Genomic DNA, 144179 nt, shown 5'->3' with positions numbered 1-144179 from the left:
TGATGACTGTGTACGATTAGGCAGTACAATATGCATAATCTCAGCTTTCTATGAAGACTATCTCTGACCTAACACAATCCTACAATATATATTCCCAAAGACAAATTCAAAGCAATCATTGTGTAGAGAGATATCCGTATCAGTCAAAATTCAATTCAGCTAAATCGGCATACCTGAATCGGAAGTGCTCCAAAAAGCCTGAAAATTTATGTGCAACATTTTGAGGTCTTCTAGGACTCATATTTCCGCTCTCTAGTCTCAGATTTTTTTCGATTATTTTATCTCTTTCTCTTTCCCTTTCTCTGTCTCTTGCCAAAATTCACCCGAATTTAATCACCAAAAATTCGGATTTGGAAGAAATTCAAATTTTTACCAAATTTAGGTTATATCCGATGAGTTTAGAATTCACTCATCTCTAATTGTGAGGATATGCTCCATAAAGGTGCATGAACCCTCTCCTGTACCTTCATATTCCTTTCATATGATTCATGAAGGCACACTGTCTGGAGGGTTTTCTGGTGAAAAAAAAATTGTGGCATGTTCCATCGGACTCCATATGTACAAAGGTATTCTTCCCTAGAAGCAGTGCCTGTCCAGCAGTGCATGTAGGCCGTGTGTCTCCATACTAAGGCCTCTTTCACACTGGCGTGTGCGGCCCGTTGCCGTATTGCGGCCCAGCAATACACGGGCGCCGTTCGGTGGGCATTCTGCATCACGGATGCAGACCCATTCACTTGAGTGGGTCCGCAAATCCGGAGATGCGGAATGTTGCGGAACGGAACCACAGAACCCTACGGAAGCACTACGGAGTGCTTCCATGTGGTTTCGTCCCGTACTTCCGTTCCGCAAAAAGATAGAACATGTCCTATCTTTTTGCGCAACGGCCTGATCGCGGACCCATTCAAGTGAATGGGTCCGTGATCCGCTGTAGCTGCCCCACGGACTGTGCTCATGCATTGCGGCTCGCATTTTGCGGGCCACAGCACGACCACGGGCCGCACACGCCAGTGTGAAAGAGGCCTAAGGCCTATTACGCCTCCAGGCACTCTGTTTGATCAGCTTGAGACCAAAGACTTCTCCAGTATCAATTAAACCTATAACTCTCATGATCACACCATCAAATATATAACATAAAGAACAAATGGTGATGCAAATCCCCACCACATAACACGCTGGTAAATGTGCAGTGTGAACATATCCCTAGGTACTTTGTGGGTGGTAACAAAGAACAAGATGTCAAATGGTGTCACCTAACCACAAAGTTGACATTAGCCTATGTGGCTAAGCGTGCCATGCAGTTACTGTAACATTTTCTATTATTTAATACTCTGTGTGATAACACCATTTTTTTGCTTTCTTCTATTGATTTTGAGTCACTAGATCAATCCCCCAATCATACATAATTTAGAGATGGCTCTGTGACATTGCGTCAAGTGATATTGGCAGTAAGAAGGCATTGTGATATCACGTGTCTGAGTGCGGTTAAGAAATATTCTCAGTTGCCATTAACAATCTACAAAATTATAGGTAGGTGGCTTGACATCGCAGTGCTCATCGTGTAATATATATGCCACTAGGGGGCGCCAAATGTCCTTAAAGTACATTATATACATATAAACAAATACTTTCAAATGTATCTGTAACACTCATTGTTAAATACTAAAAGGGTTTTCCGGTTTTATGCAAATATTGCTTTACATTCGGAATGCAGAATTGCAGCTGTACATGTCATGATGGGGCTCATCCACGTATGGTCACCTGCTACAGTTTCCATGTTCTTTTTTTCCCCCTGCAATGTGAAAAAACCCATGCCATATAAACTATGGTATGTATTCCCACTTATACTGTACTGGTATTACCAAGCTAAGCTATTCATGGCTGAGATGGGAATGCCCTCTTATGAGATGGTTATGGTTAGGGTTACTGAAGCTATGCTCTTTCTGTAGCTCCTGAGCTACATCTTTTTCCATAAAACAGGTATTCCCATCTCAGCCATGGGAAGACCTCTTTAAATTAATATGATGTTTATGTTAAGTGTTTTTTAATGAAGATTTTGGCTTAAAAAATGTACCTGTATCCTTGTAAAAAACAAACAAAAAACAAACAAACAAAAAAATACAATAGTGTAAACATACCTTAAGGGCTCATGAACACTAACGTATTTTTGGTCCACATCTGATCCGTATGTTTTGCAGATTGGATGCGGACCCATTCACTTCAATGGGGCCGCAAAAGATGCAGACATCACTCCGTGTTCTGTTCGCATCCGTATGTCTGTTTTGCAAACCATTTCCTATTCTTGTCCAGACTACTGACAAGGAAAGGACAGATCTATTGTGGGCTGGACGTTCCGTTCTGCAAATTGCGGAAGGCAAGCGGCCGCTATCTGTGTTTTGCGGTTCCGCAATTTGCGGACCACAAAAACTGCCACAGCTGTGTACTTAATCCCTAGCTGGGCTACTAGTGACCTATCTTCTGCTACAGCAAGTCTCCGAAAATTTGCATGACCAAAAATATTTGTGCAACTTGTATGCAACTTGCTGTCATGTGCATATTTTAGAGCTGTCGATTTGGCTGTAAAAACACAGAAAATTGCAAAACAAATAGAAGGAAACATACAGTTGAGATAACTCGTAGTCAAGTGAGACTTGCCACCAAAAATCCGTGTTGGATTTCTTGAGACTTTTGCATCGCAACCCCATTGACACATGTGTAGTCCCAGCCTTAGTATGGAGCCATGCAGTGCCATGCTGTGATATACAAGCACCATCAGACTCTATGGCCCTGATTTATCATGCCTTCGCTCCAGAATTCTGGATTCAAAAAGTTATAAAATTAAGCTTTTGTGACTTTTTGCATTTTTAAACTATAGCCTCCAGTTGCGAAATATTGGTTGGAAAGTGGGTGTGATTAGCTATGTTGATGAGTTTCTCTGCAGGTTTATTAATGGGACTTTTTTTTCCCTAAAAGTTGAAAAACAGGTCACAATCTCACCCCATTAGGAGGAGGGTGGAGTAGGAAAACTGAAGTGTAAGGTTTAGGGCTCATTCATACTATTTTGGTTTGGTTCCGCATCCGAGGCGCATTTTTGGCGGCTCGGGTGATGACCCATTCACTTCAATGGGGACGCAAAAGATGCGGACAGGAATAGGCATTTCTATAATGGGCCGTCTGTTCCATTCTGCGAATTGCGGAAGGCACATGTGCGGCATCCGTGTTTTGTGGATCAGGAATTTGCGGACCGGAAAACACGGCACGTTTCTGTGAACAAGCCCTTAAGGATAAGAAAAATGTATTAAACATGTGACAATTAATAAATGTGACATAAAGTACTCCAACACACTGACTTCAAATATTCCCCTCCTGATAAATTCCCACTGTTTGTATGAAGATATTCTTACCTAGAAGCAAAGTATACCACCATACCTGCAGAGTCTGATAGGACACATCAGAAAAGCTGTTGCGGATGATTATATCTGTCTAGCTGCTTCTTGAAGAAGTCTGAAGGAAAAAAGCAGAATTCAAAGGGACACAACCATAATTTTTTTAAGTACATTAGAGCCTATATGTGTAACGGGGAGCCGGCAACGCGCTTCCTCCTTGCGGCGCCGCTGGCATCCTGCATCTGTGCAGGAGTCCATGGGGACCAGGGGGCGGGGAGGACCCCGCCGCGCACTGCTCCTCAGCGTGGCCAGCATCCTCCTAGCTGAAAGAGGTACTGAGCGCCGATCGCAATTTATCGGCACTCAGATAGTTTGGGCTGGACTTGGGTCACGTGACGCTGGCCACGTCATGTGACCCACTTGTTCTGCTATTTAAACAGGCAGCCTGCTGCCCACAAGTTGCCTGTAAATGGTCTTTGCTACCCTCCCCAGCGGTCTCTTGAATTGGATGTCTTGTATGTACTTTGACCTCAGCTTTTTGACCCTGTGACCTCCCTGGTATTAACGTGACCTCTTGGCTTTTGACTTTGGATTGTATTTGACCTTGTATTTGTGATTTCTCCTTGTGTACTGTACCTGTGTGACCTCCTGGCTTGACCTTGCTTCCTTGACTCTGTTTATGCTTTTCTATTTTTCCTTAGGCCCCTGCACTTATCTAAGTTAGGGACGTCTCCAAGTTGTACACCGTTGTGTAGGACGGGCAGTGCAAGTAGGTAGGGAAAGAGGTGCGTGTTGATATTAGGGCTGCACTCATCCCTCCCTTCATGACAATATGTAAATATTAGATTCTATGTATTTTTTTACACATATCATTTTGACATACACATATCATTTTTTTAAGTTGTGCCACGTATATTACTTCCTATCCTGGCTCTCCTTTGTTTGCACAGCAAACAGCCTTGCTTGACTTTCATTAAGGGGTGGGTGGTGAGTTGGGGGGGGGGGGGGAGTGACTCAATTAGAGGATAACTGATGTCACACTCACCATTCTCATGGTGCCTGACCACTCACAACACCTGTTCCCATGCGACTCTCACCGATTTGTTACCACGAAGTGTGAGGAAATTCGGATTCGTGACGAATTGAGTTTTTCCTGAAATTCGCATCGAATTCCACTTCATTAACTTCAATTCGCACAACATTACCCACAGCATCTTAGAGGTTAAATGCCTGTGACTGGCATTCTCGCCGATCGCAGACATTAGTCCCAGGTGTCTGCTGTATGAAACAGTAGAAACCCAGTGGCTATGGTGTCTGCTGCGCTTGCAACTGGGTGCCATCTTTAAAGACCCGATTTCCACTGTACTATTATGCAGGAGGTTGGGAAAGGGTTAATATTAGACAATTTTACTATTCTGGTACATGGACATTTTAAAATTTGGAGTATCATAAATCCTGCTCCAGATTTACATTAGAATTCTGTTCATGAACCAAATATTTGTCTGTGCATCAAAAAAGTGTCCCTGCAAAATATTTTCTAGTCTAAATTTACACCACCTATAAGTAGTGGTAGTTTTACTCCAAAAATTTAGCTTCTTTTTTTACTCACGGAGGTACATTTAGGCAATGTCCCCTTCCTGCAAAGCCATGCTCTCATGTCAGGCAAGGTGTAAGATGCTTAGAAAAGGTGTAAAACAAAAGTCCCACATTGCGTAGGTACTGGATGGATGTTGTTGCGTTAATTAAAAAGGGGTATTCTCATCACAGACAATGGGGGCATATCGCTAGGATATGCCCCCATTGTCTGATAGGTGCAGGTCCCACCTCTGGGACCTGCACCTACAAAGAGAACAGATCGGGGAGAGCTGTGGCTGGAGGACCCTCGGATTTCCCGGGGTCCGTCCACCACCAAGCGCTGCTCCCATACAAGTGAATGGAAGCGCACAGCGCACACGCAGCCCCTGCTCCCATTCATTTCTATGGGGCAGACGAAAATAGCCGAGCCAGCGCTCAGCTATTTTCGGCGGCCCTCCATTCATTTCCATGCTCCGTTCTTGTTGTAGGTGCGGCTCCCACCTCTGGGACCCGCACCTATCAGACAATGGGGGCATATCCTAGCGATATGCCCCCATTGTATGTGATGGCAAAACCCCTTTAATAGTATATTTGCAGCACGCCAGACCTGCAGGGTATTGCGATTGTGAGGTCACGGTTAATGGGCAAGCGAGGGTTACTCACAGTTCTGTAGGAAAACCCTGGGCAGGCGTACAGCAGTGAAGGAGAGGCTGGCACAGGAGTCCTCTGGGGCACACTCTGTATTTAGGGACCAGGCCTGGTGGTGGATGAGGTGCCCTGGATGTTGCAGGTATTTTATGTGCCTGGGGCAAGGTCCCTTTAAGAAACTTGACGCCAGTGCCTGTAACGGTGGCACACCGATTGGTAGTATTAATAAGTGAGGTACACAGGTGGTATGGTGAACCAAACGTTGCTTTACTGGAAAACAGTTAAACTTTGTACAGTTGGGTATCAAATCAGTTCCATATCTCAGATACACTTCACAAGCAGGCTTTCATAATTATGGCAGGTGTACTGTTCCTTGCAAGATACTCAGAGGGTAAACAACAACACACTCAGAATCAGGTTGTACCTTCTCCTCAGAAATAGTGTACACTGTTCCTTAGAACTCCTGTCTGGCTTTTATCCCAAGGCCCGGATACCTCAATGCTGGCTTTTATCCTTGGTAACAATCTTCCTCAGGTATTCTTCCTTGCTTTACATTACTACTACTTCTGCCCTTCAGCTTACTTGTACTAGCTGGAAACACTGGCTCTGCTTGGTTGGAGGGTGTCTGCAGGTTTTCTCCCAGGAGGTAAACTCTTCTCTTGGGGTAAATCTTCTGAGCTAACTATGGCTCATGTTCTATAGGCAGGCTGGACTTCTTCCCAATAGCCTCCTGGTCGCAACTAGAAGCCTGGACTATCCAGCTGCATGTCAGGAGGAGGCCCTCAGCATATCTCTGGCTAAGCTGTCCTCTCACTTCTGTGTCCACAGACTCCTGACTACAGACTGTCTGGGCCTGAACATTTATACTAGGGGCTCCCTATCTCCCTCTAGTGTCTAGGATGCTACACTACACCCCAAAAGGCCTGCTGTACATATCACAGGGGAACAATACATATAAAAGCATATAGAATATACATTAAAATGGACTGTCACTGTCCCTCAGGAGTAGGAGTACCACGTGGCCCAATTGACCCTTGTGTAGTGCCCACATTCACCTAGTGGGACACTACATATTTCATTGTTACTTGGATAGAAATCTGGTTATCTGTCTACTTGGATATATTACGGATATATTACTGACTTACCTGTGATGGGAGGCCATCTGTTGTCTATCCTTTGGATCCTATACCAAGCTTGCAAATTGATTGCATACTATTGGACTGACTCTGTTCCACCTAGTAAGGGCGATTTGATCTCTAGAGTAAATTTGCTGATTCGATTAGAGAAGTTTGTATACTCTAGGAAGGGATGTGTCAAGAAATTTGAAGATATTTGGGATGCGTGGCTTTGTAAGACCGTGAACCGGGGAGGGACCCCCAGAATACAGCAAAGTCACAGACGAGGAAAGAGATAACACACAGTTTTGTGCAAAAACAGAAACTTTACTAAAACAGTAATATAAACACAACAATCTGAAGGTGCACCAAAGATCTTATACCCCGGGCCCACAGTCACTGTCCCTGTCCGATTGGACAGACCTATTGCAGTGGTACACACAGCAGAGCCTGCAAGTCGATGCTGTGCTGCAAAATAGAACAAACCTAGCCGATGGCGCACTCAGCAGAGCCTGCAAGTCAATACTGTGCTGCAGAACAATTCTGTAAAGCCTGCCAAACATGAAAGTCCTAACTAACTAGATAACTAATTGCAGGCCCAGACTTAGTCTCTGATGCTTCAGGCGCCACTAATATAATGTGATGAGTAAACGGATTTACTGACCTGCGTCCGTTCTGTGTCAGAGGATGCCTCTTAACCGAGATGGCCACCAGTCCCTTATCACACACGCAGCCTTGCTTGCTAGTTAGACTTCTGTCCAAACGCTGTAGCAGTCCTCCTGGAACAATCCCTCTTTCTAAGGGCCGGATCTAGGTGAGGGACAACGACTAGTCCCCCTCCACTGCGTCCCCGATCACTCCACAATCTCAAAGTTTAACTATGCATCAGCATTATGCAGGAAGATCTCACATGCCACCCCACTAGAGGTTGTGATCCTCGGCAACCACCCCCATACAAACACCTCCAGTGCATAGTGCTGTGGAGGCACACCAGCATTGGGCCTCACTGATCGTCTCAGAGTGAGGGGCTCAGAAGTACTGGGGACATCAGGCATATCTGTCAGGAGAGGAGCTACTACTTGTTCAGCACTCTCTCTGGGTGGCAAACCTGCCACAGCCAGGGCCTCTTGGATACCTGGACAGGGACAACCCACCATTCCTCCTCCTCTGAGGGGCTTTCCTCTGTACTCTGAGCATGAGGAGGCATCTCCTCCACGCACTCTGATTCGTCAAAATTACGTTTTAACATATTACGGTGCAAGTTTCGTGAGGGTCCCCCAGTCCCTACTGGCTCTACCTCATAGGCTGGAATGGCAGGGTCTACCCTCCTTTTCACCATGTATGGGACCGCCTCCCACTGCCCATCCAACTTCCCAGACGGCCGTTTGGCTTTGACCATCACCCGATCACCTGGGGCAGGGGTCTGCAACCTTTAAGACATAAAGAGCCACTTGGACCCGTTTCCGAAGGGGAAAAAAACTGGGAGCCGCAAAACCATTGCGACATTTAAAACAAATATAACACTGCATATATTGTTTCTTACCTTAATGCTATATACAGGATCATGCAGTCAGCTGTCAATCTGAAGAAAAAAAGGACTTTTTCACTTAACAATGTAAAATATATTTTTGCAAAAATAATAGCTAATTAAAATATTTAATTTACCTTTACCAGACCACCCCCAATCATGTGCCAGTAATACCAGACCCCCCCAATCATGTGCCAGTAATACCAGACCCCCCTCCAATCATGTGCCAGTAATACCAGACCCCCCAATCATGTGCCAGTAATACCAGACCCCCCTCCAATCATGTGCCAGTAATACCAGACCCCCCTCCAATCATGTGCCAGTAATACCAGACCCCCCCAATCATGTGCCAGTAGTAATACCAGACCCCCCCAATCATGTGCCAGTAGTAATACCAGACCCCCCCAATCATGTGCCAGTAGTAATACCAGACCCCCCCCCCAATCATGTGCCAGTAGTAATACCAGACCCCCCCCCCCCCCAATCATGTGCCAGTAATTCCAGGGGCCCCCCCAAATTCCCCAATCATGTGGCAGTATAATACCATTATGTGCCAGACTGCCAGTTAAAAATAAAAAAAATTAACACTTATACTTACCTCTTTGGAGTGATGCGATGCAGGCCTCTTCCGGCCTGTGTCCCGACTCCAGCGCTGTACAGCTCAGGTGGCGCGATGGAGTCATCGCGCCGCCTACGCCGGCCTCTGATAGGCTGCAGGCCTAGTAGTGCCGGCAGCCTATCAGAGGAACAGGAAAGGGACACACCTCCCTGCCCTGCTCATCCGCACAGCCTCCTTTTGTATCGCTGTCCTGAGGATGGCGATGCAAACAGATCACTATGGAGATAAGCGCTTCGCTTCCACAATGGAAGCGCTCATCTCAGTGCCTGCCCAGCCGCTGCCGCACAGTGCCTGCCCCGCCGCCGCTGCGCACACACTGCTCATGCCCATGCCAGAGCCGCGGCAAAGGTTCAAAAGAGCCGCATGCGGCTCCAGAGCCGCAGGTTGCTGACCACTGACCTGGGGCATACCCATCTTTTGCACTGGTCTTGGGTTAGGGTGTACCACCTGCCCCAGGTGCTCCCCCACAACCTTGTGGACCGCTCTCAGCCGGCGGTAGCGCTCTTGCACCCATGCGGTGATACTTCTCCACATGCCCAACCTGATAGAGCCATCACCGAGATCTTCAATCTCCCTTCCGTCTCTTCCAAACATGAGCATATGTGGAGAGTATCCGGTGGTACTGTGTATCCTGTTGTTATAGGCCCAAATTAGTTTAGGTAGGTATTCGGGCCACTGAGCCTTTTGGCTATCCTCCAGAGTCAGCAGCATCTGGAGCAAGGTGCGGTTAAAGCGTTCACATGCCCCGTTTCCTTGGGGCGATATGGGTGGTGGGGGAGCATTCGATCCCATACAGCTGGTACAGTTCGTTCATTAGAGTACCCTGGAAACATGCCCCCTGGTCCGAATATATTCTCCGTGGACACCCGACACCTGTTTAAAGTGCAGACCACTTCAGCGGCCGACTATGCTGTCTGGTTTCTGGTGGGTACAGCCACTGCATACTTTGTGAAGTGATCTGTCATGTCTAGACAGTATGAGCCTCCCGAGGTAGAGTATCCAATCTGCACATAATCAATCATCAGAAGCTCCAGGGGCGCTAAGGTACAGATGGCCTGGACAGGAGCCCGCTGTTCAGTACTCTTACTCAGCCCGCAGGGTCGACACTTAAGACATGCCTCGGCCAGATCTGGACAGTATACCAGCCGTTGGAGCCACTTGAATGTTTTGTTGCTCCTGAAATGGGCTCCCCTTTCATGGGCTTCCCTGGTGGCTTCCGGTCCCAATGACATGGGGATGACAATCTGTTGTTGGTACTGCAGCTCCGACTGTAAGTATATGGTCCGGCACAGGAGGCCCTGGGTAACGGTCAACTTATCCCACTGCCTCGACAACTTTTGTCCCTCTGGGGTCAGTCAGGCTCGCTCTTCTGGCCGTGGCCAGATCTTAGCCCGAACCCATTCCTTCACTTTCGAAAAGTCCGGGCAGCCATTCTGGATTCTCTACCAATCGGCCAATGTCTTTTCCAGCACCAGGGACATCCCGGACGCCACCCCACTTGAATGTGCCACGTCCTGGAACAAGGGTAATCGACCAAGGTCAGGCGTTTCAATGTCCACCAGCTCCTCGTCGGTACTCTGAGCCGACAATCCTAAAGGGACTCGGGAGAGTGTGTCGGCGTTGCTGTTCTCCCTACCTGACCAAAACTTGATGCGGTATTGGTAGTTAGAAAGGCGAGCCAACCACCTCTGCTCAAGCACACCGAGTTTGGCATTTTCCAGATGTGCTAACAGGTTGTTGTTTATCATCACGGTCACCTCTGCACCTGTCAGGTACTCTGCGAACCTTTCGGTCATGGCCCACACCAGTAGTTCCAATTTAAAGGAGCTGTAGTTGTCAGGGTTGCGTTCTGATTCCCTCAGAGACTGGCTGCCATAGGCAATGACTCTCTCGCGTCCATCCTGGACTTGGGATAACACGACCCCCAGACCATGTAGACTTCCGTCAGTGTACAACAGGAATGAGGTGTCGAACTGTGCATAAGCTAGAATCGGGGCACTGATAAGCGCCTCCTTCACTGCTTCAAAGGCCTCTTGCTGTCTGGATCCCCACTCGATGGGGCAATTCTTTAGGCCCCCCGCAGTGCCCCTTTATAATTTCCTCCAGTAGTAGCCGGCCAGTCCCACGAATGCCCGCACCTCTCTCAGTGTACTCGGTTGGGGGCCACTTCTGGACGGCCTCCACCTTGCTGGGGGCCGGCTTTACCCCCTCCTGGGTGACCACATGTCCCAAATACTCGATCTGTTGCCGAAACAATTGCCACTTCTTGGGCTTGATCTTGAGCCCATGGTCTCGTAGCCATCCTAGAACCTGTAGCAGCTTCTGGAGGTGATCTTCGAAGGAGGCCCCAAACACTACTATGTCGCCCAGTTATATCAATACTGACTCGAAGTTGAGAGCCCCCAGGCAGTGTTCCATCAGCCGCTAGAATGTTCCCGGGGCATTGGACAGGCCGAATGGCTTCTGGTTGAACTCGTAGAATGAAAGCCGTCTTCGCTTTGTCCTTCTTCGCCACGGTACCTGCCAATATCCACTGGCCAGGTCAAGAGTTGAGAAGAACTTTGCGTGGCTCAGGCTGACAATGATTCCTCAATCCACGGAAGTGGGTAAGCATCCCAGACGGTCTGCGCATTCAGCTTCCGATAATCCACGCAGAACCAGAGGCTCCCATCTTTCTTCCGCACCAAGACTACTGGAGCAGCCCAAGGACTTTGACTCTCTTCGATCACCCGGTTTTCCAACATGCTGGCTACCATATCCTTCAACTCCTGGTACATTTTAGGTGGGATTTGCCGGTAACGTTCCCTTATCAATGCTGAATCGCCGGTAGGGATTTAGTGTTCAATGGCGGAAGCACACCCAAATCCTCATCATCTCACGAGAATGCCTCTTGAAATTTCCAGAGGGTGTCTTCCAGTAACTTCTGTTGTCCGGGAGTCAGAGTCTTGCAGTCCACCCCCATCCGGGCCATGATCACTCGACCATTCCACTCCACTGTCGGGGTCTCCCTTTGATGAACCTCTACAGCATAGGTCCAGGCTAATCTCCTATCAGGCTGTAACGTGAAATTCCGTTGTCGAGAGACATCCCCTTCGGACACATAAACTTTGGCCAGCAAGGTGTTTCCGGGAATGGTCAGCTCACAGTCTTCAACATTAAATCAGCGTACAGGCACACACCCGTCCTTCACAATGGCGAGGACCAGGGCTACTAGTGGGCGAGTCTGTGTTTCCTCTTGATAGCGGGCTCGATCAGGATCAGTCCATTCAGTCATCGTCCAGCCCCCACCGGCAGCATCAATATTCGTTCTTGTCGAGATGGGATCTTCACCGGGGTCCTCCGTGGCACCTTCACGTCTTCAATGGGCCGACCGGACATGTTACTCTTTTGCAGACTACAGCTCCTCACCATCGGTTATAAAACCTTCTGGGTTGGCCGGTGTGTGGCCCATTGCCAATACTTCAGCCCTTCTTTGGCATAGAGTTGATGGTCTAGGTCCCTCAGTACATTCATACCTAGAGTCAGGTCCATTCCTATTCGGGACAGATGGTCCACCAGCACGACCCCCCATCCAAACAGTCAGACCCACATCCAGACTATCACTTGGACGTCCAACTCCAGGGGCATAAGGGTGCACTCTGACCCTGTATCAACTAGGCAGCGTACCTTCTGGCTTTTCAACTCGGCTTCCATAACGGGGCTGCTGGCATACAGGTCATATTCCTCACGTATAGGGCCTAGCTTCTGGTGTACCACCGCAGTACGCCCAGCTACTGCGGCAGTCGGAAGTTTAACGTCGGCTCGGACTTCATCTGTTCCGGGCACTCTCTGGCTATATGGCCGTACTGTCGACAAGCCCAACAGAGGGGTCCTCTTTTGATGTGCCCTCGCACCTGAGTTATCCTGGGTGGAGTGGCGTGGGGCGCTGGGGTCATTTCCGGAGGCAGGGGTGATCCTGCCTTCATCTAGGACACTTCCAGCCGGAGTTCTTTAAATTCTGTCCGCAGGGCCTGAACCACATCCTTTAAGGAATCAGAGTATTCAGATGCAGACTGATGTCCCATAGCATGAGTGCTACTCACTACTCTCACCGTCACAGGCATGTGCTCTTCCTCTCTCTCCACCACAGCTATGTAGAATGTCATGTCGGCCGCCGTCCAGGTCATCTCTTGCAGCTTGTCCTGTAAGAACTTGTTGGAGAGCCCCACTATGAAGTGATCTCTTAGTAGCCGGTCCACCTCCCTGAAGGCTCCCATGGCCTCTGGGTCCCGCCGCTGTATCTCATTAAGCGTCTCCTGTAGGGCATTGGAGTACTGCATCAGGGTCTCACCCTCTCACTGTGGTCGGTTGAAGAAGTGGCTCCGCAGCTGCACTACTTTAGCACGCCCCCCCAGTGCTCCCTCCAGTAGGGAGAATATTTTCTGTAGGGTGTCCCTCTCGGATTCGGACCTTACCATCACTGTCCGTTTAACGTCACCCTCTAGACTGAGCTCCCAAAGCAACCTCTGCCTGCAGCTTGGGGGTCAGGTTACACATTCTAACTGCGCTCCGCACCCTTTCATTCCAATCCTGCAACGTCATGTTTTGGCCGTCATACTTTGGCAGATGACGCAGTAGCGCCCCTACGGGGATGTATCCTACTGGGGCGGGCATGGCATTGGGGGCAAGCTGGCCTTGCGCTGGTACACCCTGAGCTGGGTCCTGATCCGGTGCCACTGCCGCCGGGGGAAGGTCTCCCACTGCGTTCCCTTCCATAACACGGTCGCTGTATCCTGCCGACTATGCCAAGTTGTAAGACTGTGAACCGGGGAGGGACCCCCAGGATACAGCGAAGTCACAGACGAGGAAAGCGACAACACACAGTTTTGTGCAAAAACAGAAACTTTACTAAAACAGTAATATAAACACAACAATCTGAAGGTGCACCAAAGATCTTATACCCCGGGTCCAAAGTCACTGTCCCTGTCCGGTCGGACAGACCTATTGCAGTGGTACACACAGCAGAGCCTGCAAGTCGATGCTGTGCCGCAAAAGAGAACAAACCTAGCCGATGGCGCACTCAGCAGAGCCTGCAAGTCAATACTGTGTCGCAGAACAATTCTGTAAAGCCTGCCAAACATGAAAGTCCTAACTAACTAGATAACTAATTGCAGGCCCAGACTTAGTCTCTGATGCTTCAGGTGCCACTAATATAATGTGACTGCACACCATTATACATACAAACAATAGAGCTAAGAAATGGGGGTCATTCTAAATAAAAGTGGTACAATACCGACCATAAATGAGTTAATGGAAGCTCTTAGCGCACATATTTGATGAAACGTGTGTCGGGCCCATCTACCAGGCGTCAAGGTGGCTTCCGCAGATGGGTCCCTAACACTGATATACTGCTTCTCTTTGGACTTACCTAAGCCTACAATATTCAGGGCAGTGTAGGAACCAGCTACATATGTACTCTGCTCAGAAGTCCCAGGTAGATGGGCGTGTTCATTCTAAAAGCTACCTCAATATATACTACAAGAGAATTTAGACTATTTTAGGCTTAGGAAAGTCCAAAGAGAGGCAGTATATCAGTGTTAGGGACCCATCTGTGGAAGCCACCTTGACGCCTGGTAGATGGGCCCGACACACATTTCATCAAATATGTGCGCTAATAGCTTCCATTAACTCATTTATAGTCGGTATTGTACCACTTTTATTTAGAAGGACCCCCATTTCTTAGCTCTATTGTTTGTATGTATAATGGTGTGCAGCCATTTTATTTTTTATAATCATGTTTGCTTCATGGATATGCACCTGTGATTCTGAAGGTGCTAGTCTAAATTCTCTTGTACTAATATAATGTGATGAGTAAATGGATTTACTGACCTGCTTCCATTCTGTGTCAGAGGATGCCTCTTAACCGAGATGGCCACAGTCCCTTATCACACACGCGGCCTTGCTTGGTAGTTAGACTTCTGTCCAAACGCTGTAGCAGTCCTCCTGGAACAATCCCTATTCCTAAGGGCCGGATCTAGGTGAGGGACAATGATCACACCAGGACACTCGGCAACCAAGATGGAACCGTTTCACGACAGGTAGGTAAGCGGGGAAATAACCAAACACAGGAAAACAAGCAAAACAAATGACAAGGCCCAAAAGCTAGGGAGAAAAGGGTCACCTCCTAGCGATCTCTAAAAGATTTCCCTAAACTGCTGTGCCCATGTACATACCCTAATGGTGGATATGCACATGCCCTCGTGCCTAAACCTATACACCCTGGGCAAACCCTAAGCTGTAGGGAAAAGGGAAGAGGCAACCTGCTTCTTCAAACCCGGAGGAAGCAAGCGTCTCCCTAGAGGCCTAGATAAAAGAATGGGAAATAACGGAGAGGACTAATCTTGAGCAGACCTGGAGCAGAAGATCCACCACACATCCAGAGCTCACAGGAAAGAACTATAACCCACACAGGCCACTGGGAAAAGGAGGGATAAATAGCCTCACTAACAATCAAACCCAGTACACCTGAGGGAAGGTGGATCCAGCTCAAACCCAAACCAAAACAAACAGAGAAGTCAGATATGTGAGGCCAGTCTGACAGATCTCCGCACATTTACAGGTCAAGGCATGACAGTACCCCCCCCCCCTTCTACGGGTGACCTCCGGACACCCCGGACCAACTTTATCTGGGTGCGCCCTGTGAAAGGCCCTCACCAGGTGGCTAGCACTAACGTCAACAGCCGGAACCCACATTCTTTCCTCGGGACCGTATCTCTTCCATTGCACCAGGTACTGAAGGGAACCCCGAAGAACACGTGAGTCGAGAATCCTAGAGATCTCAAACTCCAAATTGCCATCCACCAGGACAGGGGAGCGGGGGGGGGGGGTGGCAATTGAGATGGTTCCACAGGTTCCACATATTTCTTCAATAAAGACCTGTGAAACACATTATGGATCTTCCAGGTCTGCGGAAGATCCAGACAAAACGCCACCAGGTTGACAATAGCAGAGATTTTGTAAGGGCCAATAAATCTTGGACCCAATTTCCAAGATGGTACCTTCAGCTTAATGTTTTAGTGGACAACCACACCGAATCACCCACACACAGGTCCGGACCAGTCATACGTCTCCTGTTAGCCATCCATTTATATCTTTCCCTCATCTTTTCCAAATTAACTTGGATCTTCCGCCAGAGAGATGACAAGGTGGAAGAGAATCTCTCCTTTTCTGGCATCCCAGAAGATCCAGTCCCAGAAAAAGTACCAAACTGTGGGTGAAAACCATATGTGCCAAAAAATGGTGACTTATCAGCGGACTCCTGTCTACGGTTATTTAAGGCAAATTCGGCTAGAGACAAGAACGAGGACCAGTCATCCTGGTTCTCGGCAACAAAACACCACAAATAGGTCTCCAGGTTTTAGTTAGTGCGCTCTGTCTGACAATTCGACTGGGGATGAAAAGCCGAAGAGAACATTAAATTCCCAGACGAGAGCAGAACATCCTCCAAAACCTGGAGACAAATTGCGTCCCCCTATCAAACACCACATCAGAGGGAATGCCATGTAGTTTTCACAATGTTATCGATAAAAACCTGAGCGAGAGTTTTGGCATTGGGCAAGCTAGGTTACGGTACAAAGTGGGCCATCTTACTGAAGCGGTCCACTACCACCAAAATCACAGTTTTCCCAGAGGTACTCGGTAAATCGGTAATAAAGTCCATGGACAAATGCGTCCAAGGACGAGATGGGATAGACCAGGGAAGAAGGGATCCTGAAGGCCGAGTGTGAGCCACCTTCGCACGTGCACAGGTCTCACAAGCTGCCACATAACCCTCCACACCTGGTGAAAGGTGAAAGGTGACCACAAAATTGAACCTAGTAAAAAACAGTGACCATCTAGCCTGTCTAGGATTCAGGCGCTTAAGAGACTGCAGGTAAGCCAAGTTCTTGTGGTCAGTATATACCGTAATAGAATGAGTAGACCCTTCAACCAATGACTCCATTCTCAAAGGCTAATTTAATGGCCAGTAAATTCTCTATCTCCTACATCATGATTTCTTCAGCGCTGAGAGTTTCTTGGGAGAAAAAAGAACATGGACGCCATTTGCTAGGGGATGGACCCTGCGACAGAACTGCTCCGACCCCCCACTTCTGATGCATCAACCTCCACGACGAACGGTTGAAACACATCAGGTTGCATCAGAATGGGAGCAGACGCAAAACATTTCTTAATAGCAGAAAAGGCCTGTAATGCCTCATCCGACCAGACAGAGAAGTCAACGCCTTTTTTAGTCATATCTGTCAAAGGTTTTACAATGGTGGAATAATTCAAGATTTATTTTCTGTAGTAATTGGTTAAACCCCAAAACCGCATCAGAGCTTTCTTTTTTTTAAATCAAATCGTTTTTATTGAACAATAAATACATAGTAAAACATAGAACAATACGTTGTATTTTCCTTTCTTTGCATTATCCACCGTGTGGAATCAGTGAACAACAGTAAACATAGAGATACCAGCACACAGTTTTATCACGTATCTGTACATTACGTGTACACTTGCTAAAACAAGCATTTTAGACATAGAATTACCAATATCTTACCCTTCCCAACATCCCTCCCCCCCTAGCCCTGCCCTAACCCCCCCAACCCTAACAACTGGTCCTGATCATCACGAGCCTATTAACCACATGGTATGAGATAGCCATTCACTCACATTTTATCAAACTTCTGAGGCACCCTCTCTTCACATACACCCCTTTTTCAAATATCAGCATGTCATGCACCTTCCGTTCAAACTCGCTCAGTGTAGGGCGGACTTCCCTGGATCCACCTCATAGCAATCAGTTTCCTGGCCACATATAGCAATCTCCCCACAGCTACCTTAACCAGTTCAGTCCCTCCAATCTCAGACACATACCCCAGAATACACACCTTAGGATCTTTTTGAATTCCCAATGTCAGTTTGCTATTAATCATATTCCTAAACCTCCTCCCAATAATTACCAACTACCGGACAAGACCACAGCATATGCAACAAGTCCGCACCATCTTCCATACACTTTTGGACACTTGTCATCACTTCTCACTCCTATCTTTTTCAGGAACACCAGTGTTTTGTACACTCTATTATGATAAATAGTTGGGACAATTTGCCCTGTTCACTCAAGGACACCTTGGGGACTCCTCCAATATATCTTTCCCACTTATCCTTAGACATATCTCCCACGTCAGCCTCCATTTTTTCATTCTTGAAAGCGTATATCCCTCTAAGATATTTTCCAGTAAAAGAGCGTACACCTGCGATATTAACCCTCTTTTCCCTCCACCTGTCGGAAGAACAAGCTTATGAACCCCCTCCATTTGAGCTATCACACATCCTTTCCGCAACGTGACCTCAAGGGCATGCCTTATTTCAAGATATTTATAGAACCACTCCCTAGGGATATTAAATTCCTGCTGCAGGTTTTGAAATGACTTACATATCTTGTCCTTAATTAATTGTCCGATTCTCGTCACTCCATAAGTTTACCCAGTTCCTAAGTCCTGGTATGGCAAATAGTTCTGGCAACAAGTGGTTCTTTCCAATAGGAGAAAGTTCACTAATACCCCCCACTCCTCTTAGCTGCTTCACTTTTGCCCACACTTTTTTCATAAGTTCAATAAGAGGAAGTTTTTCCTCCCTGCATGCATCCTGAGCCTTCCAGAATGCCCATGAGGTCATGACTGCCCAGCCAATGCTGCAATATCTGCCCAGTCAGTCGACCGTTGCTTGTAGATCAATCCATCCCTTAAAATGCTGACATTGGAAGCCAAAAAATAAATCCATGCGTTAGGGACAGCTAGGCCCCCTTCCGACTTAGAATACTGTAATGTCTCCAGTTTGATCCTAGCCTGTCCGTACTTCCAAGTAAGATCTCTAAATATAGAGTGAATTTTCTTGAATCTATCCAGAGGGATCCAAACTGGAGCATTATTCAGTATATATAGCGACTGGGGCATCATAACCATTTTTAAAAGGTTAACTCTACCTACCACCGAAAGAAAGAGTCTACACCATGACCTCACTTTAAGCCTAAAAGTAGCCAGCAATGGGGACAGATTAAGTTCTTCAAAATCCGATAGCCTCGGTGTTATATGTAATCCCAGATATTTAAATTTATCCACCCAGGGCACCAAACTATCTACTTGTCTGCCTGCCAGGGCCTGCCCATCAATTGGCATCAAAGAGGATTTTTGCCAATTTAATTCCGCAGTCCAGAAAAGCTACCAAATCTGTCAATCAATGCCATGGCCGCATCCAGGACGCACCAGTATCGCCCATGAAAAGTAGAGTATCATCAGCGTACATAGCCACTTTATTGTGCAGCTCGCCGTATCTAAACCCTCTATACTTGTTGATAAGCGAATATGTGCCGCAAGCGGCTCTATTGCAAGAGCAAAACAATAAGGGCGACAGTGGGCATCCCTGCCTGGAGCCCCTGGCAAGGGGAAAAACAGTCTGACAACCCTCCATTAGCTCTAATTCTCGCCTTAGGACTAGAATACAGGACCTGTACCCATGAATGAACCGCTCACCAATGCCCATAGTTCTCAGGACCCCCCACAAATACTTCCATTCCCACACTGTCAAACGCCTTAGCGGCGTCAAGCGCAAGCAAGCAAGGCCCTGTCTCCACTGTTATCGCGCCGGAATATTTAAACTAGTGTACAGCCTACGAAGATTAATAGCCGTCGATTTCCCTGGCATAAACCCCGTCTGATCCGGTGTACTATGGTCAGAATCACTTTGGACAGCCTGTTCGCCAACACCTTCGCCAGGAGCTTAACATCAGCCGTGAGAGAAGTGAAATTTGGCCTGTAGGAATCCGTTATTTTAGGATCCTTTCCAGGTTAGGTATAACCACAAATATAGCTTCTGCATCGAATGTGGTAACGAACCTGCCTCCAATGAGTGCTCAAACACCTTAAGTAATTCAGGGAGTAATATCCCCTGCAACTTTTTGTATACCTCTACTGGGAGACCATCAGCTCCAGGCGCCTTACCACTTGCCATGTCCCCAAGTGCAGCTTCCAGTTCCTCAAGTGTAATCGGCTCCTCCAGCCTCTCTCTATCCTCTTCTGACAGCACCGTTAACTGTGCCTCCACTAGGAAATCATTCAGAGCCTCATCAGAACTAGATCCAGTGGAAGTATATAGAGATACATAAAAGCTTTTTAGAATATCTAATATTCCTTTCGTGTCCTGGCTACTGTTCCCCATGTCATCTCTCAGTTCCTGAATGCAAGAGGAGCCCCTCTGGGCCTGCGAGACCACCGACAACAAATGACCCACCTTCTCTCCTTCCTCAAAAGATCTCTGACGATAAAAGCTTCTCTTTCTATCTGCGGCCTGGACTAAATGACATCTCAGCTGCTCCGGAGCTACCGCCAGCGCCTCGCTACTAACCGTGGTGGGGGATCTACTAAACTCTCTCTCAGCCTCAGCCACTAGTACATGCGCCTTAACATCCGCCTCCCTGGATCTGGATTTATGCTTGTTAATTTCTTTCATCAGAACTCCCCTCAGGAATGCTTTCATGGCGTCCCATACACCTGGTATCGAAGCCGACCCTGTATTGATATCAAAAAATTCCTTAATTTCCAGAGAAATCCCAGACAGGTCACCCAACACATTCAGCCAATGAGAATTACACTTCCACAGCCTCGGTCCCTGTCTGAGCACCCCCAGGCACAAGTCAATCTGCACCAGAGAATGGTCCGACAACGACCGAGGATGATAAACGACATCCTTAACCAGTGGTAGCATTATGTCGTTAACAAGGGCCAGATCTATACGCGATAGCGAATGGTGCGTGGCTGATCTACACGAGAATTCACGCTTATCAGGGTTACGCAATCTCCATACATCCTGTACTCCTACTTCACCCAAAATATTCCTGAGAGCCGCACTCCCCGGTGAACCACTTGCTCCCTCCACCCGGCATCTATCTAGGGAGTCATTCAGCGTGCAATTGAAGTCCCCCACCAATAGCCACGGCAACCCAGGGAAGTCCGCCACAAAGCCCATGATCTCTCTTATTAATGGGGAAGCAAACGGTGGAGGCACATACACAGACACCAGCACCACCTGTATTCCATCCACCTTTCACACAACACACACATATCTACCCTCAGCATCCACACAATCCTGCATATGTTCATACCTAATACTACTATGCACAATCATACTTACACCTCTAGAATGAGAGGAATGAGTTGAATGTAACGCATGGATCACCCAATTTTTACTCATCCAGTGTAAATTTTCTCCAGTCAAATGCGTTTCCTGAAGGCAACATATAGCCGGCTGAAACCGCCCCAAATACTGAAAAATACACTGTCTTTTCCGTGCATCAGCCATCCCTCTCACATTCCAACTTAAGACTCTAATCACCTGTGACATGGTAAAACTTCAAACCATACTTGAATCTCACAGCCCACTCAGATAACATTCGCTCATAGTTCAAGACCTTAACCCTTCCCCCCAACCTTCTCCCTGCCCCCCCACCCCCCTCCCTCCCTCTCGTAGTCAGGTTACTGTAACTGGGGATCACTGTCCCTTCAGTATCCACTTCACACATTAAAACAGGGCAATCCGAGAGCAACCTGCCCCCCAACCTACAATAAACATAACAGTTTATAACACGTTTCCTCAGGTAGAGAATCCTCCCCACATCTGAGAAATACATTTTACTTTCTTTACCGCCTGCTCCCTCCTCAGGAACTACCATGTGGTAGCATTACATAATACACTCCCTAACTGGTGCAACATTTAAAGCAATCCTAGAGTGCAAATGCATATATAAAGTGAACAAATGAAACCATATATCTGCCTCCTTCAAGTGTCCAGGGCACCACTTCTCAATTGTCGCTCGTGGACGTCCAGCCACTGCGCCGCCTCCTCTGGATCTTCAAAAATTCTGGTGGATCCCACAGCATAGCGTACTGGACTTGTAGAGCTCTCAGCCTTTTCTTTATATCCATAAATCTACTTCGCCTCCGCTGCACTTCGTTGGAATAATCCGGGAATATGGACACTTTAACCCCATTCAGGACCATCTCCTCATTGTCCCTTGATTGTCGCAGGATAGTGTCCCGGTCTTTAAAATGCAGGATCTTCGCCAGTATGGGACGGGGAGGTCTGCCAGGCGGAAGCGGCCACATGGGGACTCTGTGCGCCCGCTCCACCGCATATAATGAGGATAGACCTTTTTCATGAAATAGTTGGTGCAACCATTTTTCCACAAATTCGGTGGCATTATCCCCCTCCGTCTTCTCTGGCATACCCACAATCCGCAGGTTATTCCTTCTGGACCTGTTCTCCAGATCATCTGTTTTGGCGTATAAAGCAGCTATATCTTTAGCAGTTGTTTTTGCCGCCATTTGCAAAGGCTGAATAACGTCCTCAATGGTGGACACCCTCTTCTCCAATTCAGAGGTGCGTTCTGTAATTTTGTGTAGGTCATGCCTAATTAAAGACACATCCGACCTCAGGCTGCCAACTTGTACTGTAAGCACCTTCAGTGTGCTATTACAACTGGCCACAGCGGCCATAATATCTTTTAAAGTAGGCTCTGCATCAACCACAGCTTTAGGGCCTACCGCGTCTTTTGCCGGCCGTGCAGCGGTTAATGGCGGCCAATTCACCGCATCTAGGGCCTCCCCATCAGTGGATTCATCCTCCTGTCCAGAGGAGATATGAGCGTCCATCTCCTTTTCCTCAGCCCAGTCTCCCACAGTGCTATCCGTGCGAGCAAACCTGCTCAGCTTTGCGGCCGCAGTCTGTCTCAGCTTGGGCTGTAAGGCCGGCCCCTCTTCTTCCTCGGCGCCATGCCGGCTCACCTCTGGCCTGTCAGATCGCGGCCCTTTACCGGACTTCCTCGGCATGTCGGCGCTCAGAAATTTAGCACAGCACCCTCCTGTCGCCTCTCAACCACCAGGTAGGAAAGAATCAGCGATATAGGGGGTTGCTACCACTCTAAAGTCAGGATATCTGCAGGAGCTCAGTGCGGTGCGACCTACTCCATGTGCTCTCAGGCCACGCCCCGCATCAGAGCTTTCTGATTCTCAGGCCGGTCCCATTTCAGTACCACCCGGACCTTTTCGGGGTCCATACGAAAACCAGAGTCAGAAAGCAGGTATCCCAAAAACGGTAGCTCCTGGACAGCAAATACACATTTTTCCAATTTTGCATACAATTTATTTTCCCGAAGGATCGACAACACCTGTCTCACGTGATCCTGATGGGTCTCCAAATCGGGTGAGTAAATTAGTATGTCATCAAGGTAAATAACAGTGAACCTTCCACTAAATGATGGAAAATATCATTGATAAATCGCTGAAAGACCACTGGCGCATTAGTTAAACCAAAGGGCATGACAAGATTCTCGAAATGACCTTCGGGTGTATTGAAGGCCGTTTTCCACTCATCTCCTTCCTTAATTCTGATTATATGCTCCTCTTAAATCCAACCTGGAGAACACCTTGGCTTCGACAATTTGATCAAATAGATCAGAAATCAAAGGAAGGGGATACGGATCACGGACCGTATTGAGATTAAATTCCCGGAAATCTAAACACGGTCTAAGTGATCCGTCTTTCTTTTTTACAAAAAAGAAGCTGGCGGCCACAGGGGACTTAGATGGCCTAATATGTCCCTTTGCCAAACTCTCAGCAATATACTTCCGCATAGCTTTTCGTTCGGGTTGGAAAAAGTTGTATAGCCGAGATTTGGGCAGTTTAGCTCCAGGGATGAGATTGACCGGACAATCATATTCTCGATGGGGGGGCAACTCCTGAGCCCCACCCTCCGAGAATACGTCCACAAAATCAGGGAGAAACTGAGGTAGGACCGTAGTTGACACCCCTGAGATAGAAGCACAAAGACAAAATTCACTCCAGCTACTGATTTGTCTTGTTTGACAGTCAATAGTAGGGTTATGCTTTATCAACCACGGTAAACCTAGAACCATCGGAGCAGGCAAGCCCTTCATGAAAAAACAAGAAATGGACTCAACATGTGAATCACCCACCCTTAACTGAATGTCATGAATGATATGAGTAAGACTCTTTTGTGAGAGAGGGGAGGAATCAATAGCAAACACTGGTACAGTCAGGTCCATAAATATTGGGACATCGACACAATTCTAACATTTTTGGCTCTATACACCACCACAATGGATTTGAAATGAAACAAACAAGATGTGCTTTAACTGCAGAGTGTCAGTTTTAATTTGAGGGTATTTACATCCACATCAGGTGAGCAGTGTAGGAATTACAACAGTTTGCATATGTGCCTCCCACTTGTTAAGGGACCAAAAGTAATGGGACAATTGGCTTCTCAGCTGGTCCATGGCCAGGTGTGTGCTATTCCCTCATTATCAAAATTACAATGAGCAGATAAATGTCCAGAGTTCATTTCAAGTGTGCTATTTGCATTTGGAATCTATTGCTGTCAACTCTCAAGATGAGATCCAAAGAGCTGTCACTATCAGTGAAGCAAGCCATCATTAGGCTGAAAAAAACAAAACAAACCCATCAGAGAGATAGCAAAAACATTAGGCGTGGCCAAAACAACTGTTTGAAACATTTTTAAAAAGAAGGAACGCACCGGTGATCTCAGCAACACCAAAGGACCCGGAAGACCACGGAAAACAACTGTGGTGGATGACCAAAGAATTATTTCCCTGGTGAAGAAAACACCCTTCACAACAGTTGGCCAGATCAAGAACACTCTCCAGGAGGTAGGTGTATGTGTGTCAAAGTCAACAATCAAGAGAAGACTTCACCAGGGTGAATACAGAGGGTTCACCACAAGATGTAAACCATTGGTGAGCCTCAAAAACAGGAAGGCCAGATTAGAGTTTGCCTAACGACATCTAAAAAAGCCTTCACAGTTCTGGAACAACATCCTATGAGACCAAGATCAACTTGTACCAGAGTGATGGGAAGAGAAGAGTATGGAGAAGGAAAGGAACTGCTCATGATCCTAAGCATACCACCTCATCAGTGAAGCATAGTAGTGGTAGTGTCATGGCGTGGGCATGTATGGCTGCCAATGGAACTGGTTCTCTTGTATTTATTGATGATGTGACTGCTGACAAAAGCAGCAGGATGAATTCTGAAGTGTTTCAAGCAATATTATCTGCTCATATTCAGCCAAATGCTTCAGAACTCATTGGATGGCGCTTCATAGTGCAGATGGACAATGACCCAAAGCATACTGCAAAAGCCACCAAAGAGATTTTAAAGGGAAAGAAGTGGAATGTTATGCAATGGCCAAGTCAATCACCTGACCTGAATCCGATTGAGCATGCATTTCACTTGCTGATGACAAAACTGAAGGGAAAATGCCCCAAGAACAAGCAGGAACTGAAGACCATTGCAGTAGAGGACTGGCAGAGCATCACCAGGGATGAAACCCAGCGTCTGGTGATGTCTATGCGTTCCAGACTTCAGGCTGTAATTGACTGCAAAGGATTTGCAACCAAGTATTAAAAAGTGAAAATTTGATTAATGATTATTATTCTGTCCCATTACTTTTGGTCCCTTAACAAGTGGGAGGTACATATGCAAACTGTTGTAATTCCTACACCGTTCACCTGATTTGGACGTAAATACCCTCAAATTAAAGCTGACAGTCTGCAGTTAAAGCACATCTTGTTCGTTTTATTTCAAATCCATTGTGGTGGTGTATAGAGCCAAAAATTTTAGAATTGTGTCGATGTCCCAATATTTATGGACCTGACTGTATCTCTTTATCTAATGTGCTAGTTCTAAAACCAAGATTTTGGGGGAACCGGAAATTAATAAGGTTTACCCCTGCACCACTGTCAACAAATACCTCAAAATTTCCTGAGTCTAGCGCCACCATGGCAGGCAGGAGGAAATGGGTATTGCAGGGAGAATGCATAGTTGCTTGCTCAGACTCCCCATTCACACTACCAGGAGTCAGGGAAGTTTTTTTTTCTCTTTATGTGAATACCTCCGTAGTTTTTCATTACCGTTTTGAGGTTTAACAAAAGGACTCACAAACAAAATGACCTTCTTTTCCACAGAAGTAACATAGCTTATTCAGCCTCCTAACATCCCTATCACCTGAGTGAAAGGACACCTGGCCCAACTGCATAGACTCTCATATTACCCCAGGGAATAGGTGGGACGGATCCACTTTCAGACGGGACCCCCCCGCTCGAGAGGAATCTTATACCTCTCTCCAAGACGTCTATCAAGCCGCACTGCCAAAGACATGGCCGTCTCCAATGAATCGGAATACTCATGAAAAGCAAGGGCATCTTTCAACCTCTCAGATAGCCCCTGACAAAACTGACTCCGGAGTGCAGGATCATTCCACCCTGAGTCAGTTGCCCATCTTCTAAATTCTGCACAATACGACTCCGCAGTACGTTCTCCCTGTAACAAACTGCGCAACTTAGATTCAGCCATAGAGACCTGGTCTGGGTCATCATAAATCAAGCCCAAGGCTCTGAAAAATTCATCCACCGACCGGAGGGCTGGTGAACCGGTCGGCAGAGAAAAAGCTTAGGACTGCGCGTCCCCTTTGAGCAGAGATATAATGATCCCCACTCTTTGATTCTCGTCACCAGATGAAATCGGCCGCAGACAAAAATACAACCTGCAGGACTCCCTGAACCGAATAAAGTCATCACCACCCCCTGAGAACCTATCAGGGAGAGTGACTTTAGGCTCTAAGCAGACCTGATTTCCTCCAACGGCGCCAGACGCCAGAGCATTCTGACACCGTGCAACAGAACTGCGGAGGTCAGCAACCTCCAGCGATAATCCCTGTATGTGATCAACCAAAGCATCCATAGCCTCTATTTCGCAAACAGCAGTAAAATGACAGTTTTTTGGCGGGTTATAATGTCACGATAGGTAGGTAAGCGGGGAAATAACCAAACATAGGAAAACAAACAGAACAAATGACTAGGCCAAAAGCTAGGGAGAAAAGGGTCACCTCCTAGCGATCCCTAAAAGTTTTCCCTAAACTGCTGTGCCCATGTGCATACCCTAATGGTGGATATGCACATGCCCTCGTGCCTAAACCTATACACCCTGGGCAAACCCTAAGCTGTAGGGAAAAGGGAAGAGGCAACCTGCTTCTTCAAACCTGGAGGAAACAAGCGTCTCCCTAGAGGCCTAGATAAAAGATACAATGGGAAATAACGGAGAGGACTTATCTTGAGCAGAGCTGGAGCAGACGATCCACCACACATCCAGAGCTCACAGGAAAGAACTATAACCCGCACAGGCCACTGGGGAAAGGAGGGATAAATAGCTTCACTAACAATCAAACCCAGTACACCTGAGGGGAGGTGGATCCAGCTCAAACCCAAACCAAAACAAACCGAGAAGTCAGACATGTACAGCCAGTCTGACAGACCTCCTCACATTCACAGGGCAAGGCGTGACAAACCAGATTCAGTCTCACACAAACAGTCCTTCCACCATGTCAGCTCTCACTTCCTAGTTCTTCTCTCAGCAACAGCAGCATGAGTCATCCTTTACTTTGCATATTTAAATCCATCAGTCACTTAGCTGTAACAGAGAACCAGCGTCCTTCTGTGGCTGAAATGCAAAATGACAATCTCAAAGTTTAACTATGCATCAGCATTATACAGGAAGAGCTGTTCCACAATCTCACAGCTTGATACACCTGGACTGTTGCTACTAATATTAACAAGGGATTGAGGCAGGTAGCTTGGCGTGGAGGTCTGGAGTCGGTGGATAGCTGATGGCCTCTCTCTTTCTTACTATGTTCTGTTACACATTTATGTGTAGGATAAATCTGTAAGATGGATATTACTTTCATAACGTCTTATGGTATGCTGAGCATTGTAATGGGGGAAGCTGTATACATATCTTGGGATATAGTAGAGAAGCTGATGAGTATGCCCTTTGGAATGCCTATGGAGAGAAGCCTAATGGACATTCTGAAACACCTATGGACTGCACACAGGACTGTGGTAAGGAAGGGGGTGGGGTTGCTGTTTTTTTATCTTTTTTTTTTGTCTCTGTATGCTATGTTTAAATCAAAATTTATAAAAACGAACTAATCGAAAAAGAGAAACCCTTGTTGGTAAATGTGATGAAAAGCTTGAACGGCCATTTTTGTTTTAGCAAAAGGTGCCAAAAAACATGCGCAGTTTCAATAGTAAATCTGCCCCGCTCAGCTTAAAAAAATACCTCTTTCTGATGTGTTCCTTTAGGCCTCTTTCACACGACCGTTTTTTTTTCCGTTTATGGGCCGTTTTTTGCGTTCCATATACAGAACCATTCATTTCAATGTTTCCGCAAAAAAATGGAATAAACTCCGTATGCATTCCGTTTCCGTATTTCCGTTCCGTTGAAAGATAGAACATGTCCTATTATTCCCCTCAAATCACATTCTGTGGCTCCATTCAAGTCAATGGGTCCGCAAAAAAAACTGAACACATACGGAAATGCATCCGTATGTCTTCCGTATCCGTTCCGTTTTTGCGGAACCATCTATTGAAAAATTTTTGCCCAGCCCAATTTTTTCTATGTAATTACTGTATACTGTATATGCCATACGGAAAAACGGAACGGATAAACAAAACAGAAATGGATACACAACGGAACCAAAAAACGGAACAACAGATCCGTGAAAAACGGACCTCAAAACACTGAAAAAGCCATACGGTCGTGTGAAAGAGGTAGATGAATTTTGCACAAAACTACTAATGATAAGGATCCAGGAGCACACTGCTGAAGACACAATCCATACATTTGTCAATTTACATTCCTGATTTTTACAAACATTATACAGCACATGCCGCCTTTGTTATAGAAACATCAAAAAGAAAAACGTAACTAACAAAAAAACTAAATTTTAAAAATTGCTTACACTTGTTGCTTTTTAACCCCTTAAGGACACGGCCATATTTCACCTTAAGGACCAGGCCATTTTTTGCAAATCTGACCAGTGTCATTTTATGTGGTGATAACTTTAAAACACTTTGACTTATCTAGGCCATTCTGAGATAGTTTTTTCGTCACATATTGTACTTCATGACACTGGTAAAATTATTTTTATTTATAAAAAAAATACCAAATTTACCAAAAAGTTTGAAAAATTTGCAAATTTTTAAGTTTCAATTTCTCTACTTCTATAATACATAGTAATACCTCCAAAAATAGTTATTACTTTACATTCCCCATATGTCTAATTCATGTTTGGATCATTTTGGGAATGATATTTTATTTTTTGTTACAAGGCTTAGAAGTTTAGAAGCAAATCTTGAAATTTTTCATACATTTTTAAAAACCCACTTTTTAAGGACCAGTTCAGGTCTGAAGTCACTTTGTGAGGCTTACATAATAGAAACCACCCAAAAATTACCCCATTCTAGAAACTACACCCCTCAAGGTATTCAAAACTGATTTTACAAACATCGTTAACCCTTTAGGTGTTCCACAAGAATTAATGGAAAATAGAGATACAATTTCAAAATTTCACTTTTTTGGCAGATTTCCCATTTTAATATTTTTTTTCCGGTTGCAAAGCAAGGGTTAACAGCCAAACAAAACTCAATATTTATGGCCCTGATTCTGTAGTTTACAGAAACACCCCATATGTGGTCGTAAACCGCTGTACAGGCACACGGCAGGGCGCATAAGGAAAGGAATGCCATACGGTTTTTGGAAGGCAGGATTGGCTGGACTGGTTTTTTTGACACCATGTCCCATTTGAAGCCCCCCTAATGCACCCCTAGAGTTGAAACTCCATAAAAGTGACCCCATCTAAGAAACTACACCCCTCAAGGTATTCAAAACAGATTTTACAAATGTCGTTAACCCTTTAGGTGTACCACAAGAGTTATTGGCAAATGGAGATGAAATTTCAGAATTTCAATTTTTTGGCTAATTTTCCATTTTAATCCATTTTTCCCAGTAACAAAGCAAGGGTTAACAGCCAAACAAAACTCAATATTTATGGCCCTGATTCTTTAGTTTACAGAAACACCCCATATGTGGTCGTAAACCGCTGTACGGGCACACGGCAGGGCGCAGAAGGAAAGGAATGCTATACGGTTTTTGGAAGGCAGATTTTGCTGGACTGGTTTTTTGGACACCATGTCCCATTTGAAGCCCCCCTGATGCCCCCCTAGAGTAGAAACTCCAAAAAAGTGACCCCATTTTAGAAACTACACCCCTCAAGGTATTCAAAAATGATTTTACAAACTTTGTTAACCCTTTAGGTGTTCCACAAGAATTAATGGAAAATAGAGATGCAATTTAAAAATTTAGCTTTTTTGGCAGATTTCCCATTTTAATCATTTTTTTCCAGTTACAAAGCAGGGGTTAACAGTCATACCAAACTTAAAATTTATGGCCCTGATTCTGTAGTTTACAGAAACACCCCATATGTGGTCGTAAACCGCTGTACGGGCACACGGCAGTGCGCAGAAGGAAAGGAATGCCATACGGTTTTTGGAAGGCAGGTTTTGCTGGACTGGTTTTTTTGACACCATGTCCCATTTGAAGCCCCCCTAATGCACCCCTAGAGTTGAAACTCCATAAAAGTGACCCCATCTAAGAAACTACACCCCTCAAGGTATTCAAAACAGATTTTACAAACGTTGTTAACCCTTTAGGTGTTCCACAAGAGTTATTGGCAAATGGAGATGAAATTTCAGAATTTCAATTTTTGGGCAAATTTTCCATTTTAATCCATTTTTCCCAGTAACAAAGCAAGGGTTAACAGCCAAACAAAACTCAATATTTATGGCCCTGATTCTTTTGTTTTTCAGAAACACCCCATATGTGGTCGTAAACCGCTGTACGGGCACTCGGCAGGGCGCAGAAGGAAAGGAATGCCATACGGTTTTTGGAAGGCAGATTTGCTGGACTGTTTTTTTTTTACACCATGTCCCATTTGAAGCCCCCCTGATGCACCCCTAGAGTAGAAACTCCAAAAAAGTGACCCCATTTTAGAAACTACGGGATAGGGTGGAAGTTTTGTTGGTACTAGTTTAGGGTACATATGATTTTTGGTTGCTCTATATTACACTTTTTGTGAGGCAAGGTAACAAGAAATAGCTGTTTTGGCACCGTTTTTATTTTTTGTTATTTACAACATTCATCTGACAGGTTAGATCATGTGATATTTTTATAGAGCAAGTTATTACGGATGTTGCGATACCTAATATGTATACTTTTTTTTTATTTATGTAAGTTTTACACAATGATTTCATTTTTGAAGCAAAAAAAATCATGTTTTAGTGTTTCCATAGTCTGAGAGCCATAATTTTTTCAGTTTTTGGGCGATTACTTTGGGTAGGGTATGATTTTTGCGGGATGAGGTGACGGTTTTATTGGCACTATTTTGGGGTGCATATGACTTTTTGATCGCTTGCTATTACACTTTTTGTGATGTAAGGTGACAAAAAATGGTTTATTTAGCACAGTTTTTATTTTTGATTTTTCACGTTGTTTATCTGAGGGGTTAGGTCATGTGATATGTTTATAGAGCCGGTCGATACGGGCGCAGCGATACTTAATATGTATGCTTTTTTTTTTTCCTATTTTTTACCAATTTTTTTAAACCTTTTTTGGGGAAAATGACGTTTTTGTTTATTTTTACTTGAAACTTTAAATTTTTTGGGGGAAAACTTTATTTTTTCAACTTTGTTTTACTTTATTTTTTTGTCCCACTTTGGGACTTCAACTTTCGGGAGTCTAATCCCTTTAGTACTTCTGTATTGGAAGGCATTGGCGGTATGAGTAATACTGTGTGTATTACTCATACAGCTTCCGGCCTGTGAGGTCCAGGGGGCTTGATCTCACAGGCTCGTCACCGGAAGGCAGCGCGATGCCTTCCTTAGACATCGCGCTGCCTTCCATGCCATCGGGTCCCCCCTACAGCCTCATGGGGACCCGATGGCACCGCCTCCCGCCGGATAAGGTAAAAGCCGCAAACCGCAGGTCTGAATTGACCTGCGGTTTGTGGCGATCGCCGACACGGGGTGGTCACGGGACCCCTCCCGGCGTTGTGACAGGATGCCCGTTGAATGATTTCAGTGGACATCCTGGTGCGATTAACCCCCGCTGCGCTGCAATCGGCGATTTTTAAGTTAGGACGTACCGGTACGTCCTGAGTCCTTAAGGACTCGGGAAATTAGGGCGTACCGGTACGTTCCTAAGTCCTTAAGGGGTTAAATAACCCGTCGCCAGGAGTCCTCTGATTAAGTCACCATTTTTTGGTGCATATGGGTTTCATCCGCAGTTTTGGGACATTCTCTGGAGAGGGGGTCTTCTGGTTTTACCTGATGAGGAGAGATTTTCCTCGTCTTTGTCATTTATTTGGCAAAAGATTCAGGGTAATCTGAAGAGGATAAGTGAGAGATATAAGTGTGGCGGATAAGAGACGTGTGCCTGGTCCAGGCCTGAATGTGGGTGATCTGGTGGGTTGTCTACAAAGAATATCAAACTGAAGGTCCCTCCTGGAAGTTGGGCCTTACAAGATCTTGTCCGTCATCAATCCTGTTGCCTTTCCGTCTTGGATCTCCTCAGACTTGGAAGATCCATAATGTTTTTCACAGGTCCCTATTAAAACCTTATGTCCAACCCACTGTACCCTCCTCTTTGCTCTTCCTCCCTCCGATTTTGGTTGATTGGTAATCTGATTTCAGGTCTCTAGATTGTGATTCTCGCATTATCCGCGTTCTCTTCAGTACCTCGTTCATTGGAGGGTTATGGTCCTGAGGAGAGGATTGGGTCCCAGTGGCGGACATTAAGCCACTCTCTCATCAGGGCTTTCCATAGTCTCATCCTGAAAAGGTGGGGGCTCTGAGTGTCCGTAGTCCACCCGTAGAGGGAGGGGTACCGTCACCGCCAGTTCTGTGAGAAGGACTGACATACGTTCTTCTCTACCCTCTGTATGACGTTCTTTGTTTTGGTTTCACTTTGTCATCTCCTTTCCTTCTGCCAGGTGTCACTTATTTAGACTAATCGTCTTCCTTTATATTCCCTCCCATACTGCCTTACTTTGCGGTCTATACAACTTCCTGGATGAGTTGTTCACTGCTGGAGGCTGCTGCTGCTGTTTGCTCAGATAAGTCTTTTCCTTTATTGTGTTTCCTTGTTGGCTTGATTCTAGGTGACCCTGACTCCATCCGTATTAAGTGCACGGAGCCGGTGGTCGTGTCCCCTCACTATTATAGGGTTTTCAGGTGTCACACAGTCTTATGGGGGGGTGTAAGCAATGGGCATGCAATCGTCTACCATTGAACCCTTGCATGTGCATAGCAGTCAGAGAGAGCTCTTAGAGTTTTATAGGGCTCACCTATATGCTCCTTAGTTTGGGATCAAGCCAGTCGGTCGTTTTTATAAAGTTCCAGCTATCTGCAACTTCACCGTGACAGATACCTAATATGTATGTAAAGGGAGAATATTAATTACCAATATTTATGCAAATATCAATAATTAATATTCATAAATAGGAGGAGTCCGTCTATCGATGACTCCGCCTATTTATACCTTTATTAAAGATAATACTTTCACTTTGCCTTACGCTAATCACTAAGCTAGCTGCAAGCGCCTAACTGAGTTAGCTACCGCTAATAACAACACGTTACACAGTAGGTATAATACAAATAATACATGATATTTATTATCAAACTACAGTACACAATACACACAATACAGTACCATAAATACAGCACTAAATACACTATTCAATCCCAAGTTCCACCCACAAACTAACTATACTATACTATACACTTACATACTTCATTAGCAGCAACCCACCCGCCTAGCTACTCACTGTCCCTACGGGGTAGAAAGGGTATGTAGTCATGAGTACAGGTTCAGGGAATACAGGGTCAATACAGCCCAGCAATGCAAGGGTTAAAGCGGGGCTGTAAACCACACAATCCCTGCAATGTATGGAATATCACAGTGCAGGGGATGATGGACATAATGGGGTTAACCCAGGGTTGGACATCAGGGGTTACCTGGGTCAGGGGTATTGGGGCTATTACAGGGGACCAGGATATCAAGGGTAAATACAGCCCAGCAAGGGTATGCTGGGGCTGCACACAGGGGAATGCAGGAGAACTGGGGTGCAGGGGATTGCAGGAGATAAGGATATGAGCAGAAGGGGTTTAGCAGGGTAAAAGACCTGCAGGACAGTGAAATAGGGGTTAATGATACTTACCAGTGCCGTCTCTAGGGAGTTACGCTCGTCCCAGGAGAGATCTTCGCTTGCTCATTTTCATAGGGATCGCTCTCCCTCATCCATGAGGCTGCATGCACTCCACTTCTGTCCCCTCTACCAAGTGTGTCCCTCTCTTTATCCTCAAATCCCAAGAGTCCTCCCCCCTAGTCCCAAAAGGCTGGAAGTAGGTGTGGAAACAGGTTCATGATGTCTCTGGTTAGAAAGCCCCCTGACAAACGGTGCAATCTCTTTGTCCTGAGGTGACCAGCAAACGAGACCATCCTACTGTTTAGGGCCTGAACAAAAGAGGACTAGATACTGATCAGCTGTTATCCTACAGGCTATCAGCACAAGTTTTCTCTAAACATGGGGGATGAACTGTTCATAAAGAGTTTATAGGGGAATTGATCTAGGGAATATTTAATACACTATCCCTGTACATATATATATATATATATATATATACATATCCCACTTGGCCAAGTCAACGCCCATATATATATATAAATATTTATATATATATACACACATGCACAATTATACCACTTCCCTCTACACATATACATATATATATATATACAGTACAGACCAAAAGTTTGGACACACCTTCTCATTCAAAGAGTTTTCTTTATTTTAATGACTATGAAAATTGTAGATTCACACTGAAGGCATCAAAACTATGAATTAACACATGTGGGAATTATATACATAACAAACAAGTGTGAAACAACTGAAAATATGTCATATTCTAGGTTCTTCAAGTAGCCACCTTTTGCTTTGATTACTGCTTTGCACACTCTTGGCATTCTCTTGATGAGCTTCAAGAGGTAGTCCCCTGAAATGGTTTTCACTTCACAGGTGTGCCCTGTTAGGTTTAATAAGTGGGATTTCTTGCCTTATAAATGGGGTTGGGACCATCAGTGGCGTTGAGAAGTCAGGTGGATACACAGCTGATAGTCCTACTGAATAGACTGTTAGAATTTGTATTATGGCAAGAAAAAAGCAGCTAAGTAAAGAAAAACGAGTGGCCATCATTACTTTAAGAAATGAAGGTCAGTCAGTCAGGCGAAAAATTGGGAAAACTTTGAAAGTAAGGGCTATTTGACCATGAAGGAGAGTGATGGGGTGCTGCGCCAGATGACCTAGCCTCCACAGTCACCAGACCTGAACCCAATCGAGATGGTTTGGGGTGAGCTGGACCGCAGAGTGAAGGCAAAAGGGCCAACAAGTGCTAAGCATCTCTGGGAACTCCTTCAAGACTGTTTGGAAGACCATTTCAGGGAATACCTCTGAAGCTCATCAAGAGAATGCCAAGAGTGTGCAAAGCAGTAATCAAAGCAAAAGGTGGCTACTTTGAAGAACCTAGAATATGACATATTTTCAGTTGTTTCACACTTGTTTGATATGTATATAATTCCACATGTGTTAATTCATAGTTTTGATGCCTTCATAGTCATGAAAATAAAGAAAACTCTTTGAATGAGAAGGTGCGTCCAAACTTTTGGTCTGTACTGTATATATCCACAGATGCTTGGGGCACATCTATAAACATATACACATACATACATACAAAACCGGGGGTATGAATGGGCAGCAATAAGCCCACATACATACTGTCATGCTGACATAAGTGTATATACATAGACATGTGTGCAAATACATACACACATACATACACACATACATACACACATATCTATATATACACACACACTCGCATATACCTGGGGCATCACATACAGGGGACATACATATGTCCCCACTTGCCATACAGGGCCAATATATACACTACAGGAAATCTATATCGCTATTGGCCATATAAAGGGGCCCATATACTGTATATACATATATACACATATCAAAGAAGGGGCAGATACATATATATATCCATATACATACGCCCACCTGACTTCCCTCTACAGTATACTATTTTTTTTATTTATGTAAGTTTTACACAATAATTTCATTTTTGAAACAAAAAACATTAAATGTTTTAGTGTTTCCATAATCTGAGAGCCATAGTTTTTTCAGTTTTTGGGCGATTATCTTGGGTAGGGTATGATTTTTGCGGGATGAGATGACGGTTTGAATGGCACTATTTTGGGGTGCGTATGACTTTTTGATCACTTGCTATTACACTTTTGTGATTAAGGTGAGAAAAAATGGCATTTTTTACACTTTTTTTTTTTTTACGGTATTCACCTGAGGGGTTAGGTCATGTGATATTTTTTATAGAGCATGTTATTACGGACGCAGCAATACCTAATATGTATACTTTTATTTTTATTTATGTAAGTTTTACACAATGATTTCATTTTTTTAACAAAAAAATCACGTTTTAGTGTTTGCATAGTCTGAGAGCCATAGTTTTTTCAGTTTTTGGGGCGATTATCTGGGTAGGGTATGATTTTTGTGGGATGAGATGACGGTTTGATTGGCACTATTTTGGGGTGCGTATGACTTTTTGATCGCTTGCTATTACACTTTTTGTGATGTAAGGTGACAAAAATAGGCTTTTTTTACACCAGTTTTTTTTTACGGTATTCACCTAGGGGGTTTGGTCATGTGATATTTTTTATAGAGCATATTATTACGGACGCCGCAATACCTCATATGTATACTTTTTTTTTATTTATGTAAGTTTCACACAATGATTTAATTTTTGAAACCAAAAAAATCATGTTTTAGTGTTTCCATAGTCTGAGAGTCATATTTTCTTCAGTTTTTGGGCGATTATCTTAGGTAGGGTCTAATTTTTTGCGGGATGAGATGACAGTTTGATTGGCACTATTTTGGGGTGCATATGACTTTTTGATCGCTTGCTATTACACTTTTTGTGATGTAAGGTGACAAAAAAAAATGGTTTTTTTTACACCGTTTTTAAAAAAAAATTACGGTGTTCATCTGAGGGGTTAGGTCATGTGATATTTTTATAGAGCAGGTTATTTCGGACGCGGCGATACCTAATATGTATACTTTTTTACATTTACTTCAGTTTTACACAATAACAGCTTTTTTTTTTTTTTTTATGATGTTTTAGTGTCTCCATATTCTGAGCCATAGTTTTTTTAATTTTTGGGCGATTGTCTTAGGTAGGGGCTCATTGTTTGCGATGAGGACGAGGGTGACTGTTAAATTGGTACTATTTTAGTGGCATTTGCCTTTTTGATCGCTTACTTTTTTAAGGTGTTCTTCTGAGGGGTTAGGTCATGTGATATTTTTATAGAGCCGGTCGATACAGACGCGGCGATACCTAATATGTAAACTTTTTTTTTCTCCTATATTTTACAAATTTTTTCTTACTTTATTTGGGGGAAATTACTTTCTTTTTTTTACTTGAAACTTTTAATTTTTTTTTCACTTTATTTTATGTCCCACTTTGGGACTTCAACTTTTGGGGTCTGATCCCCTTTACAATGCATTCCAATACTTCTGTATTGGAATGCATTGGCTGTATGAGTAATACTGTGTGTATTACTCATACAGCTTCCGGCCTGTGAGATCCAGGGGGCTGGATCTCACAGGCTCATCACCGGAAGGCAGCGCCGATGCCTAAGGAAGGCATCGCGCTGCCTAAGGAAAGCATCGCGCTGCCTTCCATGCCATCGGGTCCCCCTTACAGCCACACGGGGACCCGATGGCACCTCTTACCGCCGCCGCAACCTCCAGTAAAAGCTGCAAACCGCAGGTCTAAATTGACCTGCGGTTTGCGGCCGACTCGGGGATTTGAGCAGGCACCTAGTTCCGATCACCGCCCGTGTGCTGTCCGCATCCGTTGCTCCGTTCTGTGGTCCGCAAACAAAATATAACCTGTCCTATTCTTGTCAGTTTTGCGGACAAGAATAGGCAGTTATATTAATGGCGGACTGCAAAAACACACAACGGTCGTGTGCATGTAGCCTAACCCAGACATCCACCAAAACGGAGTATTTTTCTATAAGAGGTTCTACATATAACATGTATTAATATTTCCAAGATGAATTTTTTTTACGGTATTCACCTGAGGGGTTTGGTCATGTGATATTTTATAGAGCATATTATTACGGACGCCGCAATACCTCCATATGTATACTTTTTTTTTATTTATGTAAGTTTCACACAATGATTTAATTTTTGAAACCAAAAAAATCATGTTTTAGTGTTTCCATAGTCTGAGAGTCATATTTTCTTCAGTTTTTGGGGCGATTATCTTAGTAGGGTCTAATTTTATGCGGGATGAGATGACAGTTTGATTGGCACTATTTTGGGGTGCATATGACTTTTTGATCGCTTGCTATTACACTTTTTGTGATGTAAGGTGACAAAAAAAAATGTTTTTTTTTACACCGTTTTTAAAAAAAAAATTACGGTGTTCATCTGAGGGGTTAGGTCATGTGATATTTTTATAGAGCAGGTTATTTCGGACGCGGCGATACCTAATATGTATACTTTTTTACATTTACTTAAGTTTTACACAATAACAGCTTTTTTTTTTTTTTTTAATGATGTTTTAGTGTCTCCATATTCTGAGCCATAGTTTTTTTAATTTTTGGGCGATTGTCTTAGGTAGGGGCTCATTGTTTGCGGATGAGGACGAGGTGACTGTTAAATTGGTACTATTTTAGTGGGCATTTGCCTTTTTGATCGCTTACTTTTTTAAGGTGTTCTTCTGAGGGGTTTAGGTCATGTGATATTTTTATAGAGCCGGTCGATACAGACGCGGCGATACCTAATATGTAAACTTTTTTTTTCTCCTATATTTTACAAATTTTTTCTTACTTTATTTGGGGGAAATTACTTTCTTTTTTTTTACTTGAAACTTTTAATTTTTTTTTCACTTTATTTTATGTCCCACTTTGGGACTTCAACTTTTGGGGTCTGATCCCCTTTACAATGCATTCCAATACTTCTGTATTGGAATGCATTGGCTGTATGAGTAATACTGTGTGTATTACTCATACAGCTTCCGGCCTGTGAGATCCAGGGGGCTGGATCTCACAGGCTCATCACCGAAGGCAGCGCCGATGCCTAAGGAAGGCATCGCGCTGCCTAAGGAAAGCATCGCGCTGCCTTCCATGCCATCGGGTCCCCCTTACAGCCACACGGGGACCCGATGGCACCTCTTACCGCCGCCGCAACCTCCAGTAAAAGCTGCAAACCGCAGGTCTGAATTGACCTGCGGTTTTGCGGCCGACTCGGGGATTTGAGCAGGCACCTAGTTCCGATCACCGCCCGTGTGCTGTCCGCATCCGTTGCTCCGTTCTGTGGTCCGCAAACAAAATATAACCTGTCCTATTCTTGTCAGTTTTGCGGACAAGAATAGGCAGTTATATTAATGGCGGACTGCAAAACACACAACGGTCGTGTGCATGTAGCCTAACCCAGACATCCACCAAAACGGAGTATTTTTCTATAAGAGGTTCTACATATAACATGTATTAATATTTCCAAGATGAATTTTTTTAATCTGTTAGAAATTTATTTTTCAAAGACACCAGTGGCATTATCAAATTGGAGTGTTTCAGTAAATTACCTGATAAATTATAGCTCTTACTCTATTTCTCACAGCAAAGATACACATGCAAAATTGCCATATATTTACCCTTTGAGCTAGTTCACACGGCAGATTTTGCAAAGGCGGTCTTTCAACTTGACTGCTGTGGGACCTGCTTGCGGTTTTGCCCCTGGAAAGGAGCCAAACGGCGAGTGGTCACCCGCTATGGGTTCCAGTGGCATCTGGTCCATACTCCTATGCCAAGAAAGGACATGTTCGTTTTTGCCATAGTCGCAGCTATAGACTGCAGCCCCATGAAATATAGCATGGCCTACCATTGAAAACACTACTGCTGGTGGCTCTTGGCATCACAGCTAAATACAACCCCCACCCCACATGTGAACAGCCCATAAAGCTAGGTTTTCACATTAATTTTTTTTTATGCAGTTTTTGAACCCAAAACCAAGAGGCCCCATACACATAAGTATATTGTCAACCAAACCTGCGGGTTCTCGGCCAACAGACTAAAGTGTGTGAAGAGCTCCCGAATTTTCCCTAGAAGATGATGTTGGGGGAGAGAAGGAGATATAGCTGTCGGCCCAACAATCGCTTGTCCAACAGCTATTGAATATGTATGGCTGCCCTAAGGGTGGATTCAAAGAGAGGAGAAGACTCAGTCGTTTCTTTATCTATGCCTTCTGTTTATGACCCATTCCTGGCTTTGGCTTTAAAGACTGCATCAAAGAACCTAAACATGGAAATGGGAAAATATGGCACCAAAAACGGATGCATATATGGAGCACTTGCTTTCCGCTTCCTGTTGATTTAAACGGGTAATTCAGTGTAAATTTTGCCCCAAGGCAGGACATGCTGCTTCTTTTTTCAGACGCAGAGAGAACCGTGCCGGAATATAAAATTGCTGCTAATTCCCATTGAGGTTGTTACACTGATTCTGATGTGGAATACGCGTAAAAATTGACAGCAAAAAAATAAAAATGTATTCTGTTTGAACTAGTCGTAAGGGTGCTGTCACACTGGGGGAGATTTATCAAACTGGTGTAAAGTAAAACTGGCTTAGTTGCCCATAGCAACCAATCAGATTCCACCTTTGATTTTTCACAGCTCCTTTGGAAAATGAAAAGTGGAATCTGATTGGTTGCTATGGGCAACTAAGCCCGTTCTACTTTGCACCAGTTTGATAAATCACCCCCACTGTCTTTTTATTGCAGTATTTTTGGTTTCTATAAAACGCCACAGAATTTATCCGTATTTTTACAAGGGATTTTTATGTGGTGACTTTTAGTCGCACAATGAGGCATATTTACTAAAATTGTCTAAAAGTAAGACCATGTAAATGTAGACAGCCCAGATCACAGCGGCTGATTCTGGATGGTCTAGACTAAGTTTTATACCACCTATTTGTTGGCTTAGATTGCCAAATATTTGGATCATTTTTTTAGGGCACACAATGTAAAATCTAATTCAAGCCCTTGTCAGAGAAGACACAACAATAGTGTCCAAAACAGTTGTTAAATTGGTGCAAATCATGTTATCGCACATAGAGGGAGGGGCTGCTAGAAGAAGTAGGAGGAGCAAGGGTGCACAGAGTGTCTTGGGTCCGCCCTCGGTGCACTAAACTGCCGATTTACATATGGATTTAAAGAACTTTTTCTCCAGAACAAAGCAACTGAGTGAAAGGTATGATCCCATCCAGCTGAGCTAACCCAGACTCTATTTAAGTTTCTAGATACTCTTAGGGCTCAAAGTCGTACGTCACCCACATCACAAAAAATTCAAACTTCAAAAACGGAAACCACGGTGCAAGTGTAAGTAAATCACTGCCAAATCAAATATACAGTTTGCAATAAAAATATTCTACAGCCATATGCATATTTTTTCTAATGTAAAGCTCCACCTCCGATAAACATTGGCTCATATCAAAAAAATCTAGTTGGTTATATACATTTCTCCCTGCATTGAAATAGCTCAAGTTAAGTTTATATCACAGTCATTTATTTCAAAGGGAACCTGTCGTAAGATACAGTTCAGTCTGCGGGCGGCAGAGGAGGAGGAGCTGATCCGGACTAGTTAAAATAGGGCTGGAGGGGTTAAAAAAAAAATTACAAATATTTTAACTCACCTTAATCCACTTGTTCGCGCAGCCGGCATCTCTTCTGTCTTCTTTCTTCAGGACCTGGGTAAGACGTGCCCCTGTACTCTGGGACTAAAAGTCATTACTGAGGTATTTATTTGTGCCACCTGTAGAGTTAAGGCCTCAGGGAGTTCAGGGATCACTGTAGGGACCTCCGGGTTCAAGCGTCCCGCTCTGACAGTAGTTGCAGCACTGGACGACGGAGTGGAAGTTCTGGCCGCCTCCTCCGCACCAGTAAGTGTCCTTGGCGGAGCAGGCCTAGGTCTGTTTGGGGTATCCGGACCCACAGGGAGCGGTGCAGGGGCAGGTACGGACCGGGCCTGGGCCTCAGGGAGCGTGTCTGCTCCTACCTAATGTCGCGGCCGGGCGGCCGGTTCCGGTGGCTTCTGGTAGTCATCGCGGGCTTCAGGTGCCATCCGCGGTGCAGGCTAGTCCAAAGCCTGGGCAGCTGTGTCAGCGGCGTCCTCCGCGGGAGTGGGCTTGAGTCCGGCGGCCATATTGGTTTCCGGGTTGGCGGCCATCTTCTTTTCCGTCATGGTGCATGCAGGAGGTGAGGGTGGAGCCTGAGGGGAGGAGTCTTTACTTCCTTGGCTCACAATGCAAAGTTCTAGGTGGGCAGGCTTTAGATTTCCCGCTTTTAGGGGGGGCGTATTCGGCATCTTCGCGCTCTTGAGAGGGCGTTACTGAGTTTTCCCGCTTCTGGGCATGAAGAAGCAGCGCCATTTTGCGAATATGGCGAATTAACCCTTGGACTGTTGGAGCGCACGTTTTAGCGCTTTCTGGCACAGCAACAAAGCAATAAAGTAAATTTTCAGGGTTTTTGCACAATTCTCAGAATTTGCAGTACTGTGATCCGGTTAAACACACAATTGGATCCAGTTCTGTTGGACAGGGATAGGCACACAATTCAATCCGATCCTGTTTGTGACGCCACTTAATGCAATGAGCAGGACCGTGGTACGTTTACACGAACGCCAATTGTGCAGTGGGTCAAGATATGTGTATAATAGTCTATAGTTTGTTTGTGACGCCAATTGCAGCGTGCGCAGGGTACAGTCTCAGGGCCCTATAAGATGTTGTAACTCATGTACCAGGTGAGGAATGCCAGAGTGGGGATAATGTCTCTATGTAGTGTCAATGGTGTCTCCTACCTTGGTACGGCTGGACTCCTGGATCCTGGCTCACTTGCAATAAAATGAGTGTTGCTAGTAGGAGTAATTGAGGGATTTTGGTGATAATGAATGAGATCCAGACTTGGAATATAAAGTTCAACTTGTCTTTACTGGTTGCAGCATAAATCCATACGAGATACAGCATTAGTCTTTAGGTCCCAGCAGGTTTCTGGCAATGTATGGCAGGGATCAATATCTCTTCTGCTTCTATACTATGTGCCTGGAGAATATGGCAGGAATCTGTATCTTCTGCTCTGTCTTCTGCTTGGTGTGGGCCTGACTAGCTGAGGAGGAATTTGGCTTCTCCTGGTCTCTGGATAAGTTACTCACAGTTCTGCTCGCAGGGAATGTTTCGTCCTGGAGATCTATAGTTCTGGAGGTGCTGCTTGCTTGTCAACCAGCTGAGGCTGAAGGCTCAGACTGGGGGTGAAGATCTTTGGTCTCAGACTAGATCCTGGCTTGGGATCCCTATTTCTGGGAGCTCCTACCAGCACAGCCTTCCCAGGGGTAGCTGGCACACTAACTATACTTCCTTTCCTCCCCATGAGGCAGGATGTGGGAACATTCCACACCTCCTCAAAGAGGGGGAGCTAGACTGGAATGTACTATTCCAGTTTAGAAACATTAAACTGAACTAAATCCCTTCTAAACACATTGCTGCCACCTGCTGGTGTACATGGAAATTATAGCAAATACATTTAACAGGCTTTGAATATGCACATTTGTGAGGTATGTAGGAAGGGGCAAGGGTCCGTCATTGATGGAAGGTATGTGTCACCGAGATTCCTGGCCTTGGTGAGGTAAGAGCCGGTAGTTTTAAGCGGCAGCTAGTGCTGACTGACATTGTGTTGTTGTTAGTATGGCTGTGAAGCCGATCCGGGCCGGCTCTTGCTGGGAGTAGCCAAAGTGCTGGGTGGGTGGCATTCTCCCCACGCTCCAGGCCAGCAATCTCAGCTGTGTGTGGTTTATCCTCCATCTGACAAAGAAGCTGGGGAGTCTCTGTGTTTTGGGACCTGTGAAGTTGTGCCGTGCTAAAGGGCTGAGAGCCTGCTAACCAGGTGACGATTTTGTTCTATGGACATTGCATGGTGTGAACAAACACCAAGACTGTGAACGGTCCTTTTGTTTTTCCTTATGTGTGAATAAACACTGAACTGTTTAAGTTAAAGACTTTGTGATTGCCTCTATACTGCGTCCGCTAGCATGTCTACCAGAGCAAAACCCCACAATATATATACACATCGTACTGTGCAGAGGTGTGGATAAAAAGTGAGAATGCTTTTAAAAATAGTGTTAACAGTTTATTTTTTATCAATTAACAAAATAAAAAATGAACAAATGAGAAATCTAAATCAGATCACTATTTGGTGTGACCTCCCTTTGCCTTCATCAGCCTCAGTTCTTCTAGGTATACTTGTACACAGTTTGTGAAGGAACTCGGCAGGGAGGTTTTTCCAAACATCTTGGAGAACTAACCACAGATCTTCTGTGGATGTAGGCTTGCTCAAATCCTTCTGTCTCTTTATGCAATCCCAGACAGACTCGATGATGTTGAGATCAGGGCTTTGTGGGGGCTATATCATCACTTCCAGGACCACTTCTTCTTTACCCTGAAGATAGTTTGTAAAGGACATCTGTCAGCAGATTTGTACCTATGAAACTGGCCGACCTTTTATATGTGCGCTTGGCAGCTGAAGGCATCTGTGTTTTCTCCCATGCTGAAAAAAACTATGTTTTAATATATGCAAATTAGCCTCTAAGAGCAATAGGGGTGTTGCTGTTACACCTGGAGGCTACGCTCTCTCTGCAACTGCACACCCCCTGCATTTTGATTGACAGGGCCAGATGTGATGTCATTTACACTGTCTGGACCTGTCAATCAAAATGCAGAGGGTGTGGCAGCAGAGAGAGCAGAGCCTCTAGGTGTAACAGCAACGCCCCTGTTGCTCCGAGAGGATCTTTTGCAGATATTAAAACATCATTTTTCTCAGCAATGCGGGCACATATGAACATGGGACCAACACAGATGCCTTCAGCTGCCAATAGCACATGTAACAGGTCAGCCAGTATCATAGGTACAAATCTGCTGACAGATGCCCTTTAACTCCTGAAACTCCTATGCTTAGGATCAGTCATCAATATCAGTCTGGTGGAGTCCGACACCTCATGATCAGCTGTCCAATGTTGGAATTTAACACGGAGGATTGGGGCTGAGCTGCGGTCCTCAGTGGACGGAGCTCTCTGCTTCCAGTCCTGTCCACTGTGTTAGTGCCAGCGTCGGTGGCTGCTGAGAATGGCCGACCTGTGGGAGGTGTCAGACCCCCACCAATCTGAAATGGATGAACTATCCTAACGATAGGTCATCAGTATCTAGAACCTAGACAACCCCTTAAGGACAGGTCATCAATATCTAGAACCTAGACAACCCCTTAAGGACAGGTCATCAATATCTAGAACCTAGACAACCCCTTAGGGAGAGGTCATCTGCAGCGTACTCAAGTTGTGTGTAATAGAGTTTCTGGGTGTAGTAGTGCAATGACACTAACCTGAGACGGCTGACTCTCTGCAAGGGCAGGTGATGGTATAAATTGTTCGTGACGCCAGTGCCAAGTAAACGGTGGCACGCCGTTTGCGGATAGCAGGAATAAATGAGGAACACCGTGAGGTTAAAGCAGAACTCCAACTTTAGTAGGTTTCATAGAGACAATAATGGAATCGCAGTTCCTTGGCATACAGTCGATTTTGCAATACGGTTGATGCAGGCAATACAGATTGAGCAAGGTGATTACAGAGTGTTAAACACAGGACTTGCAGTACAGGAGCTTGCACTCTATCTCTGACTGATCCTGGAATATAGCAAATCTTCTCCAAGGCCCAATAACCTAGCTCTGGCTTTATATCCTTGGTTTTAGCTTTATAAAGTACCTCCTCTGTTATCTTGAGTACCTCTTGCTTCTCTGAGCTGCCCCTGTCTCTCTCCCAGCTTCCTCAGATTTCAGAAACTTCTGAACTCCAGACTAGACTCCGTCTGCCTTCTACTTCCCTGACTGGGCCTTATATAAACTAGGGCTCTCTAGCTCCCTCTAATGACTAGAAGCTGGAATGACACCCCTAGCAGGCCTGTACATGCAAGTTTCACAGTAACAGGGAAATACATGCATTACATTATATGACATTTTATAAAACTGACATATACCAACTTCTCCATAATTAAGGAGGGACGACAGCACACCAAGTGACACTTTGGTAGTGACGGGTATTACAGTCCCCGTACACTACATACCCCACTGCTTTAAGCTGAGTACGACCTCGTACTCCATCATGGGTCGCCCAACTGGAATCTCTACCTGAAATAGAAAATAGAGACATGCAGGCATACATACATGTAATTCATCTGCATTTACATTTACATTAGGTCCAATTGGCAAAGGTGAAGGGTAGTGACAAGGGGCGTCGTTCTCTTCTTCTCAGGATAGTGAATGGAACTGGGGCGCTGACCTGGCACAGCGTAACATTATAACCAGGATAGTCCATGACAATGAATAAGTCCATAATAGAACAGCAAAATGGATAAAACAGTATAAAAGTTCTTGGAGGCTCAAAGAACAAACATGAGTCCGTACCCAGGTTATCTTCCTATTAAATCACAGAGGCTCTCATGCGGTGGAGTCCATCTCTGGGCACATTTCCTTTTTAAAAGAGCAAAAATCTCAGAGGCTCAGGTACTTTTGAGTCTGTCTCCGGGCACGGTTCCTTAGTATGAAGTTGCACAATAAAAGGACAGCAAAGACAAGTGCTGTAAGACCCCTGATCAACCTGAAAAGGGGGTGAAGGGTAAAAGGTGCAACTAAAGGAACAGGCACAACTTGGCGTGGGTAGCAAAAGCAGGCAGGAGATCCTGGAAACAAACTTGGCCTTGCTGACTTTGTGATTTCAGTGGTCAACACCTACCACTGAGCCGTGGACAAACTGGCAGCCGCAACAAAGGACCAGAAACGTAGGACTCCTGTCCTGGAAGGATTAACACCATATTTCTGCGCTGAAATAAATCAAAGGCCTAGCAGGCTGTTTCACAGTGGCATATCATAACCACTTGGCTCTGCTGGCAAGTACGGCCTGTAGTAGTCCTCTACAGGAGGATGGGCCCACATAACTGTATTGGGGGGCAGCTGCAAGGTGAAGGGGCCCCTAATAGGTATTGGCCCCATGGGCCTAGGGGTAAACCCTTGGGTGGACCGTACCGGTCCCGGCATAATGATTGTGGGATGGAATGGCGTGGTTACCGCCGCCTCAAGCGGTCCGGTGGGCTCGGCGCGGCTATTCCCAGCAACCGGGGGTCTCCTTTGGGGCACTGACGGAGCGGTGGCAGCAGAAGGTGGTCTACGGGTGGTGACAGGCACCCTTACCTCGTCCTTCTTTGGCGGCGTCTGGATCCTGGCGGTCGCGATCTTGCGCAGCTCCCGCAACTTTTCCTCCAGCCGGACAATCTGCTCACCGATGCTCTCTGTGTCGGAGTCGCTGTCATCTGCTGGCGCCGCCAGCGCAGGTACAGTCACCGATGGCGCGGACTCGGCCTCTGCAGGTTCTGGCGATGCGTCTGGTCTCCGACCCCTCCGGATGTTCTCCAAGGTAGCATGAAGTCCTTTCAAGTTTTCCATATCTTGTATGGTCTTCTCCTGACGAGGCAGCTCGGGGGAAGGATAGGGGCTCACCCATTTCTCCAACACGGTTGGCTGCCAGAAGACGTTAGGCCCAATGAAGGAGCTCCGCTCCTGAAAGGCGTGATGGGCCGGCTCTGGAGAGCGTTCAGGTTCCCGCTCGCAGCCAGAGTAGTCTTCTCCTTCTTCTGCCTCCCAGTCCTCAGGTGCTCGTTTGGGACGGGTCACGGCAGTGGCATAAGGGCCTCGCAGGCTCTCGGCAGGGGTGTACTCCACTTCCTCTCCCTCACGGAGGCTGTGCTGATAAGAAGGGAGGTAGTCTCTTTTGACAGACCTTCGATTCACATAGAGGTCTCTGCCAGTTAGATAGTCCTGGATGAACCCGTAGCCACGGGTTTTGTCGAATGACAGCACCACTCCCTTTCTCCTTTCCAGGCGGGGTTGGGTGTTAGCATGATTTTCATGGATTGTTTTAGTCAATTCTTCATAAACGATTTTGGTCTTCGTATTCCGCTTTATAGCGGCCTCCCGGATCTCCGCCATAAGTGATGACCACTTGAACGAGGGCTGAAAAAAGTCTCTCCACGAGCCATAGTAGGGCTCGGGTTCTTTCTCCCTTGGGCGGCAGGCGGGTTGCTCCGGTCCCGGAGCGTAGGCCGGTGGAGCCTCCTCTGGCTCTACACCAACATCAGGCACTTGCGGTATTTTAGGCGTAGACATTGCAGCACAATGATGCTCACTTTCCAACATGCTCGATCCTTCTGAGGAGAGCGATAGGGTCGCGTCAATTACAGCAGCCAGCTCCTCCCACTGCACTGGGAGGCCGCCCCCCAGGTATTCCAGTATATGGAAGGCGGTGTCCATGCTGGCAGACATGCAAATGTCCAGATAAGCAGTGGCGCCTGACCTTGAACTCCTTCCCGCTCTTTTCTCAGAAAGGCGCCAATTTTTCCCGCCTTTTCGGGATGAAGGTGACGCAGCAGTAAATTCAGCAAGCCCAGCAGCCATCTTTGGGTATAAACGCTGCCTATTCACTGACAGCAAGCAGGATTGTAAAAAGTCCACAAAACCACACTCCAATGCGGCGATTTTCTTCCTCTGTGTAGCGCAACACTGCACAGCGCTTTTTAGAGGTTTTTGGTACACTTTGGGTATGATTTTCAGTCCACAAAGTCCACTTGAATAAAACGGGCAAATTGTCACTTTGGTCACAGGCAACTGTATAAGGCACAAAGTTCACGCTTCTTGCACTAGAAAGCGTGCGTATCCTGTTCGTGACGCCAAAAGAGAGGTGCAGCGTACTCAAGTTGTGTGTAATAGAGTTTCTGGGTGTAGTAGTGCAATAGACACTAACCTGAGACGGCTGACTCTCTGCAAGGGCAGGTGATGGTATAAATTGTTCGTGACGCCAGTGCCAAGTAAACGGTGGCACGCCGTTTGCGGATAGCAGGAATAAATGAGGAACACCGTGAGGTTAAAGCAGAACTCCAACTTTAGTAGGTTTCATAGAGACAATAATGGAATCGCAGTTCCTTGGCATACAGTCGATTTTGCAATACGGTTGATGCAGGCAATACAGATTGAGCAAGGTGATTACAGAGTGTTAAACACAGGACTTGCAGTACAGGAGCTTGCACTCTATCTCTGACTGATCCTGGAATATAGCAAATCTTCTCCAAGGCCCAATAACCTAGCTCTGGCTTTATATCCTTGGTTTTAGCTTTATAAAGTACCTCCTCTGTTATCTTGAGTACCTCTTGCTTCTCTGAGCTGCCCCTGTCTCTCTCCCAGCTTCCTCAGATTCCAGAAACTTCTGAACTCCAGACTAGACTCCGTCTGCCTTCTACTTCCCTGACTGGGCCTTATATATACTAGGGCTCTCTAGCTCCCTCTAATGACTAGAAGCTGGAATGACACCCCTAGCAGGCCTGTACATGCAAGTTTCACAGTAACAGGAAAATACATGCATTACATTATATGACATTTTATAAAACTGACATATACCAACTTCTCCATAATTAAGGAGGGACGACAGCACACCAAGTGACACTTTAGTAGTGACGGGTATTACAGTCCCCGTACACTACACATCAATATCTAGAACCTAGACAACCCCTTTAAGGACAGGTTGTCAATATCTAGAACCCAGGCAACCCCTTTAAAGAGGTTATCCAAGTTCTGTGCCGGGCCCCTCACAGGTAATATACTTACCCCGCTCCCGGCACCGCTCCTGGTCCCCACACTGCTGCTTCTCCCTGTACACGGATGAAAACATCTGCCTTTGGCTGCTCCCCCCGACACTGGATGTTTTCATCCGTGTACAGGGAGAAGCAGCAGCAGCAGTGCGGGGACCAGGAGCGGGGTAAGTATATTACCTGTGAGGGGCCCAGCACATGGGGGGCTGTTTCAGAACTTGGATAACTCCTTTAAAGGGTTTCTATCACTTTGTATCACATAATTAGCTGTCAGACACTAGCGATCTGCTAGTGTCTGCTCTGGCCAACCATCCTACTATAATCGCTTGTGGGGCAGCGGTTTTGCTAAAAAACTAACTTTTATAAATATGCTAATGAGCCTCTAGGTGCTATGTGGGCGTCATTAGCACCTAGAGGCTCCGTCTACCGTCATAAACAGCCGCCGCCCAGCGCGTCCCTCCAGCCCGCCCATGTCCTGCTGAATGCGATCCTCCGTGTGACGCAGCGGACGAATTCTCGCGCATGCGCTGTGCACGGCTGTATTCGGCCCATTTGAGATGTCTGAGGTAGCGGACGAATTCTCGCGCATGCGCCGCGCGCGGCTGTATTCGGCGCATTTGAGACGTCTGAGCTGGGAGCAGACATTCAAAGCGCATGCGCCGAATACAGCCGCGCACGGCGCATGCGCGAGAATTTGTCCGCTGCGTCACACGGAGGATCGCATTCAGCAGGACATGGGCGGGCTGGAGGGACGCGCTGGGCGGCGACTGTTTATGAAGGTAGACCGAGCCTCTAGGTGCTAATGACGCCCACATAGCACCTAGAGGCTCATTAGCATATTTATAAAAGTTTGTTTTTTAGCAAAACCGCTGCCCCACAAGCGTTTATAGTAGGATGGTTGGCCAGAGCAGACACTAGCAGATCGCTAGTGTCTGACAGCTAATTATGTGATACAAAGTGATAGAAACCCTTTAAGGACAGGTTATCTACAGGGTGGGCCATTTATATGGATACACCTTAATAAAATGGGAATGGTTGGTGATATTAACTTCCTGTTTGTGGCACATTAGTATATGTGAGGGGGGAAACTTTTCAAGATGGGTGGTGACCATGGCGGCCATTTTGAATCCAACTTTTGTTTTTTCAATAGGAAGAGGGTCATGTGACATATCAAACTTATTGGGAATTTCACAAGAAAAACAATGGTGTGCTTGGTTTTAACGTAACTTTATTCTTTCATTAGTTATTTACAAGTTTCTGACCACTTATAAAATGTGTTCAATGTGCTGCCCATTGTGTTGGATTGTCAATGCAACCCTCTTCTCCCACTCTTCACACACTGATAGCAACACCGCAGGAGAAATGCTAGCACAGACTTCCAGTATCCGTAGTTTCAGGTGCTGCACATCTCGTATCTTCACAGCATAGACAATTGCCTTCAGATGACCCCAAAGATAAAAGTCTAAAGGGGTCAGATCGGGAGACCTTGGGGGCCATTCAACTGGCCCACGACGACCAATCCACTTTCCAGGAAACTGTTCATCTAGGAATGCTCGGACCGGACACCCATAATGTGGTGGTGGGTGCACCATCTTGCTGGAAAAACTCAGGGAACGTGCCAACTTCAGTGCATAAAGAGGGAAACACATCATCATGTAGCAATTTCGCATATCCAGTGGCCTTGAGGTTTCCATTGATGAAGAATGGCCCCACTATCTTTGTACCCCATATACCACACCATACCATCAATTTTTTTGTTCCAACAGTCTTGGGGGGATCTATCCAATGTGGGTTAGTGTCAGACCAATAGCGGTGGTTTTGTTTGTTAACTTCACCATTCACATAAAAGTTTTCCTCATCACTGAACAAAATCTTCTGCGTAAACTGAGGGTCCTGTTCCAATTTTTGTTTTGCCCATTCAGCAAATTCAGTGCGCGGATCTGGGTCATCCTCGTTGAGATGCTGCAGTAGCTGGAGTTTGTAAGGGTGCCATTTGTGAGTAGCTAATATCCGCCAAAGGGATGTTTGACTAATGCCACTCTCCAGTGACATGCAGCGAGTGCTACGCTGTGGGCTCTTGCTGAATGAAGCTAGGACAGCCACTGATGTTTCTTCATTAGAGACATATTTCATGCGTCCACATTTTGACAAATCTAACACTGAACCAGTTTCACGAAACTTAGCAAGCAGTTTGCTAACTGTAGCATGGGAGATGGGTGGTCTCCTATGGGGGTCTTGCATTGAAATCTGCTGCAATGACCCGGTTACTGCGTTCACCAGACATCAACACAATTTCTATCCGCTCCTCAAGTGTTAACCTCGGCAACATGTCAATGGCTGTAAACAAAGAGAAACTTGTAAATAACTCATGAAAGAATAAAGTTACGTTAAAACCAAGCACACCATTGTTTTTCTTGTGAAATTTCCAATAAGTTTGATGTGTCACATGACCCTCTTCCTATTGAAAAAATAAAAGTTGGATTCAAAATGGCCGACTTCAAAATGGCCACCATGGTCACCACCCATCTTGAAAAGTTTCCCCCCTCACATATACTAATGTGCCACAAACAGGAAGTTAATATCACCAACCATTCCCATTTTATTAAGGTGTATCCATATAAATGGCCCACCCTGTATATCTAGAATCCAGGAAACCCCCTTAAAGACAGGTCATCTATATCTAGAACCCAGGCAACCCCTTTAAGGACAGGTCATCTATATCTAGAATCCAGGCAACCCCTTTAAGGACAGGTCATCAATCTGTAGAACCCAGGCAACCCCTTTAGGATATTTCATTTTCCAATATCCTGACAACAGATGCATCTTTCCAGCAGTGACATCACCTGATGCGGTGCACCTGTTCTCCAGTATTCAGAACAACTGCACCCGGGGCATGTTAAATAATATGTCAGTAGCCTGGCAGATACATGGGGGATGGGCTGCTGTGTCACCACCGGCTGTAAATCGTCACCATGACTCGGTAATACACAAGGAATGAGATCTGTGTACAGTAGACAGCCCTGCAGCAGGTCTCAAGGTCACCAGGGTCACCTATGTGATGTCTCCTCCACAGAGGACCTATAGCAGCGCTGGCTTTATATGGACAGGCTGTAGCAGTAGTTATATGGGCAGGCTGTAGCAGTCGTTATATGGGCAGGCTGTAGCAGTCGTTATATGGGCAGGCTGTAGCAGTCGTTATATGGGCAGGCTGTAGCAGTCGTTATATGGGCAGGCTGTAGCAGTCGTTATATGGGCAGGCTGTAGCAGTCGTTATATGGGCAGGCTGTAGCAGTCGTTATATGGGCAGGCTGTAGCAGTCGTTATATGGGCAGGCTGTAGCAGTCGTTATATGGGCAGGCTGTAGCAGTCGTTATATGGGCAGGCTGTAGCAGTAGTTATATGGGCAGGCTGTAGCAGTCGTTATATGGGCAGGCTGTAGCAGTCGTTATATGGGCAGGCTGTAGCAGTCGTTATATGGGCAGGCTGTAGCAGTCAGGCTCTGTGCACAGGCTCGGGAAGTGATGCGGGGTAGGCGGTGGGCACCGCACTCATAGGACGTGCTGAACGTGCTGGAATTACATATTTAGGAGATGAGGAGGACCTCCCCTTCTTCTAAGTAGGTGCACCCCCTCCATCACTTGCTGACGTCTTGCACACCCTCCCCCTACACCTCGGTGGTTGCACACACACCGGATAGGAAGCAGCGCTGTACTGATGGGGGTCTCCAGAGCACACAGCCCCCAGTGCTGATCCTCAGGCTGCGCTCTCTCCGCTGCAGCCAATCACAGGGCAGGAAGTGGGCGGGGCTATCCTGTCACTGCGGAGGAGGACAGAACGTCCACATCTCAGCTCGCAGAGAGAAGGAGACTGCGCTGCTGCTGCGGCTCGTTCACACTAGACGTTTTGGGACTTTTTGCAGCACATCAAGGGAAGTAGAGTCGACTGAAGCCAGTCTGCAGGATGATAGCTGCCCAGCTCCTGGCCTATTACTTCACTGAGCTGAAAGATGATCAGGTCAAAAAGGTGAGAGACACTCCCCAACACCAGGCGACATTTACCGGTGCTTACCGCATCACAAACCGCACGTATATTCATGTGCTCGTTCATTAGCACTGTTGAGTAGGATGCAGGTACAGAGCGGTATCCATGGTGGAGGCTGCAGTGCCCTTGAAAGCAGGATGTGGAAGACATGTAGTCTCAGATTAGGCCTCTCTGTAGAGCCTGTGCACACACAGCGGTGGCAGAACGCTGCCTGGACTTATGTCACCGGCAACAGCACCATGTACTGGAGCAGCAGGCAGTGCGGTACTTGATGGACAGCCCTTCACAGGGACTAGAAACAGGAGCTGACCTGTAACATTGGTGGCTGAGCCTATTATGTATCATCTATTATCTATTTATAATCTGTCATCTATTTATCTGTCATCTATTATGTATCATCTATTTATTATCTGTCTATTATCTCTATCTCTCTATAATCTATCTATCTAATATCTATCTCTCTATCTATTATCTATCTATTATCTATCTATCATCTATCTCTCTATCTATTATTATTATTTATTATTATTAAAGTGCCATTCATTCCATGTTGCTGTACATATGAGAAGCGGTGCACATACATAATACAGACAATTGCACTAAGCAGGAAGAAGACGAGTTACAGACTGGTACAGGAGGAGAGCGGGCACTGCCCTCTATCTATCTATCTATCTATCTATCTATCTATCTATCTATCTCATATCTATCTATCATCTCATCTATCTATCTATCTATCTATCTATCTATCTATCTATCTATCTATCTATCTATCTATCTATCTATCTCTCTATCAGTAGGGCAGTTGCAGGGGTCATGTTGATGCTGTATGCAGGTGACATGTCAGGTCCATCAGGCGGTCTATGTGCAGCGACACGCCTGTGTCTTGATGACATGTCAGGTCTCCTCCATACCGCTATACTGTTGCTGGGCGCCCGGCCTGGCTGCTGCACACGACCTCTGAGGATATCCTGAGGGGAGGTCACAGCACTTGACTATTAAATAGAAGGCTGCCATTACCGGCTTCCTTAGTGGTTCTCGTCATGAAACCTTCCATGGACCTGATGGACGTCTGGCACTGAGATAGGCCTGGAATGTAAAGTGGCCGAGCGCATCTTATCCGCTCTCCTCGTGACCTCGTACGTGTCCCCGGAAAGTGAAACACCGGAATAAGGAAACCACCGTCATGGATGATATGGCAGGGTGTTACTCCGCATAGCGTCCGGATCATTATAAATGCCTATAGGAATAAATGACGTCCTTGAATCCCCCCCTACAGGGACCCATATTTATTCGGGGGATTTCCAGTTTGCATCAACATCCTTTAAAATAATCATCTATGAAGGTCGCGGTAATTCTGTAATGTGTTTATTTCACCTGTATTGCTCCTATCTCCAATTCTGGGCTGTGGTCACATGACCATGTCCCTGCGGCTCAGCTGTTGTGTCCGTGGGCGGGGCAGTGATAGGGGAGTGTCTATGTAACTAGCTGGTGGGAGGAGCTATAAACTAACTGGGTGGTGTTAGGGGAGTGTCTATGTAACTCGCTGGTGGGAGGAGCTATAAACTAGCTGGGTGTTGTTAGGGGCGGTGCTGGAGCTGTGGTAGAGGAAGGAGAACTGCATCATGGGTTTGGTTGGATACAGGAACAGGAAGTGCTACATACAGGATAGAAGCCCACCAGAGGGATTGGCTTACATGGTAAAAAAGAGTCAGGAGAATCCAAATTGAAAAAAAAACACGGGGAAGATGTATATGAGGTGAGCAATTACATGAGCATATCTGTAAAAAAAGATTCCAGAAAATCCCTTTAAAGGGATTTAAAGTGCCCCGCCTCAGTCAGTGATTGGCTGCGCTGCCGTGCCTGGCATTTCATGCGTGTAGAGCTGGAACCAGGAGGTGCGGGGCAGTGGAGACTGCTAATCATTGGAACAATAGCGGCGGCGATTAGTGAGTTTTTTTTTTTTTAACTCACAGTGAGCCATATTTGATACATTTATACTGCTGAACAACCTCTTCAAATAAATGTGAAAATAGTGGGTGATAACCCATAAGGCTCCCATTATCACTGCCACAGGGGGTATCACCCAGCTTTTTAGGGTGTTATTTATATTTCTTTTATGTAGGAGGAGGTCTTCTGCTCTCCTGGGGGACTCAGTCCTGGGGGTCACTGTAATCTGGGCACCTTACATACGAGATTACTGTCAGGAGTTGGGGGTCCACAAGTGCTGCCAAGGTGCCCCATGAGAATGGAGCCGTGAGGCAGATGAATGGCCACCGCTGCATTGACTTCTATGGGACTGCAGAGTCCAGTGCTGGCAGCAGTCCCATAGAAGTGAATGGTGCGGTGGTTACACACATGCACCACTGCACCTTTCTCATGGGCCAGCTTGGCAGCACTTATGGACCCCCATTCTCGGGATGTCAGGAGGTCCCTTTGGTCAGACTCCCAGCGATCAAACACTTATTGGGATAAGTGTCATTAGTGGCACAGCCCCTTTAATTACCTGTTCTGTTGTCCAAAGCAGGACATAGGGGATAACTAAATAACTGACCTCTGGGACCCCCACCGATCCTGAGAACAGGGGTCCTGTTCCTCTGATCTGATAAGTGGAACATGGGCCCTCCGCTCTATTCATTCTGTAAGGGGCGACCGGAAATAGCCGATTGCTGTAGTCTGCTATCTCCGGCAGTCCCGTAGAGAAGCTATCCTCGACCTCCCACTCCAACAGACCGGGGGAACAGGCCCCTCTTTCTCGGGATCGTGGGGGGGCCCAGCGGTCCACCCCTTTCCTGTGGATGGGGGATGACTTGCAAACTTGGCACAACCCCTATAAGGACTAATATCAAGGACTACATTTCTAGATGAATCAGTGAAATTGTGTCATGGTGTCGGCCATACACTGGAGGATTATCTCCTACTGATATTTTTCCATGACTGTAAGGTGTCTGCAGTGATGAGAAGGATACCAGTTATTGTTATGTCTGTGGTCAGATTACTTGATCACAGAACAGGCGGCAGTCACTCAGCTTCTTCAATTGTGTTGTAACCATGGCAACGCCCAGGAGGTGTGACAGGAAGAAGTACAGCGTACCCTTGGGAGTGTACATATACTTCTGTATCAGAGGAGCGATCAGTGACACCGCCGTGCTGGTGCAGCCTGGGAATAGAAAGACTGAGGACAGAAATACCGTACAATGATATAAAATGTCTTACACCGCCTGATGTAACCATGACTGAATGGGTTCAGTCCTCAAAGTGTAACTATGCCACCATGTTCCACCAGATGTTGTGATGCACCATCTAAGTAAAAGATGAGGATGTCCTTTAGGACCATTTTGAGGTCACATAAGTGCCCCCCTCCCCCAGAGAGCCCGCTGCCATATTGCCCCCAGAGATCCCGCTGCCATACTGCCCCCAGAGAGCCCGCTGCCATACTGCCCCCAGAGAGCCCGCTGCCATACTGCCCCCAGAGAGCCCGCTGCCATACTGCCCCCAGAGAGCCCGCTGCCATATTGCCCCCAGAGAGCCCGCTGCCATATTGCCCCCAGAGAGCCCGCTGCCATATTGCCCCCAGAGAGCCCGCTGCCATATTGCCCCCAGAGAGCCCGCTGCCATATTGCCCCCAGAGAGCCCGCTGCCATATTGCCCCCAGAGAGCCCGCTGCCATATTGCCCCCAGAGAGCCCGCTGCCATATTGCCCCCAGAGAGCCCGCTGCCATATTGCCCCCAGAGAGCCCGCTGCCATATTGCCCCCATTCATTTCTATGGGGCTGTTCACATGAGCGGTGATTTTCACGCATCACTTGTGCGTTGCGTGAAAATCGCAGCATGCTCCTCCTTGTGCGTTTTTCACGTAACGCAGGCCCCATATAAATGAATGGGGTTGCGTGAAAATCGCAAGCATCCGCAAGCAAGTGCGGATGCGGTGCGATTTCGGTGCCATTTTTACGCACGGTTGCTAGGAGACGATCGGGATGGAGACCCGATCATTATTATTTTCCCTTATAACATGGTTATAAGAGAAAATAATAGCATTCTGAATACAGAATGCATAGTAAAATAGCGCTGGAGGGGTTAAAAAAAAATCTAAAATAATTTAACTCACCTTAATCCACTTGATCGCGCAGCCCGGCATCTCTTTTGTCTTCTTTCTTTGCTGTGTGCAGGAAAAGGACCTGTGGTGACGTCACTCCGGTCATCACATGATCCATCACATGATCTTTTACCATGGTGATGGATCATGTGATGGACCATGTGATGACCGGAGTGACGTCACCACAGGTCCTGTTACTGCACACAGCAAAAAAGAAGACAGAAGAGAAGTCGGGCTGCGCGAGCAAGTGGATTAAGGTGAGTTTAATTATTTTTTATTTTTTTTAACCCCTCCAGCGCTATTGAACCAAGTAATGTTTGTCCCTAAGTAAGCGCTTCTCTCCCCTAGTTCTAGAGATCGGTGGGGGTCTCAGTGCTCAGACCACCAACGATCTACACTTTTGATATATCTCTATGAAATATCAAAAGTTTTTGAAAAAGTAAGCGACCCTTTAATTGCTGGGGATGAAGGATTTGTCTCACCCAGTTCAGTTTTCTCGGGCAGTAGTCCTCCCTGGTCCTCCTTCCATCCTGCGCAGTATATAATAACCCGCATGGCCTGTGCTGGACATCACCGCCATACACTGCATCGTAAGAAATGCCGACACTATAAGTATTGGTAATAAATAAGATCTCTCCGTAGGGGGGTGGCTACATGGCGACACTGAAATCAATGGGGTCACAGCGCGAGGAGCACATGCTCCATGACTGCGACCACTGAGCCCCAAAAAATCCAGCAGTGTTGTGCTGCAACCCCATTCATTTCTATGAGATTACAACCACACTGCCATGCCACGACCAGTGTCGCCATGTAGCCGTACCCTTAATCACCTTCAGGTGGGGATGCCAGGACACACCTATGTAGACAGAGCCGTCCACCTGTTCTCACACTCCCTGCTGCTGACTGATGACATCATCGGAGCATCTGGTTGACTGGACGTAAAGATAAGGATTGTCTGGAAAGTCTTGCATTAGAGAAGGACCCGTCCCCCCTCCTGACATGTCTGTGTTAGTAACTACTTGCATTCCCCATGTAATAACTATTCTGGAGCATCTATTGTTATGACTGTGGTGTGCCATTCCTTTATTATTCCTGCTAGAAGTTATGAATGAATTACTAGCAGTTTGCAGTAAAGGTCCAGATGGGTGTTACCAGTTGGGGTGTGTCCCTGCACAGCTGGACTCTGGCACCACTGATTGGATAATATTATACTGTGCAGGGGACCCCCCCCCCCCAACTGGTAACACCCATCTGGACCTTTATTGTAAACAACTGACACATCATTCGTAACTTCTAGCAGGAATAATAAAGGAATTGCACAACACAGAGCCATAAGAATAGATGCTCTAGAATGGTTATAATATGAGGTAAAGTTGGTATAGTTGGTAAAGCAGACATGCCAGGAGAGGACACAGGTCTTAAAATGGATTTCCTACTAAATGGCCAAAGAGCTATCAGAGTAAAACTATGTATCAGCAGGATCAACCACATTAGACAAGGCATACTGCCAGCGAGGGTTGATCCTGCTGATTAAAGATAACTGTCTTGTGGAAATCAGCTGCAGTGTTCCGGAGAAAGAAGGACTTTTATTCTTTATTGCAGTTAGGGCTTCAGTGCACTGAGGACCAAGCCCTCAGTGCACCTCAGCTTTCCAGTGATGGCCACGCCCAGTCATAAAGAATTAAAGTATTTTCTGTCAGGAATGCTGCAACCAATTTTGACAAGACAGATGCCAATTTTGTCAGTAGGATCAACCCTACTTGGTATTTGGTTTAACAGGGTTTTTTGGTTTGCTTCAACATCTTTTAAAATAATCATTTATGAAGGTCGCGGTAATTCTGTAATGTATTTATTTCCCCTTTATTGCTCCTATCTCCCAGTTAGGGTTGTGGTCACATGACCATGTCCATGCGGCTCCTTCTTATGTCCATGGGTGGAGCAGTGATAGGGGAGTGTCTATGTAACCAGGTGGGTGGGAGGAGCTATAAACTAGCTGGGTGTTGTTAGGGGCATTGATAGGGGAGTGTCTATGTAACTAGTGGGGTGGGAGGAGCTATGAACTAGCTGGACGGTGATAGGGGAGTGTCTATGTAACGAGGTGGGTGGGAGGAGCTATAAACTAGCTGGGTGTTGTTAGGGGCATTGATAGGGGAGTGTCTATGTAACTAGTGGGGTGGGAGGAGCTATGAACTAGCTGGGCGGTGATAGGGGAGTGTCTATGTAACCAGGTGGGTGAGAGGAGCTATAAACTAGCTGGTTGTTGTTAGGGGTGTTAATAGGGGAGGGTCTATGTAACTAGCGGGGTGGGAGGAGCTATAAACTAGCTGGTTGTTGTTAGGGGTGTTAATAGGGGAGGGTCTATGTAACTAGCGGGTGGGAGGAGCTATAAACTAGCTGGGTGTTGTTAGGGGCGGTGATAGGGGAGTGTCTATGTAACTAGCGGGGTGGGAGGAGCTATAAACTAGCTGGGTGTTGTTAGGGGCAGTGATAGGAGAGTGTCTATGTAACTAGCGGGGTGGGAGGAGCTATAAACTAGCTGGTTGTTGTTAGGGGTGTTAATAGGGGAGGGTCTATGTAACTAGCGGGGTGGGAGGAGCTATAAACTAGCTGGGTGTTGTTAGGGGCGGTGATAGGGGAGTGTCTATGTAACTAGCGGGGTGGGAGGAGCTATAAACTAGCTGGGTGTTAGGGGCAGTGATAGGAGAGTGTCTATGTAACTAGCGGGGTGGGAGGAGCTATGAACTAGCTGGGCGGTGATAGGGGAGTGTTTATGTAACCAGGTGGGTGGGAGGAGCTATAAACTAGCTGGTTGTTGTTAGGGTTGGTGATAGGGGAGTGTCTATGTAACTAGCGGGGTGGGAGGAGCTATAAACTAGCTGGTTGTTGTTAGGGGCAGTGATAGGGGAGTGTCTATGTAACCAGATGGGTCGGAGGGGGTGTCTCTTGGTCACTGCAGTCTCTTCACTCCTGATATTTCTGCTGCTGTGACAGGCTCTACAGTAGAGAGCTTTGAAGCAATTAACCTTATGGTAGCCGTACAGCTTAGAGCCCCTCGAGCCGAGCATGCATGTGTTATCATCATGGAGAGGGAATAAGCTGCTGGCAGACATTTCTGGTGGCCACTTATCTCTTAGGAGAACAAAGCATCATGCATGTTGAAGTCCAATATGCCCAATCCTTCTTTCCCCTGACATGTACCATTGAGTTGGGATAACCCCATACACTCGGCAGGTCCTGACAAAATCATTAGGTTTGGTGTACCTTAATTTAATGCTTATAATCAACTTTAGGGCTTATTCGCACGTTTGTGACCATTTTGCGACATTTCTGTATTGATCTGTATAGCAGACTGTCCGCTCCAGAGAATATAGCTGTCTATCAAAGTTTCCGAATTTTTTATTCTTCTTGCACAGAAAACCTATGCTGATGCGTTTCGCAGTAAGGATTCCACGGCATGTGTGGGCAGACCCCGGCGGCCAGTTTTACTGCATTCCTCTCTATAATGCACCGGGATTGCTACACAAACACTAAGAATCACAGGGTTTCATATTACAGCCTTCCCCGGGTGCGTTGTCCGAATTTCTTCAGCCACTGTGCCTGCGTGGTAATCCGTCTGCTGGTTCCGTCTAGGCAATACCCTTCAGTGGACATAATATGTCGTGTAGCACTGAGAAACGTACAAATAGCTTCAATTCAATTTTATAGTCTGATTCGATTTTCAGTGATAATGTTATGACATTATAAAACTATATAGTTTGTAATAAAATGCAGATGACGGCGCTGCTTCCATCTGTCCATGATGAGACATTTGTACATAGAGATCTATGAACTCGATCCATGTCCATTTACCGGGGTCCACATTATCTGCTCTCAGGGCCAAATTAGTATGAACTCGTTAAAATCCCTTTAATTTAAAGGGGTTGGCCCATCTGGGACATTGATGGCATTTGGCTAGGATATGGTACCTGCTCCTATCTAGAGAACTGGCCCCCAAAGTGAAGCGCAAGCGCAGTGCCCTCTCTGTTCATCGGTATGGGAGTTCCGAAAACAGCCGAACAAGCGTGCTTGGCTATTTTCGTAATTCCCTTAGTGGTGAATGAAGAGCACACTGCGCATGCGCAGACCCTTCTCCATTCACCAATATCGGACTTCCAGAAACAGCTTGGCTTTTTTCGGAACTCCCATAGAGGTGAATGCATGCGCAGTCGCTCTCTGTTCACTTCGGGTGTCCTGTTCTGGAGATAGGAGTGGGTCCCAGATGTAGGACCCGCACCTTTCTGACACAGATGGCATATCCTAGCTATATGCCATCCATGTCCCATATGGGAATACCCCTTTAAAGTGTAGTTGATGTAGGTGATTTGTCAGGATAAGCTGCCATGTGGGGGTATGAGTACTACCAATATATTCGACCGTTATATCACTGGTAACTGCCATTTTTAGCATTTGTCCCCTCTGCAATCTGTAATTCTCAGCTTTTTCAGAGCTGTTGGGTGGAGACTAGCTGATCATCATGTCTGAGGACATGGATAAAGAGGAATACCTGCTCACTGCCTGTTGCAGACCCTCAGAAGCAGCCGCAGAAACAGAACTGAGCAGTTTAGGTGTGAATTCAGGAGTGAAATAAGGCAGCAAATCACTTACAAGTCTCTCCTCAGTCTTTCTGATTGTGCTTGCGTGCATCAGCTTCTCCCCTCTCCTCCTCTACCTCCCCCTCCATAGACTTCTAGGTAATCTGATCCTTAAGTGAGCAGGCAGCCCGTCTACAATGGTCTTCACCGAAAACATATCTAAGCAGTAAATTGACATTTAGAGAAAACTGTCTATCCCTGCCCCACGTTTATCATGCAGCCTGAGCCCCTGTTATAAATCTAGTGCCAGGCTAGACAGCCCGGCTAAGCCTACTCCAACTTTGTGGGTAGTATATCTGGAGCAATGTGTGACTAAAAAATTATCCCTTTTTTCATCAAACTGTGGGCCCTTTCTAAAAATTTTCCCCACTGGACAACCCCTTAAGAAAGAGTCTGTCACCTCTCACAAGCTCTATTAAGTGCAGTACCACATTCATAGTAATAGAGATGACCTTCTACATGCAAGCTTGCCAGGTATTCCAGCGGCCCTTTGCGGTGGCATAACAGGGGTTGACTACCAACCTATTAATTAGTGTCAAGTGGAATATCAAATTCATATCATATAAGATATTTTTTTGGCTTGACAAGAGCAGGAGCTAAGGGAAACATTTGAGGTAGGTAGTACATACCATAGGTGCATAAAGGTAAAAGGTATGTATTTGTCCATGTTATGTATTAACACTGAACACAGATCTAGTTGATCAAAACTCAGCTTCCCCGAGTAACTGCAGTCACACCCATGAGCCCGAACCGGGTACCGTCCAACATGGACTGTGAGCTGGGACTGACAGTTTTGATCCCCTGTGTGAATACAGCAGGATATTTCTAAAGATGAACCTTCAGATAGTCGAGGTGTAAAGATGCACATTAGGGTACTTTCACACTAGTGTTGTTAGAATCCGGCAGGCAGTTCCATTGCCGGAACTGCCTGCCGGATCCGGCAAACTGTTTTCTTTTTTTCCGGATCCGTTAGACAGATCCGGTGATATACCGTATTCAAATTTGTTTACGGTATTTAAATTTTTTCAAAGATCAAAAGCGAAACTAGCTCCTCCTATATCCTGGCGCAGACGGGAAAACCGGATTCGGCGATGCGGCAATTTTCAAAACACTTGGTACCGGATCCGGCATTAATACATCACTATGGAAATGAATGCCGGATCCGGCAAGTGCGGCATTGTTATGGGATTTTGTTCGGTCAAATACTGTGCAAGGGACGGAACGGAAGACATCCTGATGTATACTGAACGGATTGCTTTCCATTCAGAATGCATTAGGACAAAACTGATGCGTTTTTTTTTTCCGGTATTGAGACCCTTTATAAGATTTCAATACCAGAAAAGAATAACGCTAGTGTGAAAGTACCCTTACGCAGTGGTTCCTGGTTCCCAGTTATCAGACATGTTCAGTCCTGCATGTTACTTCTCTAAAATGCCTTTTGTTATCTTTATTATATACCAAAGAGTACTAACACAGAAACACAGAATTAAAGGGGTTTTCCAAGACTTTATTATTGATGACCGTTCCCTTGGATTGGTCATCAGTATCTGATCGGTGGGAGTTCAAAACCCGGGACCATTGCCGATCAGCTGGTTGAGAAGGCACAGGCGATCGCAGTAGCGCAGCGGCCTTCTCCAGCTTTGCCTAGACCATGTGGTGTCATGTTTATCGGTCACGTGGCCTAGGATCTGCTCAGCCCCATTGAGGTGAATGGGGCTGAGCGTGATACCAAGCACAGCTGCTATACAATGTACAGCGCTGTGCTTGGTGAGCTGTGAGAAGGCTGCAGCGCTACTGCGAGAGCCGATACCTTCTCAAAAAGCAGATCGGCGGGTGGTCCTGAATGTTTTGGAAAACCCCTTTAAGGGCCTTTTACATAAACCAGTGATCAGGAATGAATGTTCATGGAAACGTTCGTTCGGCTGATCATCGTCCTGGCTAAACACCCCACCGATTAGCCGCTGGTTGGCTGCGCATGTCTTCATGTCATCAGGGATGTGCCGCTGACATAATGTAAAGTGTACGGGGGATGAATCATAGTAACGATCATTCGTTTCCCCTAATGTTTCAGTTGGGGCTCATGCACATGACCGTATGTATTTTGCGGTCCACAAAACACGGATCCGCAAAAAAATACGGATGACGTCCATGTGCATTCCGTATTTTGCGGAACGGAACAGCTGGCCCCTAATAAAACAGTCCTATCCTTGTCCATAATGTGGACAATAATAGGACATGTTCTATTTTTTTTTGCGGAACGGACATAAGGACATACGGAAACGGAATGCACACAGAGTAACTTCCGTGTTTTTTTTTTTGCGGACCCACTGAAATGAATGGTTACGCATGCGGTCCGCAAAATAATGGAACGGACACGGAAAGAAAATACTTGTGTGCATGAGCCCTTGGCCCGAGTAAATGGCTTCTGACTGACTTATTTTAACTCCAGTCAGGTCTTATTGTTGCCCCGCGTCCGGCCATGTAAAAGGACCGGTGGCCAACAACTCTCAATTGCAGTAAAATATAGTTAAAAGAAAAATTCACTTTTGAAAATGTGAATTTTATTTAAAAGTGGAGTTTTCCTTGGTCACTTAGGCCCCTTTCACACGGGCGAGATTTCCGCGCGGGTGCAATGCGTGAGGTGAAAGCATTGCACCCGCACTGAATCCGGACCCATTCATTTCTATGGGGCTGTGCACATGAGCGGTGATTTTCACGCATCACTTGTGCGTTGCGTTAAAATTCGCAGCATGCTCCTGTTTGTGCGTTTTTCACGTAACGCAGGCCCCATAGAAATGAATGGGGTTGCGTGAAAATCGCAAGCATCTGCAAGCAAGTGCGGATGCGGTGCGATTTTCACGCACGGTTGCTAGGTGACGATCGGGATGAGGACCCGATCATTATTATTTTCCCTTATAACATGGTTATAAGGGAAAATAATAGCATTCTGAATACAGAATGCTAAGTAAAGTAGGGCTGGAGGGGTTAAAAAAAATATATATTTTTTTTAATTCACCTTAATCCACTTGTTCGCGCAGCCGGCATCTCTTCTGTCTTCTTTCTTCAGGACCTGGGTAAAGGACCTGTGGTGACGTCACTGCGCTCATCACATGGTCCATCACATGATCCATCACCATGGTGATGGATCATGTGAATGACCATGTGATGAGCGTAGTGACATCATCAAAGGTCCTATTCCTCACACAACAAGACAGAAGAGATGCCGGCTGCGCGAACAAGTGGATTAAGGTGAGTTAAAATATATATATATTTTTTTTAACCCCTCCAGCCCTATTTTACTATACATTCTGTATTCAGAATGCTATTATTTACCCTTATAACCATGTTATAAGGGAAAATAATACAATCTACACAACCTTGAACCCAAACCTGAACTTCTGTGAAGAAGTTCGGGTCTGGGTACCACAGTCGGTTTTTTATCACGCGCGTGCAAAACACATTGCACCCGTGCGATAAAAACTGAACAACGGAACGCAATCGCAGTCAAAACTGACTTCAATTGCGTACCTACTCGCGCGGGTTTGCCGCAATGCACCGGGACGCATCCGAACCTAATCCGGACACGCTCGTGTGAAAGAGGCCTTAGACTGTCACCTGTGTTATGCAGCATCCAAGGGTAAGTTCAGACAGGGCGGACTTTTTTGGCTGTGGATTTTGCACCCTTTCAGCGCTGCTCAGGTTTTTACACGACCTTGAAAATATCATATAGACAGCAAGATAATATAACGATAACATAACGCCCTTTAGATATAATAGTTTCTGCCATGCTGACTTTGGTAATATTTTCTTCTCTTCACAGATTGATAAGTACCTGTACGCCATGCGACTTTCAGACGAAATGTTATTGGATATTATGTCCCGCTTCAAAAAAGAGATGGCAAATGGTCTCTCGAGGGACACCAATCCAACAGCAATCATCAAAATGCTTCCAACATTTGTGAGGTCGATTCCTGATGGATCAGGTGAGCAGAGGGAGATGCGCTCCCACACCGGAGTTATATGCCCTGATTATATGGCTAAGCAGATTTATGGGAGATTATTATTTTTGAACAGTTAGGGACATGAGAATGTACATAAAGGAAACTCTGATAACATTACAAGTCTATGTGGTAGAACAGTCCACACTAAAATATTTGTTTATGGTGTAATACTCAACAATAAAACTCATATCTGCTAATAACCAGGTATTGTGTGTTCAGCATTCTACATTTAGGATAGGGATGCTTAGCCATATGCAACTCTCGGCATAGCTGTAGCAGTTGCAGTTTAGACCAGGCCACTAAACCAATGGGGCTCCCCTCACCTAACATCTGTCAGCAGATTTGTCCCTATGACACTGTCTGACCTGTTACATGTGCGCTTGGCAGCTGAAGGCATCTGCGTTGGTCCCGTGTTCATATGTGCCCGTACTGCTGAGAAAAATGAAGTTTTCATATATGCAAATGAGTCTCTAGGAGCAACGGGGGCGTTGACGTTACTCCGACCTAGAGGCTCCGCTCTCTCTGCAACTGCTACGCCCCCTCTCCACTTTGATTGACAGGGCCAGGCAGGTGTGATGCCATTTTCACTGCCCATGTCAATCAAAGTGCAGAGGGTGCGGCAGAAAGAGCTGAGCCTCTAGGAGTAATGGTAAGGCTCATTTACATATGTTAAAACATAATTTTTCTCAGCAATGCGGGCACATATGAACATGGGACCAACACAGATGCCTTCAGCTGCCAAGTGCACATGTAACAGGTCAGACAGTCTCATAGGTACAAATCTGCTGACAGATGCCCTTTAATGATGGGGCGGGGTGATCCCAAGCGCTCTGCCTGATCATTGAGAATACTGTGCAGCCGTCCAGTTCCAGCTGTTCAGTCCCCTCCCTGGAAGCAAGGACAATGCCAGATCCTGAAGAGGTGGATGACCACAAGACTCTGGGCACAAAGCATTAATTCATTCACTGTGCTCCACAAGGGGTACTAACATTAACCTTTTCACTGCCCTCAATATCAGACTAATGTTTCTTGGGCCCACCAGAGAAAATGATTCTTTAAGAACCTGCCCTCATAGACTGCATGGGGCCACTTTGCAAGGAAAATGTATAGCTGCTAGTTTATTGAGAGTGAGGCGTCTATCACAGAGCTCCTCTCTAGCAAGGTGTTTCATGATGTACCAACTTTCCTTGCAGAGTTGAATCCACCATTTACAGCCATGACCATAGTTGACCTTCCCATGCATTGAGGTCGATATTAGGAAGCATAGGATAAGATGGTGGTGGGCCCCTTTCCCTACTTAGCCCCCGTGCAGCTGCACATAGGGTATGCCCATCCCTGATTGTCTACTCCAAATGAAATTGTCTTCTGCTAGATCTTAGAGGTCCTGATTTATCAGGGATTCTTTCTTGTGTCCGAGCTTGGGCCCTCCAGAGGATCCTCTGGTATTCTGTGTGCCAGTCTGACCCTGACAGCCCTAGACCACCAGGGATACTGGAAATAACTTCTTGCATGATTAGGACAGATTTCTTCCTCTGGAAGTAAACAATGATTGCAAAATTTGAGATTTTGAAAATATTAAAGGGGTTGTCCGGGCTTTTACTATTGATGACCTATCCTCAGGATAGGTCTTCAATATAGTATTGGCGGGGGTCCGCCACCGGGGAGCCCCGCTGATCAGCTGTATGAGGTGGCGGCACGCACAGTGCGCACGTGCCATCTCTCTTCCTGCTCGCCGCTGCTTTGCCATAGATAGCAGCGGCGAGAAGGGAGAGGAAAGGGAGACGACACATGCGCACTGCGCGCCATCTCCTCATACAGCTGATCGGTGGGGGTCCCAGGTCCCCTGACGATCTGATATTGACGATCATCATAATTAAAAGCCCGGACAACCCCTTTAAGGAGTTAATACACAAAGTACAGTATATTATACAGTTGCATACAGAGGTGTAACTTGAAACTAAGGCTCTCCTACCTAATATGTGCCTTTTTTAATTCTGTTGTGCTCTTATGAGGCAAGGAGGCTTTTAGGCCCCCTCCCTTTCTAGGGCCTGGGGGCGACTACTGCCTTTGCACCCCCTATAGATACGCTCCTGACTGCATATCTCATATATTTCCCATATGTATCTATACCAAGTGTTTTATATTGTACTGTGTGTAGACGGGCACAGCTCCGTATGTACTAAGTGGGCTTTATATCTGCTTCCGGCTCCTTACTAGGATGTATTTGAATAGCCGCGTTCTCTCACCTTGTCCGGTTTGGAATGACCCACTTTCTCCTTTCCTCCTAAGTAGCTAGAGCAAGGGCCTCTAACACAGCCGCTAATCTCCTTTACAAGGTGCACTGCAGTCCTGCTATTAGTGGACAGCTTTCTACAGCATAAGGCCTCATGCACACGACAGTATTTTGCGTTCAGTATACTGGCCGTTTTTGTAGTTCAGTATGCGGAACATATACTGAACCATTCATTTCAATGGTTCAGCAAAAAATACTGAAGTGTCTCCGTGTGCATTCCGTTTCAGTATTTCCGTATTTCCGTACCGTGAAAAGATAGAACATGTCCTATACTTGTCTGCAAATCACGGTGCTTGGCTCCATTCAAGTCAATGGGTCCGCAAAAAAAACAGAACACATACGGAAATGCATCCGTATGTCTTCTGTATCCGTTCCGTTTTTGCTGAACCATCTATTGAAAATGTTATGCCCAGCCCAATTTTTTCTATGTAATTACTGTATACTGTATATGGCATACGGAAAAACGGAACGTAAAAACGGAAAGGAAACGGAAACACAACGGAAACAAAAAACGGAACAACGGATCCGTAAAAAAACGGACCGCAAAACACTGAAAAAGCCATACTGTTGTGTGCATGAGCCCTAAGGCCTCATGCACACGAACGTTGTTTGTTTCCGTGTCCGTTCCGGTTTTTTTTGCGGATAGGATGCGGACCATTCATTTCAATGGGTCCGCAAAAAATGCGGACAGCACACAGTGTGCTGTCCACATCAGTATGTCCGCTCCGTAGCCCCGCAAAAAAAATAGAACATGTCCTGTTCTTGTCCGTTTTTAGGCATTGTTACAATGGATCTGCAAAAAAAACGGATGGCATATGGATGTCATCCATTTTTTTTGTGGATCCGCAATTTGCGGACCGCAAAACACATACGGTCGTGTTCATGTAGCCTTACATTGTAGATAATCTCATGCGTTAGAATCTCCGTATTGATATAAAAACAATTTCACCTTTTTAAAATGACTCATAAATGATTTATTGATGGCCACATTATGTACGGATACAACTGGCATCTGTTTAACTAGTATCCAAGAATTGGACTCTCTGAATTGGGCAGATTTTTCACAGTATTTACGCCACTTTTGTGTTTCTGCCCAGTTTTCGACTTTTGACCGTAGTCGTAGTGGGCGTAGTGGGAGAGGCGGCACCAGTCATTAGTAGCCAGATTTACTATAATTTACACCAGAAACTGGTGTAAATTGTAGTTAAGATCTACACTCATAGCTGGCATAGATTAGAATTTCTGGTGCAACGACTGCTGGAAGACGGACCAAATTTATTTAAAAAAAAAATAAACAAAACCGATGTAAAACGCACCAAGGGGGAGATTTATTAAAACTGGTGTAAAGGAAAACAGGCTCAGTTACCCATAGCAACCAATCAGATTGATCCTTTCATTTTTCCAAAGGAGCTTTGAAAAATGAAAGGTGGACTCTGATTGGTTGCTATGGGCAACTAGGCCAGTTCTACTTTACACCAGTTTGATAAATCTCCTCCTTGGTGTGTTTTACATCGTTTTTATTTTTAACCAAGTATGTTGTATGAAATCACAGAACATCGGTCCGAGCCAAGAAATGCACCATTCAGTTCTGATTTACATTTACTCAAGCGAACGAGTCTGTGACAAAAACGTACCGTCTGCGGTCCATTTATCTCCCAGAACACGGACAAGTTTTCTACCGTTCGTCTGTATAAGCCCCTATAGAAAAATGTGAACCACTTTGCAAACTGTAATCTGTAAACTGCATTTTACATGCAGGCAGAGTTCCCACAGATTCAGCGTCAAGGTGATGTGTGTACCCTACCAGTCCTGGGCATGGTTCCAGTGCTCGTGACTCATTCCACCACTCCGGTACTAATGCAGTATAATGTGAGATATTGTTAGTACCAGGACAACATGGGGGTGCACCAGGGGGGTCAGGGCGTTTCTCAAGTAAGGAGCTTATTCATGTTTCTCCTGTGGTTATCATAAAACGGAGTCATTTCCCAGATGCCCAAGGAAACCATTGCCTGCAGCGTTCATTGTGCTTATGTTTCCCAATTCAGGCCAGTCAGTGAAGAATACCACATTCTGCAGGAAATTCACATCCTAAAACCTGCATTGGAATTCACTTCTGATTGACAGGTCTCAGTGGGTATTGACACTGAGACTTCCACCATTTTATTGTGCCCTTTTCCCTTTTGAATTGACTTTGGTGTGCCTCTTAGGTGATCAGAAGCTGGAGTCTATACTTATAGAAGACAATAGTCGGGTGTGGTATGAATTGGTCTCGCATCACAAGGTGGCATTTAGTTCGGTGTCGTCTATGTTTGTAGCTATGAGATGTCACATTACAGAAGGGAACATCATGTTTGAAGCCTTCAAAGGTCCCCTTGGTTGCAATCTTCGAGAACAGCTTGTTACCCAGACTCTGAAGTTCACAGGCTATGAAAAGTGACATGAAACCTTCTAGATGAAGAGTGGAGGAGCTTGCCGTAGTAAGCAATGATATCCCTGCTTTCATTTCCTGACCTGCACAAGACGCTGGTTGCTATTCCTAATGTCTTCACTTTTTCTTTCAGCACGCCACTCTTTTTTACTTTTCCACATAGGAAGTTTCGTGTGGTTCCTCAACATGTCTAATCTATGTTTCACCCAACGTTAGACGTCGGGAGGCCGTCAGCCCCCACAAAGGGGGTGATTTGAATTTTTTTAAATTTTTTTTATTTTACACTTTTTTATAGTTCCCATAGGGATCTATAACAAGCAGTCATTAGATTGCTATTCTCATAGACTCCAATGCATTAGCTTTGGAGTCTATGAGAAAATTAGTTTCCTATTACAGGCAAGAGCTCCATAGGAAATACTATGCAACAGCCTCCTGTCACTCACAAAGACAGGTGCTGCTGCACACAAGCTTCGGCTCCTCCGATCGCCGCACAGGGGAGCTGTAGCATCACCGGAAGGATTGACCACAACATCTAAGGGGTTAAATGTCCGCGATCGGCATTACCGCCAGTTGCGGATATTAGCCGTGGGTGTCTGCTTTAAGAAAAAGGAGACACCCGGCGGCTCTGCTCAGGCGCGGGCGCCATCTTTAAAGACCCGGCCAGCGCCGTACTAGTACGGTGCTGGTCAGGAAGGGGTTAAACAATTCTGAACTGCCCATATGATGATGTCATGTGTTTGGAAGCTTTTGTTTGTTGGCAACATCTGAGTTAGAGCTCATGCACACGACCATATGTATTTAGCGGTCCGCAAAAAACAGATCCGCAAAATGCGGAACGCAACAGCTGGCCCCTAATAGAACAGTTCTATTCTTGTCCGTAATGTGGACAATAATAGGACATGTTCAGAAATACGGACATACAGAAACGGAATGCACACGGAGTACCTTCCGTTTTTTTGCGGACCCTTTGATATCAATGGTTCCGCATACGGTCCACAAAAAAAATAAAACTGAGCAGACACGGAAAGAAAATGCGTTAGTGTGCATGAGGCCTTAATTAGAGACACACCTGTGGATGTAAATGCACACCTGAAACACACTGCTTCTTTGTGTAGCATCATAGAAAGTCTAAAGAAATCAGCCAAGATATCAGGAAGAGAATTGTGGACAAGTCTGGCTCAACCTTGGGTGAGATTTCAAGATACCTGAATGTGCCTCGTTCATCTGTACAAACAATTATACGCAAGTACAAACAAGATGGGAATGTCCAGCCATCATACTGCTCAGGAAGGAGACGGGTTCTGTGTCCCAGAGATGAACGTGCTTTGGTCCGACATGTGCATATCAACCCAAGAACAAAAGACCTTGTGAAGATGATGGCAGAAGCTGGTAAGATTGTGTCAATATCCACAGTGAAACGAGTGCTGTATCAACATGGGCTGAAAGGCCACTCTGAAGCCATTACTCCAAAAGAAACATAAAAAACCCAGATTAATGTTTGCAGATGCACACAAGAATAAAGACCTACATATTTGGAGAAATGTCCTGTGGTCTGACGAAACTAACATTGAACTTTTTGGCAATCGTCATGTTTTTGGCCCGGATAAGATGCGGGTGCGTCACGGGAAAATGCGCGATTTTTCTGTGCGAGTGCAAAACATTGTAATGCGTTTTGCACGCGCGTGAGAAAAATCGGCATGTTTGGTACCCAAACCCGAACTTCTTCACAGAAGTTCGGGTTTGGGTTAGGTGTTGTGTAGATTGTATTATTTTCCCTTATAGCATAGTTATAAGGGAAAATAATAGCATTCTTAATACAAAATGCTTAGTACAATAAGGCTGGAGGGGTTAAAAAAAATAACAAATAATTTAACTCACCTTAATCCACTTGTTCGCGCAGCCTGGCTTCTCTTCTTCTTTGAGAAGTAGGACCTTTGATGACGTCACTGCGCTCATCACATGGTCCATCACATGATCTTTTACCATAGTGGTGGACCATGTGATGAGCATAGTGACGTCACCACAGGTCCTTTTCCTACTGCACAGCAAAGATGAAGACAGAAGAGAAGCCGGGCTGCGCGAACAAGTGGATTAAGGTGAGTTAAATTATTATCATTATTTTTTTTTAACCCCTCCAGCCCTATTGTACTTTGCATTCTGTATTAAGAATGCTATTATTTTCCCTTATAACCATGTTATAAGGGAAAATAATAATGATCGGGTCCCCATCCCGATCGTCTCCTAGCAACCGTGCGTGAAAATTGCACAGCATTCGCACTTGCTTGCCGATGCTTGCGATTTTCACACAGCCCCATTCACTTCTATGGGGCCTGCGTTGCGTGGAAAACACACAAAGAGGAGCATGCTGCGATTTACACGCAACGCACTAGTGATGCGTGAAAATCACCGCTCATGTGCACAGCCCCATAGAAATGAATGGGTCCGGATTCAGTGCGGATGCAATGCGTTCAACTCACGCATTGCACCCGCACGGAAATCTCGCCCGTGTGAAAGGGGCCTAAGAACACCATCCCAACTGTGAAACACGGGGTTGCAGCATCATGTTGTGGGTTTGTTTTGCTGCAGGAGGGACTGGTGCACTTCACAAAATAGATGGCATCATGAAGAAAGAAGATTATGTGGAAATACTGAAGCAACATCTCAAGACATCAGTCAGGAAGTTAAAGCTTGGGCGGAAATGGGTCTTCCAAGTGGACAATGACCCGAAGCATACTGCCAAACTGGTTACAAAGTGGCTTAGGCTACTTTCAGACTTGCGGCAGGACGGATCCGACAGGCTGTTCACCATGTCGGATCCGTCCTTCCGCTATTTCGCCGTGCCGCCAGACCGCCGCTCCGTCCCCTTTGACTATAATGGGGACCGGGGCGGAGCTCCGGCGCAGCACAGCGAAAGCCACCGGACTAAAAAGTCGGAGATGCAGGACTTTTTAGTCGTGCTGTGCCCCAGTCCCCATTATAGTCAATGGGGACAGAGCGGCGGCACGGCGAAATAGCGGAAGGACGGATCCGACATGGTCAACAGCCTGTCGGATCCGTCCTGCCGCAAGTGGGAAAGTACCCTTAAGGATAACAAAGTCAATGTTTTGGAGCGGCCATCACAAAGCACTGATCTCAATCCTTTTGAAAATTTATGGGCAAAGCTAAAAGGGCAGGTGCGAGCAAGGCTTTCAACAAACATATCTCAGTTACACCAGTTTTTTTTATAGAAGGAATGGGCCCAAATTCCGACCAACTATTGTGAGAAGCTTGTGGAAGGATATCCAAAATGTTAGACTCAAGTCATACAGTTTAGGGGAATGGTACCAAATATTAATGAAATGTATGTAAAATTTTCACTTTGCAGAAAGTAATAAAATTGCCTTAAAACATTCTCTCTCTCATTATTCTTGCATTTGGCAAATAATAATAATTATGGTAATCCTAACTGACCAAAAACAGGAAAGGTTTATTCTGATTTCATGTCAGATATTGAGAAAAACATGCATTTGTGTCTTTTTATATAGTGTATGCAAACTTCTGGTTTCAGCTGTAGGTAGTGATTTATCTCACCCCAGAGATGAGTAATATTGTACCTGATAATCCCGCTCTGGGGAGAGATAAATCACTCAGTAGAAGCTGCAGCCACGTCTGCCCTCTGTCTGCCTCAGCCGCTCATTCCCCCACCATAGACTTTAATGGGCTCTGTATGGACTTCTATGTATGGATTTGTTCAGTCAGTTCTGAGAATGGATTCAGGGCTTGAGCAGAGGGGAGGTAAGTAAGCACAGGAACTGGCACTTTTCATGAATAAGTTGTATTATCACCTATACTAATGAAGAAAAAATTATCTTATCTCAGATAAGAGCAGAGATCCATGTGCATTAGAATTATGGAGGCTTTGGAATCTCCACCCAAGATGAATAACCTTTATCACAGACTAGAAGACATCCGATGAACACTTTGCATGGTCCCTGTTCTTGGCACAGGAGAGACTGTGGCAGTAGAAGCCTCTATAAAACACAACACTGTCACTCACAACATATAATAATCCAAAGAACGTGACACTGGTTGTCAGATGCTGAGGACCAACCGATTGAACTTCTACAGAAAATCTCAGAGATGGTGGACTTTTTCAGTGGAGAGTGATCATGCATGGGTGGACACGTCTCCTACAGCTTTAAGGACCACGCACCCCAGTTCTTGGGATCAGCGAGGATCCAGTGATCAGACTTTTACTTGCTTCTTAGTAACTTTTGTTTTATCCGTTTTATCTTCTGTATATGAATCGTTTTAGGAACAATGGGACAACATTGCCCCAACCATGTACCAAGTAGCCGTCCATTTGCAAAAGCAGAGGCAACACTTGGGGCTATTATGTAGTCAGACAAGGACAAGCTTTAACCCGTGTAGACATTTTGACCTGTTCTGGTGATTTGCTATTTGAGCAGTTTGATGCTCTGTGACATTTCAGAGGCGGCATTTCTGGCCCGCGTCGTCGGTGTCTCTCGTTTCTTGTTTTCCTATATTTAGCATGAAGGCAATGACAGCTGAGCGCAGGCTGCTTAAAAATACAGGGTGCTATCAAAATGAGATGGACAGAGTGGTTCAGACTGAAGACCTGTCTCTGACACCCGAGCATCTGCTCTCCTTTGTTACAGGTTACTTACATATCTGTGCACCCTACGCACATATAAGGCATACGTGTTATACGTGTTCCTGCAATATATTATGATGTTTTTAAGATGAGACACGTGTTTTCACTACAAGGCCCCATTCACACAACCGTGTATTTACTCTGCATCTGATCCGCATTGTGTACGAATTGGATGCGGACCCATTCATTTCAATGGGGCCGCAATAAAATGCGGACAGCACACCGCGTTTACGAATCTCATTCAAGCTTCCTTTACACACTAATTTACATTACATTCATTTTTTTATCACACATTTTTGACCTGCATTTTTTAAGGCGTTTTCCTTATAGAGAAGGGTATGGTAAAACACCATAACGAGAGCAGGATGCGGTTTAAAAAAAAAAAGTCCTTGGCCTAGAAAATGCACCAAAAGGGAAAACAATGCATAAAATATTAAAAAACAAACAAACAAACATGTATACGACATTTCAAAATTCCCTTACAGCTATTATTTGGAGGTGGTGTTTTTTTTAAAATGTTATCGAAGTTCTATAATTCCCCCCTCCATATGCCCACACCCCTCACAGAGGTTGGACTTACCTTGCTCCCCGACACCCGCATCGCTTCTCATACCGGCACGGCCACCACTGCATTTCCCCATGGAGCAAATTAAAACATCCAGCTTCCCGGAGGGGGGGTTGGGGGGGGGGCAACCTATAGCAGGCCGTGACTGGAATGAGCCACCCTGGCATCATCCGCGATGCTATGGAGGCTCTTCCCTGTCGCTTCTGTAAAAATGTCATTAGGCCATGCATGTTCTATTTTTTGGCGGAACATACATGAGGATGCAGGAAGCATATGAGATGAATAGGTCCACATCCAATGTGATGCAGATCAGATGTTGACCGAAACTACACCCGTGTGCATGAACCCTTAGGGCTCATGCAGACCTCCATTTCCCCGCCGGGCCCATATTGCGGCCCGCCAACAACGGGTCCGTAATATACTGGCCCGGGCAGTTTGAGCACTGCATCAAGGATGCAGACCCATTCATTTGAACTAGTTCTATATATTTTTTTGCGGTGCAGACAGATCACAGACCTATTCAAGTTGAATGGGTCTGGATCTGTTTGCGGAAACTGCACGGATGTTACCAGTGCATTGGGGACCGCAAATTGTCCGGCCGTAGAATTTCACAGGCAGTTATCTCCTTTCACGTTTGACTCCATTGGTATCTGTATTTGTATGCCAGTGCATGTCTATTACTTGCAGATAGACAGGAAAGATTCATTCATCAGAACAGCTTTCATTAAGGTTTCATGCACACGGTGTAGCAGGCGCAGCACTGTGAAGTGCCTTTTGCGCTGTGGCATTAAAATAATTTTTATATCTTTGACTTTTAGTCTAACCAGACTGTCTATTACTCTGTAATTCCTCTAGCACCTTTCTATGGAAACAGTAGGTTTAAAGAGCACACCAAATGCTTGAAATAACTTCTTTATTAACTTCAACTTTTCTTCATATATAACACTGCCACCTCCGCAGCAGATAGTCCATGTACATAACACGTGTTGAAAAGATATCACAAAATGGTGGTATGCATAAGATGGTGGTTCAACTGTTCAATCTTGTCATTCAACAAAAAATGGTGGATATATTTCTCTCTTCAGTATCTGTACTCTCACTTTGTTATTTAAGAACTTTATGATCTCTCTGAGAGGTATATCTGAGGTCTAACTAATAGTTCTGCTTGCTGAATTTGGTTGCAATTTGCAGTATGCAGTAGCTATTTGCAGATTGGTTTGGTTGTATGCAATTTGGATTGCAATATGGAATTTGAATTTGGATTGGGAACTTTGTAGTTTGCAATTGGTGGAACTGTAAGTAAACACACATATAACTGGTTCAGTATACAGTTCTGATCACTACAGGGAGTGCAGAATTATTAGGCAAGTTGTATTTTTGAGGATTAATTTTATTATTGAACAACAACCATGTTCTCAATGAACCCAAAAAACTCATTAATATCAAAGCTGAATATTTTTGGAAGTAGTTTTTAGTTTGTTTTTAGTTTTAGCTATTTTAGGGGGATATCTGTGTGTGCAGGTGACTATTACTGTGCATAATTATTAGGCAACTTAACAAAAAACAAATATATACCCATTTCAATTATTTATTTTTACCAGTGAAACCAATATAACATCTCAACATTCACAAATATACATTTCTGACATTCAAAAACAAAACAAAAACAAATCAGTGACCAATATAGCCACCTTTCTTTGCAAGGACACTCAAAAGCCTGCCATCCATGGATTCTGTCAGTGTTTTGATCTGTTCGCCATCAACATTGCGTGCAGCAGCAACCACAGCCTCCAAGACACTGTTCAGAGAGGTGTACTGTTTTCCCTCCTTGTAAATCTCACATTTGATGATGGACCACAGGTTCTCAATGGGGTTCAGATCAGGTGAACAAGGAGGCCATGTCATCAGATTTTCTTCTTTTATACCCTTTCTTGCCAGCCACGCTGTGGAGTACTTGGACGCGTGTGATGGAGCATTGTCCTGCATGAAAATCATGTTTTTCTTGAAGGATGCAGACTTCTTCCTGCACCACTGCTTGAAGAAGGTGTCTTCCAGAAACTGGCAGTAGGACTGGGAGTTGAGCTTGACTCCATCCTCAACCCGAAAAGGCCCCACAAGCTCATCTTTGATGATACCAGCCCAAACCAGTACTCCACCTCCACCTTGCTGGCGTCTGAGTCGGACTGGAGCTCTCTGCCCTTTACCAATCCAGCCACGGGCCCATCCATCTGGCCCATCAAGACTCACTCTCATTTCATCAGTCCATAAAACCTTAGAAAAATCAGTCTTGAGATATTTCTTGGCCCAGTCTTGACGTTTCAGCTTGTGTGTCTTGTTCAGTGGTGGTCGTCTTTCAGCCTTTCTTACCTTGGCCATGTCTCTGAGTATTGCACACCTTGTGCTTTTGGGCACTCCAGTGATGTTGCAGCTCTGAAATATGGTCAAACTGGTGGCAAGTGGCATCTTGGCAGCTGCACGCTTGACTTTTCTCAGTTCATGGGCAGTTATTTTGCGCCTTGGTTTTTCCACACGCTTCTTGCGACCCTGTTGACTATTTTGAATGAAACGCTTGATTGTTCGATGATCACGCTTCAGAAGCTTTGCAATTTTAAGAGTGCTGCATCCCTCTGCAAGATATCTCACTATTTTTGACTTTTCTGAGCCTAAGTCCTTCTTTTGACCCATTTTTCCAAAGGAAAGGAAGTTACCTAATAATTATGCACACCTGATATAGGGTGTTGATGTCATTAGACCACACCCCTTCTCATTACAGAGATGCACATCACCTAATATGCTTAATTGGTAGTAGGCTTTCGAGCCTATACAGCTTGGAGTAAGACAACATGCATAAAGAGGATGATGTGGTCAAAATACTCATTTGCCTTATAATTCTGTACAGGGTGTATATTAACAGTATGAACATTATATAACTGTTTTAAATACCTATTTTGGCCTCTCTGCTTCCATAAAACACAGCTGCTAGGGGAATTTCCCACACAGGCTGTGTGTGAGGCTGGCTGTGGTTGGTCAAAACTCCTGCTGTGTGTGAGGCTGGCTGTGATTGGTCTAGACTCCTGCCCAGCAACAACAGTTTAACTCTTTGCTTTCTGTTGTTTCTGCTGTGTCATTGAGCTTACCTTTAAGATTCATATAAGGCATATTATCTTTTCTGCTTCTGTGAACACAAAATATAACAGTGATATGACATCCAAACATGAAGTCACAGTAAATAACTCTGTTTTTGTCTTTAACACACAAACATAGGAACTGTATTAAGGTTTTTGGCAGGTCTAGCTGTATGAACATATAAGCTGTATTAGCAACCTAGGACAGGTCTTAGCTGGCCAGCTACACACGGCTGTGTCAGTATTTTAGTCTGCAAATAACGGATTCACAATATACAGATACCTTCCATGTGCATTCTGCATTTCTCTCACTCCCATCAATAGAAACTGCTCTTCTCATCACCAATGCGGACAACAATAGGACTTGCTCTATTGCCGAATGGCCGAATGGATGCGCAAAAAATATGTTCATAGCCTAAAAGAAATGAATAGGTCAGTGTGCTATCTGCAAAACATGTGGACAGAACACGGATGAAAAATACAGTTCTATGCATGATGCCTTAAAGGGGTATTCCAACATTTTGATATTGATGACCTATCCGCGGGATAGGTCATCAATTTGATATTGATGGGGGTCCGATACCTAACACCCCAACCAATCAGCTGGCCTGGCTTACTGTAACCCAGCTCCCATTTAAATGTATGGGAGCTGAGCTTCATTTTTCTGGCACAGCCGCTACACAGCGGACATAGCCTTCTCTTTCCCTTTCCATCCACTGACTAGTTTCTGACACCAGCCAAAAACAGCTGATCAGTGGAGGTGCCGGGTATCGACACCCATCAATCTCACATATATGACCTATCCGGCGGGGTAGGTCATTGTTGTCTAAAAGATCGTCTGCACCAGTTTTCATTTTCAAGCCAGCCCTGTACCGCACGTGCATCCAGAGCTCTGCTCATTCATTGCTCCAATTGCTCTGCTAGATTTATTTGCAGCTCAAGAGCTGTGTCTTTTCTGAGGGGGTGTGTCCTTTGTGCTGCATTTATATCCCTGTACCTGCCACAGCTGCTAACAGTAGATATAATTGGTGGCAGTTAAAGAGGACCTTTCATCAGAATCAAGTATGTAAACTGAATATACATACATGGAGAGCGGCGCCCAGGGACCCCCCTGCACTTACTATTATCCCCGGGCGCCGCTCCGTTCTCCGGTGATAGCCTCCGGTAAAGTCATAGTTAGGCTCCACCCATTTGAGCCTGCTGGCGTCTCTTTCTCCTATGCCGTAGCGCTGGCCAATCGCAGCGCTCAGCTCATAGCATGGCTAAGAGCTGAGGGCTGCGATTGGCCAGCGCTACAGCATAGGAGAAGGAGACGCCAGCAGGCTCAAATGGGTGGAGCCTAACTATGACTTTACCGGAGGCTATCACCGGAGAACGGAGCGGCGCCCGGGGATAATAGTAAGTGCAGGGGGGTCCCTGGGTGCCGCTCTCCATGTATGTATATTCAGTTTACATACTTGATTCTGATGAAAGGTCCTCTTTAAATGATGGAACTGAGCATGTGTGTCCAATTCAAATTGGTGGACAGAGAGATGAGGAAAAGAACAAACAGCAGGTGGCGCTATACAGATATATTTTATTGAATAACTCAGTGACTATTAAATTTTTTTAATTACATGCAATTATAAAAGTATTCAAATCCAAGTGCTGGTTTGGAAAATATAGAATACAGTGCCTTTGCTGGCAGGCAATTTGGAGCACTAGGAGGTGGGCTTTTCAGTACGAGCCTACCGACGCCTAAACAGCCCTCCGGTAGCACTAGACCAAGTTGAGGTCGTACTCTGACACTGTCAATCAAGGGGAGGGAGGGTGTTTAGACATCGGTAGGCGTTGCATAGTGGTGCTTGTACTGAAATGGCCTGCCTCCTGGTGCTTGAAATTGCATGTCAGAAAAGCAATCAAAGTATGATTTTATCAACAGTCGTGCCGCCGACAGTGAGGAGGAAGGTATTATTTTAAATTGCAGGATCACCCCTACCAGGCTATCTGACTGGTTTAATAGGGGCGATCTGGTGACCGAGCCGCTTTAGGCTACTTTCACACTGGCGTTTCTGGGTCTGCTTGTGAGATCCGTTTCAGGGCTCTCACAAGCGGCCCAAAACGGATCAGTTAAGCCCCAATGCATTCTGAATGGATAAGGATCCGCTGAGAATGCATCAATTTGGCTGTGTTTGGTCTCCGTTACATTTTTTAGACGGTCACTAAAATGCAGCTTGCAGCGTATTGGTGACCATCTATGCGGAGCCTAAGGGATCCGTCTAGACTTACAATGTAAGTCAATGGGGACGGATCCGTTTTTCACTGACACAATATGGTGCAATTGAAAACGGATTGACTTAGACTTTTATCCGTTATTAACGGATACAAGCGTTTGCATTATTCGTGCGGATCCGTCTGTGCAGATACAAGACGGATCCGCACAAAACGCGAGTGTGAAAGTAGCCTAACTTTATTCTTCTTTAACCATTCTTTGGTAGAACGTCTTGTGTGCTTAGGGTTTTTGTCTTGCTGCATGACCCACAATCACTTGAGATTCAGCTCACAGACGGATGTCCTGACATGTTGCTTTGGAATTTGCTGGTTTCATTCAGAATTCATTGTTCCATAATGATGGCAAGTGATCCTGGATGCAGCAAAACAGGCCCAAACCATGATGCTACTGCTATCATGGTTCACAGATGGGATGAAGTATTTATGCTGGAAAACAGTTTTCCTTTCTCCAAATGTAACACTTCTCATTTAATCCAAAAAGTTCCTTTTTGGTCTTATCTGTCCACAAAACATTGTTTTTCTATGGGACGGCTCGTTCCTATACACCTGCTCACCACTGCGATGTCGACAGCGAGCAGGTAAATAATGAAGGGAAGACTGTGCTCGCACAGAGCGCAGCCTTCTCTTTAACCAGCTGATCGGCCGGGGTGTCGGCTGTCGGACCACCGCCCATCTGATATTGATGACCTATCCTGAGGATAGGTCATCAATATTAAAATCCCGGAAAACCCCTTTAACATTAGCTATTGTAAGAAAGGTCTTTAATTGCTTCCTTTGAGTCCTCGTGGACTATCACACACCTCGCTGTTGGCACAGTCTTTGTTGGTTGTCCCCTTCTGGGGAGAGTAATAATGGTCTTGATTTCCTCCATTTTTATACAATCTAAGTAACTTTGGTTGGTGGAGTCCAGGCTCTTCAGAGATGGTTTTGTAACCTTTTCCTACCTGCTGAGCATCAGGAACTCTTCTTCTGAGGACCACAGAAATCTACTTTGTTCATACCATGATACACTTCTACAAGCGTGTTGTGAATATCAGACTTTGATAGATCCCTGTTCTTGAAATCAAATAGGTGGCCCATGTACACCTGAATATCATCCCACCGGACTCTAGCTTGGCCTTCAAATTATCTGCTGATCCTAAATGTTTACATACACTTGCCATGCACAGACATGTGACATTGGATCATTTTCCTCAATAAATAAATGACCAAGTCTTTGATGTAGTACTAGGTCAAAATTATGCAGAAATATAAAAATTCGGAATGGTTCACAAACTTTCAAGGACCGCTTTATTTTTCATGGGACAACATAACCATAAAATGCAACAAAAATTTGATCTAGTTTCTTAACTGAACTATGTATGTCCAGGTTTAGGACATGGCGTGTGAGGAGATATATCTCACCACGGTTGGAGGAGCAGGTCCTGACACTACGCCAATCATCATCAGCCATATGTTGATCTTTGAGTATAAATATTGTCATATACGTCATATGTTTTTATACAGGTTTATGTGTAATTAGGAAAAAGCTGATGATCAGGAAACTGAAAGTTGTTCTAAAATCCTATGTTCTTCCTCTTCCTCTCTTCCCATTGCTGTGACAGGATAATTACAGCATGTGTCTGGTGAGATAGCAGCGGCTGCAGCCATCAACGGTTGGAGACTAATTAATTTAACAGGAATTCCCTGTTATCTGCCTATTTTAGAGCTGAGTCAGAACAAGTGTATTGAAAACTGAATCTAATGTCATTATAACATGTAAAGCTCAAACCTGATCCTAGCCCTAAGCCGGCCATACACCTTAAAAGGTGTAAAACGGTTGTCCGACAATCTACTGTGTATGGGAGCAGCACGACTATCTTTGGGGAACAAGTGGATCAGGACATGAGTTTCCAAATGTCTGATCCATTGCTCCACAATGAGAGGAATCTGGTAGTATGCCACTATGGTTGTCACGATATGGTTGTCAAAATTTTTAGTAGATTTCGATACCATAAAAAAAATTGCGATACCATTTGAATGGCGTGTTTTTTTGGACGTGGCAATACCTAATATGTTTATATATTTTTTTGTTTATATATATATTTAATATGTAAAATTGGGAAAGGGGGTGATTTAAACTTTTAATATTGTGGTGTTCTCTTTTTAACTTTTCTTTTTCCTTATTAGCCACCTTATGGGGCTAGAACCCTTGTCTCATTCTCCCTAATCTATTAGGGAGAATAGGATTTTACATTGTCCCTGCTGCCCTGCGCTTTGTGGTGCTCGCCATGTTCTCTAGAAGATACTAGGCTGTGCAAATGGAAAATAGCAAATCCTATCAATCTGGGTGCAAAATCATCGATTGGGTATCGAAAGTCACATATGCCAGCATCAGTTTTTGGCCACCGATCAGATTTGCCCCAGTTGTCCACCTTACTTCGCAAAACATTAGCCATTACAGCAGATATCCAGTTGGGTTGTACTTAGCTGCACTGATTATTGATGATACAGATTTTGGGGTAGCCTGAAATCCACCCAGGGTCGACATGGCCCACCAGAGTACCAGAGGATCCTCCACTGGGCCCAGGCTCTGATACCATAATGGACCCCAAAGATCCAGGAGAAAAAAACAACTATTTGGCTTCATTTGGAGCCAATCACTTGCCATTACGGTGTATTTCTTTAATTCAAAACCTATTAAACTGTATTGATATAGGTGGTTGGGCCTCCATAATAATTTCCACTGGTGAGCCCCAGAAACCCCAGTCCGACACTAAATCCATCTTCTGATACGCCTGACACACACTGCAGTTCTGTTTCTTAAAGGGGTTCTGCAGTTCTTTTTAACTGATGATCTATCCTCTAGGTGAAATGGGGCCCTGGGGCGGAAAACAATAAGGCCCCCCCCCATGACACTTGCTGACTTTAACGTCCCTTAGTGTAAACAAATGCAAGTGGCAAAGCAAGATGTACAAGTAAAAATCCCCCCAAATGCACATTTCTCCAGTCCAACTGACTCCAAACAGAACCAGGGCGGGCTAGTACACTGGCACGGGTGAGATGGTGCCTGGGATGGATCCGACCCAGTTTAATCAACCAACCTACCAGACTGGGATGGATCCCGATCCATTTTAATCAACCAGTTACTGGTAGGTTGGTTGATTAAACTGGGTCGGATCCATCCATCCCAGGCACCATCTCACCCGTCCCAGTGCCAGTATGCCCCGCCCACCCTGGCTCCCGGCGGTGTTCAGCATATATTGACAAGAATCTGGGGCATTACATGATGTAATACCACCCAACTTTCCTGCTGTCCAGCATTGCAGATGCGCAGAGACATGAGAAAAGTGTGAGGAAGTGAGTGCCCCCCTTCCCCCATCCCCTGTGTCATGCAGGACAGCTGGGAGACACTGACATTACTTGCTATCCTGCATGACACATGTGCAGAGACATGAGTCTCTGGGAAAGCTGGGTGACCCCCTCCCCTCTGCCTTTCCATGTTCTTATTATCTGCATTTATGCCTTGCAGGATAGCAGGAAATCTGAGTGACATTACATGATGTATTAGCACCCAGCTTTTCTGCTGTCCTGCATGGCACATGTGAAGAGACATGAGAATAGTCTGAGAAAGCTGAGTATAAGGCTACTTTCACACTTGCGTTCGGAGCGGATCCGTCTGGTGTCTGCACAGACGGATCCGCTCCTATAATGCAAACGTTCAGAACGGATCCGTCTGCATTGTATTTCAGAAAAAAATGAAATGTTATTCAGTGAAAGTTATTCAGACGGATCCGTCCAGACTTTACATTGAAAGTCAATGGGGACGGATCCGTTTGAAATTGCACCATATTGTGTCATCTTCAAACGGATCCGTCCCCATTGACTTACATTGTAAGTCAGGACGGATCCGTTTGCCTCCGCACGGCCAGGCGGACACCCGAACGCTGCAAGCTGCGTTCGGGTGTCCGCCTGCTGAGCGGAGCGGAGGCTGAACGCTGCCAGACTGATGCATTCTGAGCCAATCCGCATCCACTCAGAATGCATTAGGGCAGTATGGATCCGTTCGGGGCCGCTTGTAAGCCCCTTCAAATGGAACTCACAAGCGGAGTCCCGAACGCAGGTGTGAAAGTAGCCTAACACAACTCCCACCTCCCCTTATATCTTCTCCTACCTCTGCACTTGTGCCATACAGGACATCAGGAAAGCTGAGTCACATTACATAATGTAGTGACACCCAGCTTTCCTCCTGTTCTGAATGGCATATGTGCAGAGGAATAACCTGGGAAAGCTGAGTGACCCCCCCTCCCTCCACACATACACCTCTGCACAGTCCTCACCTACAAGTCGTCACTTCATTACTGGTGGGGTTGTGGCAATCCGGAGGAATCAGGCGGGAGGCGGAGCTAGGAGGCGGGGCTAGCAGACGGGAGAAAGTTAGGAAGATAGATGGGGGGGACTCTCTTCCACTGGGGGCCCCCCTTCCTCACGGGCCCCATAGCAGCTGCGTGGTCTGCCTATGGTAGGTACGCCACTGCTTTGCTTCTCCTTCAATCCAAGTTCTCTGCTCTGGGCAGGGGGGGCGGAGCCTGTGGCAACATAACATACGTCAGCCAGACGCTAGACGTGCCTGCCCTGCCTGTGCTGTGCATGCCGCTGCTCCAGTCTCGGATCTCTTAAAGAGACAAGCAGCACAGCGCAGCCGCCGGCGTCCGGCGGGGGGCCCCTCCACTCCAGACTCCAGCCCAGTTTTAATTACATTACTGCGGCACGGCGCCACACAATAGAATTATAGATATAGTAGTAGTTGCGGCCGGGCCGGCGCTGGGGGCCCCTAAGGAGTCGGGGGCCCGGGGGCAATTGCCCCCCTTGCCTCTATGGTAGCGCCGGCCCTGCAGGGGTGGGGAACCTTTTTGCTGCCAAGGGCCATTTGGATATTTGTAACATCTTTCGGGGGCCATACAAAATTCTCAACTTTGATGGCTACATTTGGTCAAACATACAACTGACCTAGGAGTAAGTTACAGAAATTGCGCTTCAATTAAAAAAATCTAGAGCGCTGTATTTTTGCAGCACAAAATGGCGCCTATATATTACAAATAGTACAGGCACCATTTTGACCACATAGCAGTTTAATATTTAAGTTGAGAATGTTATATATTTAGTTCTTTATTTGGCATTAATGGCAGCAAAGCTCATCCCAGAGGGGCCCAGAGAGGGTTTCGCCCAGCTTTAAAGAGGACCTTTCACTAGTTTAAAAACTAAAAACTAACTATATCAGTGGGCAGAGTGGCGCCCAGGGGTCCCCCTGCACTTACTAGTATGTCTGGGCGCCGCTCCGTTCGCCCGGTATAGGCTCCGGTGTCTGCAGCTCCCTCTGTTGTACTGGGCGGAGTTTTTGTATTAGGGTTGTCCCTTGCTGCAGCGCTGGCCAATCGTAGCGCACAGCTCATAGCCAGGGAGTCCCAGACATACTAGTAAGTGCAGGGGGACCCCTGGGCGCCGCTCTGCCCACTGATATAGTTAGTTTTTAGTTTTTAAACTAGTGAAAGGTCCTCTTTAAATCTCCCTGCCACTGTCCCTGCCTCTTTCTTCGCAACTGTTCCTGCCTTTGTCTCATTCTCAGCCTCAGATCTGCACCCACCTCCATCAGCCTCCTATCAGACCTCCCAGCCTGCATCAGCTTCAGATCAGACCCTCATCAGACCTCCCAACCTTAGATCAGATCCCCATCAGACCCTCCCAACCTCAGATCAGACCCCCATCAGACCCTCCCTAGCCTCAGATCATCCCCCATCAGGCCCCCCATCCTCAGATCACACCCCCATAAGACCTCCTAACCTCAGATCAGACCCTCCCTAGCCTCAGATCACACCCCTGTCATACCTCCCAACCTCAGATCAGACCCCCATCAGACCTTCCACAGCCTCAGATCAGCCCCCATCAGACCCCCCCAGCCTCAGATCAGACCTCCAATAGCCCCCAGCCTCAGATCAGATCCCCAGCCTCAGTTAAGACCCCCCCAGCCTCAGATCAGACCACCAGTTTCAGATCAGACCCCCCTCATCCTCAGATTACCCCCCATCAGCCCCCCCCCAGCCTCAGATCAGACCTCCAATAGCCCCCAGCCTCAGATCAGATCCCCAGCCTCAGTTAAGACCCCCCAGCCTCAGATCAGACCCTTCCCACCCTCAGATCAGCCCCAATCAGACCTCAGATCAGACATTTAAAATACATAAAAAAATAAACTTACCTCTCCAGCTCCGGACGGTTCACTTACCCTCCTTGGTTTTCTTCCTGCCGCACTGTAATGTGACCTGACAGCGCACAGCATCAGATCATAGTGCACGTCTACATGCACTACATCCTGACATGACATGTCATGACACAGCGTGTTGCCGGAAGAAGACCAGGGAAGGCGAGGACAACCAGTGCAGCGCTGTTCTCACCTTCCTTTGCCTCCCGCATACTAATGACCACTTTCATAACTCCCTTTTAGGCCTTTGCTTGCTCCTCGAGTTGACATCCAGTTCTGTGTCTGTCATCACGCTCAGTACAAATTTCGGTATCAGTTGCCGTCAGAAGGCAGGCAGGTGAACGCTCATTTATAGAGCCCTGTGATCTCTAGATAGATGCTTGTGAGAGCTACGTCGATAGGAAGTGTCATCACTGTAAATAAAAATACCTCCTAATGAAAAAAATTGTGCAGAAGTATGAACCTCTTCGAGATTATCCTCCATATTTGTTTAGGTGATTTGTTTGATGGGTGATTACTTTGTCAAAACTTAAAGAACCAAAATAATTGTGTTGTTGTCGCTAAAATGGCACAAATGTAGATGCTCTGTTTTCAAATTCAGAGACAGAAATTTTTCCTATAAAAATCAAAAACAACAAAAAAATAAAAATAAATCAAGAGCTCCTTGCCTTCAGTACAGGCACACAATTATCATGCTTGGCCTATCCAGAATGCCAATGCCTATTGGCAGCAGCCAGATTACTCATTGCTGTATACTGGAAAAAAGTGGAGACACCCCCACTAAAACATTGGATTCAAAGATGTGACCAATTGTTTCGCCTTGAACAGATGGCACACTGGGAGGCCCGAACACCACACAGATTTGAGGCAATTTGGAGACCTTGGAAAGATTTTAGGGGATTTACGAAGTGATAACTTTAAATATATTGTTCGTGAACACGTTTGATAGTGTCCAATTAATTATCCGTACCCTAGAAAGAGCATTGTGCATCAAAAATGGTGCCATTGCCCCCTCCTTCTCTCCCTCCGACCTTCCTTCCTCCCTCCCCCTTTTCCTTTATTACTTTAAATCTTATAATTTTTTATAATTTGACTGTTACCAGCCTGATTGTACGGTATTTACTGTATTTTCCTCATTGGCGCCCTCTTAGGGCATATCAATAATTGTATGATCTTTATGTTGTAAAAACAATAAAAACAATTTTAAAACAGAATGCCAATGCCTATGCCATAATATGCCCACATCATGCAGAATAGTAGTTTCCTACAAAATTAAATCCTTGTCCTCCCCCAGCCGCCCTACCCCTCTCTGCTCTTACACCTAACCAAAAAATGATTGTGGCCAGGTACATGTATAGACACTGCATAGATGCCAAGTCAGGGGCACAGGCTTAGAACCTTAAAGGGGTTTTCTGACACGTAGATATTTATGAGCTATCCTTATGATAAGTTATCAGTATTAGATTGATAAGGTCTGACACCCGGCGCGCCGGCAGACTGGTCCGATCCCCGCTGCTCTTCACGTCCTGGTTCCTGCTCCATACACCAGAAATGCCAAGAAAGGCCCACTCAACCAATCACTGGCAGTAGAGGTGACGTACCTCAGGCTGATTGGGCCTTTCCTGCCATTTTCAGTGTGGAGCTGGAACCTGGACGTCAGTGAAGAGCATTGGGGACTGGAGCAGGTGGACCGTCAGTGGTGGGGATCAGTGAGTTAAGTTTAGGATAGTTTCACACAGGCATAGCCAGATACTACCTGACCCTGCCAGAGCCCATTCACTATAATGGGACTTGGCGGGGATCCGGCCTGTTTCCAGCATTCGTGTCGGGATTCGGCCAGACAAAAATTGCTGCTTGCAGAACTATTTGTCCGGGCCAAATCCTGGCACTAATGCCGGAAGCAGGCCGGATCCCCGCTGAGTCCCATTATAGTCAATGGGGCCTGGCAATGCTCCAACCTCTTCCAGATACCATGTCTTTGGCAGGCTGTTCCTCTGCCGGAAGAATTTACCGCTGGTGTGAAACTAGCCTTATTTGTATTTTATTTATTTATTTAAAATATGTATTTTACGGAAAAAAAAACACTTTAATAGGGCTGTAATTGCTGCAACGGTCAACTGTTTAGGTATTTTCTGTGGTCCATTTGATTGGATATCCCAACTAGATGAGGGGGAAGAAAGAACCATGGAAAGTTGAATTTCAGTATTTTTTCCCCCTCTTTTTCATTAAATAATGCCAGCAAATCAAAAAGTTAGTGGATCTGCATTGATGCTATTAGAAATCTTAATATGTACTGCAAAAAAACAAAAAACAACAACATTTTGTTGAACTTTGAAATGAGAAAAGTATTCATTGTTGCATTATTAAAAAATATGAATGATCGTGAAAGGGTTACTTTTACCTATAACTGATGTTTTCTGCTCGGTGCCCATCTATCGGGATGTCTCCTGTTTGCCTTGCCTCATTACATTGTACTTGATGTCAGATCGCTTTCACCACATTAGCTGCGCACTTAGCAGGTTATGTACATTCAAATTATCCAGTGTTTAGCTGAAGTGCAGCTCTGGAGTCACTCAAGGGTGACAGAGGGACATCTGTGACATAGTGTTGGCTCTGTGCTACATGTCAGCTAAAGATATGCACAATTCCCGTCTCCCCAAACAGAGAAGGGAGACTTCATCGCCCTGGATCTTGGTGGATCATATTTCCGCATTCTGCGGGTGAAGGTCTCACATGAAAAGAAGCAGACGGTCCAGATGGAAAGTGAGATATACGACACACCTGAGGACATCATTCATGGCACTGGAACGCGGGTAAGAGTTTTCTACATGGGAAGGGGGGCTTCTTCCTCAAAAGTCTTTGGGTTATCGTCTTTGTGGAAATATGCAAGAAGAATCCAGAGCTGTGGGAGATGGTTCAGTGCTTCATGTGGAGCACAAAAGCTGCCCCTGGTTCTGTATTCAGTCATCCATTGCCAGGCCTCTCCCTCCTTAAAGGGGTATTCCCATCTCATCCACAGGACCACCATTATAGCATATCCACCTGGATCCTGCTTCTATCTCCAGAAGTGGCCCCCCGCTGCAGTGTATGGAGAGGTGCAGTAACGCATGTACAAGCGCCATAGACGCTTGTTCAGGCCATTTTACTCCTTGAAAAGAGTCTAAGGCGTACCAATACGTCTCAGACTTTTCCCTCACATTCATCAGCGCAGTAAACGCTCTGAACGGCACGAGCAGCGCAGCGATACTGCGGGTTCCTGAAATAACCAATAACAAAGTTCCGTACAGCAAGGAGCTTTGTTATTGGTGGGTTTGGGCGGGCTGCCGGAGTGATACGGGTCCTGCAGCTGGCGGGATCTGCAAAGAGAGGGGTCTAACTCCCGAGAGTTTCTGTAGTAAGGGGAGCGGTGCGCTGTGTGCGAGGACCCTGGCAAACATGACGGCAGTGGAGCTAAAGAGGACACCTCAGAGGTGGAAAACTACAGACATCAAGATGGATGTGCAGTACAAGGTGACACCGCAGTGTGTAATGTATAGATGTGTGTGATGTATGTGGTGCAGTGTGTGATTTATGTGGCGCAGTGTGTGATGTATGTGGCGCAGTGTGTGATGTATGTGGCGCAGTGTGTGATGTATGTGGTGCAGTGTGTGATGTATGTGGCGCAGTGTGTGATGTATGTGGCGCAGTGTGTGATGTATGTGGTGCAGTGTGTGATGTGTGTGGTGCAGTGTGTGATGTATGTGGCGCAGTGTGTGATGTATGTAGCGCAGTGTGTGATGTATGTAGCGCAGTGTGTGATGTATATGGCGCAGTGTGTGATGTATGTAGCGCAGTGTGTGATGTATGTGGTGCAGTGTATGATGTATGTGGTGCAGTGTATGATGTATGTGGTGCAGAGTGTGATGTATGTGGTGCAGTGTGTGATGTATGTGGTGCAGTGTGTGATGTATATGGCGCAGTGTGTGATGTATGTAGCGCAGTGTGTGATGTATGTGGTGCAGTGTGTGATGTATGTGGTGCAGTGTGTGATGTATGTAGCGCAGTGTGTGATGTATGTGGCGCAGTGTGTGATGTATGTGGTGCAGTGTGTGATGTATGTGGTGCAGTGTGTGATGTATGTGGTGCAGTGTGTGATGTATGTGGTGCAGTGTGTGATGTATGTAGCGTAGTGTGTGATGTATGTGGTGCAGTGTGTGATGTATGTAGCGTAGTGTGTGATGTATGTAGCGCAGTGTGTGATGTATGTGGCGCAGTGTGTGATGTATGTGGTGCAGTGTGTGATGTATGTGGCGCAGTGTGTGATGTATGTGGCGCAGTGTGTGATGTATGTGGCACAGTGTGTGATGTATGTGGCGCAGTGTGTGATGTATGTGGTGCAGTGTGTGATGTGTGTGGCGCAGTGTGTGATGTGTGTAGTGCAGTGTGTGATGTATGTAGTGCAGTGTGTGATGTATGTGGTGCAGTGTGTGATGTATGTGGTGCAGTGTGTGATGTGTGTAGTGCAGTGTGTGATGTATGTAGTGCAGTGTATGATGTATGTGGTGCAGTGTGTGATGTGTGTGGCGCAGTGTGTGATGTATGTAGTGCAGTGTGTGATGTATGTGGTGCAGTGTGTGATGTATGTAGCGCAGTGTGTAGTGAATGCAGGCAATTTTAGCGAAGTGATAAAGTACAGGGAAGATCCGCCATAGTGGACTGGACTTAATCACTTGGCTATAATTTCCTGATGTTATTTAGACCAGTAATTGTTTCCCCACATCAATCCCCACCTCTTAGGCCCCGTTCACACTGCCTCCGTTAGATGAGCAGAACAACTAAAATAATGGAATTGCTGGATCGGGCACGTAAGGCTGGGTTTTTGTCAGACGTTTAACGTACACAAAAAACGGATATGTTATCGGATGCCTCTGACAGATGCCATACTGTGGTATCTGTCACCATAGAGTGCCTTTGTAAAAAAAATTTTTAAAAAATGTGTTTTTTTTACTGTACTTTGCAGGATGGGAAGGCATAGTATGCCACGTTTTTCTATCCTGCAAAGTTCAGCAAAAAAAAACAAAAAAAAACGTATAGGCTAACGTATACATAAGTACTGTGCACATGTCAGCTCATGTTGTCCCTGATGGTGTTCTTACATCCTACCTCTGTCTTCCGAGTGCAGTCAGAACCATCTTTATTCACCGCTCCCCCGCTCTATGCTAATCAGCGGTTTGAAGTCCAGGAGGGCGGCTCCTTCTTGGCTGAAGTCAAGCCCACATTTTCCACCTTCTCCTTTAATTGACATTCCCTCGCACAGGCAAGGGGAGGCCAGGGGATGATGTCTTCTGGGCTATGAAACATCAAAGGATATGGGGCAGGATTTGGGGCACAGCAGACCTCCATGTCAAGCTAGATGGCTTCAAACTGCTAATAAACATACAGTGGGAAGGGGGAATAAAGATGAAGTTCGGTGCACTCGGCAGACAGCAGACACTATAAAAAACATTATCTGAGACCGCATAAGCCGACTATTAAGGTTCTCCAGGCAGTTTGGTGGCCGATATTGTGCTGACAGGTTCCCTTTTAGATACTAAGCCCCATAATAGCTGTTACACCTGCTAGCTTTTAGACCTCTCCACATTTCCGTTTTTCACTGACGTGTGCTGTCCGCATTTTCTGCGGAAAGCACACGTACCCATTGATTTAGATGTGTCTGTTCACGTTTCAGTATTTTTTTACTGACCCCAAAAAATCACGGGGACATGCACTAATTTGATCCGTGATGCGGACCAAGCACACCCATAGAAGTCTATGGGTCCGTGAAAATCATAGACACACCACTCATGGCATCCATGGTGCGTCCGTTTTTCACTGAAGACACACAGACCAACTTCAGATCCTTCACGGATGAAACACGTACACTTTTTTCATGGACCTGACACTGACATGGAAATTTGGACGAGGCCTTAGCAAGTAGTATATTAGTAGTCTCCAGATGACAGGCTGCAGTCAGTCAGTGGGCAGTAGAGCAGGTTCTGCTGATGGGTTTGCAGGCAACAGGATAACATTCTAAGGCTACTTTCACACTGCCGTTTCTGGGTCCGCCTGTGAGATCCGTTTCAGGGCTCTCGCAAGCGGCCCAAAACGGATCAGTTGAGCCCAAATGCATTCTGAATAGATAAGGATCCGCTCAGAATGCATCAGTTTGACTCCGTTCCGCCTCCATTCCTCTCTGGAGGCGGACACCAAAACGCTGCTTGCAGCGTTTTGGTGTCCGCCTGGCGATGCGGAGCAAAACGGATCCGTCCTGACTTACAATGTAAGTCAATGGGGACGGATCCGTTTTCACTGACACAATCTGGTGCAATTGAAAACCGATCCGCCTCCCATTGACTTTCAGTGTAAGTCAAAACGGATCGGTTTGCATTATCATGAAAAAAAAACAAAAAAACATTTTTTTGTTCATGGTAATGCAAACGGATCCGTTCTGAATGGCTACAAGCTTTTGCATTATCGGTGCGGATCCGTCTGTGCAGATACCAGACGGATCCGCACCTAACGCAGGTGTGAAAGTAGCCTAACCTGTGTATCCCTGCATATTCATCCCCTTCACCTCGGCGATATGTCGTATATCAGGGCTGCTCAACCTGCGGCCCTCCAGCTGTTGTAAAACTACAACTCCTATCATTCCCTGCTGTAGGCGATTAGCTGTAGGCCAGGCATGCTCAACCTGCGGCCCTCCAGCTGTTGTAAAACTACAACTCCTATCATTCCCTGCTGTTGGCGGATAGCTGTAGGCCAGGCATGCTCAACCTGCGGCCCTCCAGCTGTTGTAAAACTACAACTCCTATCATTCCCTGCTGTTGGCGGATAGCTGTAGGCCAGGCATGCTCAACCTGTGGCCCTCCAGCTGTTGCAAAACTACAACTCTTAGGCTGGTTTCACACGGGCGTTGCGAGAAAATGTGCGGGTGCATTGCAGGAACACCCGCGATTTTTCCGCGCGAGTGCAAAACATTGTAATGCGTTTTGCACTCGCGTGAGAAAAATCACGCATGTTTGGTACCCAAACCCGAACTTCTTCACAGAAGTTCGGGCTTGGGATCGGTGTTCTGTAGATTGTATTATTTTCCCTTATAACATAGTTATAAGGGGAAATAATAGCATTCTGAATACAGAATGCACAGTAAACTAGCGCTGGAGGGGTTAAAAAAAATATAAAAAAATTGAACTCACCTTAGTCCACTTGATCGCGTAGTCCGGCATCTGCTTCTTTCTCCTTTGTTGAATAGGACCTGTGGTGAGCATTAATTACTGTAACAGGACCTTTGATGATGTCACTTCGGTCATCACATGGTACGTCACATGATCTTTTACCATGGTGACTCACTAGTTTACTGTGCATTCTGTATTCAGAATGCTATTATTTTCCCTTATAACCATGTTATAAGGGAAAATAATAATGATCGGGTCTCCAACCCGATCGTCTCCTAGCAACCGTGCGTGAAAATCGCACCGCATCCGCACTTGCTTGGGATGCTTGCGATTTTCACGCAACCCCATTCACTTCTATGGGGCCTGCGTTGCGTGAAAAACGCAGAATATAGAGCATGCTGCGATTTTCACGCAACGCACAAGTGATGCGTGAAAATCACCGCTCATGTGAACGGCCCCATAGAAATGAATGGGTCGGTATTCAGTGCGGGTGCAATGCATTCAACTCACGCATCGCATCCGCGCGGAATACTCGCCCGTGTGAAAGGGGCCTTAGCATGCCCGAACAGCCTACAGCTATCAGCCTACAGCAGGGAATGGTGGGAGTTGTAGTTTTGCAACAGCTGGAGGGCCGCAGGTTGAGCATGCCTGTCGTATATAATCCTGGACTGTCTGCCACATCAAGAACCTAATCTAAGGCCTCACGCACACGACTGGATTTTTTGTTTGCATCCGACCTGCATTTTTTTCAGATCAGATGCGGATCCCTTCATTTCTCTGGGGCTGCAAAACATGCGGCACATTGTGTACGGTCTGCGGCTACGCTGAATAGATAGGGCATGTCCAATTCTTTCCGTGCGGGGGGCCCATAGCCGGTATTTGTGTTTTGCCGATCCACAGTTTGCAGATCCACAGTTTGCAGATAGATAAGCTCTTACGGTTGTGTGCATGAGGCCTGAGGAACATCAAACCAATGCCCATCTTTACTATGTTTTTTGATTCACTGTGATGTAGTCTACAGATATTCTTTCTAGTTGTTTCTTCTTTCTATGAGACCTCACAAATCCTTCACCGTTTACTGTTTCTATGATCGCGGTGACATCTTGTGACAGATGTTGAGGGCACTTGGTGTCTGTAGAGACCAAATCTATAGAACATTGGGTAATGAGGTCTGACCAGGATGGTGGTGGTCAATACAAGGGTGATGGGGGTGCTGAGGGACATCTAAGAAACAATCCCTCAGTGACCGGCAGACCTTTGTGCTCATTCATTACTTTGGTCAGTCTTTCTCTGCCCTTTTGTAGCTCGCATCTGCCGCACTTCCCGGACAATAACTTGAGCTGAGCATTACGTTGGCCATACGTGGGAAATTCGGCTCAGTCCATGGGGCACTTCAATAGGTTTTTTTGCTCCCATTATTGTCATTAGAAAAGGGCCATCCATGGAAAGAAATTTCCCATGATGCATATGGTTTGTATAAGGAGAAATATTGCCTACCTGTGAGTTTTTTGGGTAATAGTGAGGGTTTTTTTGCCCATATAGTGTGTTTAGAACCTGACTTTTTTTTTGGAGGAAAATTTGTGCCCTCCATTTCACTTCCTCTCTAGAGCTGTATGGAGAAAAAACATTGGGAAAAGAAAATGCCATGCAAAAACTCCAGCACTTATTGCAAATGGAGTTTTAATTTTGAGGTTTATGGTAGAAAAATGCAGCTGCGATTTGAAAAAAAAATGCCTCAAGGGTGAAAGAATTGCACCAGAAAAAAGTATATTTGCACTTCGTTAAAAGGACATCTGTCAGCAGATTTGTACCTATGACACCGGCTGACCTGTTACATGTGCACTTGGCAGCTGAAGGCATCTGTGCTGGTCCCATGTTAATATGTGCCCGCATTGCTGAGAAAAATGATGATTTAATATATGCAAATTAGTCTCTAGGTGCAATGGGGGCGTTGCTGTTACACCTAGAGGCTTTGTTCTCTCTTGAAGGGGTTCTGCAGTTTTTTTAAACTGATGATCTATCCTCTGGATAGATCATCAGCATCTGATCGGCGGAGGCTCGACACCCGGGACCCCTGCCGATCAGCTGTTTAAGTAGGTAGCGGCCCTGGCAGTAGCTTCTCGCTGTTTACCGCAGGCCCAGTGACGTCACGACTAGTATCAATGGCCTGGGCGGGGCTAAGCTCTGTTCATTTGAATGGAGCTTAGCCCCGCCCAGGCCATTGATACTAGTTGTGACGTCACTGGGTTTACAACAGCGAGAAGGCCACAGCGCTACTGCCAAACAGCTGATCGGCGGGGGTCCCGGGTGTCTGACCCCTGCCGATCAGATGCTGATGATCTATCCAGAGGATTTGTGCCCTCCATTTCACTTCCTCTCTAGAGCTGTATGGAGAAAAAACATTGGGAAAAGAAAATGCCATGCTTTCCACAGGTCCGGGCATAACCCCTTTAACTGTCGTGCCCTCTCCACTTCGATTGACAGGGCCAGGCAGTGTAATGATACATTCAAATGACCGTGTGTGTTTTGTGGTCTGCAAATTGCGGATTCGCAAAACACGGATGCCGGCCGTGTGCGTTCTGCATTTTGCGGAACAGACACGGCCAGGCCTATGGTAGAAATGCCTATTTTTGCCTGCAATTGCGGACAAGAATAGGACATGCTTTATTTTTTCTGCGGGGCCGCGGAACGGAAGTACGGCTATGGACATCCTCATCTTTTGTGGTCCCATTGAGAGGAATAGGTCTGCATCCGTTCCGCATTTTGCCATAAATACGGTTGTGTGAATGTACCTTAAATGTGATCACGCCTGCCTGGCCCTGTAAATCGAAGTGGAGAGGGCGTGTAAGTTGCGGAGAGAGCAGAGCCTCTAGTAATGGTAACGCCCCCGTTGCTCCCAGAGGCTCGCTTGCATATATTAAAACATCCTTTTTCTCAGCAGTGCGGGCACATATGAACATGGGACCAACACAGATGCCTTCAGCTGCCAAGTGCACATGTAACAGGTCAGACAGTCTCATAGGTACAAATCTGCTGACAGATGCCCTTTAATATTTCCAATAGACTTCAATGCAACATCTGCAACTGGAGTTTTTAGCCTATAAAATGTGGCAAAAAAGGCAGCAAAAAATTGCACCAAAAACACAAAACCCCTGATCTGAACTGATGTCTGTATGTCTTCACAAAATTAAGGGTACGGCTACACTGTGATACTTTGACGTGCGACATGTGTCGGCCCCAAAATTACTCTGTAGCCGTACCCTAAATTAGGATGGGAGTGTATTACTCCGGGTCTGGCACTGATTATAAATGAGGGTATCGTATTTTTTAATTATGGTGTCCATGGGGGCCATAGACATGCCCACATACAATTGAGTGGCCAGGATTATTATAGGCAGTATTGGTCCAATACTCATGTTTTATACAGTATTTTCATTTCCTGCAGTGTTGTGATATAGTGTTCTTCTTTATCCCATTAGCTCTTTGACCATGTTGCTGAATGCCTTGGAGATTTCATGGAGAAGAAGCAGATCAAAGACAAGAAGCTGCCGGTGGGATTCACCTTTTCCTTCCCATGCAGCCAGTCAAAATTAGATGAGGTAACGTAACCCAAGTATGACAAATGAGTATCTCTGAGCTGATTATCATGTATGGGAGACGCTTGGCTTGAAGTTCCTGGACCTCAAGTAAATATCTGGCAGGGCTTTCCTTCTATTGTCCTAGGCCGGTCAAACAGCTAATCAGGCACCAGATGGAGGACCCCACCAATCAGATACAGGTGACCTGAGGATTGGTCATCAGTATTAACCCCTTGGTGATCACCAGTACGCCTTTTTACAGCGGTCTTAGGCTAGGCCTCCGCCTTTGTATGTTGGCCTAGTCTAAATTCTGCACGGGACTCCGTGCAGTGGGGAGTGGGGCTTGGCTCTCCTGCTCTAACGGCCCAGACCAACACAGGCTGTACAGGGATGGAGCTCCTGAAGATCTACTTTAGAAGGTTATATCTAGAAAATGTCCCTCATTCCAGTATTCTTTCCATAGGGTATTTTGCTCACATGGACCAAGCGATTCAAGGCTAGTGGAGTGGAGGGAATGGATGTGGTCAAGCTACTGAACAAGGCCATCAAGAAACGAGGGGTGAGTCTTTGTTTCTGAGCTGGAGTTGTAAATGTTCTGTACAGAAACTAAGGGGGAGATTTATCAAAACGGGTGTAAAGTAGAACTGGTCTAGTTGCCCATAGCAACCAATCAGATTCCACCTTTCATTTTTGACAGCTTCTTTGGAAAATAAAAGGTGGAATCTGATTGGTTGCTGTGGGCAACTAGCCAGTACTACTTTACACTAGTTTGATAAATCTCCCACTAAATTTCTATCTATTGTGACAAATATATTTATGGTGGATTCTCTGTTGCTGTGTTTTCTGGAGTTCTTCTATTTTGGAGGTACAGATGGTCACAGATGACTAACATTCTGTACATTTACTTGACTCATCTAGTGCAGATTGTGCTCATTAAAGCCAGAAACCAATTAAAAGGGAACGCATCACCTATATTGTTAACTAAGAACCAGATAGTGAAAGAGTCGTCATTTTTTTAATTCGATTTTCTATTCTGATTATAGATTTTTTTTTTGCTTAGACATGCTCTGTGACCTGTGCAGAGGTCATTATTCAGGGAGGAGGTGGATAAGCTGTGTCTATCACCTCTTGTAAACAGTGGTCCCTGGTTTATCTATATACAGGTGATACTGTATATTTCATTGTAATCCTGCCTGTGGTGCTAATGAGATGACTACTGACAAATGATCTGTGCAGACCAAGGACTATTGATAGGCAAACTGTGTTTATCACCTACTGTAAATAGTCAATCCTGGTTCATCTATATACAGGTGGTAAGTATTTCATTGTAATCCTGGCTGTGATGAAAATGAGATGACTACTGAAAGTGATTTCTGCAGACCAGGGGCTGTTGATAGACAATCTATGTCTATCACCTATTGTAAATAGTCGATCCTGGTTTATTTATTTACAGGTGATATATTTAATTGTAATCCTGATTGTGATGACAATGAGATGACTACTGAAAAGTGGTCTGTGCAAAACAGGAACAGGTGATAGACAAGATGTGTTTATCGCCTATTGTAAATAGTGGATCATGGTTTATCTATTTGCAGGTGATATATTTCATTTTAATCCTGCTTGTAATGATAATGAGATGACTACTGAACAGTAATCTCTGCAGAATAGGAACAAGTGATAGACAAGCTGAGTCTATCACTTTTTTAAATTAGTGGATCCTGATTGATCTATATACAGGTGATATATTTAATTGTTATCCTGCTTGGGATGAAAATGAGATGACTACTGAAAAGCGATCTGTGCAGAACAGGAACAGATGACAGAAAAGCTGTGTCTGTCACCTATTGTAAATAGCTTTTTTTTAATTAGTGGATCCTGGTTTATCTATATACAGATGGTATTTATTTCATTGTAATCCTGTCTGTGATGATAATGAGATGACTACTGAAAATTATTAGGCTTATTGGTCAATGTGAAAACTGCAGGATTGTAGGATGTTTTTACATATAGATTGTGACTTGGAAAATTTTAAATAACATCACTAAAAATTCTTAAAATATGTAAACATAAAAACCTTGATTCAAACAATAGGTCATTTTCTGATGACGCACTCACTTCATATCATTCAGGCTAGAAATCAGCGATGCATTCATTATGTATGGCTTATTCCATAATTTTTCAGTTCCCTGATGATTTTATATGTGTATTTATTAAGCTTTATGAGTAATACACTGATTGTTTGGCTCTTGTTCCACAGGACTATGACGCAGACATCATGGCGGTTGTAAATGATACCGTTGGGACTATGATGACTTGTGGGTTTGATGATCAGCGCTGTGAAGTTGGCATAATCATTGGTAACATGATGCAACCATTTGTATATAGGGTTCTCACCATGGATAATATGGAGCCTGGCTTACTGTGATCTGTCTTCTAAGGTACTGGAACTAACGCCTGTTACATGGAGGAGTTGAGACACATTGATTTAGTAGAAGGAGATGAGGGACGAATGTGCATAAACACTGAATGGGGAGCTTTCGGGGATGATGGATCTCTGGAGGACATTAGGACTGAATTTGATAGAGAGATTGACAGAGGTTCCATGAATCCGGGAAAACAGCTGTAAGTCTTCTCTCTACCACCCAGAATTCACTTTTACATTTGCCACATGTACAGTAGATGTTACCTGTTTAATTTGCTGCATGTTTATATTGATGGTATAATTTTTCTATGTGAACAATTAATCTAAATGCCCAGCTCCAAAGATTCTTAAAGGGGTTCTGGGAGATATTGGTGGCCTTTCTTCAGGATAGGTCCTCAATATCTGATCAGTGTCCCAGTACCCCCACTGCGCCTCTCCATGAGCACTTAGGCCTCTTCCTAGGCCTTTTAACATCATGTTTCTCCGTCACATGTCCTAGGTGCAGCTCAGTCCCATTTAAGTGAATGGGGCCGAGCTAAAATACCAAGCACAGCCTCTTGCTTGGTAACCTTTGAGGTGACTACGGCACCCACCAGAGCACCGAAGCTTCCTCAAACAGCTGATCGATGGGGTGACAGAAGTAAGACCCCCAGCGAGTATCCTGAGAATAGACCATCAATATGGAGAACATCTTTAACCCTAGTATTGATCGTGACCCTAGAGGCACATAAGTGACAACGACTAGGGCAGTCATTCTTGCTATCTATAGAGGTTGCATTCTTCAATACCAAGTCAGTGGAGAAGCAGAACTTGTAGAGAATGGAGATCTACTAAGATTAGTAGTAACTGAATTCAGCCTTCAACCAAAAATTAAGAAATGTCCCTATGTGTGACTATCCAATAATGGTATGTTTTAACTTTACTAATGCTGTATGCACGGTTTCTTACTGCTTTCTTGGTTATACTTTTTGGTAGGAAATACCACCAAGACAACATCAGTATTTGATGGACATTTTTTGCAAATTGCTCATAGACCCATTCATTTCTATGGGTCCATAGGAAAAACAGACAGCACATGGATCCGTCCACATCCGTGTGTCCATTCCACAAATGATTAAACGTCCTATTTATTTCTGTATTGCGGACAAGAATAGTAATTTCTCGCAATGGGATTGCTAAAAATGCAGATAATGACGACCAGTGGTAGAGACCAGTAATGGCCAGTTCGCAGTGTTCGCCGATGAACACATGCGATCTGCCATCTTCACTCCCAAGCCCGGCGATGCAAAGGTAAGTCCTTACCTGTGCCTGCGCCGCGAGCCGCTCTGAAACACATGCGGTCACCGGGAGCAGGCAGTTCCGAGAACAGCCACCGGGGGCCTTCATCGGCCTGTTCTCGGAACTGCCTGTTCCCGGTGACCGCACGTGTTTCAGAGCGGCTCGTGGCGCAGGCACAGGTAAGGACTTACCTCTGCATCGCTGGACTTGGGAGTGAAGATGGCAGATCGCATGTGTTCATCGGCGAACACTGCGAACTGGTCATCACTGGTAGAGACCTATGAAACAGTACCCCGTATTGGCTCGTCTCTAGTAATCACATTTTGTGTATGATTTTTTACTGCAGGTTTGAAAAGATGGTGAGTGGCATGTACATGGGAGAACTTGTCAGACTCATCTTGGTCAAAATGGCCAAAGAAGGACTACTGTTTGAAGGAAGAATCACTCCAGAGCTGTTAACTAGAGGAAAATTTGAAACTAAACATTTATCGGCCATAGAAAAGTAAGTTACCTCTTACAAAGATATGTAAGAAAATCCCAAGGGCCAAAAAAATATATATCTTCATATTCCATTCAAAGAGCACCTTATACTGGGATATTACTGAAGGAGGCAAGTGGTGGAAATAACTCCAGCTGACCCACACAGTTCTGGCTGAAGAACCTTCCAAGTTCTCTTTCAGGAGGCATATAGGTATTTTAGTATGGTTACGTGAAGTAAATTTGTAACACCCAGCACGGGTTGTATGGACGGCCCTTCTTAAGACTACTAAGAACTGTAGCTTCCATACAAGGGTTATCCCCTACCGCGTAGAACTTAAAAAATGTTAACCCCAGAAAGAGGAACATGGGAAAGAGTTGCGGTGCCCAATTTTACCCTACACGTTTCCAATGTCTACTTATAGCACAAGGAGTCGTGTATTTTTTTTGATCGTTTCAATAATTTTTTATTTGCTTTTCAGGAGCAAAGAAGGTTTAAGCAAAGCCAAAGACATACTGACTCGATTGGGGGTGGAACCCTCCCATGAAGACTGTATAGCTGTCCAACATGTCTGCACACTTGTTTCCTTCCGCTCGGCTAACCTGATTGCTGCCACGCTGGGTGGGATCCTTATTCGTCTTCGGGACAACAAAGGTGTTCCCAGACTGCGCACCACAGTTGGCATTGATGGATCTTTGTACAAGATGCATCCACAGTAAGTGTCCTTATGGTCATTAAGTGATGATCTCCCTCCCCACATCATGATTCCACCTGATCTTGGAAGTGGACCTCTGAGATATTCTTTGTATCGTGACACACTGATACCCTTTTAGCATTTCATGAAGTAGTGCAAAGACCAGAGTCCCCCCCAAAGAAATAAATACTCAATAAATAGATTCCGCTGAGATTTTTTCCTATCAGTACATTATTTTATATAAATTCTGCTTTGCTTGTAGTATGTCAGTTTGACTACTTGTTTGTAATGACGTTTAGACTAAAGATGACAGCAAGGCCTGTGTGTGATTAGTTTAGCTGTGTGCATGTACAGTACACGCTGAGATAAAGTACATTGATTGAGAACAGCATGACTGAGGAAGAGTCCTCTTAGCATACTCTATCTTTTGATGTTTTTTCAGCATTACCTAGTTACATAGTTGATAAGGCTGAAGGAAGACACAGGTCCATCAAGTCCAACCTTTAATTCCACCATGTTTGTCCAGATTAAATTAAAAAAACCTCCTATAAGGCAGATGCCAATGGAACCATATTAGGGGGGAATATAATCCACGGGTCTGTAGAAATCTAGTAGCTTGTAATATTAGATTTTTCACAAAAGGCTCCCAGGCTTCTCTGAACTTGTTCAATGCATCAACCATCATGGCAATGTGTGGTAGAGAGACCCATAGTATCGCTGATCTTACATTAAAGAATCCAATCTGTGATGAAGGTTGTAGATGTAGAGGACACCCTCTTTTCTTGGTAACCCCAATTCCCTTGCTTACCTTGGTTGTCCTTCTTATGCCCAAAATTGTAGGCCTCCTCTGCTTCAGCTGAAGCTGACCGCGCCGCCACTCCCGGGTTCAGTGACGTGACGGCGCGTGTGCTGTATGCATCTTCAGCTGAAGCAGAGGAGCTTGGCTGCGGGTAGGATCGAAGGGTGAGTATTCTCGCCTCCCTCTCTGCCACTGTCTCTTTCCCCTGAGACTCCACTGCCACCAGTGAGAACAGGGAGCATTAAAAAAAAAACATTACCATAGTACAGTAGTAACATCATGCATTAGGAACCAAATGCATGATGTTGCTATTGCGCACTGCCACCAATGATATCGCAAGGTACAGTAGCAACATCATGCATGCACCTATGGTCTAATGCTGTCAATTTAGGGGGGGGGTTGTTTTGAAGGAAAGGGGCATCAGTATGGAGCACCAGGGGCGTCACTGGAGCAGTGCTCAAACCGCATAAGCCCGTCCCCTGGTGTTCCAATAGTACATTTGCATATTAATAAAAGTTAAAATTTCTCAAAAACACAGGATCCTGCAGAGAAAAAAAAAGGTATCCATTTAATCAGCTTCACCAACCCTTACCAGGCTATATGCCTGGTTGTGCAGGGTTGATCCTGGTGACAGAGCCGCTTTAAGTTTACTGTCCACCAATGTCCCCATGTCTTTTTCAGTGTCAGTTTATCTCAATGTTTTACTATTTACATGCACTACATAATTGTAGAATTATTTTTCCTCGGCCTACGTGCAAAGTCTTAAAATGTGCCTTGCCGTTGGGAGCAACAGTCACGGAGCCTCTTGTAGTCCAGGAGGTTCCCGAAGCGGTCAGATATGGAGACATGGGCCTGGAATGGCTTCAGTGTGAACATGTGAATGGTGTTTTTTCTTTTTTTTTTACGGCACACATTCCGGGTGCTGATTAATCTTGTTGCGTAGCCGGACAACCCCTTTAATTTGCCACTTTCTCCTTTTAAGCCTCCAGCTTCCCTAAATCCCTCTGTAATATTATACTATCCTCCTCTGTGTTGATTAACTTACAGAGCTGAGGATAATCTGCAGTTATTGACGTTTTGCTCTGTGAGCGCTCTACAAGGTCATTCATAAATATATTAACAGGAAGAGAGCCTCGTACAGACCCCCGTGGGACCCCGCTGGTCCCTGTGACCCAAACCGAGTCTGTACCATTAATATTTATCTTCTCTTTTCTGTCACTGCTGTAGATACAACTTCCAGACTCCTAGACCAGTAATGACAAATGTTCTATGGAAGGGAAGTGATAAGAGATCTTCAGTAAAGAGAATGTTGTGTGGAGGTTTTATCTGTACCTGTAACTGGATTCAGAACCACCAAGAACCTGCTGTGTTGTGATCTACTCAGTTACATATCATCCTCACAAGTTCCATCAACCTCATTTTATCTACCATGCTGTTACTTACCTCCTTACAGAAGCTGAACTGTTTAGTTTCATCCATGCCGATAAAGAGTTATACATTTATTTACACGAAAGCATCTCTAGAATAATTTACCAACCATATACCGTATTTTTCGCTTTATAAGACGCACTTTTTTAGCAAGAAAAATCTAGCTAAAAAGTCCCTGCGTCATATAAACAGCAATCAGGGAGATCCAGCATGGCCAGACCCCCTGACTGCTGTCTTAATGATTGGTCAGAGCGCTCATTCAGCGCTGTGCCCAATTAGTGAGAGCTGTGCATCTGCAGACACCTCTCTCCCTGCCCACACCGATCTGTGTGATCAGTGGAGGAGCAGGAGAGACCATGGGGAGGAAGGTCCTACAGCTGTTCTGAAAGGACATGAAAAAAATACAGCTTAAGGACCATTGATGATGTCATCAATCTGAGGAGCAAGAAAGAACAAAAAACTATACAGCCAGCACTAGTGCAGGGAAATGTGAGTTTTTATTAAAGATGATAAGTGTGCATGTGTATATATGTGTAGCAGAGCTGTATGTGTGTAGCAGAACAGTATGTGTGTAGCAGAGCTGTATGTGTGTACCTGAACATTATGTAGTAGGGCTGTATGTGTGTAACAGTGCTATTTGTATGTAGCAGAGCTGTAGGTGTGTTGCCAAGCTGTATGTTTGTAACAAAACTCTATGGGTGTAGCAGAACTGTATGGGTGTACTTGAGCTGTTTGTATATAACAGAACTGTATGTGTGTAACAGGCTGTATGTGTGTAGTAGAGCTGTATGTGTAGCAGAGCTGTGTGTAGCAGGACTGCATATATATAGCAGAGCTTGATCTGTGTGTATCAGAGTTTTATCTGTGTATGGTAGTGCTTTGTGTGTGTATAGTAGTGTTGTGTGTGTACCAGAACGGTGTTTGTGTGTGTGTTACAGACAAATACTTACAAGTAATCTAGCAGAGCAAGAAGCATGGCAGGACATAACAGAGAAATGACAAGAGACACATTTATTTGAATAGATACTTTTAATGAGGTGACCACATGCACTATTGCTGGTTGTAACAGTGGCATTTTTTTTTATTATTGCATACTACTAATTTTGGGCTAAAAATAATTTTTTGAATTGGTCTTTATAAAAAAATTTGAACCACTGTCTTTGTGCAGCCTCTAGTTTCTCTAGTAGCTGCTGTCTGTTTTCACTCTGTTCTGTCAGGCAGGGAGCTGACAGGCTCCTTATCTCTGACCTTATAAACACTCATTATGGCTCAGTTCTTATCTTACTGATAAGAATGTGTCTTAAATAAGTGTTTATGACCATTTAGTAATTTAGAGATAACTTTTATTAGCTGACTGACAAAAAGTAAATGTACCATTCACACAGCTAGACAAATTAACCCTTTGTGACGGGACGGCTAGTATTAATATATAAAGCTGAGTATGTGTGTATGTCCGCTAAAGAAATCCACACCATCGCATTTACAATCACGAAATGTTGCACAGCCGCCTCTTGTGACTCAGGGAACGTCATAGACTATGTTTTCAGTGGAAATTTTCACCCCGCGCTTTCCAATTATTTGCCCAAAAAAATACGCTTAGTAACCTAACCACCAAACTACAGGAGCCATTGTCTGTTGGCAGTTAGCCTGGACATTCATCAGGTTGCATATAGCAACCAATCACAGCACAGCTTCTATTTTGCTACAGGTCATTGGTTGCTATAGGCAACGAAGGACATTCTTAGTATAAGACAGCTTATGTGTGAGTTAATCTAACTTTGATTGCGACGCTTAGCCAGCGTTGTTGTATAGGCTGATGTAACTCACGTGACCTTAAGTATATAGGAATTCTGTGGGGTTTTATATACTGTCCATTAAAGACAATAATGCCCCGCTGTGGGGGTCTTTGTTAGGGGGGCGGGTGGCGAGTTGTGGAGGTCACTGTTAAAGGGGTGAGCTGCTGTGAAGGTCAAAGTTAATGGGGTGGGCTGCTATGAAGGTCACATTTTAAGGAGGCGGGCACTGTGGGGGGTTAGTGTTAAGGGGTGGGGGGCTGTGGAGGTCACTGTTAAGGGGATGGGGTGCTGTAGAGGTCACTGTAATGGGGGATATCTTTTAACGACACACACAAACATTAAATTAAATAGATGAAATATACGCGTGCGAAGCCGGGTCCTTCTGCTAGTTTTTAATAAAACCAATTGAAAAAAATATTTTTTGACTGAAATGAGTAAAAAGCAATCATTAAAAAATGGTCCCTGAAGTTGCACATATCCTTTAAAGGCTATGGCATACTGGTCTCCCTGAGGGCAGTATAGTGTGGTGATAAACCCGCTGATTTCAGCAGTCTATCACTCCTGTGATGGCATTCAGTAGCTTTAGAGTACTTACCTGCCAAAAACGTAGCGTTCAAGAGAGATGAGTCTGATGCAGTACGATGCCCCTGCCCTCCCCCCTGCCTCCAGACTAATGTCCATCATTGTCTGAATCGGTCTAGTTTCTCTTAGGCCTTTTTTACATTGGCGTTCCGAATAATTTGCTCCGGATGCGTCGCGTGTGCATTGCAGGAAAACCGTGCGAGTAGGCACGCAATTGCAGTCAGTTTTGACTGTGATTGCATTCCGACATTCAGTTTTTTCTGCGCGAGTGCAATGTGTTTTGCGCGCGACGGAGAAAAAACTGAATGTGGTACCCAGACCCGAACCCGGACTTCTTCACTGAAGTTCGGGTTTAGGTTAGGTGTTCTACTCATTTTATTATTTTCCCTTATAACATGGTTATAAAGGAAAATAATACACTGCTCAAAAAAAAAAAAGGGAACACAAAAATAACACATCCTAGATCTGAATTAATTAAATATTCTTCTGAAATACTTTGTTCTTTACATAGTTGAATGTGCTGACAACAAAATCACACAAAAATAAAAAAATGGAAATCAAATTTTTCAACCCATGGAGGTCTGGATTTGGAGTCACACTCAAAATTAAAGTGGAAAAACACACTACAGGCTGATCCAACTTTGATGTAATGTCCTTAAAACAAGTCAAAATGAGGCTCAGTAGTGTGTGTGGCCTCCACGTGCCTGTATGACCTCCCTACAACGCCTGTGCATGCTCCTGATGAGGTGGCGGACGGTCTCCTGAGGGATATTCTCCCAGACCTGGACTAAAGCATCTGCCAACTCCTGGACAGTCTGTGGTGCAACGTGACGTTGGTGGATAGAGCGAGACATGATGTCCCAGATGTGCTCAATTGGATTCAGGTCTGGGGAACGGGCGGGCCAGTCCATAGCATCAATGCCTTCGTCTTGCAGGAACTGCTGACACACTCCAGCCACATGAGGTCTAGCATTGTCTTGCATTAGGAGGAACCCAGGGCCAACCGCACCAGCATATGGTCTCACAAGGGGTCTGAGGATCTCATCTCGGTACCTAATGGCAGTCAGGCTACCTCTGGCGAGCACATAGAGGGCTGTGCGGCCCTCCAAAGAAATGCCACCCCACACCATTACTGACCCAATGCCAAACCGGTCATGCTGGAGGATGTTGCAGACAGCAGAATGTTCTCCACGGCGTCTCCAGACTCTGTCACGTCTGTCACATGTGCTCAGTGTGAACCTGCTTTCATCTGTGAAGAGCACAGGGCGCCAGTGGCGAATTTGCCAATCTTGGTGTTCTCTGGCAAATGCCAAACGTCCTGCACGGTGTTGGGCTGTAAGCACAACTTCCACCTGTGGACGTCGGGCCCTCATATCACCCTCATGGAGTCTGTTTCTGACCGTTTGAGCAGACACATGCACATTTGTGGCCTGCTGGAGGTCATTTTGCAGGGCTCTGGCAGTGCTCCTCCTGTTCCTCCTTGCACAAAGGCGGAGGTAGCGGTCCTGCTGCTGGGTTGTTGCCCTCCTACGGCCTCCTCCGCGTCTCCTGATGTACTGGCCTGTCTCCTGGTAGCGCCTCCATGCTCTGGACACTACGCTGACAGACACAGCAAACCTTCTTGCCACAGCTCGCATTGATGTGCCATCCTGGATAAGCTGCACTACCTGAGCCACTTGTGTGGGTTGTAGACTCCGTCTCATGCTACCACTAGAGTGAAAGCACCGCCAGCATTCAAAAGTGACCAAAACATCAGCCAGGAAGCATAGGAACTGAGAAGTGGTCTGTGGTCACCACTTGCAGAACCACTCCTTTATTGGGGGTGTCTTGCTAATTGCCTATAATTTCCACCTGTTGTCTATCCATTTGCACAACAGCATGTGAAATTGATTGTCACTCAGTGTTGCTTCCTAAGTGGACCGTTTGATTTCACAGAAGTGTGATTGACTTGGAGTTACATTGTGTTGTTTAAGTGTTCCCTTTATTTTTTTGAGCAGTGTAGCATTCTTAATACAGAATGCTTACTAAAATGTGGCTTGAGGGGTTAAAAAAAAAATAAAAAAATTAACTCACCTCATCCTCTTGTTAGCGCAGCCGGCATCGTCTTCTTTCTTCTTCTTTCAGGACCTGCAAAAGGACCTTTGATGACGTTTTCGCGCTCACCACGTGGTGAGCGTGGTGACGTCAGTGCAGGTCCTGCTGAATGAAGATAGAAGATCCTTCTATCTTCATTCAGCAGGACTTGCGCTGATGTCACCGCGCTCACGTCATCAAAGGTCCTTTTGCAGGTCCTGAGCGCTGCATACGGGAGCTGACAGGGTCCCATTAGTATCTGCAGAATAAATGCTCTCTGGATCTCACAGTGCCAACACTATTAGTTTTAAAAAAAATAGTGGTAGGTTGTGGTGGCTCACTAGCAAGTAGTTTAGGTATGGTGCTGCAAGCTCATATAGAGGGAATCACCCCACCCTCTCTTAAAGGCAAATGTAGTAATAGAATAATGAGCGAGCACTCATACACTTGGCAACCAGATTGACATAAGCAGAAAATATTTATTAAATCCCCATAAAATACAAGTAATAAAATTTATAAGAACAATGTAGCAATAATATACAACATTACAGTCACATATATTGTGGTAGATATGATCGACACTATATTCATATGACTCAATAGTGTCGATAAATTCAATAATATATATCACACCAAGAAACTTCAAGTATATGCTGTTATTTGGGAAAGAGGGGGTATTATCTTCTAGAGCTCTATCCCAATTTGGGAAACTGAATGTCACTGGAAATGCTGTAGGTGTATTCACTGGGAGCGCAATATGTTCATAAAGTGTCCACAGGAATCCTGATAATGTGAAAAGTCTCTTATCCTTTTAAGCTCGATATGAGCTTTGGATTGAAGAAAACTTTAAATCGATGTTTGGCTTACCGTCTAGCGTCTGCTGTCTCCCTATTGCTTCAATGGAGCTTTAAATATTTGCCGGCTTATTCAGTCGCTCCATACAGCAAGCTGGTTTGAATTTCGCGGGAGTTCCAAAGATCGCAGGAGTTGCCAGTCTGTTCCGCAATTTCCTTTGGTGCAGCTTTCGACGATAAGAATAGTTAATCCTTTACTGTAGAGATTTTCTTCTGTATGGCCATACAGTATTATCGGAGGCTTTTCAATGCAGGTACATCACTTGTTTCACCATACGCGTTACGGGTAGATTCACTCTCCCTTCCTCAGTGGTCCTTCTATTAGTTTTAAGGGGGTTTTCCAGGTGTTTAATGTCGATGGCCTATCCTCTGGATAGGAGTTCAGAATCTGATCAATGGTGGTCCGACACCCCGCCAATCAACTGTTGGAGGCGCGGTTGTCCAGTGAGCGCTGTGGGCACCAAGCACAACCATCCATTGTATAGCGGCTGTGCGTGATATCGCAGCTCAGCCTCATTCATTTGAATAGGACTGAGCTGCACCTAGGCCGTGTGACTGATGACCGTGACATAACTGGAATGCCGAGTGTCTTCAAACAGCGTATCGGGAGTCGGACCCCCGCCAATCTGATATTGATGACCTATCTTGAGGACAGGCCATCAAAATCTCGAAGAACCCCTTTAAGTTCCTTATTGCTTATATAATTGAAAAATATTCGTTGATGTTTTTACTTTGGCATTGACAAATGAGCTCAATGTAAAATATTAAAATCCATACAATGAGTGTAACTTTAGTATCAAATACAGACAATTTTTAAAAATTGTTGACCTTTTCTCCACTACAATTTTGTGCAGGTACGCCAGGCGCTTACACAAAACACTGAGACGATTGGTCCCTGACTCCGATGTGCGATTTCTGTTGTCCGAGAGCGGCAGCGGTAAGGGAGCGGCTATGGTGACGGCAGTGGCCTACCGGCTTGCCGAGCAGCGGAGACAGATGGATGAGACACTTGAGGAGTTCACCCTCACTCATGAGCAGCTGTTGGAGGTGAAGAGAAGGATGCGGATCGAGATGGAGAACGGACTGAAGAAGAAGACTAATGAGATTGCAAAAGTGAAAATGTTGCCAACGTTCGTTCGCAGTACACCAGATGGCTCTGGTAAGGATCGCTATCTATAAATTATTGAGGGGGAAGCACAATGCGTGGTTTGTCTGGGGGACATAGTCGTAGAACATCCATGCATCATTTATGGTGGACAGTGGTCAAGGTCCTAAACTTCAAATTCCACATTCATAACAACAGGAAAGTCATCCAGAATTGCCATATGCTACAGAATTAAGGTATTACTTACCGTATGTAAAAATTCTGTGAATATGGTGCACGATCAGCATGTGTCCGTACCATGTTTCCAGGTCTAAACATTATGTATGACGTTCACCAGTTTTCATTACTTTAAAGGGTTATTCCCATCTCAGACATTGATGGCATATCACTAGGATATGCCATCAGTGTCACTCCTATCTCCTGATTGGGGCCCCTGAAGTGAAGGAGAGCACACCGCACATGGAGAGCTATGGAAGGAGTATGGGCACCTTAAAGGAGTATTCCAGCTTTTAGATATTGATGGCCTATCCTCAGCTGTTTTTGTAGACGCCAGTGCAGGAAACTAAACAGTGAGCAGAGCTGAAGGCAGACGGCTCCGTCCACGGTGTAGTGACTGTGAACGTCACATGAATGGGAGCTGAGTTGCAGTATACTGGCTCAGGCAGTACACACTGGATGGAGACTTCTGCTTCTGGCTCTGTCCACTGTTTAGTTCCCAGTGCCGGCAGTTACTGAAAACAGCTGATCGGTGGGGCTGCCGGGTGTTGGACCTCCACCGATCTGACATTGATTACCTATCTGGAGGATAGGTCGTCAATATCTAAGGGTACTTTCACACTAGTGTTATTCTTTTCCGGTATTGAAATCTGGTAAAGGGTCTCAATACTGGAAAAAAACGCATCAGTTTTGTCCTAATGCATTCTGAATGGAAAGCAATCCGTTCAGTATACATCAGGATGTCTTCCGTTCTGTCTCTTGTACGGTACTAGACCGGACAAAATACTGCAGCTTGCTGCGGTATTTTTTACGGCCAAAATCCCAGAACAATACCGCACTTGCCGGATCCGGCATTAATTTCCATAGAGATGTATTAATGCCAGAATCGGTACCAAGTGTTCCAGAAATTGGCGCATAGCTGGATCCAGTTTTCCGGTCTGCACATGCGCCAGGATATAGGAGGAGCTACTTTCTCTTTTGAGCTTTGAAAAAATGTAAATACCGGATCTGTTATTCCGGATGATTCCGGATGAGCCAGATCTCGCTAGCTGTCTTACATTTAGACCTGAGCTGGATATGCTGAAGGTATGTAGAGGCTGGCACCTCTACATAACTTCTGCAGATCCACCGCCTGCGCAGGGGCTTATAAAGACCGGCGTCTAAAACACTGGTTTTAATAAGTGACCTCCTTTGTTTTTTGCTAATGATGTATCATGTATATTTGTGTGCCGCATAGTGCTTATCTTGTTTCATTGCTTTCTAGAAAATGGTGATTTTCTGGCACTGGACCTTGGAGGAACAAACTTTAGAGTTTTACTTGTCAAGATCCGTAGTGGCAAAAGAAGAACAGTGGAAATGCATAATAAAATCTATGCCATTCCTACAGATGTCATGCAAGGGACTGGGGACGAAGTAAGTCAAATACATCATGACTACATTTATCCTTCTAGTCCAATATGGAAAGCTATGGATTTAAATACGTGTATTAAAGGGTATCCCCACCTTTGACAATCCTGACTTATTAGAGGGGTTCTTTTGAAAATAAGCAGCTAATAGAGTGTCCATGTGCGGGCACCCCCCTGTAGATCAGCTCTAATCTGTGAGGGAACCTGGCAGTAAGCGTTCAGTTTTCCTGCAGCGCCACCACAGGGGGAATAAAGCATTACACAGTGTCCCTTTAAATCAGTCGGTTTTCTTTGTAATACAGCAAATAGTGGCCAATAGGAAAGAGAAAGGCGCTCATAGGGTAAGTATCTTCAGCAAATCGAATTTCTACTGTAAGAAATGGTTTGCTCACCTATTACGGTTGCACCAACTGGGCGCAACCACAATGATGGCCAAGTGAAGAGAATCAACGGTTGGTGCAGCCTAGATTTGTCCGATCACCTTGGGCAGGAGCCAACCCACCACTCGGGTAACGGTAGGAAAAAAGAAACGCTGAACCTTACGTCGAGCGTATGGACCGTAGAGGGCGCACTAACACAACTGGTCCATACGCTCGACATAAAGTTCAGCGTTTCTTCTTTCTTTGTAATACAGGACAGTTCGGGTCCTCCAAAGCAAGCGAAGATAAAGATCATGAACAGGGGACCCCCCTCTATTTCATTAGAATTCCCTAATAGGGTATATGAAAGTGGACAATTTGGGCAGTCCCTTCAAGACTTTATTAAGGCATTGTTGCCTTAAATGCTAAATCAATTGTAAAAATGCACACGTCGCCAGCTAAATAGAACAACAAAAAATAGAAACTTTTGATACATTATATGTAGGTGCTAGATGAGATACAAGATCTACTTGCTCTTAAAATCTTTTATTGTTTAAAGGGTTTGTCCAACAGAGCGAAATTATTTGGAAAGCGCTCAGCCGCATAGTGACCTGCTTCAGCCAGTGATTAGCTGAGCAGGTATTTCCTGTGTGTTGAGATGGGACCAGGCCACCATGCCATTCTCATGAGTATTCAAGGTACACTTGCAGTACTGTCACATTAAAGGGGTTCTGCAGTTATTTTAAACTGATGATCTATCCTCTGGATAGATCATCAGCATCTGATCGGCGGGAGTCCGACACCCGGGAAACCCGCCGATCAGCTGTTTGAGAAGGCAGCGGGGCTGCGGCCTTCTCGCTGTTTACCGCAGGCCCAGTGATGTCATGACTAGTATCACTGGCCTGGGCGGGGCTAAGCTCTATTCACTTGAATGGAGCTTAGCCCCGTCCAGGCTAGTGATACTAGTTGTGACATCACTGGGCCTGCAATAAACAGCGAGAAGGCCGCGGCGCTACTGCCAGCGCCGCTGCCTTCTCAAACAGCTGATCGGCGGTCCCGGGTGTCGGACCCCCGCTGATCACATGCTGATGATCTATCCAGAGGATAGATCATCAGTTTAAAATAACTGCAGAACCCCTTTAAAGCTGAATATCTTGGCTGTATAGAAAGAAGTCAAATTTGACGGCAGGCCATAGGTCAGGGAGACACATAGTTTGTCACTCCTGCATTGGCGTCTATACTGACTAGTCAAACTGTTGCTCTTTAAAGGTGTATTCTGTCCTAGGATGTCATGGACGGTCCACGTTCCTGTGTTTAGCTTGCTTGACAGATCTTCTCTTTTTTCAGCTATTCGATCACATTGTTCACTGCATCTCTGATTTCCTGGATTACATGGGAATTAAAGGGGCACGACTTCCTCTGGGATTCACTTTCTCTTTCCCCTGCAAGCAAACCAGTTTGGATGCTGTGAGTCACTTGGGCGATGATGGGAGCTTTAAAAAAAAAAATATATATATATATATATATATATATATATATACCTTATTTAGTATTTTTATTTTATTTTAGGCTACTTTCACACTAGCGTTGTTTGAATCCGGCGTTCAATTCCGACAACGGAACTGCCCGCTGGATCCGGAAAAAACGTGTGAAAACGGATTACATTTGAATCCTGATCAGGATTTTGATCACAATGAAAAAATGCATTGGAAAAAACGGATCCGCCATTTATGCACTTTAACTTTTTTTTCACATTTTTCGGGTTTAACATGCAAAAGCCAGATCCGGTTTGACGGAACACATGGCTCCGTCGGCGTTAATGCAAGTCAACGGGAAAAAGGCCGGATCCGGCGTTCAGTCAAAGTGTTCAGGATTTTTGTCCGGAGGTAAAAATACAACATGCTACGGTTTTCTGAAAAGCCTGATCAGTCAAAAAGACTGAACTGAAGACATCCTGATGCATCCTGAACGGATTGCTCTCCATTCAGAATGCATTAGGATAAAACTGATCAGTTCTTTTCCGGTATAGAACCCCTAGGACGGAACTCAGTTCCCAAAAAGAAAAACGCTAGTGTGAAAGTACCCTTAGTGGTCACTTAAAGGAGCATTTCAGTCTACAATAAGAATTTGTCAATGATATCAATATGTATGGAACGGTCATTTTATAATATACTTTACTTACCTGTGTGGGATGTATCTGGAGATTGGAATTCAGGCGCCCATCCTCTAAGATCTTCCAGACCAGAGTGTGTTACCACCATGAGTGGTCCGTAGTCTGTGCTGGATGCCTTCCTCCAGTCATAACTTGGGGAAGGATTCCGGCATCGCCTTCTGGACACCTATGGTGGTGACGTTCTTTGGACCGGAAGACAGAAGAAGAGAAGTGGATGTGATATCGGTGGGAACTTCTTCACTGGCTCGTGTGACTGGAGTCTGGATCTCAAGATACAACACAGGTAAGTAAGGGCTGGTTCACATTGGCGTTATTGAATTCCGTTATAGGTTGCGTAATAACAGAGTTATAACGGAATATAATGGATTTCTAGGATGGAATGAAAAACAGGACTATATTTTCCGTCATATATAACGGAACCAAACTGAACCGTTATGTGTCCCTATAGTGCTGTATTAGGACATAGCAAAACAGAATGCCTCTTAAAGGCTTCCGTTTTGCATTCCGTTAAGAGTCATAATGAACCTTTAACGGAATTTAATAACGCCAATTCGAACCCGCCCTAATGTATATTATAAAATAGCGTTTCCATACATACTAAAATCAAACATATACTTATTTTGAACTGGGTGTAACTACAGGTCAGAGTTTTGGCAGATTAGGGCTTTGACCCTGACTTGTGATCTAACAATGCATGTCTGTCTACAGGGTATCCTGCTAACGTGGACTAAGGGCTTTAAAGCAACTGACTGCGAGGGTGAAGATGTGGTTAACCTGCTGAGGGAAGGAATCAAGAGGAGAGAGGTATGTACGATGAAGAACTCCTCCGTTACTGTTTGTTTCACACCCTCCAGGACCTCATTTATAATGGCGCTATTCAATATGTGAAATGTAATCTTCTCGAAGGTACCAGAGAATCCAAGGTACCAGAGATTCTATAAAGCTGTCATTTATGTCATATTGGGCAACGTTTCGGCCCCACAGGGCCTTTTTCAAGGTTTTTAATATGACCTAAATAAAACATTGGAGTGTTACAGAATCTCTGCATTGGATTCTGCGCTTCAGAGAAGAGCAGGCGGTATACACGTATTTATTCACATGCAGACTACAACGGAGCCCACAGCCTTGTGAAGGATCAGCCTGGGTGGTTGCACTGGGCATATATCCTGAGTTCAGGTGGCAGGATCTACCCCATATGGTTTGGTGCAGAGTGTACCAGGGAATTGGCTCTCAGATGTGCTGCTTAGTGCCAGTCGGCTGAGACGTGCAGTGTCCGATTACCGGACATCGCAGAATATCAGTTCTGGATTAACAGTATGACATCATCTTTTAAAACAGGAATTTGACCTTGACGTAGTTGCTATAGTAAACGACACGGTTGGGACAATGATGACTTGTGCATATGAAGATCCAAACTGTGAAATTGGTCTCATTGTGGGTAAGTACGCATTCCATAAACATGTCACCCATTTGACCGCAAGTTTGGACAGCTGTTTATGTGACTCCCATAGAAGTAAATGGAGAAAGCCACGCACATGCAGGATATGGGACCCACATCTATCAGTTTAGTTAATATCTTGTGGCTATGCTGTTAAACATAGAAATACCCAATTTCAGCTTTACACTCAAATCACCCTCCTATAGTAATAAGCGTAACCATTAAAATGGTATGAATTTATTTTCCCAGCTGCATTTGATCCAGATATCAGCATCCAGATATACATAATGCACCCATCTGTAAATGTTGACTGCCGCTGGTCAACAGAATGTTGGTCTTCTGCTATTACCATAGTTAAAGGGGTTATCTCATGATTAATGTGAAAAAATGAATATCAGACATCATATGGTGCAATACAATTTCTTTCTAACAAACTGGGAACCAGCCGTGTACCTCACATGGATCCAGAGATCTCCCATTTCTCAGGGTGTGACCTTTCTACAGCAGCTAGTGGTAGTTGAGGGATGGAACTGAGCATGTGCGGCCATCTCCGTGAGCAGGACAGAGAAATTAGAAAAAGAGCAAACAGCAGGTGGCGCTGTACAGATAGAGTTCAGTGAATAGCTCACTGGCTATACAAAATGATGTATATATATATATATTAAAATTATGTGCAATTTCTAAAGTATTCAGAACCAGTGTCCTGGCTTGAAAAATGTAGAATATTTTTTTGTGGGACAACCCCTTTAATACGTTTTTGTCTATATATCTTTATGTATATACATTGAGCATGTCTTCTTTTGTGTTAGGTACCGGCAGTAATGCATGCTACATGGAAGAGACAAAAAATATAGAAATGGTAGATGGGGATGAAGGGAGAATGTGTGTCAACATGGAATGGGGAGCCTTCGGTGACAGTGGATGTCTGGATGATATCCGAACAAAATATGACAAAGCTGTGGATGAACTGTCCCTAAATTCAGGAAAGCAGAGGTAATAAAACTCAGACATCCAACTAAGCTAAATACTTGAAAACCTGCATGTATAGTATCTGCATTAAATCTCTTTTATATTTCTAGATATGAGAAAATGATAAGTGGAATGTACTTAGGAGAAATTGTAAGAAACATTCTAATGGACTTTACCAAGCGAGGATTTCTGTTCCGTGGCCAGATCTCTGAGGCATTGAAAACTAGGAGTATCTTTGAAACAAAATTCCTTTCTCAGATTGAGAGGTAGGTGATGGGTATAATGTGCGTGCGGGTATTAAAAGAAGTGTCTTCTTGTACAACTGAAAATGTTGCTCTTTTTCTGCCGCCTGAATAGATGTGAGGGTTCACTATATGAATGGGTTCTCCAGCTCATGGAAATGTTTGATCTAAAGGTTAGAATGGTATAAGAAACAAACTGAGGAATGCTCACCTTACCGATCCCTAGCTATGTCCTAGGTCCCCCGCCGGTCTCTGTATCCTGGACTCTAGCATTGACATTTTAACATGGATGTTGCAGCCACCTGTCAGAGCTCTGATTCTGTTTCTGATTGCCGGCTCTGCTTCTGCTGGTTTAGACAGAGAGAGGGGACTTACTGAAGGCTTACTTTTTGCTGGGTGAATTGTAGTCTTTATTGGTACAATTTTTTTTTGGTGGAGGTGAGGTAACCAAGAGATAGCACTTCTGGCACTGTGAATTTTTTAATGGCATTCACCATGGTGGGATTAAAGGTGTCATTAAAAATTACAACTTGTCTGGCAAAAAACACTTGAATGAGATTGAGCTGTGCCTAGGCCATGACCACTGATGTTACTGGCCTACGAACGGGGCTGCAGCACTCCCTGGAGGCCTCTTCAAACAGCTGAGCGGCGGGGTGCCTGGAGTCTGACCTCCACCAATCACATACCGGTGACCTATCCAGAGAAGTCATTAGTATTAGGGTGCGGCCACACGGTCAAGTTTACTGATGCAGTTTTGGAAGCCAAAATCAGGAGTGGGTGTTAAATGGAGAGAGAATCTAAAGGACAGATATGACTTCTCTTTTTTTAATTCACTCCTGGTCTTGGCTTCCAAAACTGCAAGCAGAAACCTGACCATGTGGTCGTATCCTTAACCCCTTAGTGACCACCCATATGCCTTTTTACAGTGGTCACTAAGGGTCCTTAGGCTGGGCCGTCACATTTTTACGGGTCCCCAGGCAGCGGCGAGCGGGGACCCGGCTCTCACATGAGAGCCGCAGTCCTGCTCTAACAGCCCGGACCAGCAGGAGTGCCGATCCGGGCTGTTTAACGCTTTACAAGCCACGGGTAATGGCGTCTGCCGCATGTAAAGCGCTGACAGAGGGACCGGACTCCCTCTGTCTCCCATTGGCTACCCGCAAATGCGATCGCGGGATGCCGATGTGTGTAAGGGCAGGCTGAGGTCTTATAAAGGCCCCAAGCCTACCTTGAATAGTTTCCAGCAGGCTGTGCCTCTCTGGCGCAGCCTGCTGGTCAATGTCAGTATAGCACTGACATTAAAATATAGGGATAGTGCATTGCATTTTAAAATCGATCTGAATATTGTCTGTTATAGTCCCCGTGTGGGACTATTAAGTGGTAAAAAAAAGTCAATAGAAAATATGCTTTTCATGAAAAATATAAAAAAAAAACATTTCCCCCCATATGTTTGGTATTGCCTCGTCCGTAACGACCCAGACTACATAAATATCATGTAAATTATCCCCTACGGTGAATGCCAAAAAAACATAATAGCAAGAGATCAAAAAGCGTAATTTACCCCAAAATGATACCAAAGAAAAATACAAGTTGTCCCGCAAAAATCAAGCCCTCGCACAACTCCATAGAAAGAAAAATAAAAAAGTTATGGGTCTTGGGAAGCAGCGATGCAAAAACTTTTTTTTCCTTTTAAAAAATTGCTAAAAAGTAGTAAAACATAAATAAAACTATATGTATTTGGTATCACTGTAATTGTACTGACCTGGCTTCCTGTGGATGAGCGCGACATTCTCCAGTGTTGCTCCAAAGAATGAAGATGTTATGTTATTTATACCGAAAAGTGAATGCCGTAAAGTTTATAATGTAAAAACGCAGTGGCAGTATTGCTGTTTTCCCCATCTCCCTCCCAGAAAGAGTTAATAAAGTTAATCAGAAAGCTATGTGTACCCAAAAATGGCGCCATTAAAAACAACAACTTTTCCCATAAAAACTAGCCCTCATACAGCTATATAGACGGAAAAATAAAAAAGTTATAGCTCTTGGAAGGCGAAGATGAAAAAAGGAAGAAAAACGCTTGGTCAGGAAGGCCCAAAACAGGCTGGTCATTAAGGGGTTAAACACTCAGACAACCAGGGGATTTGGAAATTAATAAGAGCAGAACTTCAGTATATTTAGATTTTTAAAATGGTGTTTCACTTTAAGCTCCAAATACCTGGACGCAGGGAACCCTCTTGTTTGTAGATGAGGAATACTGAAATATGTGATACTAACGAGATGCTGTATCTTTTTTCATACAGTGATAGGTTAGCGTTGCTGCAAGTACGATCAATCCTTCAGCAGCTGGGTCTGAACAGCACCTGCGATGACAGTATAATTGTCAAAGAAGTCTGTGGCGTTGTATCTAGAAGAGCGGCCCAGTTGTGTGGGGCAGGGATGGCAGCTGTGGTAGATAAGATCCGGGAAAACAGAGGCCTCGACCATTTGGAGGTCACCGTTGGTGTTGATGGAACTCTCTATAAATTACATCCACAGTGAGTAAAGCAATTTGAATAAAGTAGTGTAACTTTACAGTAGGTGATCGCATCATTTACATGCAGCAATTATCTCCTCTACATTGGCGAAGAGCAATTGCTTCTGCGATTGATGATCCTCATACGGATTCATTTTTTTCTGGGCAGCAGATCCCTGTTTATACAGCATGATCTGCTGCCCAAAAATTGTGATTTTGGTGTCGGGATCAATAATGTTTTCACTCAATGAAATAATGTTTGCCTGTACGTTGGTTGATTGGCGGCACGTTTACACAGTCAAGTTATAGGGAATAAGCCTTCATATGAACGTTCATTCCCAGTAATCTGCCTGTGTAAAGGACGCCTTTAAAGGATTTGCCCAGCTAGAAAAAACTATATGTGTTTTAAAAAGAAGATTTACAATTTATTTACTTGAATTACTCGTAACAAAGACCAGCGGGTCAGCAATATACGGGCCCCGTCGATTTTTGCACCACATCACAGAGGCAGACCCATTCACTTGAATGGGTGCGCAATGGGGAAGGTCTGGTGCGGCTTGGAAGCACAATGAAGTGCTTCCGTGTGGTTTCTGTCGGTGCCTCCGCACAGCAATAAAGTAGTGCATGCACAACTTTTTTGCGGTGCCGACGGTTGGATGCGGATCCTGGACCCTATTTAAGTGAATGGGTCCGCGTCCGCATGCAGCGGCCCTACTTTTGGTGCCCGTGCATTGTGCTTGGGCCCTGCCGACATGAGCCCTTGTACAGTTATGCTTACAAATTGTACATGTCAGGTTGATGGTCGCTCTTTCATTGGTTCCGGTCAATGAGTAGACTGTAGGTGCGAGAATCTTGTAAGATATCAAGATTGACAAGGGTCATGGACATGCCGGTCTATGATGTCCTGCCTAGAAAAGGCGCAGGCCCTGTCACTAATTAGGCGCTTCCTCCGGCAGTCCGTGCGTCTGAACAGAAATCGACAGCAACTCGGAGCTGCCATAAATGATGACAAATGTTCTGGCCACACAACCCCCCCCCCCCCCCATTCCTTCCCACAAACCCCGATTTGGGAAAGTGGTGAGGGAGGCATAGAAATGCCAGTTGCTTAAAAAGAGGAAAGCGCTTGTGAGTGATTGTTAGAAAAGCATACACCTGAATGAAGGGGCCCCCCTACTGTCTGCTATGCACAGCTCCATACTTTGGCTGGCATTGCATCTCAGTTCCATTCACTTCAGTTGATGAGCTAGGGGGGTGCCAGGAGTCAGAGACTCCACCATTCGGATATTGACCCCCTGTCCCAAAGTTTTAACTAGATGTATATTAGAAAATTGTTCAACATCCTATTCGCTACATAAATCTAATCATTAAAACCAGACTACCTCATTAACCCTTCAAATCCACACCAAATGTTGAGCATGGTGCCCTGCTGACAAGGGGTCTAGGGGGACACAACCGGCCACTGGAACTGGAAACCGTGCAAAGTATTAAAATGTTGTAGCCCACGTCACCACGATAGTATTAACGGCTTTGACATTGTGTTGGCTGATGGGAATAGTGTAAAAACTGAATGAAGTTTTCTGGGCATTTAAATTAACCATTTAATTGCTTCTACTTGCAGCTTTTCCAGAATAATGCACCAGACTGTCGTCGATCTTGCTCCAAAGTGTAACGTGTCCTTCCTCCTCTCAGAAGATGGCAGCGGGAAGGGCGCAGCATTGATCACAGCCGTTGGGTGTAGACTCCGTGACACTGAACAGCATTAAAGATTGCATCGTCATGCTTGTGTTTTCCTGCCTTTCCAGCACTTTTCATTTCAAGCAGTAATCGTAACAAGGCTGGGACCTTCCGTCCCGTACTGTCCATAGAAATTTAAGCATGGGGGAATAGAAGACCACCATAGGAAGAGTATTGTCTCTAGCACTGGCTATTTCTGGACTCCTGTCTGCATCACAAACCCTATGTTTTAGGCCATGTATGTCTGTTTATAATTTATTACTATTATTTTATACTTTATTTATCAGCTTGTTAAGATATCCATAGAGTTTCCCTATTCATTTCCATTATATTTACAGTTAGGTCTCTAAAACTGGGTCCCACCAGCCATACATGAAAGCAATTTACTAAGGGTGTTACTTTATTCCATTCTCTATTGCATATGACTACTGGAGGCAATATACACATAGATGACGTCCTGGGCATAAAGGGCTGTATGGGTTTCAGAATATACCTAGGAGCACAGGACACAACACCGGGGACGTCTGGTGCCAGTGACATCTCTCATTGCTTGTATGAATAGTGTTGTGTTACCAGTACGTATGTTTTGTTCAAAATGTCGGGCAAAACTCAACCTGTTCAATGGGGCGGCACATTTGTAGCTGCTACTTGGCCCCCCAGAATCTGAGAGGTTGTACACGTTTCTATGAATATTTTGTTGCACTGTGATTGGATGTATTCAGATAGGTGTGCATTTCTGTTTTTAATCTCTGTGTTCTTAAGAAAAATGTCTGACAGATGACGTTTAGGTCAGACAACCATATTATGCCACATCAGAGTCACTCATGTCATTTATCCACTTAATAAAGTTTTCCAATGTGCGTCTTGTGGTCGTGCGAACTCAATTATACCAAAGCAACATGAAAAATGACCACCCAAAGAGGCTGCAAACCCAATTAAATGGTACAATAGTAGATATTTTTTTTATTTATTTAGGTTTTCGAGATAACTGAACCTATGCATCTATGAAGATAGAACACCTGAAAAACTTAATGTGATTGAGCTGAGATTATAGTATGAACTACTAGTGGTGCTTGGTCAGTGATCACACAGCCAAGATGGTGCACTCTTTATTTTTGGGTTCTGCAGCAGGGTATATGTTGAGGCAGGGTCACATTAATTAATACTGGGTGGCATCTCCCCTTGCAGCGGCGATACACGCTGCCACTCTGGCATGGTAATGGTCACACGGATCCTTGATATCCTCCTGCGGGAAGTCATTCCAAGCTCTAACAACTTGGAGCCGTAGTTCAGACAAGATGGTTGTTGGCTGCAGTACATGGGAGATCTGTCTCTGCATCCAGTCCCAGATGTTTTTGATTAGGGAGACATCTGGCCAGGAAAGCTGCTGGACACCGTGAAGACCACATTGTCTAGTGTGGGCAGTGTGTGGACAGGCATTATCTTGTTGGAAGGCCACATCTTCTGAGTCAAAAAAGTCAGTAGGACTGGATCCGCAATGTCTTGGACCAAAGGCTGGTCAATGTTCCCTTCACGAATATCAGACTGGAACGGCCATGGTAGCTAATGATGCCCCACACCATGATGGCAGTAGGCACTCTCCAGTCCTCCTGTGAATTCTGATGTGACCATCATTAGTCCGAAGGCAGAACCTGCTTTCACCACTGAACAGTGTAGTTTGCTGTTGATGGCGGATACCATTTTCTGGTAGTGTATATTGTGTCTCCAGAATATACTAGGAAAGCATGTTTTGCCGGCTAAGTGCACTCAGGGATATAGCTATAAGTGGTGTAGAGGTAGCAGTGGCTCCTGGTCATAGAGGGGGCCCAAAGGTCCCTCTACTGGAAAAGAAAACACTAGTATTTTAAATGGAAAGTGGTAATAGAGGAACTTGTTACAGATTTTGCATTGGGGACACTTTAAGATCATTCCTTACCAAAACGAAAGGCTCATTTAGTCGAGTAGATAATAGTTCAGGCAACTGGCGACACGAGTGACCTACTGACACAATGACAGCGACATCAGAGAGTATCATGTACAATTTGTTCATATATTCCATCGTGTACTTGCTTAAATGATAATCCTTGGAAGATATGGAGGGAAAGTTAATAAGACTGGTGTTTTGAGCCGGGTTTAATCCCTGTTCCACTGGTGTCAGATGCGCCACAATTATTAAGAAATGCAAGTCAATAACTGTGATGCATCCCAGTTGTGTCAGAACAGAAATCTATGTCATCTCTCATTCAGGTATCATTCAGTCTAGTTTTCTGATGTACATTATGATAAATGTGCCTGACTGCCTACGCCTGGCCTTACTCCGCACCAAAAGGTACCAAGCACTGCGCAAAACTGCCAAGTCGGGTTTGCACCAAAATTTGCAACTATTTGACGTCAGAAAACTGGCACAGCTGGTTTAATAGCTCCCCCTCCTATCGTAACAGGGTTCCCTGACACCAGATACTGCTGTTTGTATGGCCGGGCACTGCGGGCAGGGTGCAAAGGTAAAGAAAGTCTCATCTGTCAATGACGTTCCAGGTCCAGCACCGCGCTCCCCTCTTCTCTGTTTACAGTCCTCGTTGGACCAGAAGTGCGACATGCCATCTACATGCATATTACAACTGACGGCCTGTCATTAGACTCGGTGGTCGTGGTCAGGCACAGCATGGTACTGCTCCTAGTTCCATGTTCCAGTCTAGAAGAGGAGAAAGGAACTGGGTGCTGGACTTGGAGCTCCAGTGAAAAGTGAGACTATTTTTTTTATCTTTTGGACCCTATCCGGCCATGTAAACAGGTGTTCCCGTCTCGGGTCTGTAGTTTAGACTATAATAGTGCTGCAACCCAATATAGATGGTTTTTCACAAACACTATGGGGTAGATTAACTAGTGCTGTTCAAATGTATCTTAGACTGGACACTATAAAAATGTGGAAGATTTATTACAGTGGCTGATGCTGGATGGTACATCTCACGCACCCTTAGATGGTGTGGCCTAGGCTTTTACCACTTATGTGGCTTACTTTGTGCTGGAAACGTGCCTGGATTTAGGTGTATTTTTATCTCATCTAAAATCGGTGGCAGACTGGCCATAGACCTCATTGGGCTGAGGCTCATGGGGCAGCTGAGCTCTCCTCGGGTACATAATGATCTGACATTCCCAGAGTTAATTAATGTTTGGAGCATCAGGTACTTACGTTCACGGCTTAGAACCTGAGGTGCTCTGCTCAATTCAACGGTATCCCCATTATCAGGGGGGTGATAGAGTTGAATACTGTGGCATCCTGCCCTGCCGTTCACCCTCAGAGGAAACAGGCCACTAGGCTTGAAGCCTCTGAGGCAGTGTACAGATGTCCTAGGGCAGGGATCAGCAACATTCGGCACTCAAGGTGTTCTGAAACTACAACTCCCAGAATGCCCCATTCACTGCTATGGGAGTTGTGAGAACAGCCGAGAATGTTTGCATGATGGGATTTGTAGTTTCACAGCAGCTGGAGTGCCAAAGGTTGCTGATCCCTGTACTAGGGACCAAGCATCTAAGGCCTCTTGTTGGAATAGGCCTGTGCCCACCACTGCAGATGGTATGGCTGACCATGCCTACTTGTGTTGCCCCACCTTCTGTCAGTTTGGTTGGACCACTTTTAGTTTTTTTTCCAGGGCAACTTTAAAGGGATTCTGTCAGCTGGATTTTAGTAACAGAGCTTTTGACATCACCACATCAGTCTCCTTGATTTGTTTTCAAATATACCAGTATTACTGCCATCTGTCTTGTCATTTTGTAAAAAAAAACAAAAAAAAAATGCTTTTATTAATATGCTTATTACCTCCGTAATGTGCCCAAGGGGCTGTCCCTCTGGCCATTGGTGCCCAGCCATGCCCATTCTCTAGGAGCCCAGGACCGCCCCCACTGCTAATTATTCACTCCTCTCATCGCCGAAGGTGCGCCGTAATCTCGCGCATGCACCCTTGATCCACTGCAAGGTGTCCTGGCAGCAGCCTCAGCATAACGAAGCGCGCATGCCCCAGCTGTCTGCGCACTTCGCTCGTGGGCGCTGACCAGTGGATCCAGGGCGCATGCGCGAGATTACGGCGCACCTTCGGCGATGAGAGGAGTGAATAATTAGCAGTGGGGGCGGTGCTGGGCTCCTAGAGAATGGGCATGGCTGGGCACCAATGGCCAGAGGGACAGCCCCTTGGGCACATTACTGAGGTAATTAGCATATTAATAAAAGCGATTTATTTTATTTTTTTACAAAATGACAAGACAGATGGCAGTAATACTGGTATATTTTAAAACAAATTGAGGAGACTGATGTGGTGATGTCAAAAGCTCTGTTACTAAAATCCAGCTGACAGAATCCCTTTAAGTTGCCAGTCCGCCCCTGTCTAAAGTCAAGTCCCCTTTGTCGCTAAGTTTATCCCTCCCTGCCTGATAAATGTGGTGCACAGCCTTGGCATCAGAATTCTGCCGCATTTGCAATGGTAAATCTGCCCCATGTATTCCAGAACTTGGCTGCTCGTTGCCAGATATCTTCACTTCACAAAAATAGTATTTAAATGGTCACTAGAGTTATCAACAAACTTTGCATGAATCAATGCTATGAGTGAATGCATGTCTACCAAGTGTCCCTCTTTTCGAGTGACAGTCCCTATTATTGTCTCCAGTCCTGCTGTCTGTTTTTGCTCCTTAAATGTCCCTCTTTTGTGACTTGGGAAATAAATGTGCATTGATAAGCTTTTGAAACGTCTCCAATAACTGTATATTAGACCTCAACTTAAATTGCCTTAGGGCTCATGCACACGACCGTATGCCCTCCGAGACATACGGTCCATATATCCCGGAGCGGCATTGATCGTATGCACAGAAGCGCACAGCATCATAGATTACAATGATGCTGTGCACGTCGGGCCGCCCGCGGGGCTATTGTCCCGGACTCCGCACGTCGGGCCGCCCGCGGGGCTATTGTCCCGGACTCCTAAGATCATATAAGTGCAGGACAATAGCACCGCGGGGGCGGCCCGACGTGCACAGCATCATTGTAATTGTAATTGTGTGCTCCCGTGCGCACGATCAATGCCGCTCCGGGATATATGGCCTGCTCACGGATCGTATGTCTCGGCGGGCATACGGTCGTGTGCAAGGGCCCTTAATCAGATGATTTTTATGCTAATATTTAAAGGGACTGCACGTGCTGTAAAAAAAAAACTAAAAACTTATACTCACCACACCAATCCCCTGCCGCTGCAGTTCTCATGATGGAAGTGTCCCTGCTACACCCCACATACTGCTACTGTTTCCACACGGCAGGACATGGCTGTGAATGCTACTCAGCCGCTCACTGGCTCCAGCCATGACCCTCCTCAGGCAGGGATTGGATCTCCTCTTTGACTGTCCAAACAATTGGGGATGGTATGGCCAATATATGAAACATTGTATTATATGTTATTAGTTAAAAATGTCTCTTTATTCCACATGAGCCACCTTCTTCTGGAAAAAGAGGACGTATGGTCACTCTAGTTATATGTCATCTATTCTGCCATGGACTTGCGCTGGACAGCCTCCTGTATTCTCCTTCCCTTACTCTCTGGCTCCCCAGTACAAACCTCTTTATTGATGCACTAGAAAGAGTTTTAAAAATATTTATGAACAAAATTAGGAATAGTAACAAAATTGGCGCAACATTGTAGTAAGATCATTAAAGGGAGTCTGTCACCATCTTCAGTCATGTCAAACTGTTAATACCCCATTGTGGGTCACATACAGATTAGGCTTTCCGTTTGTGAGATCCGTTCAGGGCTCTCACAAGCGGTCCAAAACGGATCAGTTTTGCTCTAATGCATTCTGAATGGAAAAGGATCTGCTCAGAATGCATCAGTTTGCCTCCAATCAGTCTCCATTCCGCTTGCAGTGTTTTGGTGTCCGTCTGACGAAACTGAGCCAAACGGATCCGTTCTGACACACAATGTAAGTCAATGGGGACGGATCAATTTTCTATGACACAATCTGGCACAATAGAAAACTGATCCGTCCTCCATTGACTTTCAATGGTGTTCAAGACGGATCCGTCTTGGCTATGTTAAAGATAATACAAAAAATCCCATCTGAACGGATGCAGATGGTTGTATGTGTGAAAGTAGTCTAACCCATGGTACCTTTTTTCGCCTCTTTTGTGGCTGCAATTTTCCAAAAACGAAGTTTAAACTGTATGCAAATGGAGTCTGGAAGTGCCCAGGGGTGTGTTTGCTGCTCCAGCGTTTTTCTGCAAAAACTCCTCCCCTCTATCGCAGTTATCCTGCCCAGTATCCATGTGATGGGCCTATCACGAAAACCAGTGCCGTCCCGTGCATGCGCCGCAGAATACCCACTGTCAGCAGTGGTATCGTTTAACCTAATGAGCATGCACTGCTTAGGGTGGGTTCGCATCAGCGTTATGGATTCCGTCATTTTCCGTTTTAACTATGTTATAACGGAATCCATAACGCTGATGTGAGCCCACCCTTACTGGAAATGTGTTGACTGCTTGAACAATAAAGAAGTCAGTAAGTGGCGCATGCGCATTAAGTTGAAGTATGCCGCTGTCCACAGTGGGTGTCGTGCGGCACATGCTGAACATAGGCACGTCACATGGGTACTGGGCAGGCTAACTGCGATAGAGGGGAGACATTTTTGCTGAATAATGTTTGGGGGGCCTGGGCACTTGGAGGGGCAAACACCGCCCCTGGGCACATGCAACCCTCATTTTCATATGGTTTAAACTTAGTTTTTGGAAAATTGCAGCCACAGAAGTGGTGAAAAAAGGTACCATGTGTTATCTGTGTGTGTGACCCACAACGAGGTTTTAACAACTTGACCACACTGAAGTTGGTGACAGACTCCCTTTAACACAAAAGTATCTGTTCTGAAACCTTAAAGGGGTATTCCCATCTCAGACAATGGATATGCCCCCATTGTCTGATAGGTGTGAGGGTCCCACCTCCGGGACCCACACCTACACTGAGTACAGAGCCCAGAAAGTTATGGAGGGCGCACTGCGCATGCACAGCTGTCCTTCATTCATTTCTATGGGGCCACGAGAATAGCCGAGCCCTGGCTCAGCTATTTCCGTCAGCCCCCAAGAAATTAATGGGAGCGGTGGCCCCGCAAGTGCAATGCGCTCCTATTCACTACTGTTGCCTGATCCTGGAAAACCCAGGGTCCTGCGGCCACGCACCTATCACACAATGGGGGCATATCCTAGCGATAGGCCCCCATTGTCTCAGATGGGAAAAAGCCGTTAATAGAAAGATTGCCATTGGTGCAATTTATATTTTGTCCAGAAGATGTCACCCAAGTTCTATTCACAGGATTGTTTTAGGCCAGGGATGCATGTGATGGAAAATCTAGTGAAAAAACACATGAAAAACCACAACAAAACTGCATGTTTTACGTGTGTTTTTTGCAGCAGAAAAGCCAGCAGACTTCACCCTCTCCATTGCAAAGGGTGAAATCCGCAAGAGAAATCCGCTGACGTACTGCAGATTTGGAATCCGCAATACCGCAGCTGTTTTTTTTACGCAGCATGTCAGTGAGAATTCTGAAAATCTCATCCACATTCCTGGTACTGTACAATGCTGTACAATCCTGGATAACCCCTTTAAAAAATTGAATTAGTCTGGGAGGTTGCAGGGTGTGTAGACTGAGCATCCAAATGACCTCTCCTGAAATCTATTTTGTACAGAGTATAAGGGATATGATCGATGACCGTCATCCTGATCAGATCCAAGTCGCCATCCAGGATTAACCAATAAGAAAAAGCTGATTAGCTCACCTCAGCGTTCACGGACAGTCAGAGCAGGTGTAAATGAGATCCAGCATTGTCCTCCCATATTTTTATTGGAGTTCCTTTAAAAACACAGCATAAGGGCTCTTGCACACCATCCTATGTATTTTGCGGTCCGCAAAACACGGATCCACAAAAAATCTGGATGACGTTTGTGTGCATTCCGTATTTTGCAGAAAAGAACAGCCGGCCCCTAATAGAACAGTCCTATCCTTGTCTGTTATGCGGACAATAATAGGACATGTTCTATTTTTTTTTTTTTTGCGGAACGGAAAGACGGACATACGGAAACGGAATGCACACAAAGTAACTTCCGTTTTTTTTTGGGAACCCATTGGAATGAATGGTTCTACATATGGTCCGCAAAAAAACGGAACGGACACGGAAACTGTTTGTGTGCATGAGCCCTAAGCATCATTAGAATAGGGGTACACCTCCAGCATGTATACATAGGGAAACCCCCAGTCCTTTCATTTTGTTCAAGGATCCTTACTCAGGATGAAAGATGCTGCAGAGTGACAACAGCTCACTGCATAAGGGGTTAAAATGTCTCTTTAGGGCTCATGCACACGACCGTATGCCCTCCGAGACATGCGGGGCATATGTCCCGGAGCGGCATACATCGTGTGCACGGGAGCGCACAGCATCATAGGCATCGGGCCGCCCGCGGGGATATAAGATCATATGAGTGCGGGACAATAGTTCCGCAGGCGGCCGGATGCGCACAGCATCATCGTAACCTATGATGCTGTGCGCTCCCGAGCGCACGATGTATGCCGCTTCGGGACATATGGCCCGCATGTCTCGGAGGGCATACGGTCATGTGCATGAGCCCTCACCCTGTGTAATATGCAGGGTCCACCCTGACGGCTGTAAATTGGGTTAACAGGCCCGGGGGAATGGTTTCTAGGTTGGCTGCTCCACACATCCCCTCCTGTGACGGGTTGCTACTTAGTGAGTTCACTAGTCTCTCTGTGTGTGTGTGACTGAGAGGAAGAGAAGGAGCAAAGCAGCCCTGGGAATGAGGCCAGACAGCCAAGGGATTTAAAGGGATTTTCTGGGATTGCCATGGTTTTTAACAAATATGCTCATGTAGTCACATACCTCATTTTTACTCCCATTTGGACGCGTTTTCACCATCTAAACCAATCACTAGGGATTTTTTCTATTCTGTATAAAGCACTTTCCACTTCCTGTTGGTGTATTCAACCAAAACCTTTAAAGGGAATTTCACCAGCGACCTTCCTGTCCAACTGTTTGCCTAGACAAATAGCTGTAGTTCACCTGATGTTTCTATTTTGTTATCTGAGGCTCTGTTCCCGAGTTACAGTATGATACTTTTTTGTAATTCAGCCTTTGGTGCAATGGGACCATTACCATTGCTCTTGTTGCACCCAAGCTCCTCTCTTTACTGGCCAGCCCCTCCCTCACTGCTTTGTTTGACAGGGCTAGGCAGTGGCAAAGCAGCCAGTGAAAGGATGGCCAAGGAAAGGAGCTGAGCTCGGCTGCAACAAGAGCAATGTTGACACCCTTATTGCACCAAGGGCTTAATTTGCATATCAAGAACACGTATCCTAACTCTGGAAAGGAGCCTTGGATCAACAAAAGAAAGACAGTGTTTTAAGCAGGTGAACCACAGCTCCAGTATGTGTCTATGTAAACAGTTTTCTAGAGAGGTACCTGGTGACACATTGAGACAGAGCCCAATACCAGCCTCTGAGGAAGCAAGTGAGACATACTCTGAGTGGACAGCATCCATTAAGGAGAGGTGCGTGATAAAAAGGCGGTAGAGCTCTCCGGCAGGCTGTTCCAGCATTGACTATAATGGGGTCCGGCAGAGAACCGGACGCTATCCGGCAAATATGCCAAGGATCGGCCATTCAAAAACCACTGCATGCCTTGTTGCCATGTTTTTTTCCAGCCATTCTCTGCTGGACCAGCCAGATGTGAAATCAGCCTAAGGCCTCTTTCATACGGGCGTCATGGATTTGGGCCGGATAAGATGAGGGTGCGTCGCGGGAAAACGCACAATTTTTCCGCACGAGTGCAAAACATTGTAATGCGTTTTGCACGCGCGTGAGAAAAATCGGCATGTGTGGTACTCAAACCCGAACCCGGACTTCTTCACAGAAGTTCAGGTTTGGGTTAGGTGTTGTGTAGATTGTGTTATTTTCCCTTATAACATGGTTATAAGGGAAAATAATAGCATTCTGAATACAGAATGCATAGTACAATAGGGCTGGAAGGATTAAAAAAAATAATTTAACTCACCTTAATGCACTTGTTCGTGCAGCCCAGCGTCTCTTCTGTCTTCTTTCTTCAGGACCTGGGTAAAGGACCTTTAATGACGTCACTGCGCTCATCACATGGTAAATCACACGATCCATCACCATGGTGATGGATCATGTGATGGACCATGTGATGAGCGCAGTGACGTCACCACAGGTCCTTTGCCTACTGCACAGCAAAGATGAAGACAGAAGAGATGCCGGCTGCGCGAACAAGTGTATTAAGGTGAGTTAAATTAATTTTTTTTAACCCCTCCAGCCCTATTGTACTATGCATTCTGTATTAAGAATGCTATTTTTTTCCCTTATAACCATGTTATAAGGGAAAATAATAATGATCAGGTGCCCACCCCGATCGTCTCCTAGCAACCGTGAGTGAAAATCACACCGCATCCGCACTTGCTTGCGGATGCTAGTGATTTTCAAGCAGCCCCATTCACTTCTATGGGACCTGCGTTGCGTGAAAAACGCACAAAGTAGAGTATGCTGCGATTTTCACGCAACGCACAAGTGATGCGTGAAAATCACCTCTCATGTGCACAGCCCCATAGAAATGAATGGGTCCGGATTCAGTGCGGGTGCAATGCGTTCACCTCACGCATTGCACCCGCGCGGAAGTCTCATCCATGTGAAAGAGGCCTAAGATTCTGAGATTCACAACACAAATGTCTAGGGCAGGGGTGTCAAACTCAAATTCATCGGGGGCCGCATCAGCAGTTTGGTCACCCTCAAAGGGCCGGAAAACTTAGAGTTACTTGGCTTGGCCCTTGGGGATCTCGGACGCCACTTCCACACTTTGGCCGGGGGCTCGGTGGAGCTGATGAGGTGTTTTATCCTAATGAGAAAGATTTCATAATAAGTATTTGGAGAAGGGGCAGAGGGATAGCAGAGCAGGGAGAGGCTGGTGCTGCTACTAGGGGGTCATACCATGGGGGAGTAATAAAGCCCACCATAATGCCCCCCCCCCCCCCCAGTGCCAGTAATAATAACCCCCTATGCCAGTAATAGCAGCCCCCAGTAATAACAGCCCCCGGTAATAAGAGCCCCTCTGTGCCAGTAATAACAGCCCCCAGTAATAAGAGCCCCTCTGTGCCAGTAATAACAGCCCCCAGTAATAAGAGCCCCTCTGTGCCAGTAATAACAGCCCCCAGTAATAAGAGCCCCTCTGTGCCAGTAATAACAGCCCCCAGTAATAAGAGCCCCTCTGTGTCAGTAATAACAGCCCCCAGTAATAACAGCCCCTCTGTGCCAGTAATAACAGCCCCCAGTAATAAGAGCCCCTCTGTGCCAGTAATAACAGCCCCCAGTAATAACAGCCCCTCTGTGCCAGTAATAACAGCCCCCAGTAATAAGAGCCCCTCTGTGCCAGTAATAACAGCCCCCAGTAATAAGAGCCCCTCTGTGTCAGTAATAACAGCCCCCAGTAATAAGAGCCCCTCTGTGCCAGTAATAACAGCCCCCAGTAATAACAGCCCCTCTGTGCCAGTAATAACAGCCCCCAGTAATAAGAGCCCCTCTGTGCCAGTAATAACAGCCCCCAGTAATAAGAGCCCCTCTGTGCTAGTAATAACAGCCCCCAGTAATAAGAGCCCCTCTGTGTCAGTAATAACAGCCCCCAGTATTAAGAGCGCCTCTGTGCCAGTAATAACAGCCCCCAGTAATAACAGCCCCTCTGTGTCAGTAATAACAGCCCCTCTGTGCCAGTAATAACAGCCCCCAGTAATAACAGCCCCTCTGTGCCAGTAATAACAGCCCCCAGTAATAACAGCCCCTCTGTGCCAGTAATAACAGCCCCCAGTAATAACAGCCCCTCTGTGCCAGTAATAACAGCCCCCAGTAATAAGAGCCCCTCTGTGTCAGTAATAACAGCCCCCAGTAATAAGAGCCCCTCTGTGTCAGTAATAACAGCCCCCCGCCAGTAATAAAAGCCCCTCTGTGCCAGTAATAACAGCCCCCAGTAATAAGAGCCCCTCTGTGTCAGTAATAACAGCCCCCAGTAATAAGAGCCCCTCTGTGCCAGTAATAACAGCCCCCAGTAATAAGAGCCCCTCTGTGCCAGTAATAACAGCCCCCAGTAATAAAAGCCCCTCTGTGCCAGTAATAACAGCCCCCAGTAATAAGAGCCCCTCTGTGTCAGTAATAACAGCCCCCGCCAGTAATAACAGCCCCCAGTAATAAGAGCCCCTCTGTGTCAGTAATAACAGCCCCCGCCAGTAATAACAGCCCCCGCCAGTAATAACAGTCCCCAGTAATAAGAGCCCCTCTGTGCCAGTAATAACAGCCCCCAGTAATAAGAGCCCCTCTGTGTCAGTAATAACAGCCCCTCTGTGCCAGTAATAACAGCCCCCGCCAGTAATAACAGCCCCCCCTTTGCCAGTAATAACAGCCCCCGCCAGTAATAACAGCCCCCCCTTTGCCAGTAATAACAAACAGCCCCCCTTTGCCAGTAATAACAGCCCCCGCCAGTAAAAGTATTGTACATAATAAAAAAAAAAAAAAAAAACACATACTTACCTCCATGTCAGTGATGCGATGCAGGCCTCTTCTGGCCTGTGTCCCACGCTGTATGGCTCAGGCAGCGCGATGATGTCATCGCGCCGCCTGCGCCGGCCTCTGATAGGCTGCAGGCACTAGGCCGGCAGCCTATCAGAGGAAGGGAAAGGGACACGCCTCTCCCTCCCCTACCGCAGCACAGGCAGTCATCTGTATCGCTGTCCTGAGGACGGCGATACAGATGACTGGAGATGAGCGCTTCCTCAATGGAAGCGCTCATCTCCCTGTGCCCAGCCGCCGCCGCCAGCTCGCTCGCTGCGCGGGCCACATGACGAGGTCTGGCGGGCCGGATTCGGCCCGCGGGCCTTGTGTTTGACACCCGTGGTCTAGGGAATAGAAGGCTTTAAACAGCCAGGCATACTTATGAGGCAGATTGCAGTTCTGCTACAGGACTACACCCCTTAGCCGGGCATTGTAGTGCTGCATTTTGAAAAGAGAGAGATTTGAAAGAGAGAGATATTACACCTCTTTTCCAGAAAAAGAGAGAGAGAGAGAGTGTGGATATATATGAAGAGCATCTTCAGTGCTCAGTAGAATGCTGAAGACTGAAGACACACACTACTTGGCAATGCTCAGGTAAAGCCTATACCCTGTTTTCTAGAACAAAGAAACATCTTTTTTTAATAAAGTATATTACAAAAATTAACATCCCTGTCTGACGCTATATTAAAAATAAACTGAAATGACAGTTATGCCTCATTCACATGTCAGTGTTTGGTCAGTGATTTGCATCAGTAATTTTTGAGCCAAAACCAGATGCGGCTCTAAACTAGAACAGATGCAGATCTTTCCCTTATACTTTATGTCTGTGGAAGCTCCGCTCTTGGTTTCGGCTCTCAATCACTGATGGAAATCACTGACCAAACACTGACGTGTGAATGAAGCTTTACACTTCAAGCAATGCTGCCTATACCATAGTGTGAAGGCATATAGGGGTCATAACTCTATGTCATACATTGCCTTTCTCATCTGGACACTAGGTGGCGATGTGGTACTGATGTCTATAGATCAATTGGATTCAGTCAGGGAGGTTTAATACACACTTGTTTTTGTTTTTCCCTGTATTTTTCTGTTTTCTCTGATCTTATCGAACTGAACACACTCAAGATAAAATTATATCAGTTTGCATCAGTTTTTTCGATCCTTCAAGCAAACCCGAACGATAAAAAAGTAGAAAAGAAAGAAAAAAAAGGCCTAGGTCAGTTATTTGATCAGTTATTTCCATCAGTGACTGTGAGCTAAAACAAGGTGCGGGTCAAAAACATGGAACAGGAGCAGATCTTTCCATTATATCTTAGAAGGCCAGGGGCTCATGGGCCCTGGAGCTAAAGTTCAGCTTGGGTTAGTGAAGGGGTTGGTGTTCTAGGGTCTAGTACAGTGGTGGCGAACCTATGGCACAGATGCCAGAGGCAGCACTCAGAGCCCTCTCTGTGTGCACCCGCACCGTGGAAAAAATCTATGGTGTACTAATATGCCTTAGACTTTTCCTGCCATTCATCAGCGCAGGGCGCACTATGAATGGCACAGGAAGCCATTGAATGTAGGCAGGCTATTATAGCTCAATGATAAAGTACATGGAAGATATAATACTATACTGGACTGCAGTATTCCGGTAAAATTGCTGTGTTGGCACTTTTCGATAAATATGTGGGTTCTGGGTTACAGTTTTGGCATTCAGTCTGTAAAAAGTTCGCTATCACAGGTCTAGTATGACTAGTGGTCTGATGATGTGAGGCGGTTCATTCTAGTTTACCTGGTGCTCTAGGGCAGTGAAGGTGTTACACAAGCGCTGCTAGAATCAATTTTCTCCCTCCTCCCCCATTGGTCAGCTCCGTACAGTATTGAAACAAAGTTTTATGCGAATCGACTTTAGATGTTTCATCCAGGATATCCAGGTAGGAGCATGGTGACACGTGCACAGCCACACTTAAAGGGACATTTTAGGCAACCCTTCCATCACTCTGGCATCCCTACACCTGGGTTCGACCATCACCTTCTACATAGGGGGACTCCATCCCTCATTGCTGAAATGCAACTGGCGTCACAACAAAAACTCACATACCACCTTAGAAGAGGCCCCTAGCACGGGACCTGCCCGCTGCATAACTACTCACCTTGTCCCGCTCCTGAAGCTCACATACCTCTCTTCCCTGCAGACACAGATCGCTCTGCAGCATGGTATGGGCGGAGTTTATGCAGATTTCTGGGCTGCAGGCTCCACCCACACAGGTCGGCAGTGCGATCTGTGCCTGCAGGCTGAATGATGGAGCGGGGAGAAGTCTTCCTGCTTCACCATTCAGAGCGCCACCGGCCTGAAGGAGGAGAGGAGCGTGGGGAACAGAGAGGTGAGTGACAGGACCGCAGCTCCCAGCACTCTAGCAATGAGCGCTTCCATCTGTATTAATGGAAGCGCACATTGCTTTTGGACTCTGGAACCCCTGGAGAGCTAGCACCCGGGGCGAACCTCCCACCTTAGCACGCCACTGCGGCATTCCTATGTAACACCATAGATAACACGGTGATAACTCTGTCCGTACAGATAATGTAGTAGATGTCACCTGCAGTCCTATGTAACACCATAGATAACACAGTGATAACTCTGTCCGTACAGATAATGTAGTAGATGTTACCTGCAGTCCTATGTAACACCATATATTACACAGTGATAACTCTGTCTGTACAGATAATGTAGTAGATTTTACCTGCAGTCCTATGTAACACCATAGATAACACAGTGATTACTCTCTGAGTACAGATAAGGCAAGTGTCCCTCTTTTGGAGGGACCTTCTCTATTTCTGACCCAAGTCCCCCTGTCCCTCTTTGGTCCATAAATGTCCCTCTTTTTGATCTAAGAGATAGATTTTTATTATTACATTTACAATATTGATCCAAAAAGTGTTTGGTTCCTCTCTGTATATTAGAGCCCTCCTTGTATATTATTTCACTATTTGATGAAAATTGGATTTTAGAAATCTCTATGTCCAGATATTTTTTGCTCTATTTCATAAGAGAAAACTATTAAAGTGTAAAGATGTGCAGAAAAAAATGGATCTTTCACATAATGAACCATAAGTGTCCCTCTTTAAATGTCCAAAAACTTGGGAGGTATGCATAGGAGGTAACAAAGACTTCAGCTTAGCTGCATTGTGTATAGGAGGTCCTGTCTCCATATAAACTTGGTCTGCTGTTCTGTATCTCCCTCTTGCTTTACACTGCAGCACTGCCTTTTCAATTTAGCTGCTGTGTGTAACTGGAAGGTCAGTATGTGGAGAGATGATTAGGTTACAGTAAGGACAGAAGATTATAAACTACAGGGACCCAAACCCTCAGAGAGAAGAGGACTATCAGGAAGCTGCTGCATGTAGATGGAGGGGAGGGGCATTGATAAGGGGGACGGCCTTGGGAGCTGCTTTCATCAGCCATTGATTAGTAAACTCTTGACTCCTTCTCCTGAACGGTGCAGGACTCGCTGCGGAAGGAGAGGTTTTGGGGAAGTTGCTTGGGGTGTTTCCAAATTTTGCCCCTAGTTATGCCCTTGGGTACAGTAAGGCCCCATAGACTACTTTGGGGGCTGTATTATGGCTGCGTACCACTTGCATATTACAATGGTGTCGATGGGTGACCGAAATTAAATGTATTCTACAATTTGGACAACCCCTCTGTAATCACCAGTGTGGACACAACACAAAAATACACATCTCATATACTGCAGACCTTCTTATCTGCAGACCTTATCTAAGCAATCAACGGTGGACAGGAATCTTACTTTTCAGAAAAGAGGTTCTGCAGCATCTGCATCTCAAATTCTGTAATTTTATTTAATGGATTAGAGTGTTTCATATGATAAAAAGATCTGACCCATACGTTTTGGAACTACTGTAAAGGTAAAAATCAATGCAATCTCGAAAACTGAAAATCTGCATCCATTAAACAAACACTATCCATATATCTTAGTTCATTAACATATTATGTGCTCTGGTCATTAAGTGGTTAAAATAATCTTGCCTTCATCCTGGCACAGTATTGTGATGTCACCACATTTGCATAGAATGTTCTAGAACTGGGCCTACAGCTGTGATGTCACTGGATGACATCACAATGACGAATTTGTGAAGGTGTGACTCCAAGTTGCACACGACTTCAGAAAGAAGATTGGACGCCATCATGAGGATTCATAGGCGTCGGCGCTATGTTGATCGGCGGCTGCTGGTCAACTCTCTCTCATCTTGCATGTCGATTGGCTCATTCCTTCTGACCCGATTCAGGAAATTGAATCAAAAATGGAGAACTCTGATCAGGAACTCCAGTTTCCTGGCCAAGAAATCAACCATCATAACACAGGCCAGGAGCTTCTTCAGGTCAGTTGTCTTAAGACGTAAAAATCATGTCATCCGCCATGACACAGCTGAGAAGACACCAACCAATTTTATTGCTGATCCAAAAGTTGCACATGAGGGGCCCGTAATACCACAAGGCATGTCCCTGGGAGAAATACCAGAAAGGGGGGAACCCCCACAAAAAAGACCCCGGGACACTGATGCTGTGGAGCCATTCCTTGTCCACAAAGCACCACCTGATAAAAAAACACCAAAGAGCTGTAAGCGACGATATAATAGAAAAACTCGTCAAAAACAGGACAAGAAAATGGCTGAGTCTGCTGAAGACCTTTTGAAGGCATCTTGTGAAGCTTCCAAAGCCAGTCTTAAAAGGAAAGCACCAACCTCCAATGACAGTCAGTCCGGGACAATTCCACTAGCCAAAAGAGCTGCGGCAGAAAACATGTCCGCTCCATCTACGAACGATGTAGGAAGCCCGGAGCTGGGAACACCACAAGTGGAGATGGCCTATACCTGGAGAGCACAGAACAACTTGTCTCCAGAGCACTTATCCATCCTGAAGAGCAGCGGCCAGGAAGGCATGCTGGTTGATGACATCATTAACAAGGCCCAGGATCTCCTGCAGAATCAGTTTGGAGACTTTGATGGCCTGCAGCCCGCAGCTGCTATTCTCTTTCCAGGGTACAGTGTGCTAAATAAGGCCGTACAAATCCACTACGACGAGGACAGGGTGCACTGGCTGACCACCTGCTTCAAAAATGGCGACATCTTAGTGGCCGACAGCATCAAGACCAGCAATTTGCCTTTATCTGTTTGCCATCAGATTAATAACATCTACAGTGTAGTGGTCCATGAGCCCCTGAAACATCTAAAATTTCTCAATGTGGATCAGCAGAGAAACACCTATGACTGTGGGGTGTTCGCCATAGCATTTGCCTTTGAGTTTCTGGCAGATGACGGTGAACCTACGGCGATCTTCCAGCACAACGTGATGAGAGACCATCTAATATCCTGCCTGCAGAATGGCAGGATCACAGGCTTTCCCAAAAAGGTCAATTAGTGACTCCATGTCTTTCATGACATGTCGAGTCTAGGATGGGCCAAGAGATCGCCCTGACCAGAAGCCTGATATTACTGAAACAGACCTAGATCCTCTACGTCACCAAAGCTGCAGTCTCTACCTGACCCCAGATTACAACCGATGACCCGTGGTACAGGTCTAGAACCCACAGACTTGTTTGCATCGGTAAGTAACCAGTGACTTTTCTAAGTTTATTCACATGCATTAGGGATGCTCAACCTGCGGCCCTCCAGCTGTTGTAAAACTACAACTCCCACCATGCCTTGCTGTAGACTGATAGCTGTAAGCTGTCCGGGAATGCTGGGAGTTGTAGTTTTGCAACAGCTGCAGGGCCGCAAGTTGAGCATGCCTGATCTACATGTACTGATTGTAATAATGTCTTCTCATGTGATAATATATGTATGTGTAGTCAGTACTTAGACAACCACCAAAGGTTCTGTATAATCACACCCCACAAACAATGGCCTTTTAACCTATGGGCCCCATAACTTTGCTGTGTCTTTAGTTATACCTATATTAATGAGGGGGGCATCCTAATTTATTATTTTAATTCGGTCATAGAGACCTGATTATCAGGCAGTTGTGTCCCGGGAACATGTGTCAGACTATCAGATGATAGGGACTGCATCCATGAGAAGACCTTGTATCTTCATTGGGTATATTGATGATTTGTGATTTTTCTGCTTCCTTGATATTTATGGTGTTTTCTGTATAATTTGGACACAGCACTATCCACTGGTCACCACTGGAAATAAAAACAGCCTGGGGTTAAGAAGGCAATTGCAGCAGATCGGATCACCAGAGGTCTGAGACAAAAGGAGGCGCAGAATAAACCATCTCCTGATCTTCACCAGTGACCCCTGCTGGAAGGTATTGGTCTTAAGAACCAAAAAGAGCCCTAAATAAGGTAAGATCCTTGCTACAGGACTCATAAAATGTAATGTGATTTATGATAGGAGTTCATAATAATAACAGACATGATGCCAAGTTCTGCAGACACCAGAGTTAGGGTTTAGATTCTCCACGTAGATGAGCAGAGCAGGGGCCATTAGTGGAAAATCATCCAAATTGCCTGATACATGGCATATAAGTATAATAAAATTCTTTCTGCAGTCACCACTAGAGGGTCTAAGAAAGCAGGGGTTTCGGCTCCCAACCGTATAAAGATATATGAAAATAGATCAGCCCACAATTATAAAGTGTATTCTGTTTATGTTGGATACAGCAGTGGTTCCCAGAACAAGAATAACAGCTATAACAGTCAATGAAAATAATAAGCGTTGGTATCGCTGTTAGAAACATGGACCCAAGTTTAATACAGTTAACACAGAACATGGAGCAGCAGAAAATTACATGTAATTTATTCCCGGTCACTGTCATAATTAGTTATATTTTTTGCATCTGCAGATCACTGTACCAGAGCGGGGGTCTCGCTGTGTCCTGGCAATGAATATGGGATACAGCTGGAGGTGATGACTCTACCACAAGTCAACGACATGGTGGCCACCATGTCAGGATCAGATGACCTGCGCTTCAGCAAGAGGCAGATTCCGGGCTCGGTCTCTGCACTCACCCACTGGACTTTCTGCAGTCAGACGTATTCACTAAATAAGTGAGTTTCCTGCTGCACCAAAGGCAGATTCCAGGCTTGGTCTCTGCAATAACCACTGGACTTGACATTCACTGGACTTTCCGCAGACAGATGTATTCACCAAAGAAGTGAGTTTCCTGCTGCATTAAGAGGCAGATTCCGGGCTCGGTCTCTGCATTCACCACTGGACTTGTCATTCACCGGACTTTCCGCAGTCAGATGTATTCACCGAAGAAGTGAGTTTCCTGCTGCTTCAAAATGCAGATTCCAGGCTTGGTCTCTGCAGAAGTCAACACACTTGACATTTACCATTGATTGAAGGAAAAATCTACCGTCCTTGTCATGTGACATTGTTTTCCTCCACCGCCTAGGGGAAGGGCAGTCCTTCAGCCATGGTTCCCTAGAGGTTTCCTCCACTGGGGGTTTTTCCTCTCCTGAGTGCTGAAGGCCCGACTCTTCATGAGTCAAAGCCCCATCATCAACAGGGCCACATTTAAGACTAGTGCCCTGACTTCTAATGAAAACATCTACTACTGTACATTTGATATCTTGCAGTTAATAAAGAAGTCAGTGTATATTAAGTAGTGGTGTGTCTGAGCCTCTTTATGAATCTTCATAGTCAACTGGATGGGGGTGCAGGGTGTCGGACCCTGCTGATCAGATAGTGATGGCTTTCTTGGTTTTACAGCTCAGCTTAGGGGATAGTATAGGGGATAAGTATCTGATCGCTGGGGACTGGTAGGTCAACCATGTTCCCTTCTGCTTCATTTAATGTCTATGGGACTTCTGGAAATAGCTGAGCATTGTACTCGTCTATCTCTAGCAGTCCCATAGAGAGTGAACAGAGTAGCTATGTGCACGCTCGACCTGCCACTTCATTCATAAGAGGACACAGGATCCAGTTCTCGTGATCAGTGGTGGTCCCAGATATTCTGTGGATAGGGGAAAGTTTTGTATTGACAGAAACTGTCTCTGGACCATATACCCAGTTGCAGACCTCAAAATGGATATGGTTGTTTACATGGGGCCATATACAGATTCTACAGATTTAAAAAAAAAATAAGTTAAGTGGTACAGTCAGCGGTGTACCTCCAATAGAGGCAGACCACGCAGCTGCTA

At 45.4% G+C, this 144179-nt stretch overlaps 1 protein-coding gene across 1 annotated transcript; it reads left to right on the top strand.

Annotated features, from left to right (window-relative positions):
* Positions 1 to 53543: 53543 nt before the first annotated feature.
* Positions 53544 to 124257, top strand: HK1 (hexokinase 1). The gene is made up of 18 exons (XM_040438044.1): positions 53544 to 53759; positions 66322 to 66484; positions 90738 to 90886; positions 98746 to 98865; positions 99308 to 99403; positions 101102 to 101201; positions 101283 to 101466; positions 102891 to 103046; positions 103504 to 103737; positions 112103 to 112407; positions 113834 to 113982; positions 115682 to 115801; positions 117216 to 117311; positions 117846 to 117945; positions 118755 to 118938; positions 119025 to 119180; positions 121451 to 121684; positions 123281 to 124257. Exons 1-18 carry the CDS (start codon positions 53697 to 53699, stop codon positions 123423 to 123425), a joined length of 2754 nt encoding a protein of 917 aa, XP_040293978.1. The 5' UTR covers positions 53544 to 53696; the 3' UTR covers positions 123426 to 124257.
* The last annotated feature ends 19922 nt before the right edge of the window (positions 124258 to 144179 follow it).

The sequence above is a fragment of the Bufo bufo genome, chromosome 6, assembly GCF_905171765.1.
Source record: "Bufo bufo chromosome 6, aBufBuf1.1, whole genome shotgun sequence".
NCBI lineage: Eukaryota > Metazoa > Chordata > Amphibia > Anura > Bufonidae > Bufo > Bufo bufo.
This window is presented reverse-complemented; position numbering and strand designations above follow the sequence as displayed.

Bases quoted from the DNA above. Each gene is read 5' to 3' on its own strand.
- HK1 (XM_040438044.1), top strand. From the start codon at position 53,697: ATGATAGCTGCCCAGCTCCTGGCCTATTACTTCACTGAGCTGAAAGAT. The intron at 101,202-101,282 runs GTAACATGATGC...CTGTCTTCTAAG, and splicing joins TGAAGTTGGCATAATCATTG to GTACTGGAACTAACGCCTGT. The intron at 115,802-117,215 runs GTGAGTCACTTG...GTCTGTCTACAG, and splicing joins AGCAAACCAGTTTGGATGCT to GGTATCCTGCTAACGTGGAC.